This window comes from Salmo salar, chromosome ssa11, assembly GCF_905237065.1.
Source record: "Salmo salar chromosome ssa11, Ssal_v3.1, whole genome shotgun sequence".
Taxonomy (NCBI): domain Eukaryota; kingdom Metazoa; phylum Chordata; class Actinopteri; order Salmoniformes; family Salmonidae; genus Salmo; species Salmo salar.
In genome coordinates this window covers 22,760,942-22,905,120 of record NC_059452.1, presented here as the reverse complement: position 1 = coordinate 22,905,120, position 144,179 = coordinate 22,760,942, and the positions used below count along the sequence as shown (strand labels likewise).

The 144,179-nt window shown below is 43.3% G+C and overlaps 5 protein-coding genes across 7 annotated transcripts; 4 read left to right on the top strand and 1 right to left on the bottom strand.

Moving 5' to 3' along the window:
- The first annotated feature begins 41,479 nt into the window (after nucleotides 1-41,479).
- On the top strand, nucleotides 41,480-87,486 carry LOC106562298 (chromodomain Y-like protein 2). The gene is made up of 7 exons (XM_014127082.2): nucleotides 41,480-41,802; nucleotides 52,629-53,307; nucleotides 70,244-70,461; nucleotides 78,940-79,112; nucleotides 79,578-79,788; nucleotides 79,942-80,085; nucleotides 84,103-87,486. The coding sequence occupies exons 1-7, from the start codon at nucleotides 41,779-41,781 to the stop codon at nucleotides 84,259-84,261; spliced, it is 1,608 nt and encodes a 535-aa protein (XP_013982557.1). The 5' UTR covers nucleotides 41,480-41,778; the 3' UTR covers nucleotides 84,262-87,486.
- Nucleotides 87,487-88,423: 937 nt separating this feature from the next.
- Nucleotides 88,424-94,623, bottom strand: LOC106562297 (COX assembly mitochondrial protein 2 homolog). 3 transcript variants are annotated; one of them, XM_014127081.2, is made up of 4 exons: nucleotides 94,273-94,623; nucleotides 93,469-93,580; nucleotides 88,993-89,064; nucleotides 88,424-88,867 (listed from the first exon to the last, which is right to left on the bottom strand). In XM_014127081.2, the coding sequence occupies exons 2-4, from the start codon at nucleotides 93,547-93,549 to the stop codon at nucleotides 88,784-88,786; spliced, it is 237 nt and encodes a 78-aa protein (XP_013982556.1). In that variant the 5' UTR covers nucleotides 93,550-93,580; nucleotides 94,273-94,623; the 3' UTR covers nucleotides 88,424-88,783. The 3 variants fall into 3 exon arrangements, with proteins under 3 accessions (XP_013982556.1, XP_045545144.1, XP_013982555.1); XM_045689188.1 differs by having other exon boundaries at nucleotides 94,225-94,608; XM_014127080.2 differs by lacking the exon at nucleotides 94,273-94,623 and adding an exon at nucleotides 93,686-93,744 and having other exon boundaries at nucleotides 93,469-93,539.
- Nucleotides 94,624-95,060: 437 nt separating this feature from the next.
- Nucleotides 95,061-98,582, top strand: LOC106562296 (centromere protein N-B). The gene is made up of 10 exons (XM_014127078.2): nucleotides 95,061-95,358; nucleotides 95,549-95,594; nucleotides 95,698-95,757; nucleotides 95,927-96,000; nucleotides 96,140-96,313; nucleotides 96,430-96,531; nucleotides 96,685-96,739; nucleotides 96,879-96,988; nucleotides 97,079-97,202; nucleotides 98,267-98,582. The coding sequence occupies exons 1-10, from the start codon at nucleotides 95,188-95,190 to the stop codon at nucleotides 98,353-98,355; spliced, it is 1,005 nt and encodes a 334-aa protein (XP_013982553.1). The 5' UTR covers nucleotides 95,061-95,187; the 3' UTR covers nucleotides 98,356-98,582.
- A 662-nt stretch (nucleotides 98,583-99,244) lies between these two features.
- LOC106562295 (ATM interactor) lies at nucleotides 99,245-108,243 on the top strand. The gene is made up of 4 exons (XM_014127077.2): nucleotides 99,245-99,569; nucleotides 103,162-103,287; nucleotides 103,659-103,858; nucleotides 105,244-108,243. The coding sequence occupies exons 1-4, from the start codon at nucleotides 99,339-99,341 to the stop codon at nucleotides 107,060-107,062; spliced, it is 2,376 nt and encodes a 791-aa protein (XP_013982552.1). The 5' UTR covers nucleotides 99,245-99,338; the 3' UTR covers nucleotides 107,063-108,243.
- Nucleotides 108,244-116,439: 8,196 nt separating this feature from the next.
- LOC106562302 (protein phosphatase 1 regulatory subunit 3E-like) lies at nucleotides 116,440-117,363 on the top strand. Its single transcript, XM_014127094.1, has one exon. The coding sequence runs from the start codon at nucleotides 116,440-116,442 to the stop codon at nucleotides 117,361-117,363; it is 924 nt and encodes a 307-aa protein (XP_013982569.1).
- The last annotated feature ends 26,816 nt before the right edge of the window (nucleotides 117,364-144,179 follow it).

Here is a 144,179-nt window from a genome sequence, read left to right as displayed (position 1 = left end):
AATTAAAATGTTTCAAGAGTGGAGATAGAGAGAGGAGTTAGGGGCAAGTGTTTGATACCCCTTGTAGTGACAACACAGAGTCTGAAGACTTTTCATCAGCCATGAGTGTGATTTCTAGAAACAAAGCTTTCTCAATGACAAGAATGCACATCAAATTTAATATCGACACTATTAATCTCAAACGCGATGTGCAGTCTTCGCTCTGCAAACATACAATGTTATAGAGAATCATGCAGAAATAAAAGACAAAATGTTTTATGGGTATATTGTTGAATCCTTCCAAAAAAAACGTGCAGCTCCAAAGCTGTCATAGATAAACGTGGGGAATGACTCCTTTATTTCATTTTAGTTTATTCCTTTATTCGTGGTGCGATTGCTGATTTAATGAAAGCGTCTGCTTCTCCTGGCTTCCCTCTCGCTCGCTCTCCCATTCCTCACTCCTCCAGGTCACTCCGATTAAAATGCCTCCGTTAATCAGATTTCTGTTAAAAGCCGTAAATAGAATCAGAGCTCTGTTGCCAAGACACCCTCCTCTCTCTCCCTCTTTTATTCTCTTTCCCTCTCTGCCTCTTTCTCTCTACCTCTCTCACTCCAACGCTCTCTCCGTTCCACTCCCAGAGCCTGTTCCAACTCCAGCACTAGGGCCCAGAGTCGCTTCGAGGCAGGCAGTGGACCAACAAGTGTTCTGCAGCCCTTTCTGGGTGTCTGATTATGGGATAGACCTCTAGCCAAGTGGCCGGGTGGTTAAAACTTATCGACGGCTCCAAAAGGCTCCCATAGTAGAACCTGATAATGCTGGAAGGTCAAAGTTAATGTGAATCTGTACTGTTATAAGCGAGACAACAGGTCAAAAAAGGGTTCTTAGAAGAGTACTTCTTGTTGCACAAAGTGCCCCGTTGAATAGCACTCAATGCTTCTTCAGTGAGGATTTCATAAGTCATAACAGAGTGAAAATCCATTTTTACAACATTCTCCATTTGTTCAGTGTGTCTTCCATATGGAAGTGATCAGCACGTCCAAATCCTCCCACATTCATTTTGGCACAGCTCTGTCTCTGCTCTGTCAGAAGCATAGAAAATATGGCCTGTTTCTAGCCCTGTACAGGACGTGCCGAAGCGTGAAAGACTCGACTTTGCATTTACCACACGTTTGGTTTACGTTGGGCCTATTTAAACTGGAGGCTCTACTGTGGAAGGAAAACACAAACTGAGAAAATAAAAAACAAACTGCCATATTATCCAAGCTAATATCACTGTGGGGTCCTGAGCAGCACTGTTGATTCTTTAAATATTGACCCATGAAAGGGAATCTGAATGAGGATCAGAGTCCTAGGCCCGGGCCAGACAGGGTGGTACGTTACAGTACAGGGTGGGTGTCTCCTGTCCTATGGGTTTCTCTAACTTCTCCTGGCTTCTCCTACCCTGGATGGATGGATGTTTGGAGAGATGTTTATTTTTAACATCACCACACCAAGAGAAATCCTGGCAGAACATGAGACAGTCTGCCTACAACTGTAACTCCTTTTCATTGAGTTGATACCTTGAATGATGATGTTTCACGGCTGCATCACAGCATGGTAAGGAAACTGCTCTGCTTTCGACCGAGAGGCCCTCCAGCGGGTGGTGAAGACGGCCCTGTACATCACTGGAGCCGTGCTCCCACCCATACAGGACATCTACTCCAAGCAAGGGCTGAGGAAGGCTCCCAGCATCATCAAGGATCCCACATACCACCCAGCCACGGACTATTCACTCCATTGTCATCTGGCAGACTGTATCGGAGCGTCAGGTCTCGGACCAACAGGCTCCGAGACAGTTTTTTTCCACAAGCCATCAGACTACTGAACTCTTGAACCGGGACTGACCACCAGTACACAAACAGTCTAATGCACTGACTCTGCACCTCCCCCTGTACTTTACCACACACTCATGGGCTCAAACACACACACTAACACACTCGCACACACCCACACACACTCCGTGACTGCCCAATGGCTATATATTATTACACAATATTTTTTTTAAGGCCTACATACAATACCCCATAACGTCATTTTTACAAATGTATTAAAAATGAAAAACTAAAATGTCTTGAGTAAATAAGTATTCAACCTCTTTGTAAGGGCAAGCCTAAATAAGTTCAGGAGCAAAAATGTGCTTAACAAGTCACATAATAAGTTGCATGGACTCACTCTGTGTGTAATAATAGTGTTTAACATAGATTTTTGAATGACTACTTCATCTCTGTACCCCACAAATACAATTATCTGTAACGTCACTCAGTCGAGCAGTGAATTTCAAACACAGATTCAACCACAAAGACCAGGGAGGTTTTCCAATGCCTCGCAAAGAAGGGCAACTATTGGTAGATGGGTAAAATAAATATCCCTTTGAGTGTGGTGAAGTTATGAATTACACTTTGGATGGTGTATCAATACACCCAGTCACTACCTAGACGCAAGTGTCCTTCCTAACTCAGTTGCCAGAGAGAAAGCAAACCACTTAGGGATTTGACCATGAGGCCAATGGTGTCTTTAAAACAGTTACAGAGTTTAGTAATAGCTGTGATAGAAGAAAACTGAGGATGGATCAACAACATTTTAGTTACTCCACAATACTAACCTAATTGACAGAGTGAAAAGAAGGAAGGAAAAATATTCCAATACATGCATCCTGTTTGCAACAAGGCACTAAAGAAAAGAAAAAAACACTTTTTGTCCTGAATACAATGTGTTAAGTTTGGGGCAAATCCAATACAACACATTACTGAGTACCACTTTCCACATTTTCTTGTAATCATTAAGGACTGCGGAGTTATTCAGGATAAAAGAAGAGCTAAAAACAGGCAAAATCCTAAAGAAAAACCTGGTTCAGTCTGATTTCCACCAGATACCTGGAGATGAATTCACCTTTCAGCAGGACAATAACCTAAAACTGAAGGCCAAATCTACACTGGAGTTGCTTAGAAAGAAGACAGTGAATGCCCCTGAGTAACCTAGTTATAGTTGTGACTTAAATCTACTTGAAAATCTATGGCAAGACCTGAAAATGGTTGTCTAGAAATGATCAACAACGAATTTGACAGAGCTTGAAGAATTTAGAAAATAAGAATGGGCAAATGTTGCACAATCCAGGTGTGGAAAGCCCTAAAGGACTCAGACCATGAGAAACAAGATTCTCTACTCTGATGAAACAAAGATTGAACTCTTTGGCCTAAATGCCAAGTTTTACGTCTGGAGAAAACCTGGCACCATCCCTACGGGGAAGCATGGTGGTGGCAGCATCATGCGGTGGAGATGTTTTTCAGCAGCAGGGACTGAGAGACTAGTAAAGAACAAGGGAAAGATGAACGGAGCCAAGTACAGAGAGATCCTTGATGAAAACCTGCTCCAGAGCGCTCAGGACCTCAGACTGGGGGGTGAAGGTTCACCTTCCAACAGGACAACGACCCAAAGCACACAGCAAAGACAACGCAGGAGTGGCTTTGGGACAAGTCTCTGAATGTCCTTGAGTGTCCCAGCCAGAGCCTGTACTTGAACCCGATCGCACATCTCTGAAGAGACCTGAAAATAGCTGTGCAGCGACGCTCCCCGTCCAACCTGACAGAGCTTGAGAGGATCTGTGGAGAAGAATGGGAGAAACTCCCCAAATACAGGAGTGCCAAGAAAATTTGTGTCATACCCAGAAAGACTCGCAGCTGTAATCACTGCCAAAGGTGCTTCTACAAGGTATTGACTCAGGGGTGTGAATACTTATGTGTAGATGGGTGAGGAAAACAAATATTTAATCTATTTTGAATTCAGGCTGTAACATCAAATGTGGAATAAGTCAGGGGTATGAATACTTTCTGAATGCACTGTATATTATGTGTATATTATGACAAATAAACTGACTTGAAATTCTTTCACTGGCCCGTGAGGACTTCTAGTATACAATAGCACCTTTTCTATGGATTATAATCCTTTATGATGTTTATGTTGATTTTCTGTTTAGGTTTCCAATATTCAGGAAAACACCAGTCCAAAATGCTGCAAGGTCTAATAACCACAATGTTCCTGATGAATAGCAAGCCAAAATGATTATGGACTCGACAAAAACTCTTAATTAGCAAAGCCCCCCCTTTTCAATCAAGTATCTAAATTACATTTATACAGTTCAATGATTACTGACCAAAAGGAGGATTCTTGAGCTGGGAAGAATACGTTCTGCCATTAACGGAGCCATTTAATCGGTGACCACTCGATGAGGGAATCATGTCGTGATAATTAAATTGTATGGCATATCGGGAGTGTTAACTTCACTGGGTGGACATTGGACGACCCTGCATTTTCAATAGGCTTTTAAGGCAATTATGTGATGGGCTTGGACAATCATTCCTCTTTTCCCGGTCATTGATCTTTCTTCTTTTTGGCTCCCTCAGACCCATTTCTCTCTTCGGCTGGAGACTTGTGTTCGATGCTTCCTTCTCGATTACTATAAATCCATATTCAAGCCACAGAGTGGAGGGAGAGGTTTGGAGCTGTCAAAAGAGTTGCACTGATATTTCATCAACAGTGGACAACTTTTACCTCCATCACTTCCCCTTCACTTTCAAAGTCTTAACGTTGTTATTACATTAGTAGGGATTCATTAATGAGTTAAATTGAACCATTTGGGTTATTTAGTGAATAATCTACTACAGTGGCAGCATTAAAATAATAATTTGTTTTAAGATTAGCTTGTTACACTCATGGTCCACTTATTGTTATCGATAATGAGAATGATTATATTCCATATGAGAGGTTATTTGCCATGATCAAGCCATGCCATGTTAAAATCAGAGGCTGTCTAAATGAACTCCCCATGTGTGGTAGGAGGGAGAACACTACCCTCTAGAGCACAAGCTTGGGCAAGTCCTCATCCAGACAAGGTGAGTGGCAATTCAGGGATAAGTACTATTTAACCAGGGCCCGATAAAATCAAAATCAATGGCTGGGTTTCCGGGATAAGTCAAAAATCAATCAATTGAATTTATTTATAAAGCCCTTCTTACATCAGCTGATGTCATAAAGTGCTGTACAGAAACCCAGCCTAAAACCCCGAACAGCAAGCAATGCAGGTGTAGAAAAACTCCCTAGAAAGGCCAGAACCTAGGAAGAAACCTAGAGAGGAACCAGGTTATGAGGGGTGGCCAATCTTCTTCTGGCTGTGCCGGGTGGAGATTATAACAGAACATGGCCAAGATGTTCAAATGTTCATAGATGACCAGCAGGGTCAAATAATAATAATCACAGTGGTTGTCGAGGGTGCAACAGTTCAGCACCTCAGGAGTAAATGTCAGTTGGCTTTTCATAGCCGATCATTCAGAGTATCTCTACCGCTCCTGCTGTCTCTAGAGAGTTGAAAACAGCAGGTCTGGGACAGGTAGCACGTCCGGTGAACAGGTCAGGGTTCCATAGCCACAGGCAGAACAGTTGAAACTGGAGCAGCAGCACGGCCAGGTGGACTGGGGAGAGCAAGGAGTCATCAGGCCCGGTAGTCCTGAGGCATGATCCTAGGGCTCAGGTCCTCCGAGAGAGAGAGAAAGAAAGAAAGAAACAGAGCAAGAAAGAAAGAAAAGAGAGAAAGAGAAAGAATTAGAGAGAGCATACTTAAATTCACACAGGACACAGGATAAGACAGGAGAAATATTCCAGATATAACAGATTGACCCAAGCCCCCGACACAAAAACTACTGCAGCATAAATATTGGAGGCTGAGACAAGAGGGGTCGGGAGACACTGTGGCCCCCGTCCAACGATACCCCCGGACAGGGCCAAACAGGCAGGATATCCCCCCACCCACTTTGCCAAAGCACAGACCCCACACCACTAGAGGGATACCTTCAACAACCAACTTACCATCCTGAGACAAGGCCGAGTATAGCCCACAAAGATCTCCGCCATGGCACAACCCAAGGGGGGGCACCAACCCGGACGGGAAGATCAAAAACTGCCTTTGTTTTAGGCTATGCTGAATAATGAATGTTTTCAATTACATATTCAACTCAACATACAAGACAACAATCATTTATTCACAGATCCCAGGTATTACTGGTTTGGATCAGCAGTGATAGGATAGGGCCTTCAGACTTTTCCCTGTCTATGTTACTTTCCCTGTCATATACTGAGACGTGCTAAAACAATGCAACAAATACAGATCCCGTTTGTTCATTCTAGCAGTAGGGCACTGATCCACATGTATCCAAATTGGTGGCATTCTGTAGTTTTTTGGAGTTGTACAGTATAATTGAACGATGAGGTTGGAATACAGCCACATCAGATATTTTTTGCATGGATGGAGCCACTTTACCCCTTCAAAAGCTCCATGATGTGTTTTCTGTGTTTGTGAAAAAGCTTTAATTTGGGGCTGGTTAGTGTACCAGTAGACATGGCAAGCATGGCATCCATTTTCTCCGTCCCCAGCTATCGCAGGCTTGTGTATTTTGCTTTAGAGTGATGGATTGTAAGTGGCTGTTACCTACCCCACTTTAAAGAGCTTAAATGACTATAATTGCAGGAGAAATATACGAATGTCTGGATTATGCCTCCTTTCCAGAAGCAGGAAGCAGAAACAAGCAGCTGTCATGGGATCTGAAATCTCATTATTTCATTATTTCAAACAGCCCACTCCAGTCCCTATAAAGCTCCTCGCAGTCACCAGAACATTTGTTAAACACACCAATATTGTCGCGAGGGCAAATTAGTCACGTCATATAGGTTTTTTTCTTTGAATGCTTGTTTTTTTTCTCTCTTTGTTTGACTTTAGAGAGCTAACAATTTGCTGTAATCTATTAGCATCCGTCAATTAATCAAATGGTTGCCGTGGCGGCGGCGGCCAAGGGGAGTGTTGTGATTTAAGGGGCATAACAGCGTCCTCTCTCTCCGCTCAAGCACCTGCATTTCATTTGTTTCTGTTTCCCCCAGCCGTAAATCTGGGCGACCTGTCAGCGTGCCATAATATTAAGCCAATAATCAAAGTCAATTATCGTCCTCATTCTCCCACCTCCCCTCCTCTGTCCCTCCCTCCCTTCCTCCACCCCTCAAAACCACTCTCACTGCTATTGAAAACAAAACAGCTATTAAGGACCTCTCTGTCTTTTTTCTTTCTCTTTCTCCCTTTCTCTCTCGGTCACTCTCCCTCTCTCAAGCTCTGCCTTTCTCTCGTTCTCTATCTCTCTGGGTCTCACCAACACCAGCTTTTATCCCAAGCTGGTTCCACCTCCTTTGTCTTCTGCCTTCTTACTGATACAGTATTATTACTCCATAGTCAGAGTACCCCCTCTCTCATCTCATCTCTCTCCGTCTTGTGCACGTCATCAAAAAAGTGCTTCCTGGTGTCAAACGGGCGTATGATAGATGAGCGTTTCTCCAGCACGAGGCCAGGTTGGGTATTGTGCCATGAAGCCGGTTTTATAAGGTCCATGATAGATGTTGTTTAGAGTGATTTAAGCGCCCCTTATGTTGGTGTCAGCATCTGACCCACGGCAGTGATCAAGCTATCAGATATAGAGAACGGAAACAGACGTGAAATATGAAGGGAGGGATCGAAGGAGGGAGGGATAAATTCCTGCAGGTCTGGCACCCTGCCAGGTTTAAGAGGTGGGAAGCCTGTAGCCGTATCTGCCTATTGCCTGAGGGGCTCACTGAGGGTCCCCTGGGTACATGGGCCTCTCTGCCAAGTCATGCATACTGTAGATATGTGGTTGGAATGCAGCGCAGTACATCAGAGCTACTTTACAGATGGATTGGAGTCATACCTAAATGACCCTGTTGATAAACTGATTTTAATCAGTCTCTAATACGAGCGGATGATTCTACTCTATGCTAGTTTGACCCAGACACACACTAGGGCGGTGAATGTTTCAACTTTAAAACGTTTAAAAGAGATTGGGATCCTTAACTTAAAGAAAAATCACTAACCAAAAACACAAAATGAAAATCCTAGTGCAGTTATCAGAAAACATATTATTTTACATTTTTTGGCTTAATTAGATGATAAGCTATACAGGCCTGGGGAAAGCTGTGTAATTGAAATAAAACCAGAGAGGAAGAAGTGAACTTCAGACTACTTTGGTGAATTTGCAAGGCATGCAAGACATTGTGAGATCCAAAACATATGCACATCACGGTTCTTTCTACGTACATCCGCCTCTCGCCTGGGGCATATTCATTATGCCAATTCTGTTGTAAAATGTTTCCAAACCGAAGCAAACGGAACGAAATGGGGAGGGACCTACCTGAATTTGTCCAATAGAAACTTAGTTGAAAACTGTTTGGACTAATGGTTACATCCTTGCTCTTTCTCTTCTCTAATGGAGTCTTCGGTCTGTTGAGTGTAGAATATCCCAGCCCAGGGACGTCACTAGAGATTCATGGATGGGGGGACTAAGCTTCTTTTAGGGGGATCTGGGCATACTCCCCCCAGGATTTGTTCTAAAGCCCCCAAAACGGGTGTAAAATCGATCAAAATAAGGTTATTTTTGGTCAAGGCTAAAAGTATACCTGTCTCATAGTTTGTGTTAGACACTGATCTAATATGACTTACTTAAATCATATCCAAATAAAGAAATTAAAGTCCACTCTGTCTCCATCCAACACCAACAAAAGGCACAAAAATGGCTGTACTGCTAGCCAAAATACTTTTTGATGTTATTTTGAGAGCGAGACAGAAATGTGAAGACATGCAGGTCATATTATACCATTAGAGAAAAAAATCTTTATTTAAGTTTATAACAAAACTCATATGGCAGGCCAAAACCTGAGAAGATTCTATACAGGAAGTGCCCTGTCTGACAATTTGTTCTACTTCTAGGGCATCTCTATCAAAAATACAGCATCTCTGCTGTAACGTGACATTTTCTAAGGCTTTCATTGGCTCTCAGAAGGCGCCAGAAAGTTGAATGACAGCTCTCCAGTCTCTGGGAGAAAAACAGCAGGGGTTTTTGTGATTGGTCCTTCTGGGAACAATGACACTGGTGCGCGCGTGCACGAGATGACTCAATTTTTTTCTTTCAGTGTTTGAACGAATACAACATCGCGCGGTTGGAATATTATCATTATTGTATGAGAAAAATCTCATAAAAATGTATTTTAACCTCTCTAGGGTAGGTGGGACGAAATCGTCCCGCACTATTCAACAGCCATCAGAGCGCCAAATTTAAAACCACAAAATGTCATAATTCAAAGTTCTCAAACATAGGACTATTTTACACCATTTGAAAGATAAGACTCTCGTTAACCTCTTACATCTAGACATTCCGCTAGCGGAACACCTGCTCCAATATCCAATGATAGGCGTGGCGCGAATTACAAATTCCTCAAAAATACAAAAACTTCAATTTTTCAAACATATGACTATTTTACAGCATTTTAAAGACAAGACTCTCATTTATCTAACCACAGTCCGATTTCAAAAAGGCTTTACAGCGAAAGCAAAACATTAGATTATGTCAGTAGCATGTGATGTTCAGAACTAGCAACTAGCATACCCCCCGCAAACTTCCGGTGAATTTACTAAATTACTCACGATAAACGTTCACAAAAAACATAACAATTATTTTATGAATTATAGATACAGAACTCCTCTATGCACTCGCTATGTCCGATTTTAAAAGAGCTTTTCGGTGAAAGCACATTTTGCAATATTCTCAGTAGATAGCCCGGCATCACAGGGCTAGCTATTTAGACACCCACCAAGTTTAGCACTCACCAAAATCAGATTTACTATAAGAAAAATGTTATTACCTTTGCTGTTCTTCGTCAGAATGCACTCCCAGGACTTCTACTTCAATAACAAATGTTGGTTTGGTTAAAAATAATCCATAGTTATGTTCAAATATCCTTTGTTTTGTTCGTGCGTTCAAGACACTATCCGAATGGTAAAGAAGGGTGACGCGCACGACGCATTTCGTGACAAAAAAAATCGAAATATTCCATTACCGTACTTCGAAGCATGTCAACCGCTGTTTAAAATCAATTTTTATGCCATTTTTCTCATAAAAAAGCGATAATATTCCGACCGGGAATCTGTGTTTAGGTTCAAAGACGAAAGAAAATAAAAACATGGGGTCGACTCGTGCACGCGCCTCAGCCCATTGTCCTCTGATAGAGCACTTGCCAAAAGCGCTAATGTTTTTCAGCCAGTGGCTGGAATTACATCATTCAGCTTTTTCCCGCCTTCTGAGAGCCTATGGGAGCCGTAGGAAGTGTCACGTTACAGCAAAGATCCTCAGTCTTCAATAAACAGAGTCAAGAAGCTCAAGGAATGGTCAGAGAGAGGGCACTTCCTGTACAGAATCTTCTAAGGTTTTTGCCTGCCATATGAGTTCTGTTATACTCACAGACACCATTCAAACCGTTTTAGAAACTTTAGGGTGTTTTCTATCCAAAGCCAATAATTATATGCATATTCTAGTTTCTGGGCAGTAGTAATAACCAGATTAAATCGGGTACGTTTTTTATCCGGCCGTGTAAATACTGCCCCCTACCCCCAACAGGTTAAAGAATTATAGATAGACTACCCCTGGATGCAACCGCTGTGTCAGATTTTAAAATAGCTTTACGGAGAAAGTACATTTTTCAATATTCTGAGTACATAGCTCAGCCATCACGGTGAGCTATTCAGACACCCGCCAAGTTCGGGGCAACCTAAACTCAGAATTAGTATTAGAAATATTCTCTTACCTTTGCTGATCTTCGTCAGAATGCACTCCCAGGACTGCTACTTCCACAAGAAATGTTGTTTTTGTTCGAAATAATCCATATTTATGTACGAATACCTCCGTTTTGTTCGTGTGTTCAGATCACTTATCCAAAAGCATAATGCGCGAGCGCAGAACGAGAGACGAAAAGTCAAAATGTTCCATTACCGTACTTAGAAGCATGTCAAACGCTGTTTAAAATCAATCTTTATGGTATTTTCAACATAAAATTGCGATAATATTCCAACCGGACAATAGCATATTCATTCAAGAAGAAAAAGCAGGAACGGCTTGCTCGCGTGAGCGCGCATATCCAATCCCTTTGTTGCCAGGCAGACCACTCAGTAACTGAGCTCCTATTACCTGCCCAGTGACAGGAGAATGCTCAAACCACTTTCTGAAGGCTTTAGACAGCCAATGGAAGCCTTAGGAAGTGCAACGTCACCACACAGACACTGTAGCTTCGATAGAGAATCAAAAGAAGAATTACAATTCTCAGACTTTCCACTTCCTGCTTGGATTTTTCCCAGGTATTTGCCTGCCATATGAGTTCTGTTATACTCACAGACACCATTCAAACAGTTTTAGAAACTTCAGAGTGCTTTCTATCCAAATCTACTAATAATATGCATATTCTAGTTTCTGGGCCAGTAACCTGTTTAAATTGGGTACGTTTTTCATCCGGCCGTGAAAATACTGCCCCCTCGCCCAGACAGGTTAATGGAAAACTGATTCAAATAAATTCTGTCAAAAAAAAATGAAAAATTGTCAATTTTCCACATCCCTAACACATACACACACACACACACACACACACACACACACACACACACACACACACACACACACACACACACACACACACACACACACACACACACACACACACCTGAGCACCGTGGCCCTTGATGTGCTGTCCAAGTGTCCAAAGCTCCAGAGTTCAGCTGTGTAAACAGAGGTCTGACTCCCTCTCCTCTACTCGCCATGCCCTGGGCCTGTACTGAACTATACTGTACCTTTGGGCTACGGCCATGCCAGAAACACAGCCAGCCCTGCCAAAACCTGTCAGTCTGCAGCCCACCCTCTCTTGTACCTCTCACTATACTGGCCAAGTAATCCAGAACACTGGGGATTCGTGTGTGTGTGTGTGTGTGTGTGTGTGTGTGTGTGTGTGTGTGTGTGTGTGTGTGTGTGTGTGTGTGTGTGTGTGTGTGTGTGTGTGTGTGTGTGTGTGTGTGTGTGTGTGTGTGTGTGTGTGTGTGTGTGTGCGCGAATGTTCTCGGGAGGTTTTTGTGGTTCATGCTGTACTTCCTGATGCCCTGGGTACTCTCCCCTGAGACCAATGGTCGTTTCCTGAGGAAGTCCAGCTGACAAACACCTGACCCTAAGCAACAGTCAAACACAGAGGTCCAGGTGGGCTACATCAAAGACTCTGCTGTCTTAAAAACTGTACACTCTACAAGTTCTCTACATGTCCTCTCACCAGAGAGATGCTTTATTGAATGTGAACGTGATGAACACACTTCAGTATGTTTGGATTGTGTATTAATGATATTTGTTTAAATGTTTACTGAAATGTAAACACATTCTCCAAATATTATTACGTAGCCATGCACTATTATGCATTCTGTTTAACAGCTAACAAAGGATGAATGCACTTTTGACCCGCCAAAATAGAGGATTGTACAGTAGTATCAGATGTGAAGGTAAGACCCAGATGCAGACAACATTGAATTAACAATGGTTTAATAATCCAACAGGGACAGGTCAAGGCAGGCAGGGGTCAGTAAACCAGAGCTGGGGCAACGGTACCGGACGGCAGGCAGGCTCAGGGTCAGGGTAGGCAGAGGTCAATAATCCAGAGGTGGGGCAAAGGTACAGGTTGGCAGGCAGGCTCAGGGTCAGGGGCAGGCAGAGTGGTCAGACAGGCAGTCTCAGGGTCAGGGGCAGGCAGAGTGGTCAGACAAGCAGGCTCAGAGTCAGGGGCAGGCAGAGTGGTCAGGCAGGCGGGCTCAGAGTCAGGGGCAGGCAGAGTGGTCAGGCAGGCGGGCTCAGAGTCAGGGCAGGCATGGGTCAAAACCTCGAGGGCGAGAAAAAGAGAGACTGGGGAAAGCAGGAGCTGAGACACAAAGATGCTGGTTGACTTGACAAACAAGACGAACTGGCAACAGACAAACAGAGATCACAGGTATAACTACATAGGGGATAATGGGGAAGATGGGCAACACCTGAAGGAGGGTGGAGACAATCACAAAGATAGGTGAAATAGATCAGGGTGTGACACAGTACCACTTTCACAGCAAAATAGCATACACATTTGAAACAGTTTTTGTAGTAGTTTGTTTTGTTGATTTAATTAACTTATTGGCAATGTTCCCCCACCATGAATTCATTATCAAATAAATCTGAGTTCGTATGTAGTTTTTCAAAGACCTTGTGGTAATAAAATAAAAAGCTCTTGCCAAGCAAATTTGAAAGTCAGCCATTTCATGAGACTGAAACATATATGATTAACTCAAATTTGTTTTAGAAAAACTCAAGTCATATCCAAATAAAAACAGGCACAGTGAAATGATTTTGTTTGTCAAGGGCTTAAAACAAGTTTCTCTACCAAAGCCAACAGTACCGCTCCCTATGATAAAGACTAATATTTGTAAATGTGTTGGGAACATTCTAGAATAACGACATTACTGTATACGTACATATAGAAAGTAATCTGACTTGCAAAAGGTCAAAGCTCTCCCTCCCACTCCTCCCCCTCCCTCCCTCTCCCTCCTCCCTCCCTCTCTCCCTCCCTGCCTCTCTCTGTCCCTGCCTCCCTCCGACAGCTTACAGGTGTTTTAGAAAGCAGTGTATTCACTGTTAGTCATGGCATCTAGGGTGCACTGTAACACTAAGAGGGATCTTCTCTCCATGGGTGTTAAGACAGAAACGGCACCCCGCAGTGAGATAGGGAGATGATATCTTCTTCCTGTCCCTGTCTAAGACAGTCACACAACACATTGCACCAGCAGGTGACAAGCCTCAGGAATCTCACTGTCTCTTTCTGGAACACATTACATTAGATAACATCACACTCTCACCCTATACAGGTAGATAATGTCACAGAATCTGTAACTGTAACCAACCACATCATAGACAGATATTGTCATAATATCATTCTGTGACCAAGTACATTTTGAAGGTAGATAATGAAACGGCCGTACTCCTATAACAAAGCAAATTGAGCAAACTACATTGTACAGGACAATTGTTCTAGTCAAGACTTTGCCTGAGAACTGTGGCACAAAATATTGCACAGCTGGGTAAACACGGACCTGTGTTACAAGCATGCTGTATGCCTATGTTAAAACATCTCAACTCTCGACATGCTCTCGTACAAGCAATTGCAGCAACACGCGGTCTTCACAGGCCCACAGAACAGAAACTCTTATTCAACATCTTCCTCCCCTCATTCATCCATTGAAATGACTGTTACAGCGGCCAATTTCATGGATGTCAAAGTATTCCTGAATCCCTCCACTTCCCTGGAGTGAGGAGAGACTTCCAGGCCTTCATAACTCATATTCTCTAGCCAACAGGCAACATTTCAACACCATCATTCACATTTGCTATTACAGGGATAGCGTGAGCTGTTCTCTATGTCTCCCTGTTGGGTGAAATATGAGCAAATATCTATTCGTCATGCTGGTTATGAATGGGTGTGTGCTCAAATGTACGCTAAGAACCGGTCATTTATAACCACACTGCTACAAACAATCCTACGTATATAAAACACGTATGACTAATGTACAGTGTATGACTTTACTTTCCCTGTTGGGTTATTGACAACAATCTCCTTTTCAAATAAGACCTGTAAGGGGTGTAGCCGACAGAGACAATGATTATTTCACTAATAAATAGTCCTCTTCTTCTCTAGACTCAACCTTTGACCTTGGAACTGGCTCTCTGTTTCTTTGACACATTTCCCAATCTGATGCAGTGATTGTGGCTAAGGGATCTGGGCATGTGTTGATTCTAGAGGAAACTGATTCAGTGTTGCCTTATCAATGACCCTCTCTCTTTCTCTCAGTCCTAACTGGTTGTGATTGAAGGGATCAGAGGTCAGCTGTTAAGCTGCTCATGACACATCCCTTGAGAATTATCCGTGTGTGTGTATGCTCACAGGCATTGGCCAGAGTAGTCTGCAGTCATAAAACTTACTTTCCTTAATAAAATAAACCTTACCTCAAAGAGATATATTGTGGTCGCCTTGGTTATATTAGATACAGTATTATGGAATTGATTCCCATTCATAATCTATTTATTTCTAATAGCTGTTATGACATGTTATGGTAAGCCTGTCAGTGGCAATACTAACATTAAGTGAATGCGGTCAGTAGTTCAACTTAGGTCAAGAAAGGTCAAGAGAATCTTACTCTGTTGTATAGAGTGCAAGGCCTATATTTACTTGTTGAACATCCTGAAAAGGGAAAAACAGCTAGTTCCAGGTTTTTACTGACAATGTGAGTTGACCAGAAATAACTCTGGGCCTTAGTCATATGACCAGGACCAACTCCTGTCCCTATACACAGTACACTAACCCAGGCCTGAGTACCATGGCTGCTGTTAGCCTGCCTGTCTCCGTGTTAGTAATTCTATTTGGGCCACATTAACACTGCATGATGAGGTGTTAATGTTTGCCTGATCTCAGAGGGGGAGATATTAGGGCCTTCAGCTATGGCTGACATCTGGTTTCCATTAACTCTCCAGTCACACAGGCTAGCACCTCTCATCCACTGGATGATCCACTCCTTTACCTACTTGACTTAACCCACCTTGGCTTCTGTATGGAGGACAGGTCACTGACCAATGTTGTCCATCCCACTTGTTTTAGAGTTGTTTCATGTTTCACCAGTGAGGACACTCCTAACGTAACCCTGTTGTACACTTAAGACTGAGAGGGAATGGTCCTGGATAGAGCTACCACAGTCTGCGACTTCTATGAGTAGTTGACAAGAGTGAGGCCAGGAATCTTCAACGATGAAATGACAAATAGCCATGCTCACTTCGCGGACTCAACATGTGACTATAAGCAAGATGATTTGACAGTCATGCCTAAGCATCAAATGATTTCCTGACTTTAACTGACACAACAGTGTTTTTCCACCATGCACATCTGCTTACTGTTAATGCCGACAGTGCCCACATTACGCCCATTGGCTACTCTGTGGCGGTTCCCTTACATAAGCAAGACATGCCGAAGTCATGACGGGACGACCCTGGGCTTTCCCTCTTCTCCCATGTTCATCAGTACGGTCATTGAACCACACAGGATTTCCCACCACTGTCATAGAAATCTGGCGCCTGGTGATTAGGGCTTACGCCTTGTGCAATGTGACTATATAATGCTCTGGATGTATCTCTGACCATTAGGTATTAACACCAGACTGAAATGTTGTCCTCAGCACAGTTTAAAGAAAAGGTGTGGTCCTCAGAGCATCATGCTAACGCACAGATGGGAAAGACAGTAACCTTGTGGTGTTCTGTAAGACCATCCAGATAGACTGCAGGCAGTCCGGCTACAGGTGATGACATCTGATCTCCTGCATGTTCTAATGATGAACATGGAACATGAAACAAACTAACACTGACACTTTCTGAGATGTAGAATGCCAATGCACACACATTAACTATACAACAGTAATGCATTGAACACACACAGACACACACACACAAATAAAAGTCCTACCAGCTCATGGAACATGTAAGAAGAGGGGAGCACATGAGATTTCAGCATTATCACTGTAATGAGGAGTTGTGAACCCAGCAAGAGATTTTCCTAAATCTCCTCAAAACACAGGGCAAACAGCCAGACTGTGTGTGTGTGTGTGTGTGTGTGTGTGTGTGTGTGTGTGTGTGTGTGTGTGTGTGTGTGTGTGTGTGTGTGTGTGTGTGTGTGTGTGTGTGTGTGCGCGTCTGTGGGTGGTGTGTGGTGTGTGTGCGTGCGTGCGTGTCTGTGGGTGGTGTGTGGTGTGTGTGTGTGCGTGCGTGCGTGCGTGCGTGTCTGTGGGTGGTGTGTGTGCGTGCATGTCTGTGGGTGGTGTGTGGTGTGTGTGTGTGCATGTCTGTGGGTGGTGTGTGGTGTGTGTGTGTGCGTATGTGCGTGTGTAGAACTTAATCCAGTGTTCAGGACTATTCAAGCCCAGCATGGTGAGACTTCACACTCTCCACCCCAGAAACTGGTTCTGGTCTTTCTGAGGGGGGCTCTCACTCTCCCCTCACGCTATATACCACATCCTGGCCACTGCCCCTCCCAGTGGGAAGAAGGAGAGAAGGAGAGAGAGAGAGAGACTGCTGATGTTGGAAGCCACCAGCGGAGAAGGCGCCAAGCCAAACTCCAGGAGCTGGGCTGAGGTGCGGGCCCTCCCCCATCCTACCCTTCTCTCTTCTCCTCTCTCATCTTCTCTGTTTTTAAACCACTCTGTTCCTCTTCTCCATTATTCCTGGTCCATTCCACCCCTCTCTCCTCTTCCCCACCCCCTTTTATCTTCTACCCAGCTAACTATCTTCTCTTCACTTATGTAACACTCATATCTTCTACTCTTCCGACTCATATCTGCTCTTTTCTTTCCTCTCATCTGAACATGAACGTACACATCCTTTCTGCACAACGTGTTTGGGGTTGGGTTTTCCTCATGGAGCTTTTTCTGTCTGTTTCAGAAGAACACTTCATTTCTGAGTATCCCTTCTGTTCGGTCCCTTCCTATCCTCTTCTCTGCCCTCTGCTAATGCACGCATGAATGAGCCCCAATGCCCCTCTTCCCCTGTTGTTGCTCCTCTCTGTGTCTCTCAGTGGAAAAGGCATCTGTCCATTTAGAGGAGAGCTGGGTTCTCTAGAACAGCACACATGGCCAAGCCTTTGACTGAAGTTGTTTTCCAAGGGTTACTTTTCTGATTATGAACTCCCAGAAGAGGAGTGAGTGCAAAATATGATGAGTGTGTATTAGGGGTGTAATGGTACAGGTATTCATACTGAACCATTCATACGGAGACCTCAGTTCGGTCCGCACTGTGAACCTGAATGAATACATCAAATAAATATAGAACAACTAAAAACAAGCTGCTTTCTATGCTTTGTATGCCTGTTGAGTAAAACATTTCAGGCATGTCCATTAAAACAACTACAGCACACACACGTTGTAATCAGAGTTCAAATCTTAATTGGCGCATTTCAAAGTGTCCTTTTGTGAGGCGCAGCCAGGAGACTAGTTCTGTGCACAGCGATTGGTGGGGTCAATAAACCAATAGGATTCTCCATCATTGTTTAAATCTCCAGTTTGAGAACATTTTGGCTGCCCAGTAGATTAACGGTGATGGACAGAGAGGGTATATCGCCACTGTTTAACGAGAATAGCCTACGCAGCAGCCAACACCTCAAACATTTTGAAACATTTACGCAGACATCATCCCAGTATTCCTGCCACCGGAACAAGACGGAAACGCAAAAAAACAACAAGACTTCTTCTCCCTTCTGCATTCAAGCAGTCCTTTGCAGCTGATTCTGACTGGACCAAAGAAATTACAAGAGTGATAGGTATATTTTCTGCCGTGGATAGGCACCCATTCTCAGTGGTTGAGAAGAATAGTGGGTGTCAGCACCTCGTGAACGTGCTCGAGCCACGTTACGAACTTCACCCTCGAGTACCCATTCCAGCAAACACGTAGTACTGGCTCTATATAAGCAAGCTAAAGCCGAAGATGTCAATGAATTGGCCAATGCACCGTGAGTTGCGCTTACTGCAGATGGATGGACCAGCAGGGCTACAGAGAGCTACTTAACAGTGACAGTCCATCACATTACCCTGGAGGGGGAAATTAGAAGTACAGTGCTACAGACACGCCCCCTTTATGAGAGTCACACACGTGTGCATATTGTTCTCTTGGTAAGAAAGCATGATAGACTAGGACTATACAGGTCTGAGCCATGTTACATATTGATTGCACATGCATATTGCACTTTATCTTAGTGTTGTTGATGAGTAACTGTGTTTTCATTGAAGAAAATACAGTGTTGTTATTTGTGGTCGGGCTCTCATCAGGGATTATATTACTCATGATCTTATGGAATCAGGAATACCAACACCTTCTATTTTCTTAAATAAACCAAAACTAACTACAGTAAATGTTGGCATTTCATTTTCCCACTGTACTGAAACCGAACCGTGACCCCAAAACCGCAATAAGTACCGAACTGTGGGTTTGGTGAACCGTTACACCTCTAATGATTATGTTTCTCATTAGTTCACATTTAAAATGTGGTAATGCGTTATGTCCACCTCAAACTCTCAACCTTTAAAACTATTTGTCTTGCATTCAATATGAAATAAAGAGCATTATAGCAGGTTACGTGAGCCGGTTATGTTAAGGCCAAACCCTCTTCCATGAAGCCATAATGGACAAGTGGATAATGTTCTTATATAATGTGTCTTTAAAAAGATGTCTCTCCTGTGCCAGGGTCTTGACACTCTTGGATCTCAGGGAGGAAATGGAACTTTACCAAAAAAATACTGAATGGCCGCAGCAGAACAGGTCCAAAGTCAGACTCTCCACAACACAATGAGCTGAAACCCAACCTATCACAGCACAGGATGGAGAGAAGGAGTGATAGAGAGATGGAGGAGATGAAGAGAAGGAGCTATTGAGAGTTCCACTGTATGTAAGGGAAGCATCAGTACATCGTGGTACGTTTTTATTCGGCCTCAACATTTTGTTCTCTACATTATATATTTTTAGGGAGACAACACTAACATGGGAGCTTTATATTCCATCCCATGACACTGAAGATACCCCAGCTGAATTAAAGTTCATGGTGCTGTTGTGAGAAATTGAGACATACGGCTTGTAATCAGTCTACAAAGGCCCTGTCCCCTTCAGAGGTGACCTCTAGTCCCACTCCTCTCCTCCTTAGGCTTCACAACCTCCACCCTTTATCCACCACGTCCTCTCTGTCTCTCACTCACACACACCTGCCATCCCATGTAGTTTTTCACCCCACTGCTCTGATTACTGGTAACACTGTCTAGCCTATTTCCACTTACAGCACCTTGTCTTCTCTCTCTTTATGACATTATTACATCTCTTTATCACCACCATCAATACTCCTCCACCACCCAGTGTGTGTGTGTGTGTGTGTGTGTGTGTGTGTGTGTGTGTGTGTGTGTGTGTGTGTGTGTGTGTGTGTGTGTGTGTGTGTGTGTGTGTGTGTGTGTGTGCGCGTGCGTGCATGCGTGTGTGTTTTATGCCGTATGAGCGTTGGACAAAGCCCTAAAGCGTTATTTAGAATTGTGTAAATACAGCATATGTTACAATCCAGCTTGTAGTTTATGTATTCTCTATCCCACATCGTCACCACTTCAGTTATACAGAGAAGATAATCAGTATTGATCGCTGTGCTTGGATGTAATTTTCTTGCATGTTAATGCAGGTTGGCTGCTCAGTGTTGTCCTCTGCGGAACGCAGGTTCGATAATTTCACTAACCAAGAATGTGGAGGTTTTGTTACAGGCCTGATAAACAAATTAATCAAAAAGAGATTAAATAGACATCATCAAGAAATCCAACTCCATTTCTCCAACTCCAACTGTTAACTTTCACAGACAAGACAGGGACAGGAATAATGACAGGGAATCACAAGAAGAAGAGATGAGAGAAGAAACCACAAAGAAAAAAAATGTGTTCCATAATTTCCAATACCGCTCCTACATTTACATTTAAGTCATTTAGCAGACGCTCTTATCCAGAGCGACTTACAGTAGTGAATGCATCCATTTCATTTCATGCATTTTTTTTTTGTACTGGCCCCCATGGGAATCAAACCCACAACCCTGGCATTGCAAACACCATGCTCTACCAACTGAGCCACAGGGAAGGCCTCCTCTCATATACAGTGAGGGAAAAAAGTATTTGATCCCCTGCTGATTTTGTACGTTTGCCCACTGACAAAGAAATGATCAGTCTATAATTTTAATAGGTTTATTTGAACAGTGAGAGACAGAATAACAACAAAAAAATCCAAAAAACGCATGTCAGAAATGTTATAAATTGATTTGCATTTTAATGAGGGAAATAAGTATTTGACCCCCTCTCAATCAGAAAGATTTCTGGCTCCCAGGTGTCTTTTATACAGGTAACGAGCTGAGATTAGGAGCACACTCTTAAAGGGAGTGCTCCTGTATTGTTACCTGTATAAAAGACACCTGTCCACAGAAGCAATCAATCAATCAATGAGATTCCAAACTCTCCACCATGGCCAAGACCAAAGAGCTCTCCAAGGATGTCAGGGACAAGATTGTAGACCTACACAAGGCTGGAATGGGCTACAAGACCATCACCAAGCAGCTTGGTGAGAAGGTGACAACAGTTGGTGTGATTATTCGCAAATGGAAGAAACACAAAATAACTGTCAATCTCCCTCGGCCTGGGGCTCCATGCAAGATCTCACCTCGTGGAGTTGCAATGATCATGAGAACGGTGAGGAATCAGCCCAGAACTACACGGGAGGATCTTGTCAATGATCTCAAGGCAGCTGGGACCATAGTCAACAAGAAAACAATTGGTAGCACACTACGCCGTGAAGGACTGAAATCCTGCAGCGCCCGCAAGGTCCCCCTGCTCAAGAAAGCACATATACATGTCCGTCTGAAGTTTGCCAATGAACATCTGAATGATTCAGAGGACAACTGGGTGAAAGTGTTGTGGTCAGATGAGACCAAAATGGAGCTCGTTTGGCATCAACTCAACTCGCCGTGTTTGGAGGAGGAGGAATGCTGCCTATGACCCCAAGAATACCATCCCCACCGTCAAACATGGAGGTGGAAACATTATGCTTTTGGGGTGTTTTTCTGCTAAGGGGACAGGACAACTTCACCACATCAAAGGGACAATGGACGGGGCCATGTACCATCAAATCTTGGGTGAGAACCTCCTTCCCTCAGCCAGGGCATTGAAAATGGGTCGTGGATCGGTATTCCAGCATGACAATGACCCAAAACACACGGCCAAGGCAACAAAGGAGTGGCTCAAGAAGAAGCACATTAAGGTCCTGGAGTGGCCTAGCCAGTCTCCAGACCTTAATCCCATAGAAAATCTGTGGAGGGAGCTGAAGGTTCGAGTTGCCAAACGTCAGCCTCAAAACCTTAATGACTTGGAGAAGATCTGCAAAGAGGAGTGGGACAAAATCCCTCCTGAGATGTGTGCAAACCTGGTGGCCAACTACAAGAAACGTCTGACCTCTGTGATTGCCAACAAGGGTTTTGCCACCAAGTACTAAGTCATGTTTTGCAAAGGGGTCAAGTACTTATTTCCCTCATTAAAATGCAAATCAATTTATAAGATTTTTGACATGCGTTTTTTGGATTTTTTTGTTGTTATTCTGTCTCTCACTGTTCAAATAAACCTACCATTAAAATGATAGACTGATTATTTCTTTGTCAGTGGGCAAACGTACAAAATCAGCAGGGGATCAAATACTTTTTTTCCCTCACTGTAGTATGTGTGTAAATCACATGTTTCACACACATGTAAAAGCGAACACTTTATAAGCACACGTCTCTCCTCTAGCCATTTAATAACTTCACCACAAATCCATCTGCCATTTCCTTCCTCTTAGTCCAAGGTTAGTCTTTCCAAGTCCAGCCACAGAGTTTTCAACCAAATACAAAACCCATATTGAATGCAGATCATGTTTTTGGAGTGTGGGACATTTCCAGGTGTCGGCCAAAGGGGAGTGGGCCAATGAGGGATGGAGGAGGGGTACGAGGGGATGAGGGGTGTCCTGAAAAAATTCAAATTAAATCTTAAATAAATCAAACCAGCACACCACCTAGCAAATCACTCAGAGTAACAGAGATGTTCACAGGCAATATTGTATACTGGGTCTCTGTGCTGAGTCTATGAACATCGTTTCAAAATTGTTTACAAAGATGTTCAATATCAATTTATATTGTCAAAGTAAACCTTTTATTATTGATATTTTAATTCTTGTCTATTTCAAGCACTTCTAAAACATGTGACCGAAGTGGGAAAAAAGTGTGGAAATGTTTTCACTATAATGTTGTTGATGGTTATCTGCCAGGAGCATGGAGGCACCAGTATGTTGCCTGCTGAGGCATCAAACCACAGGAGATGAGGCTGTTGTTCATGACAGAGGGACAAAGTACAACAAATGAGCTCCTATTCTGGACTACCTTAACAGACAGAGATCGATTGAGATGAGGAGATAAATAGAGCTGGTTTATAAATACACACAGGCTTACCAAGAAATAGAATAGTCACATGTAAATACGCAGAGGTCATCATACATCATACTGTTGGCTGTGTTGCACACACAGAGGCACATTCAGTGGAAACTCAAACACAACTGTGTAAGTGTAAGTCTAAAGTCTGTGTACAAAAGGCATAATTCAAGTACATAGTTCCATAGTCTTATCAAACCAATGTCTCTCAGTAGCAGACACTACACCCATCCTTATCATTCAGAACATTATGAGGAAAACCACAGAGCAGGCCCAGGCTTCCAGCTCAGTAAATAACAGTTAGGCCAATGGAAGGGAATTATGGACGAAGGGACGACAGAGGCAGGTAAGTAACAGTCACTTAGGCCAATGTAAAGGAATTAAGGGTGAGGAGAAGACACAGGATCACTAATGGGGATGAATGGTAGACATCAGCCAGAGAGAGGGAGAGGGAGTGAGAGAGAGAGAGAGAGAGAAAGGGCTGGATCTGCCAGTAAACTGCAGAAGAAGTGGGTAGGGATGGAACTGCCAGTAAATACCACAGAAGAAATAATGCAGCAGGAAATGCTTCCTTGGATTATTTCCCTGTTAGATAATGTTCCATTTGTTCTATCTTTCATCTAATACTGTAGATCTACTTGTTCTCTCATAAATGCAGTGTGGGCGTGCGTTGTGTGTCTGTCTGTCTCTGTGTGTGTGTGTGTGTGTGTGTGTGTGTGTGTGTGTGTGTGTGTGTGTGTGTGTGTGTGTGTGTGTGTGTGTGTGTGTGTGTGTGTGTGTGTGTGTGTGTGTGTGTGTGTGTGTGTGTGTGTGCGCGTGTGCGTGTGCGTGTGTGTGTGTGCAGATCCCCAAAAGTCCCCACAAGGATAGTAAAACAAAGAAAATTCTCCCTTGTGGGGACATTTTCCACGTCACAAGTTTAGGGGTTAGGAGACAAGGGTTATGATTAGGGGTTAAGGTAAGGGTAAGGGTTAGGCGTGAGGGAAAATAGGATTTTGTATGGAAATCAATTTTAGGTCCCCACGAGGATAGAAAAACAAGTATGTGTGAGCGCTTGCTCATGCATACAAGTTTCTTTGTGTCTGTGTACTCAGTAGCTTGCCTTGATTAAAACCAGGTGAGATTAGCATGTGCGAGGCATAAACACGGTTTCACAATTATGCCGTTTGAATGTCAGAGGAGCAGTGCACTGGTGGCAATTACTATTGACATCTTGCTAATTGTAGCTGAATAATTAATATTTAGTGTTGTGGAGAGGAGGGGCCAGGAAAGGTGAGGTGGCTACAGCAGCCCTGAACCCTGGTGCAACAGCAGTGCCGCCAGTCGCTAATTGGAAATAGAATCATAATATTGTTTTATTGTATTATTTTACTGTTCCCCATTTCAGTTCAGGTCATAGTTCATGGTTAAGGAGGTGAGACATTATCCAAATTTAAATCAGGAGGCTGTTGCTGCTGAATACAGATGACCAACAAATACAGAATGTGTTCAAATTATTAAAATAGTCCCGTGCTCGTAAACAAATTCACCAGTCACGTTGTACTAAATTCCTTAGATGGAAACAGTGTGTGTACAGTACGTTAGCACGGATGTAGGTATAGTGACTAATTTGGCTCCATAAATTCTTTGTGAAGGACTTGTCTGCCCTCTGCAGGGTGAGAAGAGACACAGTCATCTCATTCACCAAACTCCTATGATGATGGGGCCACCAAACACCTCATATTTTACTACGTTATGAAATAGAAAATAATGAGTTATATTCTAATATCTAGATGTCATTGCATTACAAGTTTAGCTACACGTTTAATTACAAACTGAAAAAGGAGTTTCATCTTCATGAAACAGATTAGAGTGGCTTGTGAGAGGAGTTACTGGAAAAACTTACACCACTCTTTAGGTCTAATTTCTCCTATCTACAAGCTAATTCACCCAACTGCAGATAAGATGCAATGTGAGTTACAATTAGGACATGACACTGCCAGTCATTCAATCAGATGTGGAGGAGGGGATGCATCTGTCTCAAATAAAATCTCATTTTATTTGTCAAATGCACCAAATTAAACAGGTTTAGACCTTACCGTGAAATGCTCACTTACAAGCACTTAACCAACAATGCAGTTCAAGAAATAGAGTTAAGAAAATATTTCATAAATTAACTGAAGTGGAAAATATAATAGTCTAAAAGTAACACAAGAAAATGACTAAACAATAACGCGGCTGTAGTACCCAATGTGGTGGTCTGTAGGAGAGGTAGCAGTGTAGCAAAGGTTTTTTCTAGAATACAACAACGCCATCTAGTGAGTGATCAACTGAACAGTCCCGTGATGTCCCGTTTCAGTCAACATGTCCTTAAGTAAACTGATTGTGTAGCGTAGACTACATTAAGACCAGCGACTGGTTACAATTAGCGTTGATACTGTTCTTCACCTTGATGTATTCAGGAGGGTCCTTGATGTCCTCCTCTCATTTACCTCAAGTCTCAAGTCCTGTTGTGGGATGGGTATGTTTGCATAGTGTTAGACTTTACAGCAAAGAGGATGAAAATTCAGCCAAGAACAGTGTTAGAAAAAGTACCCAATTGTCATACTTGAGTTAAAGTAGAGATACACTAAGTGGCCAAAAGTATGTGAACACCTGCTCGTCGAACATCTCATTACAACATCATGGGCATTACTATGGAGTTGGTCCCTCCTTTGATGCTATAACCACCTCCATCAACACTTCTGGGAAGGTTTTCCAGTAGATGTTGGAACATTGCTGCGGGGACTTCCTTCCATTCAGCCACAAGAAAATTTGTGAGCTCGGACACTGATGTTGGGCGGTTAGGCCTGGCTCGCAGTCGGCATTCCAATTCATCCCAAAGGTGTTCAATGGGACTGAGGTCAGGGCTCTGTGCAGGCCGGTCAAGTTCTTCCACACCGATCTCGACAAACCATTTCTGTATGCTTCTCGCTTTGTGCACGGGGGCATTGTCATGCTGAAACAGGAAAGGGACTTCCACAAGGTTGGAAGAACAGAATCACCTAGAATGTCATTGTATGCGTTAAGATTTCCCTTTATTGGAACTAAGGGGCCGCAAATCAACCATTATTCCTCCTCCACCAAACTTTACAGTTGGCACTATGCATTGGTGCAGGTAACGTATCCACCAAACCCAGATTCGGCAGTCAGACTGGCAGATGGTAAACCGTGATTCATCACTCCAGAGAACGCATTTCCACTGCTCCAGTGTACAATAGCGGCAAGCTTTACACCACTTTACACCAGCTTTACACCGCAAGCTTTACACCACTTTACACCAGCTTTACACCGCAAGCTTTACACCAAACACCAAGTGTTTGAGGTGATGTGTTGATGGGGGTTCAATTTCTCAGCCTCAATACTGGAGATGAATAAGATATGGACCTGGCTGGCAGGACCGCGGCACTACAGAATATATGAAAAACATTATTGCCCTTCAGTTAATTACCCTCCCAGCCTCCCAACTTTTACTGACCTGCAGCTTTCGGCAGACGTCCGGTGACATTTACATACAAAATGTATTTTGGCAGAAACGTGCTGCCTGGATCAGCAGGTGATTAAAGTTTGATTGGGAATATACTGTTCGGTTTATACTGTTTGGTTCTGATTGAAATAGATGCTCAATCCATTTGTTGCCTTCTATTATTTGAGTGCTGGCTGATTTAGTACCTGAACAAAAACCCTGCAGGCCTAAGGACACCTCTCGGCCCATCAGATTGCACGACCGGGCTAACCGTTTTATAAGCTTTTTGGGCGAAACCTTTTTATATGAATAGTACAGACCATTTAACAGTGGATTCACTATTAAAATATGCATTATTATCATAATGACACAATTTTAATTAATTCATTGGGTTATGTGCGTCACAGCACCGGGGTCTTGTAAGATCTCTCCTACAATGACAAGCTTGTGAAAAGTTAGGTGAGTACTGGTACAGTGTGGCATATCTGTTTTATTTACTGGTCAATGGAGTCTGTATAGTCCTTTTATTTGAAGTGCTAGATGAGGACTCAGAGTGAATTCATGCATTATGTACTGGCCATTAATTGCATTCGAGATGAACTAGAGATGAAGACAAACAGCCGTAAAAGCCTGAATGTTTCATGACTTCTAAGGTTTCCTCCCCTCCTCTCCTCCTCTTTTGTGTCCTCTCTTCCTCCTTACTTCCTTATCCTCTCTCTCTTCTCTCAAACTATCCTCTTCCTTAGTGTTGTCAGGCTAGTTCCATCTATGCTCTAGGATCCTCTCATCTCGTCTAGGTGTCCTCCCCTCTCCTCTCCATCTGTATGTCCATATCTATCCTCTCATCTCATCTATTGCCACAGGCCCTCTTTAAATACCTCCAATATAAGGAGGTTTTAAAAGCCCCTCCTGAAGAAAACACCCAGTGAAATTTCCCACGGCATAGATGTTGTTAGCTAAAGTGATGTGTGATATTTTGCAGGACATGAACAGCAAAATTAGATTAGGAGTTTAATCAGCCATGCAAATGTTTACACAATTAAATGCAAATCAGGCACACATTTGAGCTGAAGGACATTGTCTGCCTAAAGTCACATCCTATTCAGCAAGTAGTATCCTTGGGGTAAAATGAATGTTCACTATTATCAGTATTGCTTAAATATTTTAGATTGTCTAAAGATAGAACACGGGGGGGGGACTTTGATTGCAGCATGTCTAAAAGTGATATGGCCTGCATTTGACCAAGACTGCAGGACAAGCCCTGTCTTACAATTGCCTCTGCTAACATTAGCCCTAACTATAGGCCTTCTCATGAGTCATTCCACATCCCTTAGCTGAGGTGATTTGGTCAACTGTGAAACGCATATCTAGAAACAATTGTTCTTTGATTGCGATTGGAAACCTTGAACACTCAACTTAATTTGTATCCAAAAATAAATGTACAAATACAAAATACACACTCATTTTTGGCAGTTTTTTACACCGTTTTTTTGGTAACAGCTTTGAGACAAGGTATTTTTTACAATGTAAAACACCTCAGTAGGAATCTGTGTTAAAACAGCGCACAATAAGCGCATCTTTTGTATTTATAAAATTATTTGGGGGTGATATGAAAGTTGAGTTTCTGAGGTTTCCAAAACAATGTTGTATGCAGTGATCAGGGCCAGCTTAGCCTTTGGGGGGCCCTAAGCAACATTTTGTTGGGGGGTCCCCCCCACCTCCCGGGCTAAACGTTTTAGTGGCCCCAAGTTGATGGTGGAGAAGAATTCTTCCTGCAATTCTATATTTTTGGCCATTGGGCGTAGATTTTCTTTTGCAGTTTTAAAGCAAGGTTTCTGCAATTCTACACATTTTGTCATGACTTAAGCCATGTTAATATGATATGAGTGACTAATGAAATCTATGTGGGCCCCCTGGAAGTCAGGACCCCTGGGCAAGTGCTCTGCGTGCCAGGCCGGTAATTCGACCATGATAACTACAAGTTTAGATAGCTGGCTAGACTAACTTACCAATCAGAAAAATATATATAACATGTTTACATGTCATAACAAGAGAAAGAGTTCTGATGCACAACCACATGTTTAAATAGCACCTTGTGTATTTTAGTATTCTAACTCTCAACAGTAAGTTAAGACATACATATTTATTTTTTTAATTGGGGTCGGGGGCCGTTAGCAACCACGGGACCCTAAACAGTCGCTTATGTCGCTTAGTGGCTAGCGGCTAGATAGAGGATTTAAAAGGCTGTTTTATCATGGGCAGTGCCATTTGGGACTTTCACAATTTTGAAGTAGTAAACTAGGTGGGACTTCCTATGGGTTAAGGAAGGCTCAAATAATTAAATCTGGGTCATCAGGAGGGATCAGCCAATGAATTATGCTCGTTAGAAAACATTCAATAACTGCAGGTGGCATTAAATCACCAACCTTGGCTTTATACCTGTTCAGAAACACACTCCTGGTGGCAGTATGCCTCCTTTCAGTTTGTTTACCAATCATAGAAGTAGTAGAAGAAGAACACACATTTTTTTTAGATGGCCTCAATGACGCTGCCTGTGCACTCACAGATGCCATAATGGGACATATACAAAGAAGAGTCCTTTATCATTCACATATAAGAGTCCAATATCCCATATTGACTAGGGACGACGTCACACGATGAAACATCAGTAGCCATTCATTTCAATGGAGGGAAAGCGATGAGACGCTGAGTGGGCAGGGGAGCGTTGGGCGATGGGAGTAAGGTCAAGAGAGCGTGAACAGGGCGGGACTGAAGTTGGGGAAAGCTGAACTTTGTGCAAATGCTCAGCTATATCGTGGCACAATTGACCAATCGAAGCTCACCATAGCTTCCAGACCCTACTGGATTGGCTGTTGATACCTAGCACTACGTACAATGCTGTCGGCTTGCTAGCACCCACATGATGGGCGAAACTAGCATGGCTAGGCAAAGTATTGCTGTGTAGTTAATCACGGCCGTAAGGCCGGGCCTGGCAACGATTATTTACAGTTAGACGGAGGGTCGGGACAGCTGTACACATTGACCCAGCTGTGGTCAGTTGTTCAAATGAGAACATGTGGTTGTATGGCCTTGGGTTCTCCAGAGCAACCTTAACTACAGCAGAGCAACTATACAGATGTCATGAAGCTAGTCTGCTTACAAGTCAAGGTGCAGACACAAGCAATAAAATAAATCAATAGAGATGAATTATTGATTTCATATTTATTCAGTTAAAGGGAGAATATAAGTTATATTTTGTATTCAGCAAACCACTATGTTTGTTCAAGGGCAGACATGTCAAGTCTCTATTTGTGTCTCATTGTGGCCAAACAATTGAACAGCTAGCTGCCGATGACAGTATCTAGGCCAATGTCAGAAAACTCGAAATAAAAAAACAATATTTTCTAAATTTGTACTCTGAGACAGTCATTCAATTGGTTTTGGCGCCAAGCATTTGTTTGTTGCTCCGCTAGGTTAATTTGTCTTATCATGCCTTTTGTTAATTTACATGTAATCACTAACAAGTGCACATGTTTTGAGGTAATGATATCGCGAGAGATCGTGTTTAGAATTTAGGCCTATCTGCATTCTTTCCAGCTGAAGAGGTGACATTTTGGGAATTTATTTCTGTCTTGCTTGCGGGTAAGTGAATCAAACAGAGCTGCATTCAGCATTGTTCCAAAACGCCAATTATCACATGGTTTGGGTGATGCTAGGCCTTGTCTCTAACCCTAGGGGATGGTGTATTGTGTCGCAGGCAGATGCAAAGATAGGACTCTACCTGTGCAGAGCACATGCCCCTTTGCCCTTCGCCCTTCCAGTCTCCAAAGTGTCCTTTTGGGTGGCTTTTGGGTGATGGTATAATTAGTATAATAAAAAAAAGAGCCCTACAGAGCTCGTGTGCGCCCAGTTGCGCCTTTTTTCCCAGTCTGGAAAACATTCGCCTGGTATCCAAACAAACATGGCTTGAGAGATGTGGTTACCGGTCGAGTGTGTGTAGCTAGCTAGCTAACTAGTTTAAATATCAACAATACTGCCACAGCAGCATTACACTTCATTAACACTTTATTACACTTTATTTAGCCTACACCATCATCAATATCTGGTCTGGTTGGCTGATACACAGCAGAGAGAGGCAGAAAGAGATAGAGGCAGGCCTCAAACACAATCAGTAAAATCAATAGAGCTAGCTAACTAGCAGATTTACATCAAATATCCTCATCCATAATCAGCTGATAGTCCTGATGTCTTTAGGTGGCACTCTTACTAGCTTGCATACAATTTGTGATGATGAGTGAGTGTGTTGTTGCAGAAATAAATAGGCCTATGCAACAACAACAAAAATGTATTATGTTATGAATTTTGAGATATGATTTATGAAAGTATTATTTATATTTTGAGCATATGCACCCTGAAAGGTCTACACGGCCCTGTACCCCACTATAGGTCATGCTTTAAGCATGATTTAAACACTTCAGAAAGTATTCAGACCCCTTGACTTTTTCCACATTTTGTTAGGTTACAGCCTTGTTCTAAAATTGATTAAATAGTTTTTTCCCACATCAATTTCCACACAATACCCCCATTCAGAGACTTGTCCCGAAGCCACTCCTGCATTGTCTTGGCTGTGTGCTTAGCGTCGTTGTTCAGTTGGAAGGTGAACCTTCACCACAGTCTGAGGTCCTGAGCGCTCTGGAGCAGGTTTTCATAAAGGATATCTCTGTACTTTGCTCTGTTCATCTTTCCCCCGATTCTGACTAGTCTCTCAGTCCCTGCTGCTGAAAAACATCCCCACATCATGATGCTGCCACCACCATGCTTCACCGTAGGGATGGGGCCAGGTTTCCTCCAGATGTGGCACTTGGCATTCAGGCATTCAATCTTGGTTTCATCAGACCAGAGAATCTTGTTTCTCATGGTCTGAGAGTCTTTATGTGCCTTTTGGCAAACTCCAAGTGGCTGTCAAGGGCCTTTTACTGAGGAGTGGCTTCTGTCTGGCCACTCTACCATAAAGGCCTGATTGGTGGAGTGCTGCAGAGATGGTTGTCCTTCTGGAAGGTTCTCCCATCTCCACAGAGGAACTCTAGAGCTCTGTCAGAGTGACCATCTGGGGGTTTTTCACCTCCCTGACCAAAGACCTTCTCCTTCAACAATTCCTTTGACCTCATGGCTTGGTTTTGCTCTGACATTCACTATCAACGTTGGGATTTGATATAGACAGGTGTGTGCCTTTCCAAATCATATCCAATCAATTGAATTTACCACAGGTGGACTCCAAGTTGTAGAATTATCTCAAGGATGATCAATGGAAACAGGATGCACCTGAGCTCAATTTCGGGTCTCATAGCAAAGGGTCTGAATTCTTATGTAAAAAAAATATATATGTTTTTGCTTTGTCGTTATGGGGTATTGTGTGTAACTTGGTGAGAAAAATAAATAATTTAAACAATTTTAGAATAAGGCTGTAATGTAACAAAATGTTCAAAAAGTCAAGGGGTCTGAATATTTTTCGAATGCACTGTACGTTAGTCTGAGACTGCCGTCATTATAGTCGTTTGTGGTGATGAGGGGAGTTGTATAAAACAAAGTAATCAGTGATTAGATCGTCACTAACCAATCAGCATATCAAAGCCAATGCCGCTTTACCCATGTGTGTTCTGGCTCTGGCCCAACCCACGGATTTCTGGACAAATCAGACCATCCCAAATGTGTTCGCATTCAGTCAGGGTCAGGGAGGTACTCAGATCCAGACTCATTGTGGAGAAGAAAGTAACATCTGTAGGCGTGGCGTAGAGTTTTGTGGGAGAAAGGAGTCTGGGTAGCCAGGCAATATTTTCCTATCCTCACTGTTATAAATGTCCTCATACTGGATAGTGCTGCGTGACCACACCTTTAAAAAAAATCTAGTGGTTTCAACTTAATAAATCAAATCAAATCAAATTTGATTTGTCACACACGCCGAGTAGAACAGGTGTAGACCTTACAGGGAAATGCTTACTTACAAGCCCTTAACCAACAATGCAGTTTTAAGAAAAATACCTACAAAAATAAGAAATAAAAGGAACAAATAATTAAAGAGCAGCAGTAAAATAACAATAGCAAGGCTCTATACAGGGGGTACTGGTACAGAGTCAATGTTCAGGTGCACCGGTTAGTCGACGTAGTTAAGTAACTGGTTCCACAGCCTTTTTTTTCTTTACTCAACTTTACTCTTTAGTCAGTGTCACCTGAACTTGACATTTTTAGTTGGTCCAACATGAGAAAAACTGTAAACTTAAAATGATGTGTTTGCTCAATTTGTCTCATATGTTAATTCAACTAGAAATTATTATTTTTGCATCTTACCTAAAAAGAAATGCTGTGGAACTAGTTACACACACACACAGTGCTTTTAACATACAATGTTTTAAACGTACATATTTGACATACGTACATGATTACATTGTGCATGTTCCATTATACAGTAATTAGTATTCAACATCTCTTCACCTGGGATTTGAATTCACATAGTAAAATTAATATAGTAAAATATGTACATATGTACAGTCCTGTATTATGTCCAGTCCTGTGTTTTCAGGACCTATCCAGTGTACAAGTAGGTACATATTTCCTACCAAACATCTATACAAACTTCAAAAAGACTCTGGAGTTGCTCTGAACTGATATCATTTTTTCCTAATTGTCAATTTTCCTCTGATCCAACTAGATGCTCTTGTGGTCTCTTTCTGTTCCTGCACATTATCCTCCCCTGGCTAAAGATCACAACATCAGCTCCAGTGTGCAGTGCTGTGTGTGTTGTGCTCTGGGCTGTGACAAAGATTGTATTTCTGCACCAAGGGGACCAAAGGGGTTGTATTTCTATGTTGCACAATAGGATCAATACTTTAGCCATCTAACTTTTATAAACTTTGAATAGAGACTCTCCACAAAGGCAGATTTTTTTGGTCCAGGAGTTGGCTTCATCAGGGTCCATGAAACTGGATTTTAATTCCCAGATTAATGTTGAATAAAAGGTTGGATACAAATATTTGAATATGGGACATTTAGAGAATATAGATAATCAGAAATATAAAGTTGTTAAAGCTGGCTAATTCATTGATGCTGCTTTGTGACATAGCACCTATACTGTTCAGAGACTGTGTGTACACAGCACACACTCCTGCACTCATTGAGGAACTTGGCATTTCCTGGTAGTGTTTACATAACTCCAACTAGATGTTGCCCTTAGGATCTGATGTAGGATCTAGGTCAGCTTACACTCTTTGAATCATAACCTTTGAGGAAAGGGGAAAATACAAACACTGGCCTAAGATCAGTGTTAGGGGCTAGTTTATCCAACTGTGTTTACATGGTGCTGTAGGGCTGCTGTCAAACACACAGAGCATATTTGGCGATGCTAACAAAAATGTATGTGAACAATCAGGTTTGAAACTATGTTGTATATTTGCCATATGACTGTGTTAGCATGCTAGCTAAAGTCTGGGCATTTGCTAAAGCAAGTCTGCAGGTCTCAAACAAGGGTGATCATTATGCGAGCTTGGCTCACCCAATCCAGTTTCCTTTTTCTCCTAATGCATTGAAATGGGACAGCTCTATGATTTTATTTTGCCCCCGCCCAATGCATTGCTTTAGAAAGAAAACTAATTCTGCTCTTCTGCAATGAGAACATCCCTACCCCAGACATTGGCAATGATGAATAAAAGTAATTCCTCAGCATAGGCTGCTCCAGAATGAACAGCCACTTGAGGAGCAAAATAAATCAAAGTTCTGGGGAGTCTCACACAAGGCAATAAAGCCTGAAGTTATGTATTACTTTTGTCTGATGCCTCATGACTGTTTTTGACTGAATCCTTACGGGCCACCTAAGAGAAATTAATAAGCTATGAGAGGAGGAATGAATGACTGCTGTGATAGACTGGAATGGTTCCTCTTTCATTGGTTAAGGATTCAAACTGTTACTGTGTAACCACACTGCCTGTTCTGTGGTGCAAAAAGGAATATTCAGCTCTCTAAAAAGCATTTGGTGTGGTGCATGTTCCATTTCTCACACAATTGATGATATCGACTCAGCATCAGGATGTTGTTTAACCCCAATTCTGGAACACTACTCGTGGCAGCCATTTTTCATTTGTCCTTTAATAATTTGTCTCACTCTCACTCTTTCTGTCTTTCTCCATCTATCTCTTGCTATTTCTCCCTAACTATCTGTCATTGTCTCTATTGCTTACTCTCTCTGTCTCTCTTTCTCTTGTCCTCACTATCTCTCTTGTTTCTCTTCCTCACTAACTCACATTCTTCCTCTCTCTCTAGAAGGCTTTATTTATTCATATGCAGTGTTCCCTGCTCCTCTCTCCTGGCTACCTGCCACATGATTATGCTTTAACCCTGTTAGAGCTGAAACACATTACCCCATGTCAGGGCCGTCCCTAGACATTAGCAACCGCTTAGGGCCCCGTGGCCGCTAGGCAAGCGCCCGACCCCAAAAAACACATCCTTTTTTAGGAACTCAGTCTGGGTCTCAACTTACCATTGAGAATTAGAATAGTAGAATACACAAGGTGCCATTTCAAAATGTGGCTGTGCATCAGAAGTGTTTCTCTTGTTATGTCAGTCACTGAAATAACAAGACATAACTTTACCTCCCTTATCTCACCTCATTTGCTCACATTGTATATAGACTTATTTTTCTACTGTATTATTGACTGTATGTTTGTTTTACTCCATGTGTAACTCTGTGTTGTTGTATGTGTCAAACTGCTATGCTTTATCTTGGCCAGGTCGCAATTGTAAATGAGAACTTGTTCTCAACTACCCTACCTGGTTAAATAAAGGTGAAATAAAAAAAATAAAAAAAATAAAAAAATGAGAGTCACTCAATTATCCCTTGTCAGTTATTTATTTTGGTATTGGTAAGTTAGTCTACCCAGCTGTCTAAACTTGTAGTAATCAGGGTCAGGGGCCCTGACCTCCAGGGGGCCCCCATTGATTTTGTTAGTCACTCTCACTCAGATATGGCATAAGTCTTGGAAAGATCTATAGAATTGCAGGAAATTAGCTATAAAACTGGAATATCTTCTCTCCGCCTCATGGAAAAATGTGTAGAATTGCAGCAAACTTGCTTTTAACTTGCTTTTAATGCATAAACATGGTAGCAATTGAAAGGGAACAGTTTGGAGATTATGGGAATATTATTAGACCAGTTGAGGACACAACAGTTCACCTAACACAAGATCGATTCCAAACATTACACTGTTGATTACGCTATGCATTTTACATTTACTGTACACATTTGCCACATTTGTATGATAATGAAATGTGAAAATACTCTGAATACATTCAGTAACATGATAAGAATTTGAAAGATGAAAAATGTGGGGTAGGTGCAACATAAGACAACAAAAGTGATAAGGGTTTGAGTGAGAGGAAACTGGTGTCTCCAAGTAGTCACACACCTCTCCAAAGTCATTTCAATGCACTTTATGACTCAAAGAAGAGTCTGTAACTATAAGGTTCTTTTTTGAGCTCTCCTAGCTGTGCCGTTGAGCAACTAGAGCAAGCACACTTGTAGTTGTTTTGTTTGGAACACAGCCCAGCATCCCCGCCAACACACAATTACTGTTGTTTACGCAAATGGTCCATTATAAATCACAATCTGGGTCAGGTGGGCATCATTTGAAAGCTTCTTCTATTGCCAACATGACTAGCTAAGTTATCAAATACGATCTTGCAATGTTAGGCTTTCACAAGGCAATTTAGAGAAAGATTGTAATGTTGGTGTGTATAGAAAGGAGTTATGGGTGCTTTGTTTGTGTTTTCTTCACAATAGACAAACATAGGCTCATTCTGTTCAGAACAACCCAGGGTATGACGCTACGTCATCTTGTAACTGTACATCAAACATAGTGATTATAAACGTTTGAAATGAGTTTTATGACTGTATATGACATGAGTTTAATGGTGACAAAATGTGGAGTGCACATTTGGCTTGCTTGTATGACATTAAAGTGGAATTTACTTTAATCGTCAACGTCTCATCCTTCAAAATACATTGAGTCCTCTTAATTTACAGAATTTCCCTCACTCAGATAATTACCGGGAGGGATGGGGGCAACTTCTTGTCGCAAACGTGTGCATGTTCAGAACAGCTGTCAGTGGGGGGCCCCAAACTAAACTTTGCTTAGGACCCCCAAAAGGCTAGGGCCAGCCCTGTCCCCTGCTTCAGAACTGAGGTATCAGGGATGAAATGGTGCATACCCCCTGCCTCTCTGCCTTGGTTGAAGAGCCTGGAACTGGGTGTAATAAAAGTAGAGGGGACATTCTCCTAGTTCGTGTGATTGGAGGTCAATGGTGCGATTCTGCCCTATCATCTTCTGGCCTATAGGGTTGATAGGATATCATACGCTGTTCATTGTTGATGCCTTCTCACGCACGCACGCACACACACGCGCACACACACACACACACACACACACACACACACACACACACACACACACACACACACACACACACACACACACACACACACACACACACACACACACACACACTATCCCAATAAGCCCTCCAAACCCTCTCAAGGTTCTATGCGGTGTACCTTTCTCAAACACCTCAGGTACTGTGTCACAGGATAACAGGTGTGCCATTACACAGTTGAGCCTCTGAGTGACTTCAGATTATTCTGAGATATGTACAGTTGAAGTCGGAAGTTTACATACACCTTAGCCAAATACATTTAAACTCAGTTTTTCACAATTCCTGACATTTAATCCTAGTAAAAAATCCCTGTCTTAGGTCAGTTAGGATCATCACTTTATTTTAAGAATGTGAAATGTCAGAATGTTTCACATTTCATCACATTCCCAGTGGGTCAGAAGTTTACATACACTCAGTTAGTATTTGGTAGCATTGCCTTTAAATTGTTTAACTTGGGTCAAACGTTTTGGGTAGCCTTCCACAAGCTTCCCACAATAAGTTGGGTGAATTTTGGCCCATTCCTCCTGACAGAGCTGGTGTAACTGAGTCAGGTTTGTAGGCCTCCTTGCTCGCACATGCTTTTTCAGTTCTGCCCACAAATTTTCTATGGGATTGAGGTCAGTGCTTTGTGATGGCCACTCAAATACCTTGACTTTGATGTCCTTCAGCCATTTTGCCACAACTTTGGAGTATGCTTTTGGTCGTTGTCCATTTGGAAGACCCATTTGCGACCAAGCTTTAACGTCCTGACTGATGTCTTGAGATATTGCTTCAATACATCCACATCATTTTCCTCCTTATGATGCCATCTATTTTGTGAAGTGAACCAGTCCCTCCAGCAGCAAAGCACCCCCACAACATGATGCTGCCACCCCCGTGCCTCACGGTTGGGATGGTGTTTTTCGGCTTGCAAGCCTCCCCTTTTTCCACCAAACATATCGATAGTCATTTTGGCCAAACAATTCTATTTTTGTTTCATCAGACCAGAGGACATTTCTCCAAAAAGTATGATCTTTGTCCCCATGTGCAGTTGCAAACCGTAGTCTGGCTTTTCTATGGTGGTTTTGGAGCAGTGGCTTCTTCCTTGCTGAGCGGCCTTTCAGGTTATGTCGATATAGGACTCGTTTTACTGTGGATATAGATACTTTTGTACCTGTTTCCTCCAGCATCTTCACAAGGTCCTTTGCTGTTGTTCTGGGATTTATTTGCACTTTTCGCACCAAAGTACATTAATCTCTAGGAGACAGAACGCGTCTCCTTCATGAGCGGTATGACGGCTGTGTGGTCCCATGGTGTTTATACTTGCATACTATTGTTTTTACAGATGAACGTGGCACCTTCAGGCATTTGGAAATTGCTCCCAAGGATCAACCAGACTTGTTTCTTTTGATTTTCCCATGATGTCAAGCAAAGAGGCACTGAGTTTGAAGGTAGGCCTTGAAATACATCCACAGGTACATCTCCAATTGACTCAAACGATGTAAATTAGCCTATCAGAAGCTTCTAAAGCCATGACCAAATTTTCTGGAATTTTCCAAGCTGTTTAAAGGCACAGTCAACTTAGTGTATGTAAACTTCTGACCCACTGGAATTGTGATCCACAACAATATATGATAGTTCTGATAAATGTGTTGAGTAGAGGTGACACCATCTTTCTGATGCAATGGAACAACAGTGGACTTCAGAAACTGCCTGACATTGTTGATAAAAGACAGATCAAACAATTACCTGAGTGAAGTCTGTTGTGAGGACAGATAGTTTGAGAAAGACAATCTCTTAAATATCGCCAAATAATGAGTAATCACTCCCAACTGATACGAGGTAAAATATGTCTGTGAGGACTCTGTGGCTCAAACACAAAATACTATTGGTTTATAATGGCTTCAAGGACTGTAAAAGACAGGCTGAACCTTGATGTGTAAACTACAGGGGTATTAATTGAGATAGATAGAGGCTTTTTTAGCAGATGTTTCGATTGTATGAACACCTCAGAGGCAAAAGACATAGTTAAAACCTCGCTCTGTCAAAGAAGCAAGCCACATAAGCACCCTGACTTTAAAGGCTTGATGGCAAAACATACAAGTACAGATTCTCTAGAATAGATTAAGTGTAAATGGGTTTTTAAAATCTAAATAGACTATGGAAAATGACCATTGCTGTGGGATTCACACTGGTTGATTTTTTATTAGACAAACACTTGCATGTATGACATTTAGAAATGATCACAAACCACACACACACCCACTACTTTCCTGCTGGGTTTGTCTGGTAACATATAGGAGGTAGGACACAGAGGCTTACATTCACTGCTGTATATCCAAAGTAGAGTGGAGTCATTTCAGTTCTGTCCCTTCCTCCTTTTTGCTCTCTGTGATAAATGATTTGGGAGTAAGGTATGAGGTGAAAGTGCAAACAGAGAGATGACATCATGTGTTCAAAAGGGCACACCTTCTGTTGTGCCTGATAATTGTGTTGTCATGGTCTGTAAATAGTCATGGCTAAACATGGGCGTTTGCCAAAGCAGCAGTAACATGTTACTTAAGGTCAACAGCTACGATGGGTTATTATGCAGTCATAAGGCATTGTAGCACTCATCAGGAGCACTTATAAGTTATAACCCCACTATATCTTAGTAGTACTGGACATGACAGGCCTACAGCAGTTTTGTAGATGGGAGACGTTTGTGTCCATCATACCAATAATGTATAGTGGTTTCACAACTAGAAATACAGAGAATTCAACTTTTTAAGGGATGTAATTTCTTATTCTTCTCTCTCCCTCTCTTAGTTTTGCCAAATACAATGAAATGCAGAGCCGCTGGAAGTATATGATAGACTTGGTGTTGGTGCACCTCCGGCTAAACAGTCCAAACGGTTTGGTTTTCAGCAAATGGAAAAGGGATCTCATACAGCAAACTGGAATCTACTCAGACTACACCTCCTCCTCTGTCATTTCCTCATTCCCTTACTGCCAGAGATGTCCCTGATTTTAAAGGCAAAACGTGTCTGAGGTCAATGTTTTAACATGCCAGCAACATCCCTACAAATCATTCTCACAAATGTTCAGCACCTGTTTCATACTCCAAGAGAGGGTTTGTTATACTGTTATAAATGGTGTCAACCTCTGACAACATTGAGGAAACTCCAGGGTTTATTTTGCCTGTCATTAAATGGCCAGGGAAAACCCATGATTCAGAATGAGGCTGTATGAACTGCAGTACGAGAGAGAGACGCAGACAGGGGACAGTAAATGGGGTCACAGGAAGTTCCACAAGCCCTAATTTCACATCACCCGTGCTGCTCTGTTGGCTTAGAGGCCGTTGTTGGGGGTGGGGTTGAAGGGTGTGGTTTGTGGTTAGCCACACACACACACACACACACACACACACACACACACACACACACACACACACACACACACACACACACACACACACACACACACAGCCTTACTGGAACACAAATAACCCCTACTGTATGTCTCTGTGGAGAGAAACCAAGTATCTCTAAATATCTGGTGAGTAGGGGGTAAATGTGTGTTGAGCGTTTAATAAGAGTTTAATGTGAAAGCAAACCACAGCCAAGTAAATGGGTATCACAGGACACCAAGTATGTAAGGAGTACCTAAAGGGCTCTCGGATTACAATCAATATAGAGCAATAATATCAAAATGATCTATCTATTTCCCTCATACACTTTCCACTAAACTGTAAACTGTCAATAATTGTCTGATGTGACATACACAACTGTTGAAAGTACCATACTGTTGCTTATCACTGTCTTCAGTCTTCTTTGCACTGCATTGTGGCTATTGCCCATTTATCAAGTCAAGGCTGGGCAACCCTGGATGTGGAATGCAACAGGTTCTGCAGGATAATGTTTAAAAATACATTTAAAAAATGTGAGTCCACACTATGTCAGTATTAAAAAAGCAGTGCTAATCGTATTCTTAATTAAATGAATAACCAGTTGAGTTTAGCCACCAACTAAAACACGAAGGTATTCAGAGGAGCAGGCCTATTTTATTAAGCATTTCATTTAAACACGAAGGTATTCAGAGGAGCAGGCCTATTTTATTCTGCATTTCATTTACACCTAATGAGTAAATGTAACCCATTCATTATTGGAAAAGTAGGCCTATCTCATTTAGGGTAAATAAATGTTAACAACTATGTTATTACATGGAGAACATTCATTACAGTGAGTGTCAGGGTCATCGTGGCATTTTAACATTGAATGTGAAAAATTGCAGTAAAATGGAAGAGGGCAATATGTCTACTATAATGAGCAATGACAGTTCTCTAATCAAATGTACTACATCGCATTACTCACAATAACAAATGTGCTAGGTGAAATAGATTATAAAACCAATTAGTTCTTCAAATGATCGTCTCAATTCAACTGGACAGACAGGAAAGGAAAGCAAATTGGACTCATCATTTGGTGTCCCTCAACGGAAGACGTATATTCATCATCCATTTGGTTCATGGAGATTGGGATACCTCTACAGCGCAGGGGACTGGAGCGCATTTCACACATGATTACGTTCATACGTTGACTAATTTCAGTCATCCACTCCGCACTGAATAAACAGCACCGCCCCAATCTCCCCCTGGTTGTTTGTTTTAAGTGAAGAGCGATCCATCGCAGAGCGCCGGGCTCGATTGACACTGTCTGATGATCTGCTACTGCGGCTGGCTCAGAATAACAAGGCTGTTCGCTAATACCCGTCTATCAGGGCTTTCGTCAAAACACCGAGCGAATAGGATCCAAAAAAGACAACAAGGCAAGCAAGAACGCCGCGCCGCCGAAGTCCGCACCACAGGATGGCTTCGGGAGACCTTTACGAGGTACTGTGAAACCATGTCTAAGCGAAATACTCTGTAATATTGACGAATACTGGAATTAGGAAGTAAGGGGAGGTCCTCGTTAATGGAGAAAAAACGAAGTCCTAAACCATTTGACAGGCGAAACTAACCAACCCTCTCGAGAAGATGAGGCTCGTCTTTTTTCGATGTGCCTCGGCGACTTTTGTATCGGGTGAATTGTATAGAGTTGTGAGTGTTCGAGTTCGCGATAAGATCATAAAATATAAACTCCCTGTCGGTCGCGCTAGTTGAAAGTCATGATAAAGTGACAGGAGCAATAAACGGACACGTTAAATTGCCCCAGACGGGTGATGGTTAGGAAGGTGCGCATGCCAGAGGATAGACTATGTATTATTAGCCGAGCAAACATTTAGTGGAGGTGACAACAATGTAGTGGAGAAGCTTCGATTGAGTTATTGTGGTTTAACTACATGATGCATTTGGCGTGCCAGAATGTGCGCCTAAACAATTCCGGGGCGAAAAGTTTGCCAAATGTTGGGTGATGGATGGATGGATGGATGGATGGATGGAATAGCCTAGAAGGTCTCGATGATTACGCGCACATCCCACTGGGCACACACGTCAGTTCAACGTCTAGTTTTGATTTAGGCCAACATTTGGTTGAGTTTTCAACTAACGTGAATTCAACGGGAAATCAATGACATGGTGCCTTTTTTTGTTGGATTTAGGTTAAAATTTGTGCTAAAAAACGATGCCCTTAAGTTGATGACTTTTTGCAAATCCAATCAATTTTCCACGTTGATTCAACGTCATCACATTGCTTTTTGAGGGTTGAAATGATGTGGAAACAACGTTGATTCAACAAGTTTTGGCCCAATGGGATGGCATGACTTTTATGGTGATGGATTGGATTTATTGCTGCCAAGAACTTGGTCAGTCTTCCATGCTTGTCTTGTGCTTATTGTAGGCCTATTGTTGACAATGTTGCTGACTCCAATTCTTCTTTATTGGAGGAGTGATGCCATGCTACAATGTTTTGGTTTCTTTTCACTGGTGGCCTATACCAGTTGCACTACAAGGTCACAAACTAGTTGGATTGCCTGATCATCACTAGATAGGTAAATAAGTTGCCTTGCACTTGACCTATTGTGTGGCATGTCACCATCAACTGTTGAGCAGGATGACATTAGTGCTTGTTCTCAGCTGTGAGCTATTTCCTGCTGTTTGTTGTCATAACTAAAATGTGTGCTTTCCTCTGATTTATTGGCTAGGAATTCTCTGTTACATTGTTTCACTATTGCTTTGAGAAATGGTTCAGTCAGTTTAAATGGCTTCTGAAATGATCCCTGTCTGACTGTTTTCCTTAGGCTGTAGTGATTGATTTAGAATTCTTATTCATTACATTTACATTTGAGTCATTTAGCAGACGCTCTTATCCAGAGCGACTTACAGGAGTGAGTGCATACATTTTCATACTGGCCCCCCTTGGGAATCGAACCCACAACCCTGGCGTAGCAACCGCCATGCTCTACCAACTGAACCATTAGTATTAACAAGTCATTTTTAGTCATTAGGAATAACATTGTCATAAAGCCTACATTTCCTGTGTTTGCTGACATAGTTGGAAATGTGCCTGTCCACTTTCCACCAAATACACCTCTTCAGGTGTTTGAATCCATATTCAATCATTTTAATCGTTGCACCGTAAAAGGTTGACCTTAAAAAAAAGATTTAGTAATGACAAATGCACTTAAATGATGGGAGGTCTGTTGCTCTATATAACCTAACAAGCCCAGGTCACATTTCATATGGCGTATTAATTGGCTACAACGTAAATGCAATTTCTGATGGTCAAAACGATGACAATCACTTATTGAAATTGCCAGTTAGCACATGTTCTTTCTGGACATGCCTTTTTTTCACATAGATCTGTGTATTCCAGTAAGTGAGGTGGGCTGAACTGGTTCAAGCACATGGTAATACAAGTGCGAGAGGAAGACTTCACTATAAATAGTGTCCTTCTGTATGACTCCTGAAGTGTATTCAGGAAATGTGGGCCTGTAAGTGTGTTACATGTGAAGGTGTGTTTAGGCTACCTAACAAACTGTAGGACTATGATACACTTAGTTTAGAAGAATTAAGAAGCTATGATTTGCAGAGGAGGAATTTGAACTATAGTTTTTACTTTCCAATTAGGAACTGCAACATCTAGGCCTATACACCCAGTTAAATGACATGCAAGTTGAATCAAAATTATCTGTGGAACATTGAAGAGCTCAGAATTATTGATATTTCAAGATCATGTCTCAACTTAACTTTGTGACATTTTCAGAGGGATATCTTTGAAATATGATAGGCCTATGATTGTACAATTATGCTACTTTCTTATGCACCATCACTCAACCATTAATCTCTCTTTGCATCTCTCTTTCCCTGCTTCTCTTTCTGCTTCTCTCTGCCCCCCCACACACACTCTCTTTCTCTCTCACTCACTCACACACACACACTCATTTTATGTTCTCCCTCTCCTTATCTCATATTGATTGAGATGGTCTGGTCTAGTCAAGTGGCCACCTACACTAGATGCCCCAAGCTCCAATGTCTCAGAACACCTGCAGTTCTGATAAACCCTCTGTTGTGTGACTGAGCAGCAGTAATCCTATGGATTAGCAATGGATAGGCTATATTTAGGAGTTTGTGTTATGTTTTCAAGAAATGCATGATATGATGTAGGGAAATATGAATATTCTGTTATAGAAATAAATCACATTTGTACGCCTCCAGAAAATGTCATGAAAGTGGTCATGGAGTGAGCTAAATTAGAACCTTTTGATTAGTCAACAAGTGATTTAAATATTGCTCAAGATCAAATTTTATTGGTCACATACACATGGTTAGCAGATGTTAATGCGAGTGTAGCGAAATGCTTGTGCTTCTAATTCCGACAGTGCAGTAATATCTAAGTATTCTAACAATTCCCTAATACACACACATCTAACAAGTAATCTAACAATTCCCCAACAACTATCTAATGCACACACATCTAAAGGGGTGACTGAGAATATGCACATATAAATATATGAATGAGCGAGGGCCAAGCGGCATAGGCAAGGTGCAGTAGGATACAGTATATACATGTGATATGAGTAATGTAAGATATGTAAGCAATATTAAAGTGGCATTGTTTAAAATGACTGATGATCCATTTATTAATGTGGCCAGTGATTGGGTCTCAATGTAGGCAGCATCCTCTCTGAGTTAGTGATTGCTGTTTAGCAGTCTGATGGCCTTGAGATTGAAAAACAACTTCTATCTCTCGGTCCCAGCTTTGATGCACCTGTACTGACCTTGCCTTCTGGATGATAGCGGGGTGAACAGGCAGTAGCTCGGGTGGTTGTTGTCCTTGATGATCTTTTTGACCTTCCCGTGACATCGGGTGGTGTAGGTGTCATGGAGGGCAGGTAGTTTTCCCCCAGTGACGCGTTGTGCAGACCGCACCACCCTCTGGAGAGCCTTGCGGTCCATGATGAGCTGTCAAGATGCAGCTGAAATAATCATCAGTTCATTATTCTATTCATTCAAAATTCATAAAGTAATCAAGTTGTTAACCATCAACATGCAGCCTTTATCAGCACAATTGAAAGGCCCAACACACGACCACAAGTTCTTGTTCAAAACAAAAGTAGTTGTAACTGGCCATTGGGAGCGGTAGAGAGAGACTGGAGGAAATGGGTTGACCTCGCAGGGGGGGAATCATGTGGGCCATGAGGGCAATAAACTATGCACTGCATGGGAGATACACAGCACTTAATGGGTCGCCAAATACACTGAAGCTGTCTGAGACAGTATACTCACAATGTGTTCTTTGACCATTGCTTGAATTAAGATTTGACTTCTTTCATGAATTCTGTGTTCAATACCAACAAACAGAAATGTCAATTTTAATTTAGAAGGACTAAATGAACCCCTTTGACAGCGTTTAAACTGCAGTACTCAGCCCTGGCAGATCTCCGTGTGTTCCTGCTATACCCAGGCTCTGGGTACTGTGAACTGGATGCTCAGGATAGGCATCTCCACCTCCACTGATTCCCTGCCAGCTCATAGTCATGTATTGTGTGTGTTGTTGAACCCCTCTCCAACCCACTCCCCTTGTCTGTTTTACTAACCTGAGGAAGGAGAGTGTTTTCTCTCTCTGAAGTCGGCTTTGATCTGGTTAGTGTGACAGTGCGCAGGGCGGTAAGCATCATAATCGTCTCTTCATGACACCCCTGCTGCTCGCCCATCTTAGGTTGTTAAGTCATACTAATGTGCACAGCACCTCGGGTGGCAGGAGCATTCCTCATTGCTGGAGCTCAACAGCTCCACATCCACACCTAAAGCCTTTAACATGAAACATTCTCCCGATAGCCTAGTTGGAATGCAAAGGAAATAGAAGTTGTCTGTTTCTTTTTTGTTTCTAGTGTTTATGTCCACTAGTCTGCAAATGTGCACGTAATCAGTGTTTCTTGGCTTGTGACTCCTATTGAATAGTTGGTGAACAGGCATACAGAAATAATCCATTTGGAAGTAAGAACCCAGCAGGGTGACATGTCAGGTCCGGCCACTAACAATGGACCTTATGTCAGAGTGAGAAAGAGGATGTTACGGTCTCATCACACCAGCCCAACTGTGTGTGTGTGTGTGTGTGTGTGTGTGTGTGTGTGTGTGTGTGTGTGTGTGTGTGTGTGTGTGTGTGTGTGTGTGTGTGTGTGTGTGTGTGTGTGTGAGCTACTGAGATTGAACGTCTGCCCCCTGCTGATTGTCCCCCTTGGAGGTGGTCATTGTCAGAAGGAGCAGACTGGCCAGGGCCACCATGGCGCTGTAAGAAGCAGCTGGCTCCAGGGAATGAGGTGAACACTCTCCACAGCACAAGTCTCTTTAATATATCTCCTCTCTCTGGTAATGAGCAAGCTGGACACACACCATTCAGGCTCAGTATGATACAGTGGAAAGTATTCAGAACCCTTGACTTTTTATTATTCTAAAATGGAATAAATATAAAAAAATCCTCATCAATCGATACACAAATTCCCAGAATGACAAAGCGAAAACAGGTTTTTAGACATTTTTGCAAATGTATTAAAAATAAAAACCGCATACCTTATTTACATAAGCATTCAGATCCTTTGCTATAAGACTCGAAATTGAGCTCAGGTGCATCCTGTTTCCATTGATCATCCTTGAGATGTTTCTACAACTTGATTGGAGTCCATCTGTGGTAAATTCAATTGATTGGACATGATTTGGAAAGGCACACACCTGTCTATGTAAAGGTCCCACAGTTGACAGTGCATGTCAGAGCAGAAAAACAAGCCATGAGGTCGAAGGAATTGTCCGTAGATCTCAGAGACAGAATTGTGTCCAGAGCTCCTGGAGATGGGAGAGCCTTCCAGAAGGACAACCATCTGTGCAGCTCTCCACCAATCAGGCCTTTATGGTAGAGTGGCACTCCTCAGTAAAAGGCAAATGACAGTCCGCTTGGAGTTTGCCAAAAGCCACCTAAAGGACTTTATGACCATGAGAAACAAGATTCTCTGGTCTGATGAAACCAAGATTGAACTCTTTGGCCTGAATGCCAAGCGTCACATCTGGAGGAAACCAGGCACCGCTCATCACCTGGCCAATACCATCCCTACGGTGAAGCATGGTGGTGGCAGCATCATGCTGTGGGGATGTTTTTCAGCGGCAGGGACTGGGAGACTAGTCAGGATCGAGGGAAAGATGAACTGCGCAAAGTACAGAGATCCTTGATGAAAACCTGCTCCAGAGCGCTCAGGACCTCAGACTGGGTCGACGGTTCACCTTCCAACAGGACAACAACCAAAAGCACACAGCCAAGACAATGCAGGAGTGGCAAGTCTCTGAATGTCCTTGAGTGACCCAGCCAGAGCCCAGACTTGAACCTGATCGAACATCTCTGGAGAGACCTGAAAATAGTTCTGCAGAGCTTGAGAAGATCTGCATAGAAGAATGGGAGAAACTTCCCAAATACAGGTGTGCCAGGCTTGTAGCATCATACCCAAGAATCGAGGCTGTAATCGCTGCCAAAGGTGCTTCAACAAAGTACTGAGTAAAGGGTCTGAATACTTATGTCAATGTCATATTTCTGTTTTTTATTTTTAATACATTTGCAAACATTTCAAAAAAACGTTTTCTTCGTCATTATGGGGTATTGTGTGTAGATTGAGGGGGAGTGAAATGTTCTAAAATATTTTAGAATAAGGCTGTAATGTAACAAATTGTGGAAAAGTGAAGGGGTCTGAATACTTTCTATACACATATACATATTTTTATACACAGGCCAGCATAGTATCAATGTGGAGCGGCTCTGTATTTATGTCCTTGTTGCTCATCCCATCACTGTCTGGTAATGGGCAGATGGCCATTTGGGCTCAGTGTCCTACTATGTGTTAATGGGCTTGCTGGGAGGCAGACGACCCTTCCGGCTTGCTGTGTGTGTGTGTGTGTGTGTGTGTGTGTGCGTGTGTTACACAGAGGTGTGTGGAGCTCTGCGCTGCTCGTTCTCTCCTGTGTGGGAGCAAATCACTACTTTTTGTTACTCCTTTTTTCTTTTAAAAAGGCATTTCATTAAACTCTCCTCTGTACACACACACACTGCCCCTCCCAGCTTCGATGCGAGGTCTAAGTCAAGCTCCATTGAAGTCATGTGGGTGGGAGGATGTTTTCTAAAGGAAAGGAGAAAAGCATTTGAACTGGAGGCAGGCAGCTACATAGCTAGTGGGGAGGGTAAAGTATAGTAGCCAGACTGATGTCTGCATGCTCCTTAGTGTGGGAGTCTGCTTGTCTTCCCATAGCTTGTCATCCGCAGCATTGTGTATGAGACCACTAAACACCAAGGAAATGCTGGGGCTAAATGTCAGGGCACTTCCATCTGGTACAAGGTTAACTGCTGAACAAAAACAACTCTTGGCAAGATGTGAGGTTGTGTGATGAATGGAGGTCTGGATCAAGAAATGGATTACAGTATAAAACAGACTCTGTTCTCAATAAAACGCCCCGTTTCCAATACTAATTTGGTTTCTATCTTTAATGTTGTACTGTCAGAGAACAACCTAGGTCAACAGTTCACGTTAATAGCTGTATATTCATATTCATTTGCAAACAAAGAGGCCATCACAGATTATTGAAGAGGACACCATAGATAGAGTTATGTCTGTTAACACACTTGAGTTCTACAGTGTGTGGCTTCCTAAATGTGATAATAAAGATTGAATGAGCCTATTATTGCTTTTCTGCAGCATGTAATGATGGTTATTGGAAGAAAGCATGAATGTCTACAGAGAACCTCAGTGAGGTCCCTGAAGCATCAAGGTCTCCTGCTAGTTTCTCCAGTGCCATTGTCAACTGCCTCCATGAGAACAGGAGATCAAGGGGGAAGGTCCCTCCTGAGATGATGTGGTGGAGGGCGTGAGAGAGCTGCTACCAACCAATTAGGCTTGTTTCTGTTTGCTTGGTCTCTGGGGGTGGACATGCAACAGGCAAACAGAAGAACACATGTACCACACGCACATCTACACACACACGCGAACATACTCCGAAAACAGAATGTTATACAGAATAATATAGACCACTGAAAGGGTCACGACCCAGAGAACATAACCTTTATTATGCATCCGGGTGTCTGTGTGTAGAATGGAGAAAGCTCCCCCTTGACTATTTGTATTCTGTGGTCATTCATAATGGCTCTGTCAAATGTCATGCTCAATGTGTGTGTGTGTGTGTGTGTGTGTGTGTGTGTGTGTGTGTGTGTGTGTGTGTGTGTGTGTGTGTGTGTGTGTGTGTGTGTGTGTGTGTGTGTGTGTGTGTGTGCAGCCTACATGTCAGCCTATGGGTTCTTATCTCCTTCCCACAGTGGACTGGGTCCTACTGTATCTCCCACCAGCAAGACGTTACAAATGTACTTTTAATAATCAATTATCCTCGGAAGCCGAGAGACATACACTACATGACCAAAAGTATGTGGACACCTGCTCCTTGGACATCTCATTCCAGAATCATGGGCATTAATATGGAGTTGGTCCCTTCTTTTGCTGCTATAACAGCCTCAACTCTTCTGGGAAGGCTTTCCACTAGATGTTGGAACATTGCTGCGGGGACTTGCTTCCATTCAGCCACGAGCATTAGTGAGGTCGGACACTGATGTTGGGCGATTAGGCCTGACTCGCAGTCAGATTTCAATTCATCCCAAAGGTGTTTGATGGGATTGAGGCCAGTGCTCTGTGCAGGCCAGTCAAGTTCTTCCACACTGATCTCGAGTAATCATTTCTGTATGGACCTCGCTTTGTGCACGTGGGCATTGTCATGCTGAAACAGGAAAAGGCCTTCTCCAAACAAATTGTCTAGAATGTCATTGTATGCTGTAGCGTTAAGATTTCCCTTCACTGGAACTAAGGGGCCTAGCCCAAACCATGAAAAACAGCCCCAGACCATTATTCCTCCTCCACCAAACTTTACAGTTGGCACTATGCATTGGGGCAGGTAGCGTTCTCCTGGCATCAGCAAACCCAGATTCGTCCATCAGGACTGCCAGATGGTGAAGCGTGATTTATCACTCCAGAGAACGCGTTTGCACTGCCCCAGAGTCCAATGGCGGCGAGCTTTACACCACTCCAGCCGACACTTGGCATTGCGGTGGTGATCTTAGGCTTGTGTGGGCTGCTCGGCCATGGAAACCCATTTCATGAAGCTCCCGACGAACAGTTCTTGTGCTGACATTGGTTCCAGAGGCAGTTTGGAACTCGGTAGTGAGTGTTGCAACTGAGGACAGACGATTTTTGCGCGCTGTGCGCTCCAGCACTCGCCAGTCCTATTCTGTGAGCTTGTGTGGCCTACCACTTTACGTCTGAGCCGTTGTTGCTCTTAAACGTTTTCACTTCACAATAACAGCACTTACAGTTGACCGGGGCAGCTCTAGAGGGCAGAAATTTGACGAACTGACTTGTTGGGAAAGGTGGTATCCTATGACGGTGCCACATTGAAAGTCACTGAGCTCTACAGCAAGGCCATTCTTCTGCCAATGTTAGTCTATGGATTGCATGGCTGTGCAATGTTTGTCTATGGAGATTGCATGGCTGTGTGCTAGGTTTTATACACCTGTCAGGAACAGGGGTTGCTGAAATAGCCAAATCCACTAATTTGAAGAGGTGTCCACAACATTTGCACATAATGTCTAAGTTATTCATGAAGTTCGAATATACAGTGTGTCTTTATCTGTGCTAGAATAGTCTGAGATGTTAAGTTTTACTCTATTTTGGAATGGAGATGGGATATGCTGCCCTGACGTTCCCAGCTCTCTGGAGTTGGTACTATTGGCCTGCTTGAGTAGTGTTAATATTGAGTTGAGGAAGAAGTGCTTTGTGGATATCTTTGTAGCTTATACTGTAAGTGTCTATATGGCAAAACCAAATGATTTGGTCAGCTTTGAAACAGATTCTTCCCCTTCAGAGATCCTTCTGTTTAGTCAGGGAAGTGTGTGTGTGTGTGTGTGTGTGTGTGTGTGTGTGTGTGTGTGTGTGTGTGTGTGTGTGTGTGTGTGTGTGTGTGTGTGTGTGTGTGTGTGTGTGTGTGTGTACTATTCCACTGACATCTACTCTTTATCAGTACATTTGCGTTTCTGTGCCAGTCCTTCTGTGTTGGAGCCAGGATGGAATTGCTTCTATTGTTGGTCTTTCAGTTTGTGTGTGTGCTGTTCTTATTGAGTCTGTCTGTGTCAGTCTATACTTTTAAGGTTTGTGATTTGAGTATTCCAGATATAGTCGCTGAACATTGAACGCTTCCTCGTTGGTAATGGACTTGTTCAGTGCTGCCAAACATTGTCTCCATCATTACCACCTCTCCTGAGTCTAATTATTGTGCATTTGAGAATATGTCAAGAACACCCTGTCTGTTACACAATGGACAAACTAGACTCTAGTGTAGGCATTATAATCGGCAATTTCTTGTCATGTTTCTAAAACAATGAAATCTCTCGAGTGAATGAGAAAGTGCCCATTGCTTTCAGAAAGCAGTTTGGAGTCACGCTTCTCACTTGTTTATAGGCACGACATGGCTTTCACCTCTATAAGTGATGATTAAATAGTTTGACAACCCTGTTTGTAAGCTTTCAAATGATATCAAACCCAACTGTTTATCTTTTTTCAGTGATGAAAACATGGATGTCTCATGGTAGGGTGGGTATGCAAAAGGGGTCAACTTTGAGCACCTTTTATCTCCTGAATGTTTTGGCAATTAGGTCAAGCAAGTCACTTTCTGACCACTTGTACCATGGGCAAACATGCATGGAAGGTTTCGTTCAAATCAAAAGGGGGGCAGTCAGAAAGTGATTGAATTCATATAGAACTACTCTTAGGCCAAAATGCTCAGTCTGTCAGCTCCACGTTTAATCTGTAATTGTGTGATCACAGTGCTGCTCCCATTGTTCCTCTCCTACATCTCCTATAACAGCTCTCTCTAACGCATGATGAGAGCTTGCCTATCAGCACAGCAATTCCAGAACAGAATTACTGATAGGCTGGTTATGCTAACATTAAAGAGGAGAGATTCAAAGTAGAGCTTTAACCTAGTCAGACTTTATTTACATCCCTATTACACATGCTTACTAGAGAATGACATGGTGACAGGTGGTACTTTTTCAATCTGATTTGAAATCATTACAAATGGTATCATGTGCACATTTCTGAATGAATCACCAAGGAACTGATATAGGTATTTATTAGGCAAGGATAATGTCATTGAATTGTGATCATGTCATTTGAAATACTGACTCTTTCTTGATTTTCTCCCTCTAGGTGGAGCGGATCATGGACAAGCGGCGCAACAAGAAGGGCAAGTGGGAGTACCTGATCCGGTGGAAGGGTTATGGCAGCAAGGAGGACACCTGGGAGCCCGAGCACCACCTGCTGCACTGTGAGGAGTTCATCGACGGCCTGCATCTGCACACCCAACACAAACAACCCAAACCCCCCAAGCTGCCCCCCGGGACGGCTGGGGGACTAGGGAGGCCAGGAGGGCCACTAGGGGGTGTTGGACCACACCTCCTATCCGCCCTTCCTCCAGCCCCAGACACCCCGAGAGCACGAGCAGAGGCACGTAAGAAGAAAAGGACTAGTGTTAGTCCAGGGGCCGGGGTTAATCCTGGGGCAGGGGTAAGGGAGGGCATGGGTTTGGGGGTTGGTACTGGAGCTTCTCTGAAGCAGAAGAAGGTGAGTGGAGGAGGAGCTGGAGGAGGAGGGGGGGGGAAGCATGTCTCTCCACACAGGATGACCAAAGCTATGCCATACAAGGCTTCTCCGGGGGGACTACAGTTTGTGCCCCCAGTAAGGAGCCCCCATAACGGACTACAGAACGGAGAGATGGACCCTGTCCTGTACAGGGCAACAGCCAGGACACACAGACTGACCCATGACACGGTAGAGAGGGTGATGGGGGGCGTGGAGACCCCCGGGACACCACTGGTCAACGAACTAGGTAAGTGACGTGCTCTGAATGGTATATACACCTTATTATAGATAGTTGGGTCATGAGTTTGTCCTGGCCAAGTGACCTGGCCAGAAAACATTCAGGCCCCTAGCTATTGATTGAATGAACATGTGCAGTGAACTCTAGGATTTGTAGTAGGATTGATAGACAGAGGGATAGACGGAACATTTACATCACAGCTTGAGGTGATGCTGGTTTGTTCAGTCAGCTTGCTATCTTGCCAATATGCCAGCCAGTTAGCTTACATAATAGCCCAGTGGAAATGACATTGTTATATTGTGGTTGTCATTTTCATTTTCACTCAATTCCAATTCAATGTAGTTTTGTTCTCTATTGAATTACAGTGATTCCAGCGGGATGGGAATATTCATTTGAAATGGAAATCCATTGTATTCTGAACAGTTAGCTACATGCCATAGTGGATTTGGTAAACCAGGTTGTATCTCTGCATTGTAGCAGATGTAGATGAGATAGCCAGAGGATGCCTCCGTGACCTATAGTTGAATACATGTTCTGTGAGGTCCTTATGGTTCAGTATTGTACTACTGAGAGCGGTGATAAGGACAGTGAATTTCAGTCCCGGGTCACAGTCCAAGACTAGCCTCATTGAATTAAAGGTTATATTTATAAAGTCCTTTCCACCTCTGCCAGGGTCAAATCACAATGTGTGAGGGCTGTTTGTCATCACATCGATAGTTAGATTCTTCTACATTTGTCTGGATAGACTGGATGTTTGTCAGTGGTAGTATTCTATGATTTTGTTTTAGTCCAATCTCATACCCAAGAAAATCAGTGCCATGTGGCAAATGTAACACATTACAGCATACTGATGATATACTGAAGGCAGTTAATGGCCACATCACCACAGTGTGTTACACTTTACAACACAGTACTATTGTACACCTCATATTTATGTTAGGTGTGAATCATGTTCTGTAAAGCATTTTATTGTTACTGTTAGTTCTCTATTAGCACTCAGGATAAGCTGGAGCCCTAGGCCACGGTAGAGCTGTGAAGATGTTGAACAATGTTTGGTTATCTGACTAGAACAAGACATGGAAAGTCACTGCATTTATTTGCGTCAAACATGCGAAGAAAAGCCAAAAGCAGGCATGCTTGTATTACACTTGAACAGTGATTTTTGCAGGGCACATATTTGTCTGAAACCGTTGTAAAAAGCATAAAGAATCTGTGTGTTTCCACAGAAACACTTTGTGTGTTTCCACAGATGATTATTGTTTTCCAATCCAGAGTCACTTAGACTCCAGCTGAAAGACACAGCAATGGGCTCAAAAATGTGACCTGTTTCAGGAAGCTAGGCTTTTGTCGTACGTCACTACTTCACATGAGAGGCATTTGAATGTAATCGTTTTATTTTTATACAAATGTGTTTTTTGGCAGAAATGCCTTCTGGATTATGTGAACTTTCATGTGTCTTAATAACAAACTTGTGTGCCATGTGTAAATAGAAATACAATAGTTAAATTACGAGCCTTGTTGGTTTAGCCACGGAAAAAGACAGGAACCTTCCCGCTAGCCATGATTGGCTGAGATAATGGCTGGGCTGGACATGCCGAGAGATGAGTTTGGATTGCTCTGCCATGTAGCATGCTTCTGTCTATAACATGAGCTGCTCAGTATGTGAAGATAATCCTTCCTACCACAGATTTTTTGAAAGATTTAACGTTAGCCATGGAGAACTGAAAAAGTGTTGCTACTAGAGGTCAACCTATTCATTAGGGCCGATTTCAAGTTTTCATAACAATCGGTAATCGTCATTTTTGGACGCCGATTATGGCGATTACATTGCAATCCACAAGGAGACTGCGTTGCAGGCTGACCACCGGTTACGTGAGTGCAGCAAGTAGCCAAGGTAAGTTGCTAGCTAGCATTAAACTTATCTTATAAAAAACAATCAATCTTAGCATAATCACTAGTTAACTACACATGGTTGATGATATTACTAGTTTAACTAGCTTGTCTTGCGTTGCATATAATCTATGCGGTGCCTGTTAATTTATCATTGAATCACAGCCTACTTCGCCAAACGGGTGCTTTAACAAGCGCATTCGCGAAAAAAGCATTGTCGTTGCACCAATGTGTACCTAACTGTAACGGTTGTCGTCGGGAATAGAGGACCAAAACGCAGCAGGAATGTGGATGCTCATCTTGATATTTATTTTAAATAAAGAGAACACCAAAACAACAAAACAGTCTTGTCAGGCTCACACAGGCAAAACAGGCAAAACAAGAAACAATCTCCCACAAACACTTAACCAAACACATACCCATATATAGGACTCTCAATCAGAGGCAACCTGCCTCCAATTGAGAGTCCAACCCCAATAAACTAGACATAGAAATACAAAAGACTAGAGACCACCTAGAACATAAACCCGGAAATAATAACTCAAACACCCTACTACATAAAACACCACCCCGAACCACATAAACAAAATACCCTCTGCCACGTCCTGACCAAACTACCATAACAAATAACCCTTATACTGGTCAGGACGTGACACTAACCATAAACATCAATGCCGTTCTTAAAATCAATACACAAGTATATATTTTTAAACCTGCATATTTAGTTAATATTGGCTGCTAACATGAATTTATTTTAACTAGGGAAATTGTGTCACTTCTCTTGCGTTCAGTGTAAGCAGAGTCAGGGTATATGCAGCAGTTTGGGCTGCCTGGCTAGTTGCGAAATGTGTGAAGACCATTTCTTCCTAATAAAGACCGTAATTAATTTGCCAGAATTGTACATAATTATGACATAACATTGAAGGTTGTGCAATGTAACAGCAATATTTAGACTTAGGGATGCCACCCGTTAGATAAAATACAGAATGGTTCCGTATTTCACTGAAAGAATAAACGTTTTGTTTTCGAAATTATAGTTTCCGGATTTGACCATATTAATGACCAAAGGCTCGTATTTCTGTGTGTTATTATATTATAATTAGACTATGATTTGATAGAGCATTCTGACTGAACAGTGGTAGGCAGCAGCAGGCTCATAAGCATTCATTCAAACAGCACTTTCCTGCATTTGCCAGCAGCTCTTCGCTGAGCTTCAAGCATTGTGCTGTTTATGACTTCAAACCTATCAACTCCCGAGATTAGGCTGGCAATACTAAAGTACCTATTAGAACATTCAATAGTCAAAGGTATATGAAATACAAATGGAATAGAGAGAAATAGTCCTATAATAACTACAACCTAAAACTTCTTACCTGGGAATATTGAAGACTCATGTTAAAAGGAACCACCAGCTTTCATATGTTCTCATGTTCTGAGCAAGGAACTTAAACATTAGCTTTTTTACATGGCACATATTGCACTTTTACTTTCTTCTCTAACACTTTGTTTTTGCATTATTTAAACCAAATTGAACGTTTCATTATTTATTTGAGACTAAATAGATTTTATTGATGTATTATATTAAGTTAAAATAAGTGTTCATTCAGTATTGTTGTAATTGTCATTATTACAAATGTGTATGTATATATGTAAATGTGTGTGTGTAAAAATCTGCCGATTAATCGGTAGCAGCTTTTTTGGTCCTCCAATAATCGGTATCGGCGTTGAAAAATCATAATTGGTCGACCTCCAGTTGCTACTGCTCAAAACAACATTTCTGCCCTGAATTTATCGACAAAGATCAGTGGGGAAAAGTTGTGATGGACTACTGTCTGCACACGGTCAGTGTGAACTGGAGTGACTTGACACAACGCGGGCCAAACAAGTTGTACAAACAAAACAGAAACACAGGACGTCTTATTTAGTCAGCTAAAGGGGTTCCAGAATGCTTTGACGCATTCATCCATGTTTACGGGTAAGAGTCTAGCTACATTTTCAGATATTATACGTTTCTAATTTTGTCAAAAAAGTTGTTTTCATTGCAAGTTAAAGTGTACTGTTAGCTAGCGAACGTTAGCTTGCTGGCTCGCAAGCTAATGTTGCGTGTATGATCTGTGTAGTAATATTATTTGTATCTCAGAAAGCCTTTTGCATTGCTAGTTTTGCATTGCTAGTAGCTTAATGTTAGCTAAATAGCTAACAATGAACCTGACGTGAACTCACTTTTGTACATCCCACTGGTCCGTACAATTTACCTTATTTATCCCAAAAAACGTAATACTTCCAGATCAACCGTAATATCAATACCATTGTAAAGCACAACTTCTCCCCTTTCCAACAAAATCAATGACGAGACCTTCATGATGCCCATCTCTGCATGTCACGACTTCCGCCGAAGTCGGCTCCTCTCCTTGTTCGGGTGGCGTTCGGCGATCGAGGTCACCGGCTTTCTAGCCATCGCCACTCCATTTTTGATATATCCATTTGTTTTGTCTTGTTCCATACACACCTGGTTTTCATTCTATAATCAACTGCATGTATTTAGTCCTCTATTTTCCCTCCATGTGTGTAATTGTTTATTGTTATGTGGATATTGTTCAGGCACTATACTTTTATGTTCCGTGTTTTGGGCACGTTTGTTTTTATGTGCTGTCATTTTTTGACCGGAATTAAAGTACGCCTGTTTACTACACTCTGATCTCCTGCACCTGACTTTGCCTCCGTACACACCCCTAACAGAATTACACACCAGAACCATGGAGTCAGCAGGAACAGGTACCCCCGTGAGCGGAGTCGAGGAGCGTGTCCAGGAACATTCTGCTATGTTACATCATCTTGGTGCCATGATGGATCGCATTGTCCAGACAATGGACTGCTGGGAGAGACAGGAAGTCTCCCCAGTGCCTCGACCAGCACAACCGGGGTTACCTCAACCCGTCCCGTCCGGAGGCAGTCCCGATAGGATGCGTCTCTCCCTTCCCAGGGAGTATGATGGGACAGCAGCACAGCGCCAGGGATTCCTGTTACAACTGGACCTCTACCTGGCCACTGTGCATCCAGCTCCCTCGGGAAGGGAGAGAGTGTCTGCCCTCATCTCATGCCTCTCGGGTAGAGCTTTGGAGTGGGCAAACGCCGTGTGGGGAGAAGGAGACGCGGCGTTGGACCACTTCGAGGAGTTCACCCGTCGCTGCCGGGCCGTCTTCGACCATCCGCCTGAAGGTAGAGCGGTGGGGGAACGGCTCTTCCATTTGAGGCAGGGGACGAGGAGCGCCCAGGAATTCGCCCTGGAATTCCGGACCTTGGCCGCCGGAGCAGGCTGGAACGACAGGGCCCTCATCGACCACTATCGGTGCAGCCTGCGCGAGGATGTCCAACGTGATATGTACTGCAGGGATGCCACCATCTCCTTTGACCAACTGGTGGATTTGTCCATCCGGTTGGATAACCTGCTGGTCACCCGCGGACGTCCAGAGTGGGCTCTGTCGGTGCCATCTTCCAGTACCCCCGCTCCGGTGTCCATGGAATTGGGAGGGGCTGCGCGTAGGGAGACTGGAGGAGGAGCCATCATGTGCACTATCTGTGGCCGCAGAGGGCACACTGCCGGTCGGTGCCGTGTCAGTTCCTCTGGGAGTCGAGGCAACAGGCAGGGCACTCTGGCGTCACCCCAGGTGAGTCTGCACCAGACTCATCCAGAGTCCTCTGTTGACCACCTGTTTGTATCGGTTTGTTTCCCTGATTTCTTTCCCCCCGCATTCCCAGCATAAGGCGCTCGTCAATTCAGGCGCAGCTGGGAATTTTATCGACAGAGCGTTAGCCCTTAGTTTAGGGATCCCCATTGTTCCTGTTGTTAGACCTTTCCCGGTTCACACTCTGGATAGTTGACCATTAGGTTCCGGGCTAATCAGGGAAGCCACCATCTCCCTGGCCATGGAGACGCAGGGGGGTCATGAGTTGAAAATCAGTCTCTTCCTCATTGACTGTCCTGCGTTTCCCTTGGTACTAGGCCTTCCCTGGTTAGCTCATCATAACCCCACTATTTCCTGGCAACAGAGGGTTCTCACGGGGTGGCCGCGATAGTGCTCGGGGAGGTGTGTAGGGGTTTCCATTGGTGCTACCACGGTGGAAAGTCCAGACCAGGTCTCCACCGTGCGCATACCCCCAGAATATGCCGATTTGGCTCTCGCCTTCTGTAAAAAGAAGGCGACTCAATTACCACCTCATCGACGGGGGGACTGTGCGATAAATCTCCTGGCAGACGCTGCGCTTCCCAGGAGTCACGTGTATCCCCTGTCGCAAGCGGAGACGTTGGCTATGGAGACATATGTCTCTGAATCTCTGCGTGAGGGGTACATTAGGTCCTCCACTTCACCCGCCTCCTCGAGTTTCTTTTTTGTGAAGAAGAAGGATGGAGGTCTACGCCCGTGCATTGACTATAGAGGTCTCAATCAAATCACGGTGAGGTACACTTACCCGCTACCTCTTATCGCCACGGCGATTGAGTCAATGCATGGAGCGTTCTTCTTCACGAAACTGAATCTCAGGAGTGTGTATAACCTGGTGTGTATCCGGGAGGGAGACGAGTGGAAGACAGCGTTTAGTACCACCTCAGGGCATTATGAGTACTTAGTCATGCCGTACGGGTTGATGAATGCTCCATCAGTTTTCCAATCCTTTGCAGACGAGATTTTCAGGGACCTGCATGGGCAGGGTGTAGTGGTGTATATCGATGACATTCTGATATACTCCGCTACACGCGCCGAGCATGTGTCCTTGGACGACTGTTGGAGCATGACCTGTACGTCAAGGCCGAGAAATGCCTGTTCTTTCAGCAGGTCGTCTCCTTCCTAGGGTATTGCATTTCCACATTAGGGGTGGAGATGGAGAGTGACCGCATTGCAGCCGTGCGTAATTGGCCGACTCCCACTACGGTAAAGGTGGTGCAGTGATTTTTATGGTTTGCCAATTACTACTGGAGATTTATCTGAGGATTTGGCCAGGTGGCTGCTCCCATTACCTCACTGCCGAAGGGGGGTCCTGTACGGTTGCAGTGGTTGGCTGAGGCGGACAGGGCTTTTGGGAAGCTAAGAGCTCTGTTTACTTCGGCTCCCGTGCTGGCCCATCCGGATCCCTCTTTGGCGTTCATAGTGGAGGTGGACACGTCCGAGGCTGGGATAGGAGCCGTGATCTCACAACACTCGGGTACGCCACCAAAACTCCGCCCCTGTGCTTTCTTCTCAAAGAAGCTCAGCCCAGCGGAGCGTAACTATGATGTGGGGGACCGGGAGCTGGAGCTGTTGGCTGTGGTTAAGGCGTTGAAGGCATGGAGACATTGGCTTGAGGGGGCTAAACACCCTTTCCTCATCTGGACTGACCACGGCAACCTGGAGTACATCCGGGCAGCGAGGAGACTGAATCCTCGTCAGGCAAGGTGGGCCATGTTTTTTACCCGTTTTGTGTTTACCCTATCCTACAGACCAGGTTCCCAGAATATGAAGGCAGACGCACTGTCCCGGCTGTATGACACAGAGGAGCGACTCCCATACTCCCAGCCTCTTGCCTGGTAGCGCCGGTCATGTGGGAGCTGGACGCGGACATTGAGCAGGTGTTGCGTACAGAGCCCGCTCCCCGCCAGTGTCCTGTCGGGCATATGTACGTTCCGTCTGCTGTCCGTGACCAGTTGATCTATTGGGCCCACACGTCACCCTCCTCTGGTCATCCAGGTATTGGTCGGACAGTGCGCTGTCTGACTGGGAAGTACTGGTGGCCCACATTGGCAAAGGACGTGGGGGTTTGTTTCCTCCTGCTCGGTGTGTGCCCAGTGTAAGGCTCCAAGACACCTGCCCAGAGGTAAGCTACACCCCTTACCCGTTCCACAAAGACCTTGGTCATGGAACATCTGGGGGTCTCGATCAGCCTTACCTCAGGTTTTCACCCCGAGAGTAACGGGCATGTAGAGAGAGTCAACCAGGATGTGGGCAGGTTTCTGTGGTCCTATTGCCAGGACCGGCCAGGGGAGTGGGCGGCGTTCGTGCCCTGGGCCGAGATGGCACAGAACTCGCTTCACCACTCCTCCACTAACCTCTACCCTTTTCAGTGCGTATTGGTGTACCAGCCGGTTCTGGCGCCGTGGCATCAGGGTCAGACCGAGGCTCCTGCGGTGGACGACTGGTTCAGGCGCGTGGAGGAGACATGGAAGGCCGCCCATGTTCAACTCCAGCGAGCCACGCTTCGCCAAAAGACCAGCGCGAACCGTCACTGCAGTGAGACCCCGGTGTTCGCACCGGGGGACCGGGTCTGGCTCTCGACCCGAAACCTGCCCCCCTGCCTGCCCTGCCGGAAGCTGGGTCCACGGTTTGTGGGGCCATTCAAAGTCCTGAGGAGGGTGAACGAGGTGTGTTACAGATTACAGCTTCCCTCTGATTACCGTATTAACCCCTCGTTCCATGTGTCTCTCCTCAGGCCGGTGGTGGCTGGTCCGCTCCAGGAATCTGAGGTGTGGGAGGTCCCTCCGCCCCCTCTGGACATCGAGAGTGCCCTGGCGTACTCCATCCGTCCGTTCCATCCTGGATTCGAGCCGTCGGGCAGGGGGGAGTGTGGAGTGGTGTGGTCCGGAGGAGAGGTGCTGGGTCCTGGTTGCGGACGTTTTGGACCCCGAACTGCTGCGGGAGTTTCACCGTCGCCGGCCGGATCGCCCTGCGCCTCGCCCTCCGGGTCGTCCCCGAGGCCGTTGTCGGCGTACCGCTGGAGCCGCGCGTCAAGGGGGAGCACTGTCACGACTTCCGCCGAAGTCGGCTCCTCTCCTTGTTTGGGTGGCGATCGACGTCACCGGCTTTCTAGCCATTGCCGCTCCATTTTTGATATATCCATTTGTTTTCTCTTGTTCCATACACACCTGGTTTTCATTCCATAATCAACTGCATGTATTTAGTCCTCTGTTTCCCCTCCATGTCTTTGTGTGTAATTGTTTATTGTTATGTGGATATTGTTCAGGCGCTATACTTTTGTTATGTTCCGTGTTTTGGGCACGTTTATGTTTTGATGTGCTGTCGTTTTTTGACCGGAACTAAAGTACGCCTGTTTACTACACTCTGATCTCCTGCACCTGACTTCGCCTCCGTACACACCCGTAACACTGCATGATTCAAGAAGGCAATGAGCTCCGTCGGGTCTTTTTAAAAATGGCGGGTGGTGAAGCGAAACCTGCTGCGTGATAGTGAGAAGGTGAGATGTCGTGTGGGGAAACAGCTTTTTTCACTTGATCTGTCCAACTTATCACCTTATCACCTCTAAAATGTAAATAAAACACTATGAAGAGTTTATATAATGTGTCATGACATACCTTTTTGAAGGTTTGTGTTGAATTTGAATCGGGTTTTTAGGGCGGTGCTAAAGTGATCTTCAGAGGTAAACAGCGGCTTTTGAGAGTCATGATAGCTTGCAGTGATGACGCAAAAAATGACTAGGTATCCCCCTTACCCTGTCCCTTTCTTGTTTTTAAACGGTGAGGGAAGTGCTACACCTGGTGGATAGAGGGTGTAAGACAGAATTAGTTGCTTTATGTGTGCTGTATGTTATGTCATGACTCATCACAATTTAACGTACAGCGTCGGAGGGGTCCGTTTTTTTCAACTCTCCACTACTATAGATCTATTACCATGTCAATCAACACTTGAATAGAAACATAGTTCACACCCCAGAATTTGATGTCAACACCGTTGCTACAGTCCCATTAGTTTTCATTGCAACCTCGTTTGAATGTCGCGGTTGCGCAAATTTGTACGGAATGAGTTTGGCACCGTTAGTTGGTTAGCTTTAGTTACCTGCAGAAACATACTACAGCATTTCATGTATGGTGGCTAGCTATGACAATCAGTTTGTATTGCTAGTAGTATGGTTGGGATTATGATTAATTGTTTACCTAGCTAGCTACATGTGTAAACAAAAGACTCCACTTCGCCAGATTACATGACCCATCAAGTTAACCAAGTGTGTCTGGGGGTGAATACGGCCATCTATTGTATTTCATAAATGTGTACATGTCTAGACAATAGTGCCGGGTCGCGTCAATTCAAATCTGGCATCAGAACAAAATAGTTAGCACAGAGTAACTTCTGATTCCTTTGTACTTTAATTAATGCAAACACTTGAATGGTAAATATGATGTTCGTATATACGGTCTCACTGTAACACCACGCAGGGCAGACAGAGAAGAGAATGACACATCCTTTGTTCTTCCTTAAATACTCTGACAGAGAGAGTTCCCGCTCACTGCTGGCCTGTCCGAGGGAGGATGAGCATGGTTTAAACTTACTCATCCTATCGTTGGCGTGCAGGCTGGTCCCAGCCTCGTGACGCACTTCCTGTTGCCGGGTGTAGTTATTGTCTTTAGCAGTTGACTTATCTATAGTTTATATACTTAATATTGTAGCATAGCTTCTCTGTTATATTATATAAGTTATGCAAACAAATAGCCAGTTCAATCCTAACAGTAGTGAACCATCCACTTAGCTAGATGTGGCTGTGGGGAGGTTATAGCATTTCTTTCACATGACCCATCAATTTAGACAAGTGTGTCTCGGTAAGCATCATCTAATAATTATAAAATATTTATACAACATTTTTATGAACACTTTCTATTTTGATATTGCTACTATGCAAATATACAAGTAACCATTTCACTGTACCGATTACACCTTTGTGTTTGATATTGTGTGTTTACCAGAGACGGTAATGTGAACAACAACATTACCTGCACCAAAGTCAGATTAGTATATAGGCAAAGGACTAGATAATGTATTGTTACCTGGAGTTTTTCCTTATTGTAGGCTACTACATTCACCACTTTTATTCTTGAAATCTTTGGTTCTTTACTACAATACCTTACTCACTCTGTTTAGCACATGGCCTCGCTTGTGAATCCCTAAAGACATGGGTGGGGCTAAAGGTTAAGAGGGTGTGAACGATGATGAATAGGTGTAGACAAAGAAGAGCTCTGCAGTAAGTGTACCAAAACATTCAAGGGACATTTCCTCAAAAGTGGGGTTACAAGTTTAACATTCAAAGCAGAATTACTTTCCCATTGTTCCTCAACTGCAGTGTTGGATATACCATTTTGTAGCTTTGAATCACTACTTTTGTCCAACGTAAAAAACACAATTTCAAATTTTGAGACCGAATCGAGGTGGTCGGTCACAAATTACCTACAGTCCCTTATGCTTCGCATTATCGTCTCTATCTCTGTCTATCATGAAAGCAGGACAGGGTTGAGGTTTTAATGTCATCAATCTATATACATCCACTATACGGATCCATTAGTGTCACTTTGCCTTCATAGAAACATTTGCCTCAATATGGTCCCATCGCAACAAGTGTAATAGTTTATTGGTTGGGTGATAACATTGTGACCTATGATGTCTAATGTCACAAGATGGCTGAGGAGAAATGTCTGTCACGCTTACAGCAAGCCTTGGATTCTAACATCTGGCTGGGGTCTGGGGACTCTGAAAGGCCTACCTACCCCTGAGGGATCAAACCAAGGTTTGGACACGGTTTGCCAGCATTTACACTCTAGCTCTTTTTCCCATGGTCAAATCAGATCATAGAATACTTGTGCTGAAACATTTGTTGTGATAAAATATATCTGTAGGAATAGAAGAAATGATCATTGTAGTTGGTAATGTCTCAATGGGTCAAGTTATGTTTGCCTTGGTCAGTAACTGAATGTTGGTCCCTGTTTGGTCTTCAGTGCTCAGCAGTGCTCAGTAATTGTTCTCTGTTGACCTGTAAACAAAATGAGTCACATTGTCTCTCTCTGAGGATCATGGTCTTGCATTTGAATGTTGTCACAGCCATAGTTTACCCCAGACTGGGGCCTTGGTGTGAGTCCATCTCTTTGCTCATTTGCAGTCATGCCTCTTTCATTGTCTTAGAGACTAATAGAATCGAGATGGGGTCTGATTCAATAGTTATGATACGTTGACAGGAGAGCAGCATGCAAAATGAGGATGTTTCCTGATGACAAAGAGAATTGATATAGCCTTCTCACTCTTTCAAGGGAGTATTTTAAGAAAGAGTCTGAATAGACATGCAATATAGATGACCAAGTTTTTTTCTTCGATATCAGTAATGCACATCCCAGCTCTACAGAAGTTAAATAACATTTGCATGTCTACTGGGTCACTAGCTGAGCTGGCACTTACAGTACTACTGTGTGCACAAAAGCTGTCTCTGAACAAGTCTTCCAGTGAAGAGGCTCAAGTACACCCCTTGAGATTAGAGGTCGACCGATTAATCGGAATGGCCGATTAATTAGGGCTGATTTCAAGTTTTCATAACAATCGGAAATCGGCATTTTTGGACACCGATCATGGCCGATTACATTGCACTCCACGAGGAGACTGCATCGCATGCTGACTACCTGTTATGCGAGTGCAGAAAGGAGCCAAAGTAAGGTGCTAGCTAGCATTAAACGTATCTTATAAAAAAAACTATCAATCTTAACGTAGTCACTAGTTAACTACACATGGTTGATGATATTACTAGTTTATCTAGCTTGTCCTGCGTTGCATATAATCGATGCGGTGCCTGTTAATTTATCATTGAATCATAGCCTACTTCGCCAAATGGGTGATTTAACCCCTGTGCGGCGGACGGACATCCAGCGAAAAATCATATCGTCATTAGCATAACAAAATGTAATAAAAATTTTAAAAAATTTAAAATTCTAATTATATTGTTTTATAGATACTCCTCTCCTGAATCGAACCACGTTGTCCGATTTCAAAAAGGCTTTACAGCAAAAGCAAAACATTAGATTATGTTAGAGGAGTATATTGTAAAAGTAGCCACATAGCCATTTTCCGACCAACCACATGCATCACAAATAACCAAAAAACAGCTAAATGCAGCACTAACCTTTGACAATCTTCATCAGATGACACACCTAGGACATCATGTTACACAATACATGCATTCTTTTGTTCGATAAAGTTCATATTTATATATAAAAACAGCATTTTACATCGGTGCGTAACGTTGACTAACTATTTTCCCTCAAATGCATCCAGTGAAACAGTGCTACAATTTAGTAAATTACTATTCGAAAACATTTTTAAAATGTAATATTGTCATTCTAAGATTTATAGATGAATATCTCTTGAAAGCACCTGTAATACCAGATTTAAAAATAACTTTACTGGGTAATCACACTTTGCGATAAAAGGGGATGCGATACTCAGAAAATTACCTAGTAAATATAGGTCTGCGCCATCTTGGAACAATCGCATATCACAACTAGTCTTGTATACTATTGTCAATAATCCCTTACCTTTGGTTGTCTTCATCAGAAAGCACTTCCAGGAATCCCAGGTCCACAACAAATGTATTTTCGTTCGAAAAAATTACTCCTTTATGTTCCAAGAGCTTGTTCTTGTTAGCGCATCTGAAGGCTGCTCCAAAACTTCCGTCGGCCACGGGACAGCTATTTCGAGAAAAGGCATTTTTTTTTCATTTAGGTTCGTTCAAACATGTCAAACGTTGTATAACATAAATCTTCAGGGCCTGTTTCAACAAGAGAGCCAATAAGATTCGAGGGGGACGATTGCATTGTGTTTCAAAACGTTTCGAAAGGGGAGGGTAGACAGGGCCGCCGGCGTCATAATGGTGATGGCCCTCCTCATGTGACCAATTTCAACAGCGTCTCATTCAGTTTTAACAGTAGGAGACGCAAACCACTTTGTAAAGACTGGGGACATCTAGTGGAAGCAATAGGAAGTGCTCAATGAACCATAGCTCACGGTGTGATTAATAGGCAAAGATGTGAAGTTGAGTCCACAATTCAGAATTCCACATCCTGTTATGATCGGTCTCGGGGTTTTGACTGCCATATGAGTTCTGTTATACTCACAGACACCATTCAAACAGTTTTAGAAACTTTAGGGTGTTTTCTATCCACAAGTATTAATTATATGCATATCCTAGCTTCTGAGTTTGAGTAGGAGGCCGTTTAAAATGGGCACAATTTTTTTTCAAAAATCGCTTTAGCGCCCCCTATCCTAGGGGAACGCCAAGAGGTTAACAAGCGCATTCGCAAAAAAAGCACTGTCGTTTCACCAATGTGTACCTAACCATAAACATCAACTCCTTTCTTAAAATCAATACACAAGTATATATTTTTAAACCTGCATATTTAGTTAATATTGCCTGCTAACATGAATTTCTTTTAACTAGGGAAATTGTGTCACTTCTCTTGCGTTCTGTGCAACAGAGTCAGGGTATATACAGCAGTTTGGGCCGCCTGGCTCTTTGCGAACTAATTTGCCAGAATTTTACATAATTATGACATAACATTGAAGGTTGTGCAATCTAACAGCAATATTTAGACTTATGGATGCCACCCGTTCGATAAAATACGGAATGGTTCCGTATTTCACTGAAAGAATAAACGTTTTGTTTTCGAAATGATAGTTTCCAGATTTGACCAGATTAATGACCCAAGGCTCGTATTTGTGTGTGTTATTATATTATAATTAGTCTATGATTTGATAGAGCAGTCTGACTGAGCGATGGTAGGCAGCAGCAGGCTCGTAAGCATTCATTCAAACAGCACTTTACTGCGTTTGCCAGCAGCTCTTCGCAATGCTGTTTATGACTTCAAGTCTATCAACTCCCGAGATTAGGCTGGCAATACTAAAGTGCCTATTAGAGCATCCAATAGTCAAAGGTATATGAAATACAAATGGTATAGAGAGAAATAGTCCTATAATAACTACAACCTAAAACTTCTTACCTGGGAATATTGAAGACTCATGTTAAAAGGAACCACCAGCTTTCATATGTTCTCATGTTCTGAGCAAGGAACTTAAACATTAGCTTTTTTACATGGCACATATTGCACTTTTACTTTCTTCTCTAACACTTTGTTTTTGCATTATTTAAACCAAATTGAACGTTTCATTATTTATTTGAGACGAAATCGATTTTATTGATGTCACGCTCTGACCTAGGAGAGCTGTGTTTTCTCTGTTAGGTCAGGGTGTGATAGGTGGGTGGGCATTCTATGTTTTTGTTTTCTATGTTTTGGCCAGGTATGGTTTCCAATCAGAGGCAGCTGTCTATCGTTGTCTCTGATTGGAAGCCATACTTAGGCAGCCTGTTTTTCCTGTGTTGGTGTGGGTAGTTGTTTTTCGTTTTGTTAGTTACCTGACGGAACTGTTGGCTGTTGTTTTTGTTGAAGTGTTTTCATTAAAGTAAAGTATGAGCAGTCTACACACTGCGCCTTGGTCCCCTTTATACGACCCTCGTTACAGAACTACCCACCATGATTGGATCAAGCGGCGTGCCCAGGCAGAAATGGACACCTGGTCACATAAGGAGTGGACGGAAAGGAGAAACTGGACTTGGGGCCAGGTAATAGAGAGATATCGGAGCCTACCGGGGAGGAACGAGAGGCAGCCCCCAAAATATTTTTGGGGGGCACACGGGTAGTTTGGCTGGGCCAGGGGTGAGACCTGAGCCAACTCCCCGTGCTTATTGTGGTGAGCATGTGCCTGCCTCTCACACTCTCTCTCCAGTGCGCCTCCATAGCCCAGTACGTCCTGTGCCTGCTCCTCGCGCTCTCCCTCCAGTGCGCCTCCATAATCCAGTACGTCCTGTGCCTGCTCCTCGTACTCTCCCTCCAGTTCGCCTCCATAGCCCAGTACGGCCGGTGCCTACTTTGAGCACTCGGTCCTCAGTGCGTCTCCCCAGTTCGGTGAGACCTGTTCCAGCTCCACAAATAAAGCCTCCAGTGATAATCGATGGTCCGAAGCCTGTAAAGATGATCCATGGCACGAAGCCTCTAGTGATGATCCATGGCCTGGAGCCTGTAGAGATAATCCTTGGCAAAAAGCCTGTAGGGATTATAAATGGTCCGGAGCCTGTAGGGATAATCCATGGCCCTGCACCTGTAGAGATTATCCATGGTACGAAGCCTCCAGTGATGATCCATGGCGCGGAACCTGTAGAGATGATCCATGGCATGGAGCCAGCAGCAATGGTCAGTAGTCCGGAACCTATAATGACGCTTCCCAGTCCGAAGCCTCCTGCGACGCTCCTCCGTCCGGAGCCTCTGGCGACGCTCCCCAGTCCGGAGCCCCCGGCGACGCTCCCCAGTCCGGAGTCTTCAACGGCGGTCTGCAGCCCGGAGTCTTCAATGGCGGCCTTCAGCTCGGAGTCTTCAGTGGCGGTTGGCGTTTCAGAGCATCTGGCGATGATCCACGGTCTGGTTCCTCCGGACACACAGAAGCAGGGGGATCAGTGGGCAGGGGGGGTTCTACGCCCGGAACCAGAGCCGCCGCAAAATATGGATGCCCACCCGAACCCTCCCCAATAGGTTCAGGTTTGCGGCCGGGTGTCCGCACCTATGGGGGGGGGGCGGAAAGTGCTGTCACGCTCTGACCTAGGAGAGCTGTGTTTTCTCTGTTTAGTTAGGTCAGGGTGTGATAGGTGGGTGGGCATTCTATGTTTTTGTTTTCTATGTTTTGGCCAGGTATGGTTTCCAATCAGAGGCAGCTGTCTATTGTTGTCTCTGATTGGAAGCCATACTTTGGCAGCCTGTTTTTCCTGTGTTGGTGTGGGTAGTTGTTTTTCGTTTTGTTAGTTACCTGACGGAACTGTAGGCTGTCGTTTTGTTGTTTTTGTTGAAGTGTTTTCATTAAAGTTAAGTATGAGCACTCTACACGCTGCGCCTTGGTCCCCTTTATACGACCCTCGTTACAATTGATGTATTATATTAAGTTAAAATAAGTGTTCATTGTTCATTCAGTATTGTTGTAATTGTCATTATTATAAATATATATATATATAATAATTGGCCGATTAATCGGTAGCGGCTTTTTTTGGTCCTCCAATAATCGGTATCGGCGTTGAAAAATCATAGTCCGTCATGTCATTTTCCAGGAAAGTCTCTCTAAATTAGGGTGCACTGCTCTGACTCCTGATGGATCCTCAGCTCATCATGCACTCTGCCCATCACGCACTCTGCCCATCACTCACTCTGCTCCATATGTTCCAACAGGCTCCACACTCTCCAACGGTGAGATGAATCTGCACAGCTCTGTGAAGAGGAAGCTTGGAGAGGACAAAGGCTACGTGTTCGACAAGCGGCTGAGGTACAACGTGCGGCAGAACGAGACCAACTGTCGATTCCGTGACATTGTCGTCAGGAAGGAGGAGGGCTTCACGCATGTGCTGCTCTCCAGCCAGACGTCTGACAACAACGCACTAACACCAGAGGTAGATTCTTTGACACACAGAAATAGGACTCATAAGCTATGCATTGCCTTTTTGAATAATTCAGTACCTAGTGTTTTCTTCCCATGTATGTACTGTTGTGCTGGAGCACTACATAATGTATATGTCACTATGCATTGCCTCACATTGTAAATGAGTAACAATGTGACTCGACTGAATTACGGCCCATCACAGACTATTGTGTTATGTGATTTCTAAGGATATCTCAATAGGAAGATTCTGACAGAGAAATGAATACCTCTCCGATAGTGTTACATGTTGCTGCCAAAAGCCTTTTATTGCCTTGACATAAAACTCAGCATAGAATAGTTTTTTTTCTATTTGTATTACACACTGAGTTTGGGAATGGATTGTGTTTGTGTAAAATATGACTATTGTCAAAGTATGCCTTCACAGTGGTTCTCCGCAGTACTTTCTTCACTTCAAACAACTGTACTGGGTGATTCAAACGCCTATCCATTATGTACCGTTAGCGGCGGTACAAAAATGTTGAGAGTCGATACGGGAGAAAACCCACTGCCTCTTAAATGACACTGGTGCCCAGTTATCAGCGGGTCCTTAACTGATCATTACCACTGCTGAAAAGCTGGTATTAATTGACCAATTAGTTCCTCTACTTCTCTGACTGTCCATGGTATTGGGGGCTTTGTCCTGGCTAACTCACAACATGGCTGCAACAACTAGGGCCAATGTTCGTCAATTTACATTTTCACACCCTCAAAAAAGAGCTTATGTCATTGGCGACTGTTACTGTAGAAAACTGCCACGAGCTACCGGAGAAGCTCTTGTGATATGCAAGATTCCCTTGCACAAAATCCTTCTGCTTAAGTGTGGAATAAGGCTTACTCATCCACTCTCAAGTGCTGTATTTTCATACTGCTCTTCTATGATATAATTCCATAGATTTCCGAGCTGAGTGGTCCTCCTTTAGACATCTCCCAAGAGAAGATTTTCTATCTGTCTTTGTGTGTGTTTGACTGACAGCTGATTGCTTATTTCCCCAGGCATCAAGCTATTAATGGCAAGCAGTTGTATGCTGTCATGTATGAGTCTATGACACGTCCCTGTGCATCCCAGTAGGCCATGACATAATTATATGTTTGTATTGTAAATCAAATCAAATTTTATTGATCACATGCAGATGTTATTGCGAGCAGATGTTACTTAACGACAGCAGTCTCACTCTTACCACCTCTCGTCTTCTCCATGTTAATGTCCTCGCTCCCTCAATCACTCTCTTACCCTCTTCCCGCCTTTTGGACACTTTCTTTCCTTTTACCAAGCCTGTAGATGACCATTACTCTGTATATGGAAATGCATATTTAACTGGCTCTGGAGTGTGCTTAATGTAAGCTTATACAAGGTTATATGCAACCCAGTATTTTTCATTGAACATTTGCCCTCTGCCGTATGTTCCTCCAGTTGTGCCAGATAAATTAGGAATCATTGGGGGTGAAAACCTTCAGTCTGGGGAATCACTCATGCTTTGTCTTTTTTTCTTCTTCATATGTCTATTTCCGATTAGCTACTCAGGAAAGGGCAAAAAATAGCCCATATTAATATATTTAGCCTTAGAAATAAGGTTTATGAAATCAATAACTTGCTAAAGTCAGTTAACATTCATACAGTGCCTTCAGAAAATAATCACACCCTTTGACTTTTTTCACATTTTGTTGTTACAGCCTGAATTTAAAATGGATTATACAGAGATTTTTTTGGTCACTGGCCTACACACAATACCCCATAATGTACATTTTGGAATTATGTTGAATTAGTCTGGCTGTACATCTGATTTGGCAAACTTATGTGACTAAACTGAACAAAAAATAAGAATAAATTGTATTATGAAACCAAGATAAATGACAAAGTATGATGGAAAAAGGTTTTGAATATTTTTAATGAAATTATGGGCAGAAAGACTAATTGAACTCTATCTTTCATTGAATCAGATGCCTCGTTTTTCACAAAACCTTTTGATGTTGCCAATTACTTTAAGGTGGAGTGGCCAGACGGAAGCCTCTCCTCAGTAAAAGGCACTACAGCCTGCTTGGAGTTTAACAAGAGGAACCTAAATGACTCTGACGATGAGAAACAACATTCTCTGGTCTGATGTTAACAAGATTGAACTCTTTGGCCTGAATGCCAAGCATCACGTCTGGAGGAAACCTGGCACCATCCATACGGTGAAGCATGGTGGTGGCGGCATCATGCTGTGGGGATGTTTTTCAGAGGCAGGGACTGGGAGACTAGTCAGGATCGATGGAAAGATGAACAAAGCAAAGTACAGAGAGATCCTTGATGAAAAGCACTCTGGAGCAGGTTAGGACCTCCGACTGGGGTGAAGGTTCACCTTACAACAGGACAACGATCCTGAGTACACAGCCAAGACAACACAGGAGTGGCTTCGGGACAAGTCTCTGAATGTCCTTGAGTGGCCCAGCCAAAGCCCAGACTTGAACCCGATCGAACATCTCTGGAGAGACCTGAAAATAGCTGTGTAGTGACGCTACGCATCCTACCTGACAGAGCTTGAGGAGCTGCAGAGTAGAATGGGAGAATATAGGTGTGCCACGGTTGTAGCGTCATACCCAAGAAGACTCAAGGCTGTAAACGCTGCCAAAGTAACTTCAACAATGTACTGAGTAAAGGGTCTGAATACTTATGTAATGGTTTTATTTAAGTTTATTTGTCATAATTTGTAAAAATGTCTAAACATGTTTTATTTTTTTGTCATTATGGGGTATTCTGTGTGGATTGATGAGGAAAAAAATATTCAGTATTTATGTGGAACCCCCAGTGGGTGAGACCATTATTCCATGAATCCCGAGGTCGTCTGAAGCCTCCATAACCCTGCCATCACCCCACTCACTGACCATAACCCATTTCATCTGATTACTAGGGTAGGGACAATACCAGTATCTCAATATTTTTTTCCCATGGCAAAAATGAAAACACGAGGCAGATCAAAGTCTTTGGTCCTTTAAAAATCTGCTGTATGTAAAATAGTGTGCCATAGTTAGGAAAATAAATACATGTGGCTCTGGATGACAACACAATGTTTGTTTCCAATATTAGGGCTGTTTTCCTAAAGAAGTGAAATCCGCTTCGTGTTTTGTTTCCTTGCCACGACACTAACGAGTATCGCGATACTGGTATAGTCCGGCCCTACTGATTACCCCCTGACCCAAATTAACCAGTCTCCCAGTCATTTCAATTCAACATCTCCTACACACTGCATAATCCCTCCTGAACTTCAGCCGTGTGTGTGTGTGTGTGTGTGTGTGTGTGTGTGTGTGTGTGTGTGTGTGTGTGTGTGTGTGTGTGTGTGTGTGTGTGTGTGTGTGTGTGTGTGTGTGTGTGTGTGTGTGCCAATGTCAGATCCATTTATCCGGCTCAATTAAACCTGGGGACAGACAGACAGGGCAGGAGAGTGATACTGACACAACTGGAAGGGGTGGGGCTGGCATGGTAGGCTGTCTGTAGCGGTGGTGAAGACACTGCAGCCAAACAGTGTCATTCAGAAGCTAGCCCTGTACACAGGCCCTGCCTGGGAGCCATTTCCAGGAAGCAGTGGGGGGCATCTACAACAAATTGGACTAGAACCATGTTACATGTCAGCTCCCTGAGAAGGAAAGCTACACCGCATCAGGGACAGACAGTGTGTGTATAGTGTAGAATGAATAATGTAAAGATGAACCATGCATATATATTGTAAAAGCAAAATGCATGTGTATGCAATACGTGTGTGTTAATTTGTCAGCGTGTGCTTGTGCGTCCTTTGCGGGTGGGTGTGCATATATGCATGTCCCTGTGTGTGCTGTGTGCATGTGTGTTCGCACTGTGCTTGTGTTCATGTGTCAGTGTGTGTGTGTGCACGTCTGTGTGTGCAATTTGTGTTCGCGCCACACGTGCTGTGTGTGTGCGTGCTGCCCTAGGCTTGGCCTCTGGGCCGTGTGTCTTTCCACTCCATGCAGCGTCTGTGTGGATTGAGGTCAGCGGGCTAAGCATCCCTCCACAGAGAGCTACCCACCAGGGGAAACAGTGTTAGCACGCTAAAGGCAGGTAACACCCCTGCTAGTACAACTTAAATCCTATATCCCTCTGAGGGAGTTATGAAAGAAATAATACTAGAAATGGGAACTCACTATAGCTGCTACAAAGGAAACCCCTTTGACATCTAATAAAGCAGTCTTTTTCATGATTTCTGTTTGTGACAACTCCCTTTCAGCCCTTCCTCAACTCCTCATACAAGCTAACTACTTCTTTGGTATTTGAATTGGTATTTTATTAGGATCCCCATTAGCTGTTGCGAAAGCAGCAGCTACTCTTCCTGGGGTCCAAACAAAACATGGCATAATAAAGACATTAATAGACAGAATTACATACATTTAAAACATCACACACAGCCTACATATCAGTACATACACACTAAATATCTAGGTCAAATAGGGGAGAGGCATTGTGCCGTGAAGTGTTGCCTTTTTATACCAGGTTTGCTGTTCACTTGAGCAATCTGAGATGGAAGGGAGTTCCATGCAATCATGGTTCTATATAATACTGTATGTTTTCTTGCATTTGTTCTGGATTTGGGGACTGTGAAAAGACCCCTAGTGGCATGTCTGGTGGGGTAAGTGTGTGTGTCAGAGCAGTGTGTAGGTTGTCCATGCAAACAATTTGGAATTTTTAAACACAGTGTTTCTTATAAAAATAAGTGTTGCAGTCAGTCGCTCCTCTACTTTTAGCCAAGAGAGACTGGCATGCATAGTATTGATATTAGTCCACTGATTACAGTGAAGAACAGGACATGCCGCTCTGTTCTGGGCAGCTGCAGTTTTTCTAGGTCATTCTTTGCAGCACCTGACCATATGGCTGAGCAATAATGAAGATAAGATAAAACTAGAGCCGGCAGGGCTAGCTTTGTGGAGTGGGGTGTCCAAAAAAGCAGAGCATTGCATTATCACTGACAGACCTCTCTGCATCTTTACAACCATTGAACCAAAATGTTTTGACCATGACCGTTTACAATCCAAGGTAAAACCAAGAAATTTAGTCTCGCTCAGCAGCCCCATTATTCTTTGTCAGATTCAGCTGAGGTCTACAACTTAGGGAATGATTTATACCAAATACAATGCTCTTAGTTCTAGATGTTCAGGAATAGTTTATTACTGGCCACCCATTCTAAAGCTGACTGCAAATCTTTATTTATGGTTGCAGTGATTGCGTATAGGGTTGAATCATCAGGATACATACAGTGCATTCAGAAAGTATTCAGACCGCTTGACTTATTCCATATTTAGTTATTTTACAGCCTTATTCTAAAATTGATGAAATTGTTTTGTCCCCCATCAATCTACACACAATACCCCTTAATGACAAAGAAAAAACAGGTTTTTAGACATTTCTGCAAATGTATAAATTTTTGGGGGAAATATCACATTTACATAGGTATTCAGACCCTTGACTCTGTTGAAGCACCTTTGGCAGCGATTACAGCCTTGAGTCTTTTTGGGTATGACGCTACAAGATTGGCACACCTGTATTTGTGGAGTTTCTCCCATTCTTCTCTGCAGATCCTCTCCAGCTCTGTCAGGTTGGATGCGTCGCTGCACAGCTATTTTCAGGTCTCTCCAGAGATGTTCGATCGGGTTTAAGTCCGGGCTCTGGCTAGGCCACGCAAGGACATTCAGAGACTTGTCCCGATGCCACTCATGCGTGGTTTTGGCTGTGTGCTTTGGGTTGTTGTCCTGTTGGAAGGTGACCCTTCGCCCCAGTCTGAGGTTCTGAGCGCTCTGGAGCAGGTTTTCATCAAGGATCTCTCTGTACTCCATTCAGCTTTCCCTCGATCCTGACTAGTCTCCCAGTCCATGCCGCTGAAAAACATCCCCACAGCATGATGCTGCCATCATGCTTCTCCGTAGGGATTGTGCCAGGTTTCCTCCAGATGTGACGCTTGGCATTCAGGCCAAAGAGTTCAATCTTAGTTTCATCGAATCAGAGAATCTTGTTTCTCATGGTCTGAGAGTCCTTTACATGCCTTTTGGCAAACTCCAAGCGGGCTGTCATGTGCCTTTTACTGAGGAATGGCTTTCGTCTGGCCACTCTACCATAAAGGCCTGATTGGTGGAGGGCTGTAGAGATGGTTGTCCTACAGGAAGGTTCTACAGTCAGTGGGCAGCTGGGAAGAGGTGCTCTTATTTTCCATGGACTTTACAGTGTCCCAGAACTTTTTGGAGTTTGTGCTACAGGATGCAAATTTCTGTTTGAAAAAGCTAGCCTTTGCTTTCCTAACTGCCTGTGTATATTGGTTCCTAACTTCCCTGAAAAGTTGCATATCGCGGGGGCTATTCGATGCTAATGCAATATGCCACAGGATGTTTTTGTGCTGGTCAAGGGCAGTCAGGTCTGGAGTGAACCAAGGGCTATATATGTTCCTGGTTCTACATTTTTTGAATGGGTCATGCTTATTTAAGATGGCGAGGAAAGCACTTTTAAAGAATAACCAGGCATCCTCTACTGACGGAATGAGGTCAATATCCTTTCAGGATACCCGGGCCAGGTCGATTAGAAAGGTCTGCTCGCTGAAGTGTTTTGGGGAGCATTTGACAGTGATGTGGGGTGGTCGTTTGACCGCAGACCCATTACGGATGCAGGCAATGAGGCAGTGATTGCTGAGATACTGGTTGAAGACAGCAGAGGTGTATTTAGAGGGCAGGTTGGTCAGGATGAAATCTATGAGAGTGCCCGGGTTTACAGATTTGGGGTTGTACCAGGTAGGTTCATTGATAATTTGTGTGAGATTGAGGGCATCTAGCTTAGATTGTAGGACTGCCGGAGTGTTAAGCATGTCCCAGTTTAGGTCACCTAACAGTGCGAGCTCTGAAGATAGATGGGGGGCAATCAATTCACATATGGTGTCCAGGGCACAGCTGGGGGCTGAAGGTGGTTTATAGCAAGCGGCAACAGTGAGAGACTTGTTTCTGGAAAGGTGGATTTTTAGAAGTAGAAGCTCAAATTGTTTGGGCACAGACCTGGATAGTAAGACAGAACTCTGCAGTAGATTGCAACTCCGCCCCCTTTGGCAGTTCTATCTTGTCGGAAAATGTTATAGTTAGGGATGGAAATGGCAGGATTTTTTGTGGCCTTCCAAAGCCAGGATTCAGACACGGCTAGGACATCCGGTTTGGCAGAGTGTGAATAAAACAAACTTAGGGAGGAGGCTTCTAATGTTAACATGCATGAAACCAATGCACAAAATGCTTATTTCTCTCAAATGTTGTGCACAAATTTGTTTACATTCATTTTAATGAGCATGTCTCCTTTGCCAAGATAATTAATCCACCTGACAGGTGTTGCATATCAAGAAGCTGATTAAACAGCATGATCATTACACAGGTGCACCTTGTGCTGGGGACAATAAAAGGCCACTCTAAAATGTGTCGTTTTGTCACACAACACAATACCACAGATGTCAAGTTTTGAGGGTGTGTGCAATTGGCATGCTGACTGCAGGAATGTCCACCAAAGCTGTTGCCAGAGAATGTAATGTTCATTTATCTACCATAAGCCACCTCCAACGTCATTTTAGAGAAACTGGCCTCAACTGCAGACCACGGCGACTTGTGGGCGAGCAGTTTTCTGATGTGACATTGTGAACAGAGTGTCCCATTGTGGGGGTATGGTATGGGCAGGCATAAGCTACGGACAACAAACACCATTACATTTTATCGATGGCAATTTGAATGCACTGAGTTAACGTGATGAGAACCTGAGACCCATTGTCGTGCCATTCATCCGCCACCATCAGCTCATGTTTCAGCATGATAATTCATGGCCCCATGTCGCAAGGATCTGTACACAATTCCTGGGATGCTCTGGATTGACGTGTACGACAACATGTTTCAGTGCCCGCCAATATCCAGCAACATCACAAAGCAATTCAAGAGGAGTGAGACAACTTTACACAGGCCACAATCAACAGCCTGATCAACTCTGTTACATGATGCAAATGGTGGTCACACCAGATACTGACTGGTTTTCTGATCAACGCCCCTACTTTTATTTTAAGGTGTCTGTGACCCAGTCATGTAACATCCATAGATTAGGGCCTAATGAATTTATTTCAAATGACTGATTTCCTTATATGAACTGTAACTGAGTTACAATCTTTGAAATGATTGCATGTTGCCTTTATATTTTTGTTCATTATATATTGATCTGATTGCTCAGTTAGATATAACCTGTTTTACCTGTCTATAGATAAAGAAGGTATCCTACAGCAATGCTTGCGTGGCTGTTGTGTGTACACACTCTTATCTTGTCTGTAGATCATGGGGGTAATGTACAGCAGGGCTCTGATCTGATAGAAGATTGAATTCTCTCTTCCTCCCCCTCTATCTCTCTCTCTCTCTCTCCCAACCCTAACTCCCTCTCTCACTTTCTCTCCTCCCTCTCTCTGTGTAGATAATGAAGGAGGTGTGTCGGGCTCTGGGGAACGCAGCAGCTGATGACAGTAAGCTGTTGCTGCTCAGTGCTGTGGGGAGTATCTTCTGTAGTGGCCTGGACCCGTCCTACCTGATAGGACGCCTCTCCACAGACCGCAGGAAAGAGAGCAGCCGCATTGCTGACGCTGTACGGTAAGAGAGGAACATAAGCTATAGCCACACACACACACAGAAATAACACACAATTGTCATTATCCACCTAAAGAAGGCTACAGCAGGAACAGAGAACACAGCACACATGCACACACACCTACACACTTACCTAGACATCTCTTACCGTTAGAGTGCATTGACTTGACGTCTTACCAAGGTAAATTATCTTAGCGCACTGGAAGATAATTTAGCTTATTTTAACCTATAAAAAGACTTGATACAAGTGGGGTAAGAAATTATCTTATTTCAAGATATTTGATCTTAATAAGATGTCTTACCAAGACAAATTATCTTAGTGCACTGGCAGATCATTTTTCATACTTTAAACTAAGAAAATCTACTTGCCCTGATTTGCCTAAAGCAGGATAAGCACGAATAAGCACAAAGACACAGTAATATTGTACTGTATAGTTTATACTCACTGTTTTGTGTCTCCTCTCCCAGGGACTTTGTGCTGGCGTTTATCCACTTTAAGAAGCCCATCGTGGTGGCCATCAACGGGCCTGCCCTGGGCCTGGGGGCCGCTATCCTGCCCCTATGTGACGTGGTGTGGGCCAGCGAGCGGGCCTGGTTCCAAACGCCCTGTGCCGCTCTCCGCCTCACCCCCTCCGGCTGCTCCTCCTACACCTTCCCCCAGATCCTGGGAGTGGCTCTGGTGAGTCTGGTTGCCTGGTCCACTGTGCAGGTTTTTGTTCAAGCCCTGCAGTAAAACACGATTCAACTAGTTATTAAATGTTTTACATCTACATTACCTTGTTGTACAATTAAAAATAATATATTTCCCTGTCCCCGCCTCTCACCCTGACAGACCAATGAGATGCTGTTCTGCGGGAGGAAGCTCACGGCACAGGAAGCCTGCAGCCGGGGCCTGGTGTCCCAGGTTTTCTGGCCAACCACGTTCAACCAGGAAGTGATGCTGCGTGTGAAGGAGATGTCCACCTGCAGTGCTATGGTAGGCTTTTCTGACAGAGATAGTCATGTAGAGCTGAAATGCTATATCCCAGGACTTGCGTTAGGAGCCTGCCAGGAGCATTGGTCTGTAATTTGAATAAAACTCTTAGATAATATTATCTAACCACAAACAGAAACCACAAATAAGTGAAAAGTGCAATATACAGTTGAAGTCAGAAGTTTACATACAGTTAGGTTGGAGTCATTAAAACTCGTTTTTCAACCACTCCACAAATTTCTTGTTAACAAACTATAGTTTTGGCATCTACTTTGTGCATGACACAAGGAATTTTTCCAACAATTGTTTACAAACAGATTATTTCACTTATAATTCACTGGATCACAATTCCAGTGGGTCAGAAGTTTACATTTACATTTTAGCAGACGCTCTTATCCAGAGCAACTTACAGTAGTGAATGCATACATTTCATACAATTTCATACATTTCATTAAAAAAAAATTCTGTGCTGGCCTCCCGTGGGAATCGAACCCACAACCCTGGCGTTGCAAACACCATGCTCTACCAACTGAGCTACAGGGAAGGCTGTACACAAAGTTTACATACACTAAGTTGACTGTGCCTTTAACCTCTATGGGCTAGGTGGGACGTCACCGTCCCACTCTATTCAACAGCCAGTGGAACAGCGTGGCGCGAAATACTAAAACCTCAAAAATGCAATAATTTCAATTTTTCAAACATACGACTATTTTACACCATTTTAAAGATAAGACTCTCGTTAATCTAACCACACTGTCCAATTTCAAAAAGGCTTTACAACGAAAGCAAAACATTAGATTATGTCAGCAGAGTACCCAGCCAGAAATAATCAGACACCCATTTTTCAAGCTAGCATATAATGTCACATAAACCCAAACCACAGCTAAATGCAGCACTAACCTTTGATGATCTTCATCAGATGACAACCCTAGGACATTATGTTATACAATACATGCATGTTTTGTTCAATGAAGTTCATATTTATATCAAAAACCAGCTTTTTACATTAGCATGTGACTAGCATGTGACTAGCATTCCCACCGAACACTGCCGGTGAATTTACTAAATTACTCACGAATCAGTTCATAAAACACAGACTTGATTTAGAAATGCATGAAATAGACACTTGAAATATCTCAATAAAATAGAAGCTTTGCTTAAACAAAAAGCATAACAATTATTTTAAGAATTATAGATACAGAACTCCTCTATGCACTCGATATGTCCGGGGGGGCAGTATTGACACGGCCAGATAAAAAACGTACCCGATTTAATCTGGTTACTACTCCTGCCCAGTAACTAGAATATGCATATAATTATTGGCTAAAATAGTCATATTTTTTTTAAATTGAAGTAATAGCATATCTAAGGATTTGAATAACGCGCCACAGGATTCAACTGGCTGTTGAGTAGGTGGGACGCAAGCGTCCCACCTAGCCCATAGAGGTTAAACAGCTTGGGAAATTCCAGAAAATTTGTTCATGGCTTTAGAAGCTTCTGATAGGCTAATTGACATAATTTGAGTCAATTGGAGGTGTACCTGTGGATGTATTTCAAGGCCTACCTTCAAACTCAGTGCCTCTTTGGCTGATTTCCCCATGATGTCAAGCAAATCAGCCAAGGTCTACAAAAGAATTGTAGACCTCCACAAGTCTGGTTCATCCTTGGGTGCAATTTCCAAATGCCTGAAGGTACCACGTTCATCTGTACAAACAATAGTACGCAAGTACACACCATGGGACCACGCAGCCGTCATACCGCTCAGGAAGGAGGCGCGTTCTGTCTCCTACAGATGAACGTACTTTGGTGCAAAAAATGCAAACCATTCCCAGAACAACAGCAAAGGACCTTATGAAGATGCTGGAGGAAACAGGTACAAAGTATCTATATCCACAGTAAAATGAGTCCTATATCGACATAACCTGAAAGGCCGCTCAGCAAGTAAGAAGCCACTGCTCCAAAACCACCATAGAAAAGCCAGACTACGGTTTGCAACTGCACATGGGGACAAAGATCGTACTTTTTGGAGAAATGTCCTCTGTTCTGATGAAACAAAAGTAGAACTGTTTGGCCATAATGATGATAGTTATGTTTGGAGGAACAAGGGGGAGGCTTGCAAGCCGAAGAACACCATCCCAACCGTGAAGCACGGGGGTGGCAGAATCATGTTTTGGGGGTGCTTTGCTGCAGTAGGGACTGGTGCACTTCACAAAATAGATGGCGTCATGAGGAAGGAAAATGATGTGGATGTATTGAAGCAAAACCTCAAGACATCAGTCAGGAAGTTAAAGCTTGGTCGCAAATGGGTCTTCAAAATGGACAATGACCAAGCATACTTCCAAAGTTGTGGCAAAATGGCTTAAGGACAACAAAGTCAAGGTATTGGAGTGGTCATCACAAAGCCTTGACCTCAATCCCACAGAAAATTTGTGGGCAGAACTGAAAAAGTGTGTGCGAGCAAGGAGGCCTACAAACCTGACTCAGTTACACCAGCTCTGTCAGGAGGAATGGGCCAAAATTCGCCCAACTTATTATGGGAAGCTTGTGGAAGGCTACCCGAAACGTTTAACCCAAGTTTAACAATTTAAAGGCAATGCTACCAAATACTAAGTTAGTGTATGTAAACTTCTGACCCACTGGGTATGTGATGAAAGAAATAAAAGCTGAAATAAATAATTCTCTCCACTATTATTCTGACATTCCACATTCTTAAAATAAAGTGGTGATGCTAACTGACCTAAGACAGGGATTAAATGTCAGGAATTGTGAAAAACTGAGTTTAAATGTATTTGGCTATGGTGTATGTAAACTTCCGACTTCAACTGTATATACACCGTTCAAAGGTTTGGGGTCATAACGTCAAATTGATCAGAAATACAGTATAGACATTGTTAATGTTGTAAATTACTATTGTAGCTTCATTAAAGAGGCTAATGTCAAGCAAAAGAGGCAATGAGTTTGAAGGTAGGCCTTGAAATACATCCACAGGTACCCGCAAAACACCAGTCTCAATGTCAACAGTGAAGAGGCGACTCCGGGATGCTGGCCTTCTAGGCAGAGTTCCTCTGTCCAGTGTCTGTGTTATTTTGCCCATCTTAATCTTTTCTTTTTATTGGCCTGTTTTGAGATATGGCTTTTTCTTTGCAACTCTGTCTAGAAGGCCAGCATCCCGGAGTTGCCTCTTCACTGTTGACGTTGAGACTGGTGTTTTGCGAGTACTATTTAATGAAGCTGCCTGTTGAGGACTTGTGAGGCGTCTGTTTCTCAAACGAGACACTCTAATGTACTTGTCCTCTTGCTCAGTTGTGTACCGGGGCCTCCCACCCCTCTTTCTGTTCTGGTTAGAGGCAGGTTTGTGCTGTTCTGTGAAGGGAGTAGTACACAGCGTTCTACGAGATCTTCAGTTTCTTGGCAATTTCTCATATGGAATCGCCTTCATTTCTCAGAACAAGAATAGACTGACGAGTTTCAGAAGAAAGATCTTTGTTTCTAGACATTTTGAGCCTGTAATCGAACCCACAAATGCTGATGCTCCAAATACTCAACTAGTCTAAAGAAGGTCAGTTTTATTTCTTCTTTAATCAGCACAACAGTTTTCAGCTGTACTAACATAATTGCAAAAGGGTTTTCTAATGATCAATTAGCATTTTAAAACGATAAACTTGGATTAGCTAACACAACGTTGCATTGGAACACAAGAGTGATGGTTGCTGATAATGGGCCTCTGTACGCCTATGTAGATATTCCATAAAAAATCAGCTGTTTCCAGCTAAAATCATCATTTACAACATTAACAATGTCTACACTGTATTTCTGATCAATTTTATGTTATTTTAACGGACAAAATTTTTGCTTTCCTTTCAAAAACAAAGACATTTCTAAGTGACCCCAAACTTTTGAACTGGTGTGTGTGTGTGTGTGCGTGTGTGCGTGCGTGCGCGGGTTCTGTAACTAATACAGTACAATGCTGCCAGATCAAGGGTGTGAAAATTACTCTCTGTTTGTCCCTGTGTGTGGAAGGTTCTGGAAGAGTCTAAATGCCTGGTGCGGAGCATCCTGAAGTCGGTCCTGGAGGAGGTGAATGAGAAAGAGTGTCAGATGCTCAAACAGCTGTGGTGCTCCACCAAGGGACTGGAGGCGCTCTTCAGCTACCTGCAGAGCAAGGTGTATGATAACTGACCTCTGACCTTTCACCTCCACACACCTGCAGAACTATCTATGGGCCACGAGATCTGGTCTTCAGTTACCTACTGAGCCACATCCCCAAAGATATAGGGCTTTGATCTTCAATTACCAACAGTCTTCTTTAACAACCAGCAGAGAGCAGTTTGCCAGTCTCCGAGGCCTTATCTCCGCTCGTCAACATCTGGGCCTGCAGAGCACCACCATCAATGGGTTTTTTACTTTGGTCATCCCTCAACTTCCCTGCCTATAAGATGAGCAAAGCATCAACTTCTGGAGAGGATTAATCTGTAGGATTCATTCTGCATTCATAATGGCCTGCTTGGAGTTCAGTTAACCCCTTCCAGAGGAAGCATTGACCTGGAACAGGAAGTCATGACAGTGAACAAGGCTCTTCAGGAAAATGGAGGCACAGCGGCAGAATGTGGTGTGAGTGCATGGAGGCAAAAGAGCTCATCTGATGGCTAATGTCATTGTTCAATTATTTATTTGAAAATGTATTTAGATTTGATCCTAAATACAAAAAAAGCATACCACGTGTATATATTTTCTATTAGTCTGCTGTTTTTTTTTTTTTTTGTATCTTGCTTTAGTCTTTCTGTTTTGAGGTGAGGTGTCATCCTGGGCTCTGAGGTGTAGTGAAAATCAAAGCTATGCTTGAGGTCAGAGTGGAACGTATATATTCTCACCTTACAATGCAGTAACCCTGGCCAAAGAAGTAAATAATAATTTAAGTGAAACCTGTCCATTGAATTCGGTGTGGTGTAATAGGAGGGCCACTGGGGAAGAGTTAGAGGTAGGTAATGCCCAATGATACACACCCATAAGTGGGAAGTCACTGTGAATGGGCAATGTTGACAGTGAACTCTCTGGATTTATATAGGCCGTTTTGCGATGCTCTTTTGAAAGTGTTTATTCAATTGCTTGTATTTGGTTTGTCAGTAAGGGTGTGTTTGACCTCTGAATGTGAATATATAGAAGGGCCCTCTTTGACCACGACCAACACTCCCCTAGAGAACCAGAGCTGTCTGATTGCTTCTTTTCATTAGAATGTGGAGACTGTTGATAGATCAACAGGAGACCTCTCCCTGGGAAAGGGAGGAAAGAGAGAGAAAGAGGGTGAGACATGTGTCATCGTTATTATATCAGCAGCAACATGTGCAGCGTCATCATTATCATCAAGGTACATATATGACATGTATTACAGTGCAAAGGTGTAGCGGGGGTGGTTTGCTTAACTACTCTTCTGTGTTGACTAACCTTGCCTGAGACCTGAAGACTTCTTTTGGCTCCCAGAGCTAATGCCCGGCCTTTAGCTCAGTGGGCTACTGCAGTCTTAAATCGCGAAGACAACCAGGGTTTGATACCCCGTTGATTATAAAGGCATGTATATTACATTGTGAAGAGTGTAGCTATGATATTTGGACAGATAATTATTTTGATATTACCTTGCAATTGGTTATTAGTGAGACATTGTGTATTTTTGTAAAGCACAGAAAGATTATGTTTTGTCCCAAAGTAGTCACTGCACTTTTCATCTGTTGGCTGTCTGTGTTGTGAAGATGCAGTAGTAGTGCAGCTGAAGCAGATAATACCTGCATGTGATGATGGCTTTAGGAAATGGGAAATATATATCTACATATATTGTATGTATGGGTATCTATTTTTGGTTTACTCAATAATGAAATGTAGTTTTGTGGAAATTGTTTTGTATCATTCAGGAAATTGTGGATTTTCGCAGTTGTACACATATATGAACCATGTAGGTGTTATATGGTGTAACTATATGCATGTACAATATTGCAGATACGTGTGTTGCCTGTCAAAATACTTTACATTTCAGGGTATGTTTTGTATTGCCATAGTAAGCAATGTTAGAAATATTGCACAATTATTATTTGTATTTATTTAAAGTTAGTGCTCAAGTTCCCCTTGGGGCTCTAGTGCCATAATGTTTCCCTGTCCCCAGAGGCATCTCTTTCTCTTTTATCTTCTGTTCCAGATATTCTCAGTAAATTGCTTTTTTCCCTAGATCTGCCCTGTGTGATAGTAGACACAACAAACACACAAAAAAATGGTTACATGCAGCATAATTATTTTTAAAGGCTGTTGATAACCACTTTATGCCAAACTTTGAAACATTTAAAGTAACATTACTATTAACAGATCTGACAAATCAAAGCTCTATCAAAGCTCTACCATTCCCAATTATATTTGAATTACAATTTCCCTAATTTATTATTTGCGTGTTGATCAGTGTATTGCTAAAGTATAGTGTAAGATTAAATGTATATTAATATATTCAAGATTTGAGTTTTGCCTGTACCTCTCCCCAACCTGGTCTCAGAGAATTTTGTATTATTCTGTACGTAAATTCGTACACTCCATTTAGTATGATATGTTACTTCCGTATGTTATGTTACTTCCGTATGGTATGTATTCATTTGTGGACGTCCATCAACCGTTTCGTATGATATGTTACGAATTTGCAAAATTTACAATATATTACGATTTGCTAAACGTATGATATTTCAGAATTCTAGCTAGGTGGTTAACATTAGCTGGGGTTAGGGTTAAGGTTAGGGATGGGTTAGCTAACATGCTAAGTTGTTGCAAACTAGCTAAAAAGTAGTAAGTATAGTTACTAATTAGCTAAAATGCTAAACTTGGTCGTGATGAGATTCGAACTCGCAACCTTTAGGTTGCTAGACGTTCACGTTATACACCAACCCATCCACCCCCACCCAACTAATTTTTGCCTTAAGTAACCATCTGTCTTATCTAACCATAAAAAAACGTTAAATATCATACTAATTTGTATCTTGGTTTACATTTACTTTGTTACGTATAGTCTGAGACCAGGCTGCTCTCCCAGGACCCAAATAAAGTAACATTGTGTTTGAATGATGCATTTGAATAATTTGAAGTAAAACATGTATAATTCATTTGTTGAGGACTTACCCTTGAATATTATGACTGGCCCTGTAAGCCATGTGTTTAGGTTTGGTTTGTAAACTCCTATCATCTCCATATGATGTTTCTATGCATCTTCCAAGCATTTACAAACCTATAGCATGTTGAGTTTCTACTCCTTTCTCTAGTCTAAAATCACACCTCGGGGTGCCTTAGAAGTTGTATCGTTTGTCTGTAGGATGCTGTATCCGTACATTGTGAGAGTTTGGGGGTCGAGCTGCTTTGAATAAACTATGACATTAATTTGAACATGGTGTTTTTGTTGTGTGTTTAAAAACTGTTTTGTTCCTACTTAGTCATCACTCCTACAAACTTTATTTTTGTTTGCTGCATTTGTATAGTATCAATGTCCTTGTTTGGATAAAAGCACACATCATTTGGATCAGATAAATATATTGTAGGCCAAACTAAAAGAGCATCCATCTGTCCTTGGGCTCCTCTCTATTGAAACACACCACACCAAATACACATGAATGGGTTGCTCCTCTATGGCACTCTCACTATAACCCTCTTCAGCATTCTTTTCACCGTCACTGCTTTCCAGAAATGACTGGGGGCCTAATGCTAAACCGCTGTGAGTCATCCGGACAGGAAAAGGAGGGGGAAGTTTGCTCTGAATGAAATATTACAATGTTCCACACAATTACCTAGTGGCATTCATTCAGGATTTAGGCAATACCAACCATGGCTGTGTCTCTGCAGCATTTCATTCTGCATAATTAAGATCTAATGATCACTTAACATTTACAAAGTGCATGGTATTCCTAGTGCTAACTGCTGTATAGATGGTCATTGTATATGTTTCTCTGGAAGATCCACTTAGCTTATGAATGTCCAGATGCTTCCCCTCTGTGTTCTGACACACACACTGGGTGGGAGCCAGACTATTCGTTTGACTGAAGTGCCAGACCAATAACAATCAACCACAGCTGAGAATAGCCCTCAGGTGAGTCAAAACGTCCTGCTCTGAAAAGGCCTTATAACAAATGCAGTGGATTGTTCAGGCTGAATGGGAGCTGGATATGAACAGCCCTCTTAAGCATCTGTTGAGGACTTGGGTGAATAAGGCTGTGAGTATGACACTGACACATTTGTAAATGAATGAAATGTCATGTGAGCTTGGAGCTTTCACATATAAGTAAAGTATTGGTTAACTCCCCATATGAAAATAACATCAAGGCAATTCTGTGTTTTGGTAAACTTTATTCAATAGAAATCCAGTGTTCATTCATCATTGTCATTCCCCAGTCAGAAACTCAGACAATTTAAAACAATTATTTTGTTAAGTACTTTACATATTTAATCAACCAAGCTAAACAGAACCCCCCATATGAGCTCTGATCACTGAGTAGCGAAATGATCATCCACTATGACATTCCATCACACCCAACACACATACTGAAACCAACATTATGAGAGACTTCCTGTGGCCAGATGTCCAGGCAGTAAGGTAGGCTTCGCATGGTAGGCCCCAGTAAGTCCCAAGTCCTCCAATACCCAGTTCCTGTGCCCCTTCCTGGAGCATCGGCTCAGCCAGTACTGCCATTCAGAACTCTTCCTTAGGGCCGTCTTTCAGCCTCTGTCTCATCTCTTTAGCATGCAGTTTGCTTTTCTCCCTCTTTGCAATTCGCTGTTGATCAGAAAGAGAAACATTGTTGAAAATACCAAAGTGCTCCCATCAATGAGATATGACAATAGTAGGCATCTGGTGAGGCATCCCTTTAGAATTAAAACCAAATTGCTGGTAGTCCTCACCTCGTTCTTCAAACAAGCCCTCATGGCACGGTCCATATCATTGCAATGGCCAAAGAACTTCTTGACATTGTGCTGAGGATGAGACAATTACATGTTTTTGACAGGTAAGAGTGTAGCTATACTTGACTGCTCCTACACATTAGTTTAGAACAGCTACATTGTAGAGCAATACAGTAGATCTTTCAGGTGAAGGTCTACGTGGGAGATGTTCTTAGATGCTGTTGAGTCGTTCCACCTCAAAAAGCACAAAAAATAGGATTTTGACACCTACCATCTCAGATTGTTCTGAAATCGTTTCTGTAGTTAAACGTATGAGATTAACACTCCTGAAACATTACTTTGTTTAAATATAATTTGATCTCTGAGAAATTAAGATAATTTATTGCACCCTAATTGGCCATTTTAATTTGTAGGATTCATATGATCTTCAATAAATATATACTGAACAAAAATATAAACGCAACGTGTTGGTCCCATGTTTCATGAGGTGAAATAAAAGATCACAGACATTTTCCATACGCACAAAAAGAGTATTTGTTTACATCCCTGTTAGTGAGGATTTCTCTTTAGGCAAGATAATCCATCCACCTGACAGGTGTTGCATATCAAGAAGCTGATTAAATAGAATGATCATTACACAGGTGTACCTTGTGCTGGGGACAATAAAAGGCCACTCTAAAATGTGCAGTTTTGTCACACAACAATGCCAGATGTCAAGTTGAGGGTGTGTGCAATTGGTATGCTAAGTCCAGGAATGTCCATCAAAGCTGTTGCCAGAGAATTCAATTTCATTTCTCTACCATAAGAATTTGGCAGTACGTCCAACCGGCCTCACAACCGCAGAACACGTTTAACCACGCCAGCCCAGGACCTCCACATCCGGCTTCTTCACTTGCGGCATCGTCTGAGACCAGCCACCCGGACAGCTGATGAAACTGAGGAGTATTTCTGTCTGTAATAAAGCCCTTTTGTGGTGAAAAACGAATTCTGATTGGCTGGGCCTGGCTCCCAAGTGGGAGGGCCTATGGCTTGCAATGTTGCGTTTATATATTCTTTCAGTATAGTACCTAACTTCCGATTTGGACCATAATTCTTCCTAGCATGAGAAATCCAATAATACTATCAAAAGCCACCCAGACCTCCACACCAATCCCAACCCAACAACCAGTATACATTATCAGTTCTCTATGTCTGACAAGTAGTATGGAGCTGCTGCTTGGAGTATTGCTTCTTCATCCTTTGTAATGTATTCCCTGTGATGTTATTTTTTTTTTCCCCGTTCAGAGAAATTAGCCATTGAAGTCGCTTGAATTATTTACCATAAATTAATGTGAAAGTACCAGGTTTTGCCTACTAGATGCCGCTGTTCCTGATACTGCCACCACAACCTTTAATCCATGTTGCTGGTCTCTTGTGTTTATTAAATAGATCACAATATTTTCTTTGTAACTTAGGGTAGAAAACCAAAATCTTTTGCTCATGATGAAAATAAACTATATGAACATTTAAAGCCAGTCCTCCATGAAAGCAATTCCGTTTGTCCTTCTCTTAGGCTTAATTTGTGTCCAGGAAACAGCCCCTCTGTGTGTGTGATTTATTCCCTTCAAAAAAGGTCTGGGTTAGTTAGACCATTCCTGGTGTCATGACGTTGGCCTCTTTGGGTACAGGAAGGACAGTTGACCCCCTCCCCTTTGTACCATTCCCCAACCTACCTTCCCCCCAACCCAGGCCCTGTGTGAAAGGGTTGTAAAAACCCTAAGAGGAGAATCTCCTACCACATGTTTCATAGAGAGACAAAGGAAATTCTTCCAACTCATAGAATTGGAGAACCGAGCGACATGTGTGTTCTGGAGAAGGTATGGAAGATTGGTGAAGAATCCAGCTACGAACTGGTCCGCTTGGTACAATTTTGTGATACTCAGAAGAGACAATATAGCCATATTACCATAAAACTGTTTATATAATAGCCTCAGTTTGAGATTTGCATCATAATGGTTGTATAGAATGTATTAATAAGGATAAAGCTTTTGTAATACATTGAGATGCTATGTACTGATGTAATGTGATAGAATTGTATTTCTGTAACCAAGTCTAACTCAGTCATAGGCACGCCCCCAGGGACACATACAGGACCAGGCGTCATTTGACAAGCCTGTTCAAGGGTCACTATAAAACCCACCCTGATTTACATTTCTTTAGACCAGGCCTCCACTCCATGGCCAATAGGTTTTACCATCCAATTCCTCTACTGAAAGTGAACTACACCACGTGGTTAACTTTTAGACTATCGAGACCGACAGAATAAGAACAAGTCTTTGATATTAATTATTAGTCTGCAGCTAAGTAAATTATATCATCGAACGCGAAGACCAACGAAACATCCATTCTATAACGACATTAATGAATGTCGCTCTGAAAGATCCATTCTAACCGAGAGAGAGAGAACGCGGACAAAACTCCCCAACAGAACAGAACTCTCCAACAAGAATCAGAACGACACACTGAGCGTAAATATATATTGATTGCAATTGTTCCCGAATGAGTGAGCCTTCAATTGTCAATTGTTAATATTAATGAACTCTGTAGGTGTGCATCCTCAGCTGACTTTTATGATCCATTGTTCAACAGGCCGACCTGCCTGTTTAGCCCATTAGGGCACATTACGCTACCAATCCTTTGTGACGATAATTACTGTTTGTATGTTTTCTGTTAATTACTTAGTGTAGTAAATAAATGATTTTAAGACAATTGATGTATGGATGATTTTAGTAAAGACTGGGTTCGTGCAGATACAACAATTTACGACGTTTGGAATGAGACTGAACGCGAGGTAAAATACACCATTTAAACCAGAAGATAATCAGCCTATACTATAATAGAATATTATATTATAGTACAGGAAAGTTATATTAGGAAAATTATAGCTTTGTAATCTGAATATTCTCCTTGGTGTCCCGATCTCCTAGTTAATTACAATTAAACGATTAATCAGTTTAATCGCGTGATAATAATTACAGGGAGTTAATTGATAAACATGTCTTCAGTTTAATGGTACCCCAAAGACACGACACTGGCAAACAAGCAAACCATTAGGCTACAGCAGTTCTAATTATTTAAATATTATGGTCTTCAATGGTAAAAGTCCCAAACACACACTGTATTGCGTTTTTGCATTGGTAATAGTTGGGTTTAATGGTAAATTACACTAATCACACTACATTCAGAGATGTATTCTAATAATTGTATTGAAAAACATGACTGCCATGCAAAGGTTTATAATTGTATTATTTTATTAGGGTTGTCAAAACATTTTAGTCAATAACCCATGTTTTGGGCTTGTAGGAAAAGTGTTCATGAGAGAATTGCGACATACGGATAGCCCTCTCAGAAAGCTGCCATTTGTTGGACTATTCATGGAGAGTTGGGTTGAAGTATTAGGTTGTTAAAAGAAGGACAAACTGAATTGCTTTCATGGAGGGCTGGCTTTACCGCAATATTTATTTTCACCATGAGCAAAAGCTATTGGTTTTCAACCCTAAGTTTCAAAGAAAATGTTGTGAACCATTTAAAGGTCCAATGCAGATGTTTTTATATCAATATCAAATCACTTCTGGGTACCAATTAAGCAACTTACTATGGTTGTTTTCCATTAAAATTGTCAAAATAAAACTAAAATAGCTTCTTAGCAAAGAGCAATTTCTCAAGCAAGAATTTAGCTAGGACTGTCTGGAAGTGGTCTAAGTGGGGAGGGAAAAACGTAGACAATTTCACAGTATTATTCCAACCCTTAGTGTGTAAATATATATAAAACACAGGAAAATCACGTATTTGACTGCACTGGGCCTTTGATAAGAACCACAAGAGACCAGCAAAATGGATAAAAGTGTGTGGTAGCAGTAGCAGGAACAGGGGCATCTAGTGTGCAAAACCTCGTACTTTCACACTAATTTATGGTAAATAATGCAAGAGACTTCAATGGATAACTTCTCTAAACGGGGAAAAACCATCACCAGATTCCCAGGGAATACAATACAAAGGGTGAAGAAGCAATACTACAAGCCACAGCTCCATACTTCTTCTGAGACAGAGAAAACTGATACTGTATACTGGTTGTTGGGGTGGGATTGGCCTGGGGTGTGGTGGGTCGGTGGGTGGCTTTGACCATTTTCTTGGATTCCTTATGCCTTTACGCAATGGTAGGAAGAAGTTTGATCCAAATTGGATGTTGGGTACTATATTTGTTGAATATTATGTGAATCCTATCAATTAAAAGGTCCTATTTAGGAGCAATCAATTTGCTTAATTTCTCAGAAATCAAATACATTTCAACAAAATAATATTTCAGGAATGCTAATCTTATCTGGTTCTACTACAGAAACGATTTCAGAACAATCTGAGATGGTGGGTGTAAAGGCTTGCTGAAATGACATGGAATGACCCAGTCTATGGTTCTCAGGTAAGTATACAATATCTTACCTCCGTGTGGCACTGCTTCAGCAGGTTTATCAGTATGTTGCACTCGTCCGTGTGCAGGTGAGGCGACAGATCAGAGTGCATTCTGAGTTAAGGGCTTACCACTCCAACAATACTGGAAAGACAAACAATACCAACCATGTTTGTGACTACAATGTATACTGAAAATTACTATTTAACTATTTGGGTTTGTGTAATGAGTGTCTACTCTAAATTATACTCCATCCACCCAGTCCCTCTCCATCCTGCAAACTCATGGGGATGATCCATTTTCTGTTTACACTTACCTGCAATGAGAGAAAAAAGAGGTGTAAAACACAGGTGGGCAGGTTAAAACTAATACAAGTATAGGTAAAGACATGGATAGTATTGCCTGTATGGGTTAATGAAGGACAGAGTACCAGACACAATGATGAGTGGCTATTGTCATAAGAGCCCATTCTTTCATCCTGATTAATCTCAAAGCTGTGGTTGCCCGAAAAGTGACTTCCGCCTCTACTGTAACAAGTAGGCTAGCAGTGGCAGCGTTGTTATTAAGTCATAAAGTTGTGGTTGTATGGAGATGGACCTTGTTACATATTCAGAGACCAGTTGAAATAGACTCAAATGTGTATGCAGCAAAGGGGCCAAGGAAACAAAAATTGTTAAATTGAATGATACTAGCTATATAGCTAGCTAGTTACAGACTGTTCCAGCTATAGTACTACCCACACTCTGGTAGCTAGTACTGTAACAAAATATACTGGAATGTGGAATTACCTTAAAGCTGTGGATAGAATAAGGTAGCTAACTGAATAAAGTTATTACCAGTTCAGTTGGGATATCATTGAGATATCTATCTTCCGGGAATATAATATATCGTTGACCAAATGTCGCTAGCGCCAGTGGCTAGTATTAGCGAGAAATACCACTAATGGGCAAATGCAACGTTCTTTCAACCCCTTGTTTTAACTCCTATTACTGCCAGGTTACTGTCGATGTATTTACATCTAGCTAGCTACTGTACAAATCTTGAAAAATGTGTTTAACAATTCAGACAGCATTCGATTGTAAACCTAGTTATTTATTTGATAACAGAGGACATGATGGTAGCTATCTACATTTCTCCCACTCTTTCGTAAAGGCAAAGGACTACACTCTGACTGACATTACAGTAGCAAATCAACACCCGCTCCCGTTGGATGGTGGTCCAATCACATTAATTGTCGATCATATGTGGATGGGCATTCCCTCAATTGCACACAACAAATAACTCCAGTCATTGCACGACTGTTACATAAAACACATTATATTACATATTTATGTACGATTGTAGTATGTATGCATTATAGCTATATCATCATATGTAATTCATCCTAAGCACTGTGCATCTATGCCTCTCCAGCAGACGGCGCCATCGCATATTGCAGTGGAAAGACGAATACATTTTTACGAAACAAAATCCCAGATGTCAGTTTTCTATTTATTTGGTTTTTACACGTTTTTGGTTTAATTTAGGACAATCTTAAACCACATTTACTAACATGTAAAGACCTTTAAAGCGTGTGAATATGTGGAAAACGTTATCTGAAGAGGAAATGACGAAACAGGAAGTGTGACCCACCAAATGAATCCGATTGGTTGACCCTCGTTCGGCGGTTTGTTTTGGATTTGCGTGTCTGCTGTTACCTTGCTTTCTAATGCGTTTTAAGAGTTTAATTGGTTAAAACATCGATTTTAAGCATGGATGACTCTACAAAGCGTATATTACAACGTCTGATACGACGAATCCCTTATCAAATGCTCCAGACAATGCTTGGCAAGTGGGCTCATCTATCAAGAGAGGACCTGCATTCGCTTGACCTCACACAACCAAAATGGGTGTTGACGGAACATCTACTGGCTCTCTGTGAGGTAGATGTAGCTGCTTAACTATATAGTTAACGTTACCTATCTAACTAGCTTTCTCGTGATGTTCTCTTTAGCTAAATTGTTAATTTAATCTAGCTCACTTTAACAGTTCATCATAGGCTAAGTGTAATCCAAATTTTTTGTTGTTATACAATCAACCCTTTCTGATATATTCTACTTGTATCTTTCCCAGGAGAATGGCTTGAGAGTGAAACACATCACAGAACTCGAAATGATCTGTAAGTGTTAACTGACCGTGTGAATTAACTAATTTCCCCCTCAGTAGCTAATGGTCAACTTAGTTGTCAGTAATAGATAATACATTTCACCAATGCTTTCCAGATATCATTGAGAATCCGAACCAGGGAATGTGGCATGGCTTCCAGCTCCTTGATGCAGAGGGTAAATGAAAGTCTCTAATACCTTGCTGTACATTTATTATCTAAGTGCTTTCACTGACACTCACACATTTCCCATTTGAAAATGGACCCTAATCAATATTAGAGTTCCAAGGTATTAGAGGTAGCCTAATCAGCATTTTTGTTAATTTCAATTATATTTTTCTTCACAGAGGATGCACCATCTATTGAGCTGACACAGTTCAAGGAACAGTTCAAGGCCAACCTCACAGAGCTCATCAGCCATGTATGTATGACTTCCAGCTTTTATATGCTTGGTAGAAAAGACAGAACTAACATTCATTAAAATGGCTTGTAATGTCCCTCAATTGCTGTGCTTGCATGTGCCATCTCAGTCAATGCCTGTGTTTGTCTTTCCTTCCAAGGTGTCTATTAAAATAAAGAAACACACAGATGAGGCCATATGGATACGTATTGCCTGGGGGGACAACTTCACAAAGCCTAACCACCTTAAACCCACATATGTTGTCCACCATCTTCAGACCCCTTATGTCTTTGTGACCGGCTTGACTTCAAAGCATAAGCCTCTTTTAAACCAGGCAAGGATGCTTTCTAAATTGCCCCTGAGGGGATTCATAACGTCATATTGCAATGCTTTGAATTCTGTTTCTATGGTCTGTATCGCCTGTATAACAGACTGAGTTCTGTCATACAGGCCTTGGTTCTGGCCACAAGATATGGCTCTATGAAGGACGCTCACCTCAGTGGACGGAACCTCACCGCCATCAGAGACCTACTGATGAGGCAGTACCAACAGGTAGGCCTTGGCCCTGTGCCCTGTCCCCAATGACAGGACACGGGCCATATAAAAGCCTTTATCATGACCATCCCACTGCTTACTGCTAACAAAGAAAGCCTATAGAACTAACTATAGAGATTCTGTGTTCTGCACCTTTTCCTTCTTTCATAGGTGTTCCCCAACAAACATCCAAAACCTCTTCAGGAAAAGAATCCTGTCCCTAGAAGTATGTTTTGTTGTCTGCTTATAAAATACAATTGTAATGTATACATGAACAGAATCAGGGTGACAACCACAACAAATTAGATATCAATAGAATATTGACTTAGAATGTCAGTGAAACACAAACTATTTTCTCATTTTAGACCCCAATATAGAGAAAGAACAGGCTGAGAATACAGAGAACCGACTTCAGATGGCCTGTGAGGCCTTCGGTGATGGGACACTACCTCAACTGCAAAAAGCTGTCTACAAGGTGCAAGAAGTTGAACTATGATTGTTTACAAAAAGCTTTCTCATGTGCCTGCTGTGCTGTGTGTGACAATGTATTTTGCTCTCTTCTCAGCTGGAGACCAAGTTCCGGGATGACTCCAACAAGAAGTTGACAGGCAGAGAAGAGCCCTTCAGAGGAGTGGTGGAGTTTGCCAGCACCAACCTCCTAGAGTCACTCAGGCACTGTGTGTCCTCAGGTACACTATCTATATGTCTGGGGCTGGGCTTTGTTTAATATCCCCTTTAATCTCTGTCAATGGGAAGAGCCACATCTTCTAGGTTTTTTTTTTACCTTTATTTAACTAGGCAAGTCAGTTAAGAACAAAGTCTTATTTACAATGACGGCCTACCCCAGCCAAACCCTAACGACGCTGGGCCAATTGTGCGCCTCCCTATGGGACTCCCAATCACAGCCGGTTGTGATACAGCCTGGAATGGAACCAGGGTCTGTAGTGACTCCTCTAGCACTGAGATGCAGTGCCTTAGACCGTTAAGCCACTCGGGAGCCCTGTTAGAGCTGCAGAGACACCAAATTATGAACAATAGCTCTCTCTCGCTGCATTTTGTTCCATACCCTCAGGTTGAGAAGTCAAGTCTTCCAGGTGAATGCTCAGCATTAAAACGTTTTATTTGATGTGGTTTTAGTTATTTAACTGCTCATATATGGCTCCACTTCTTTATTCAATTCTGTCCATGGCCACAAGGGGGCAGAGGAACCATGACAGACTTTCATTGTGTCCATCTCATTCTCCAGACAGATGTGCTGAGTTGTTTGATGCTTTTCAGAGGGTCTGCTATTGAGTGAGTGGATTTGATTAGACTGAACCGGGGTGAACCAGGCTATGGCCAGTCACATGACCGGCTAAAACCGGTGAGGGCAGAGTACCCTGCTCAAATTGAACAGTAATATGCGCAACCTGGTCATATTGTCAACATGGCAGCATGATGGATCATTCAGAAACATACAACATGTCTTTTCCATAAAAGTGTATGTTCAAATTTTCAAACTAGCTTTCTTTGGGATGGTAGATAGTGATTTATCAAGAGCAAACACTTGTGCAGGTGAACATGAAATCCTAACTCATTACTCCATGTGTTATGTCACTTTTGTTTCGTGCAGGGCACCCGGCTCATGCCAGATAAGCGGCCCAGTTCTTTAAAAAAACTAATGCAATCACTTTTAACCCTGTGTAAACTCGGCCTACCCCGTGAACAGGGTGGGCAAAAACGAATCCCCTCAGTAATTGCTTGTGTTTTACAGGTATGTCGTCAACTCCAGTCACCCCTCTTCTCTCATCTATCACACAGAAAGGGAGAAACTATTTTGTTATCACAGACAAAGGAGTTTAAATCAAGTTTAACTATAAGATCTACCAGAACAAGTAGTGTATATTTGTATTGAATGTGTTAAAATTTTATGGGGTTTAACATGTATTTTTTAGAACACATTGTTTACCCATTCACTCTGTTTCAGAATAAATAAATTGACATATATAATCTGTTTTGTTTTATTTCATGTAATTTGTTTCACTTATTTTGTATGAACAAATAAACATTTCTGCAATTATGTTGATGAATTTAGTGCAGTTGTGCATTTTTCAGATGTATGCTGAGTCCTTAACCCAAGTGTTGATAAGAATAATCTTTGTTATTGTTTCTCAATTAATTAATATATCAAATAAAATTTATTTTTATATAGCCCTTCGTACATCAGCTGATATTCTCAAAGTGCTGTACAGAAACCCAGCCTAAAACCCCAAACAGCAAGCAAAGCATGTGAAAGAAGCACGGTGGCTAGGAAAAACTTCCTAGGAAAAACTCCCTAGAAAGGCCAAAAACCTAGGAAGAAACCTAGAGAGGAACCAGGCTATGAGGGGTGGCCAGTCCTCTTCTGGCTGTGCAGGGTGGATATTATAACAGAACATGGTCAAGATGTTAAAATGTTCATAAATGACCAGCATGGTCAAATAATAATAATCATAGTAGTTGTCGAGGGTGCAACAAGCACGTCCGGTGAACAGGTCAGGGTTCCAATATACTACAATCTGTACTCTAATAAATGTTATTGGATGGATATTTTTTTTTTTACTTTGTGTTACTTGAGTAGTGTACAGCAAATATGTAATATATCATAGAAGTAGCTACAATATTGCCACTTGCCATCCCTCTGATGTTGCCAGGACGCTTGTGTGGGAGTGGCTGTCTGTTGCTAAGAAAGGTCTCCCGGAAGTGGACGCGTCCTCGTATTTTCCGGACCATATTTTCCTGGCTTGTTTGCAGCACTGTTTCTGCTGCTTGAGGAGCGGTTGGGTTGGTAACTTGTCAACAGAAACATGGCTGCCTCTGCGTCGGGGAAAGCATATCGAAACGATAACGCTTCTATGGGAAGTCAAAAATGCATCGAAGAGCCCCCCGCACAGACGCGGGAGATTATCAAACCGTCTATCATGGAGCTCACCAAAGAAGTGCGAACCAATATCCTATGTACGGTGGAAGGATGTGGCAAGATTCTACCGAACACGCCAGCCCTGAACATGCATCTCGTGAAGTCCCACAGAGTAAAGGTAGCTAGTTTGTTAGCCTCTGCAAGCTAACCAAAGGGGCTACTGACATATTCCAACACATCTTTCTATTTTTCAATTCATGATGCTAGTCTATCGCTAACTAGTTACGCTAGCTAGTTAGAGGCATGCTTATTGGGAAAACGGCAAGTCATCGTGCACTGTTTGAGGCCAGTTCTTTGAAGTTGGCTAGCTACAACTGTATACTGCCGATAACGTTATTTTGTTACTATTGTGAAACATTGCGTAAAGCATTGTAACTATCATCCTAGGCTAGGGTCATAGCTGTATGAGACTGATTATCCTGGCTAATGTTAAGTTAACTAGCTTTCTTGTACTGCTTTTACATGTCAGCCATACAAATGTATTATCTGTTCAAACCCACACGGTTAGAACCGCACAATAATACGAACATTGTGGATATTCAGATTAATATAATAGTTCGTTTAAAACGTTTACATGCTTTGCAAGAACAACGATTTCAGTAATAATCCTGTTCACATAAACACATCTGAAGTTAGGGTAATGATGGGACTTTAGATAAATGCATAAAATCGCCAATAAAAATAAACGTTCAACCACAGTGACCATGTTATATTTGAGAATACGATTTGATATTGAGTTAGGACATATAATGTTTGTATGTGAAAAGATGCATACTTTCAGTTTTCCCGAACTCTAGCTTGAGGGAGGCTTGCGCACGGATGCTGGCATATGCGCAGATCAAATACACCGCTGGACCGCCGATTAAACTGTTTACGTGCCTTAATTCGAAGGTTGCTCCGAAAACCAGGTATTTTAATCGGTTTACTTCGATTATGACCGTACGCCGATTTAAGATAAGCAGAGTAAGGTGTTTAAATGACTAATGCCATACTCAGTTTAATATCGAATTATTAGTGTGCATGTAAATATACTTGTCTCGATGCCCACATAGCCTAACTTTGTAATATTATTGAGAGTCATTTGGTTTTCTAGAAGTTTATGGAAATTCGAGCAATTATAATAACTCTCAGTGAATGAATGTTTATATGGCTGAAGAAGATGGGCTAAGCCCAAGATGTGCAACCAAATCAGTCTGACTAATGTCACACTGTCTTTAGCCTAAATATCAATACAGGCTACAGTAAAGGTCTTGGAGACAATGGTCCTCCTCTTTAACTGAAATGTATGCAGTGTCCCCGCCTGGTCTTGCTGCCCTGTGGGAGTCTTAGTGATTCCAGTTTCCCCCAAATGAATGCTGTTCTCTGCTGGGATCTAGCTGTCTTTTGTCTTGCTACAGACTGAGCTCTTTGGGGAAAAAAAGAAAAGGTGAATGTTTGAATTTGAATAAGGTCTGAAAAGCACTTCATGCTCCTCAAGTACTAACTGTTCTCAATATTGAACTAATTCAACTGGGCCTAATGCAGGAGAATGAGAGATGGAGGAGAAAATACATTGTGCAGCAATTCATGAAGGAAACATAATGTCAATCTGAACAAAATGGTGTCAAGTGAGCATAGTCTTAGATGTGTATGACTGTGACAGGGCTGACAGTAGAGGCAACTATACCCTTGCTTTCGAGAACCCAAGGCATTCTGCCTTATCACAAAGGTTCCCGCTATAAGCACCGCTTACCGGTGGGACCATGTGACTACAATCCCAACGCTCTGTTTTAATGTTTAGAAACGTCAGTTATCGCTTGCGATACGGTTTTCAAAACATATGGAACTTATCTTTCATTTCAATTAGAAATAAACTTTCAATAAAATGCATTTACTGTAGCAGGTTTTCACAGATCCATACGTCCACAAACTACACTTCCTCCTCAGTTACGCTTACACACAGATGTTTGAGCAGGCTAGATAGCTAGTTAGCACAGGTGGTCGCATCTGTCTTCCGTATTCAAGCGCTGTAACATGGGGCTATGCCCGCGTGGGAACACTAACCAGGTGTGTAGTAATTTAACCTTTTCGTTTTTTTAAATGATCTGATATGAAACTGTTACTTATGTTTCCAAAATCGTATCGCAAGCAATGTGTATTAACATTCAGAATTAGCATCAGAGCTCTTAACAGAACTCCCCCGGCCAGACGATACCTTCATAAATATACACTAAAGGTAGTTATGGGCTCACGCTACCCAACCGGAGTCATCAGGCCAGGAAAGCACAGGCTGCTTACTGTGCCTCCGCTGTTACGCACTGGCCAGGCTTGTTCTGTTTTATTCATTGATGCAGGAAGAGAGATGATTTGGGTTATAACACGGTTGTTGCTGGACACTCACTATGCCTTAGCTCGGCTGAACTGCCATATCACATTTGCTGGCCAACTGCTGGATGTGTGTGTAACACGGCAATCAATTTAATTTCACACACTTCCGAACATCACAAATCGTACTCAAATAATAGCCTACTGTACTAGGCAGGCTGTAGTGTTAGACTAGTGACACTTCCTGTGAAATGGCTGTATGGAAGGTGTCAGTGAGTCACTTAGCAGGTTTAACTCGAATGTTAAACATTTTGATGACCTGACTCCTTGATGTAGCATACTGACATATTTTCAGTTTGCATTTCCTTGCTGCGATGCTGCTCAGCAGACCCTACCCAAGCTGTCTTGTAGCAGACAGAAACAAAACTATCTCTGCCCTGCCTGCCTGTATCACCGTCTGGCAATGCACTGTGCCTGGTCTGTCTGCTGGGAAGGGACATAATAGTGTCATGGAGAGCAGCTCAGGGACTGTGCTCTGGCCTAGAACAGACCGTCTGAATGTTAACCTGCTCATCTGCTGCTGCAAGACACCAGTGAGTCCATCTGCTGCTGCAAGTAGCCTATGCAGAACTGTATGCCTCTGACGTAACCTTTACAATAATATAAGATACACTGTCTGTTTACTGTGAAGACAGATCATTTTAGAACTATGCAGTATGTTATGTATATTAGCCTAACTTATATCAAAAGGTCTATTTTATTAGTACTGTACCAATGACACAGTAGATGTAGCCTGCTAGGTGACCTTGGCCAGTGACCTTTGCCAGTGAAATACTGCAGTGCTAGTAATGATGGTTAGGCTGTACACATGGGTCGATGCTGAGGTCTATCTGTGGCCTGTGAGTCATACCAAGCTCTGTGTCTGCTGTACTCTTACATAAGCATCATGCTGTTGTTCATTGAGTTAATACAATGTGCTGCTGACAGCTGCTTCGGCACGGCTATCTGGAGACTGCCAGGAGTGTGGAGTGACGTAGCACACTGGAAAGCACAAAATCGATGTGCTGTTAAACTAATAACTTTCATCTGAACCTCTTTAAAGTCATAGATGTGAACCCTCCATCTGGACCACCTTTGTCTGTTTATTTGCCATTCGCATGGTTTTCTACAAAGGATAATTGCCGTGTCCATCGGCTGGATGTTTTCGAGAGATAGGATTTTAGTCTCTCTCTAACTAAAGTATAACTAATGCCTAGCCTTTAGCTCAGCGGTCTTAAGAGTTGTGCTGATGGCCTACCTTTCTAAATGTGGTTGGTTAGGCTACATTATTTCACTGCTGATAGATGACACTAAATCTTAAGCCTATAGTATCACAATCTAATCATTCATCCTCTCTCTCTCCATAGGACGGTCTTGTCAACCCCACCATCAGGAAGGACATGAAGGGCTCCCAGAAGGTCTACTGTTGTCCCATAGAGGGCTGTCCACGAGGCCCCAACAGACCCTTCTCCCAGTTTTCCCTGGTTAAACAGGTACCACATCCCTACAGTCAGTCTAAGATCTGTATATTGCCAGAGATAGCCTGGCTGAAACCACCTGAGTCAGACTCATGCGGATTGTCTAATGAATGAAAAGACTGAGACAGACATTTCCTTCTGGGTTTTCCCCTAATCACTTTCCAGTCCTGCTTTGGATCTCCCTTGAGATCCTGATGGTGGATGGGAATTGTAAATGATTGGAAAGTGTGTCTAATAATTGTCTCAATAGAGAGGCTTTTGAAGTATAACTAGGAAATTGGAATTAGTGAATAAGAAGGGAGTAATACATTCCTTTATTGCATTTTCCCAGTTCATGTAACAAGTAACCTCCTCTCATAGCCCTATGTATATTCTGCTCTATCCAGCACTTTATGAAAATGCATGCAGAGAAGAAGCACAAGTGTTCCAAGTGCAACAACGGCTACAGCACAGAGTGGGACCTGAGGCGCCACATAGAGGACTGTGGGAGGACCTACCGCTGCACGTGTGGCTGCCCCTACGCCAGCAGAGCAGCGCTACTGTCACATAGCTACAGGACCGGCCATGAGGTCCCCACAGAACACAGGTAGACACAGAGTGTACAAAACATTAGGAACATGTACTCTTTCCATGACACAGCTTTCACCTGGTCAGTCTATGATCCCTTATTGATGTCACTTTTTAAATCCGCTTCAATCAATGAAGATGAAGGGGGGGAGACAGGTTAAAAAGTATATTTTTAAGCCTTGAGACAATTGAGACATGGACTGTGTATGTGTGCCATTCAGAGGGTGAATGGGCAAGACAAAATACTGACGTGGTTTTGAACAGGGCACCGGTTTGTGCCAAGAACTGCAATGTTGCTGGGTTTTTCACGCTCAACAGTTTCCTGTGTGTATCAAGAATGGTTTACCACCCAAAGGACATTCAGCCAACGTGACACAAATGTGGGTAGCATTGTAGTGAACATGGGCCAACATCCCTGTGGAATGCTTTCGACACCTTGTCCTGCGAAATGATGCTGTTCTGAGGGCAAAGGTGTAAGGTGTTCTTAATGTTTTGTTCACTCAGTGTGTACTGGATATCATACTGGAGGGCAGTGTTTCCATTAACCGGTTGTTGATGGGTTTTGGTCAATTAAAATAAAAAATACACAAAAGCCGACAAATATAAGCATTGCCAAGACATTGTCCAGAAAAATCCTCCATAAATCACATTAGCTACGCATGGAGGTTGGTTCACGTCGTCTTTCAATGATCTCTCTACTTTGCCTGTTTAACTGCCTGCCTGTCTGTTTTGAGCTCATGCTCTCACTAGCAGATTAGCATTGTATAACTGGAACTGGCCCACAAAATGTTCACATGCCAGTCTGACACACACAGCTGCATGCACATGACTCAGGGGAGAATGATGATTTTATGCTAAATGAATCTCCCTAAAATAGAATTTACGGTAATGTCCACCAAGGAGGAATATAAGAGATGAAATAATCGTGCTTCCCTACTCTTCCTCTAATCTACTGCCTGTTTCAGTAGTTGGCTCCAAAATGCTTGACTAACTAGCTACTGTACCAAGGGTGGAGGTACAGACAAGTGGACAAATAAATAGATGCTGAAACAGAGGATTTTGACAAGCCAGATGGACAAATTGAGACATGCATTGTGCAAGGAGCCAATGTCCACTTGGTAGGCATTCCTTCCTCCTTGCATATTGCAGTCACTTCCATGTGGTGCCATTGAATCGGCAGTGGGTGCTCCTAAAGGCATTAGTCTACACATGACATTCATTCATGTTGGGACAAACACCTGCATGCACAATGTGCCTTGAGAACAGACTGAATATGACTGCACAACGACTAAATGAGAATGCCGCCACTGCACCTTGCTTTTATTAGTGTTTGTCAAAGCTTTATAACTACCTACTGCTGTTTTGTCTGCTTGACGTATTTTCTCCTCTGCCCTGTGTTTGCAGGTATCCACCAGTGAAAAAGCGGAAGATGGAGAGACAGATAAGTGGAGAAGGAAAAGTCAAACCCAGTGAATTCATGTGTCAGATCATAAAAACGGACAGAGAACTTTCAGAGGACTCCCTCCCTTCAGACAGGGTCTGCCACAACAACCCCCCTAAACACCTCCAGAAACTCCTCCTACCCAAGCCCAAAGTGGCTCTGGTGAATTTCCCTGTGATGCAGCTGGCCCATCTCCCCGTCCTCCTCCCCTCCACAGAGAGCGGTGTTCTGAGGTCTGTGGTGCTGGCCATGGACAGCCAGGGCTCCTTCAGCACCCTCCACCTCATGCCCCAGTCCATGGGGGCTGTGGTGCCTCACCTGGACCCTAAGACCCTGGGCTTCAGGGGCAGCATGCCTGTCTCCCGCCCCAGTCTGGGGCCTGTCAGCATGGGGGTGCAGGTAAGTCTGGAGTCAGTGGGATCTGGCAATGACTCAGGAGGAACCAGGGGGAGCAATATCTCCACCAACATCCAGACAGACATCTCATACTTGTCCAGGATGCCTATGGGGGTCGGGGTGGGGACTGAGGTGTGCCCCGTTGGTGAGTTGTCGGTCTCATCGTGTTCTCAGACAGATATTAGTGTGAGTGCTCAGGTCCTGCTGCCGGTCAGTGTAGAGACCCAGACGTTCCCCTCTAAGGCCAAAGCCACCACCACCATCGGGGCTCAGACAGACACCCACACCCTCAACCAGCTACCCTACCCCTATTCCTCCCCATCCCAGTCCCCCTACATTACCAAACAGACCCAGACCAGACTCGCCCTGGCTGGGTCAGAAGAGAGGGCTCAGATAGACCAGGCCATCATGTGCTCAGACCTCTTCGACAGTTACTCCCTCAGCGTCTCAACACAGACGGCACTGACAGACGGACACTTCAGAACCCACGGTGTAGACGACCCCCTTTCCAGCGCCGGTAACGGTCTCTATGACGACGACAAGTCAGCAGGAGGCATGTGCTTTGGCGTGCAGACAGACGATCTCCAGTCGGGCAGCGTGGCGGACAACCAAACCCAGACCACCTTGGCTCTGTTCAACGACCTGGAGAACATCTTGTCAGGTCACTCTCTGTCCGGTCCCCAGACGCAGATGGATTCTTCAACAGGCTGTGGGTCAGGTCTGGGCTCTGTTCAGGAACAGCACACGGGCATCGACTTTGACTTTGAGGAATTCCTGAACGCTGCCCACATACAGACCCAGACGGAGGAGAGCGAGCTGAGCGGTCTGGGGGCCGACACACCCCTGGAGGTCCTGGACATCCAAACCCAGACAGACTTCCTCCTCCTGGAGGGCCTGGGAAACAGTGAGGGGCCGGGCCGGAGCCAGGCCAGCGACCTGGAACTGGAGATGTTTGACACCCAGACCCAGACGGACCTCAACTTCCTGCTGAAAGCTGGAGGCCACATGCCACTGGGCCACATGCCCCTCGGCAACATTCTGCGCCAGTCCAGCTTCTCCATGAGCACAGAGTCCTCTGACACTGAGACGCAGACCGACCTCCACCAACCGCTGACACCAACACCAAACTCCAACACCCTTCTCTCCATGTCCCAGGGTGACCAGGCCAGGCTCTTGAGCAGTACGGAGACTCAGACGGTGACCGACGCGTCTTCTGAGGGCCTCGGAAACCTCTTCCTGACCAGCAACGAGACCCAGACAGTCATGGATGACTTCCTGTCAGCTGACATGGCCTGGAACATGGAGTCCCACTTCAGCTCGGTGGAGACGCAGACGTGTGAGGAGCTGTTTGCTCTCTTTCAGCACTCTGAGAAACCCAACAGCTGAATTACCACCCCCACACACCTCCTCAGTCCACGCAATGGGTTTCTGGTTTCTGTCCAGGAGGTCCTGGGTTCCTACTCATCATCCTCTACAGTCTATGTCCCTCTACTAATGGAGGTTTAGGTGTAGAAGTGAGCCTTCTTGAAGTCTTAGGACATTCTACAGGGGGGTAGCATGTCTAGGATAACATGTCCAGACATCTCCCTCATGCTAGCTCAAAAGCACTTTATTATAGTTCATGGATATGATTTCCCATCCTTGTTTACATGTTTATTTGCACGTCTTACTACTTAAATATATATTTTGTCTGAAAAGCCAGTTTTTAGTCCGTTTACAGCGTTTTAAAAGTTTGAGCACTAATGTTTGCTGTAAGAGAGTATGTAATGCCTGTTGAGCCTTTCCTTAATCATACTGCTATTGAATGGCTTCCGGCAGATTTGATGTGGCACAAATATACTAGCGAAACTCTAAAATAGTTGCCGCACTCTCATTGTTGACATGTGATTGTGAAGTGCAGTCTTGTAGAATTGCCCTATTGTTACAGGGCCACCCACCTATAAGTTGGGTCACCGCGTTAGCAGACTAGCCTGTCATGGTCTTTGACTTATTCATTAGCTGGCTGTAAGTGTATAGCAGCACTGTGTGCTGAAGTGATACAACACTGTAGAGAAACACTATGAGGATCTAGCTACTCTCTAGTCACTGTGATTACATTGTGATTGTGTATGTCCACCACCACCATATACAGTGCCTTCAGAAAGTATTCACACCCCTTGACTTTTTGCACATTTTGTTGTTACAGTGGGATTAAGTGGAACAAAAAATGGAACATTTATGGAAAATATAACGAATATATCTTCATTAAATAAGTATTCAACCCCCTGCGTAAATACATGTTAGAATCACCTTTTGATTACAACTGTGAGTCTTTCTGGGTAAGTCGTTAAGAGATTTCCATACCTGGATTGTGCAACATTTGCCCATTTATTATTTTCTGAATTTTTCGAACTCCGTCAAATTAGTTGTTGATCATTACTAGACAACCTTTTTTAGGTCTTGCCATAGCTTTTCAAATAGATTTAAGTCAAAACTGTAACTCGGACATTCGGGAACATTCACTGTCTTCTTGGTAAGCAACTCCAGTGTAGATTTGGCCTCATGTTGTAGGTTCTTGTCCTGCTGAAAGGTGAATTAATCTCCCAGTATCTGGTAGAAAGCAGATTGAACCAGGTTTTCCTCTAGGATTTTGCCTGTGCTTAGCTCCATTACGTTTCTTTTTTATCCTCAAAAACTCCCCAGTCCTTAATGATTACAAGCATACCCATGACTTGATGCAGCCACCACTATGCTTGAAAATATGTAGAGTGGTACCCCAAACATAACACTTTGTATTCAGAATAAAAAGTGAATTGCTTTGCCACATTTTTTGTATTGTGGAGTAACTACAATGTTGTTGAGCCATTCTCTGTTTCTCCTATCACAGCCATTAAACTCTTAACTGTTTTAAAGTCACCATTGGCCTCATGTTGAAGTACCTGTGCGGTTTCCTTCCTCTCCTGCAACTGAGTTAGGAATACACCATCCAAAGTGTAATTAATAACTTCACCATGCACAAAGGGATATTCAATGTCTGATTTCTTTATTTTTACCCGTCTACCAATAGGTGCCCTTCTTTGTGAGGCACTGGAAAACCTCCCTGGTCTTTGTGGTTGAATCTGTGTTTGAAATTCACTGCTTGACTGAGGGACCTTACAGATAATTGTGTGTGGAGGATACAGAGATAAGGTAGTCATTTAAAAAACAAATCATGTTAAACACTTATTGTACACAGTGTGAGTCCATGCAACTTATGTGACTTGTTAAGCACAGTTTTACTCAATTTATTTAGGCTTGCCATAACAAAGGGGTTGAATACTTACTGGCACAAGATATTTCAGCTTTTCATTTCATATATTAATTTGTACAAATTTCCTAAAACATAATTCCACTTTGACATTATAGGGTATTGTGATAAGGCCAGTGACAAAAGTCTCAATTTAATCAAGTTTAAATTCAGGCTGTAACACCATTTTTGGGGGGGGGGGGAAAGGCAATGGGTGTGAATACTTTCTGATTGTACTGTATAACAACCCCACTAAATGTTACTGAACATAAACTGACAATATTACAATTTCTATCAACATTTTCTTGAACTATACTCTAACGCCTACCATATTGGTCAAAGCTAGCTGTTGGTATCATTACAATATTTTACCTCATTTGCACATGCACCCCATTCAAATTTCAAGAAACAGACATTTGTTGAGACATTTTTATTGAATGTGAACTTTACATGAGCTCTCCAAGTTTTGAGTATTTCTCCATGTTGGATATTGTTATGTTGGTGCCTTAAGCCAAGTATTTTTCATGATGTATTTTGTAATGTTTCCATTGGTCAGTGATGCACTAAGCAGCTTTAAGAGGTAGGAAGAAGTTCAGGATCAAAATAACATTTACATTATATTTATTTGTGGAGGGTGTATTGGAAGAATACTTCAAATACTCAAGTATCTTTTAATTTGCATGTTGAGTATGTTTTCTGTACCTCTACTTTAAAAAACATTTTGTTGCAAAATATGTTAGAATGCCTGTTTTGTGTTACACATCTAGGTTCTAAGAATGCAATGCAGTATTTTTTTCCAAGGCAGCATTTGCCCTACTGTGGTACACTATCAATATGTATAGAATTGTACCCAGAAACTGCAGAATGTAGCCTACGTCACACTGCACATACTGCACAACATGGCTTAGTTTTTGCACTGCATCTTAAAGTAATTGAAACAGGACTGTTTCATTCCAGTTTATAACAGACTTTCATACTCAACCATTACATTTCGTAACAATGTTTTGTGCTGTACTGAAAACACTACTTCTATTTTAATTTATCGTTCTTGAACTTTATTATAATAGCGCTGAGGGGAGAAACTGCCTTGCTTAAAAAAACATGTACAGTAGACTACATGGCAGGGTTGAAGTCAATTTCATTTTAATTCCAGGCAATTGAGAAAGTAAAGCCAATTCCACATTTGCCTAATTTTGAAGAAAATTTGAATTTGAAATGGAATTGATCCTAACCATGTTTTTCTCAGTAGGGAGTGCATGCAGTCTTTGGTGCCAATGTAATTTATTTAAGTTGCATTTCTGTTTGCAGCCTTATCTTTTGTATTTCAGTTGCCTGAATGTGTAGAGGGTCGATAAAGGTTGCCTCTCGCTGTTTGTTTTGTTGGTGCTATTCAGCAGACGCTCATAATAAACTCTTCAAAAAGGGTTGATTGTTTGAGTTGATGTAGTAGCTGGTTGTCAAAGGACAGGAATACAGTGCTGTATAAAGCCAAATCAAATACACTGCTCAAAAAAATAAAGGGAACACTTAAACAACACAATGTAACTCCAAGTCAATCACACTTCTGTGAAATCAAACTGTCCACTTAGGAAGCAACACTGATTGACAATACATTTCACATGCTGTTATGCAAATGGAATAGACAACAGGTGGAAATTATAGGCAATTAGCAAGACACCCCCAATAAAGGAGTGGTTCTGCAGGTGGGGACCACAGACAACTTCTCAGTTCCTATGCTTCCTGGCTGATGTTTTGGTCACTTTTGAATGCTGGCGGTGCTTTCACTCTAGTGGTAGCATGAGCCAGAGTCTACAACCCACACAAGTGGCTCAGGTAGTGCAGCTCATCCAGGATGGCACATCCAATGCGAGCTGTTGAAAGAAGGTTTGCTGTGTCTGTGAGCGTAGTGTCCAGAGCATGGAGGCGCTACCAGGAGACAGGCCAGTACATCAGGAGACGTGGAGGAGGCCGTAGGAGGGCAACAACCCAGCAGCAGGACCGCTACCTCCGCCCTTGTGCAAGGAGGAGCAGGAGAAGCACTGCCAGAGCCCTGCAAAATGACCTCCAGCAGGCCACAAATGTGCATGTGTCTCCTCAAACGGTCAGAAACAGACTCCATGAGGGTGGTATGAGGGCCCGACGTCCACAGGTGGGGGTTGTGCTTACAGCCCAACACCGTGCAGGACGTTTGGCATTTGCCAGAGAACACCAAGATTGGCAAATTCGCCACTGGCGCCCTGTGCTCTTCACAGATGAAAGCAGGTTCAACTCTGAGCACGTGGCAGACGTGACAGAGTCTGGAGACGCCGTGGAGAACGTTCTGCTGCCGCAAACATCCTCCAGCATGACCGGTTTGGCGGTGGGTCAGTCATGGTGTGGGGTGGCATTTCTTTGGGGGGCCGCACAGCCCTCCATGTGCTCGCCAGAGGTAGCCTGACTGCCATTAGGTACCGAGATAAGATTCTCAGACCCCTTGTGAGACCATGTGCTGGTGCGGTTGGCCCTGGGTTCCTCCTAATGCAAGACAATGCTAGACCTCATGTGGCTGGAGTGTGTCAGCAGTTCCTGCAAGAGGAAGGCATTGATGCTATGGACTGGCCCGCCCGTTCCCCAGACCTGAATCCAATTGAGCACATCTGGGACATCATGTCTCGCACCATCCACCAACGCCACGTTGCACCACAGACTGTCCAGCAGTTGGCGGATGCTTTAGTCCAGGTCTGGGAGATCCCTCAGGAGACCATCCGCCACCTCATCAGGAGCATGCCCAGGCATTGTAGGGAGGTCATACAGGCACGTGGAGGCCACACACACTACTGAGCCTCATTTTGACTTGTTTTAAGGACATTACATCAAAGTTGGATCAGCCTGTAGTGTAGTTTTCCACTTTAATTTTGAGTGTGACTCCAAATCCAGACCTCCATGGGTTGATAAATTGGATTTCCATTGATTATTTTTGTGTGATTTTGTTGTCAGCACATTCAACTATGTAAAGAAAAAAGTATTTAATAAGATTATTTCTTTCATTCAGATCTAGGATGTGTTGTTTAAGTGTTCCCTTTATTTTTTTGAGCAGTATATTTTATTACTGGTTAAAGCACATACTACTTTTGACTTAACACAATAATCAATATTGTACACACTCAACGTGCTATTTTTCGTTAAATGTCAGTCAGTTTTGACCTGGGTTGTGTGGCAGTACAAGTTAGTTTACTATGTACGTGTATTATGCTCAGTCCGTTTGAATACAGTATTGTAATTGTGTAAGTAATTTGGAATATGATACTAATCCCCCCCGCCCACACACTTATGCTGTCACAGCCCTTCACAATCACAGTGTGGTTCACATCTAGCATGTAATTCAATAGGCTACCACAGACATCTTCACATGGGTTGGAACACTACAATCACTGACTGCTCATTCCATTAGAGTGCAATAGCACTAGCATGCTTAGGCAATGGCTCAGATCATGTTTTACCATACTGAGGAGCACCGGGGGGTTCTGACATAAGAATAATGTCTGCTGTTTAACATTCAGGAATCCAAGAAACTGACCTAGAGCTCAGCATCATAGAGTACCTAGCACAGTTGCTGGGTAAGTGTGAGCACCACAATAAAAGCACATACAAAATCTAGAACCGAAATCACACAAATGAATGTATCACTCCATTTTTAAAATGATTCACTCCATATGTCCAGGTGCGTGGAGGGTTTGTAATTAAGGAAGGCTCATGTAACAGTTAAATGATTTCACTCTGAATAATCAGTGGTAACAAATTACCATAACATGTTTGCACAATGTATTCTAGCAATCTGGACTACTTTGCATTGCTGATGTTAGATTGATGGCATATGTGATGATGGACCAAATGCTACTTTTTGATACGCATGTAACGCATGAATAAACTGGTTATACGATGAGGCTGAGGTGGTATAGCCTATAAATCAAATAGAACTAACAGCAATCTGTAAACTCATGTCAGTTCCATGTAGTTTAAAACGACCAAGTTGAATTCATCATCAGTGTCATTTGAAAGATACGAAGATATTTCACAGAAAGCTTATTTTTAATCACAAACCCACAAAGACTGAGCTTTTGGGTTGGGAGAGAGTATGGAGTGCAAAGTAACAGTCTCTGTTCAGAGTAGTCTCTGTGCAGAGGCTGGGATGGGCACCCTGGTACCAAACAGAATGGGCAGTTGGGGCTCTGCACGCTTCAGGTTATTGGTCTTCAGTCCAAAGTAGAGTCTGTGAGCACTGCTGGTCCGGGGATCCTGTCTGAGGTGTCTGTCCAGAGGGTAGGTGGCGTAGGGTAGAGGATCTGACAGTGTGCTGAGGGGCATGTCACATCTCTTGGGGATGGGGATGCTGAAAGCAGACAACAGGTGGGGGCTCTGCTGGCTCTCCACACCAGCTCCGCTCTCCCAGGCAGGCATCACACCGCATGACCCTGCTGTTGCGGTCTCCCCGTCTGAGGCACCGAGCCCCGGGCCGGCCTCCCTCCGGAGCTGGCTGCTGACCCTAGGGTGTCTGGGCTGGTGGGCCTTCACGGGTGGTAGGACGGCGAAGCTGTTGATGATCAGCGTCATGGGACACTCTGAGGCTGAGTGGTGGTGAGGGGGCAGAGCCCAGCAGTGAGTCACTGATCTCACACACCTCAGCTTTGTCCTCCACCATCTTGTCTCGGAGTGTCAGTTGCTGTGTGGCTTTCTGAAGGTCCCTGAAGGACTCTGGTGGGGACTCCTCTGAAGAGAGGAGTCCCGGGAATCAGGAGTCCAGGGAGGAATCAGGGGAGTGGGTTACGCTGGACTCAGAGTCAAGGGGATCCTAGAACTTCACGAGGTCCACACACAGGTGGCAGTGGTGGTCTGTGTCTCCAGTCTTGACGACTCTCTTTCCTCTCCTCTGGGTCTGAACCAGGCAGCCAAGTGGAGTAGTTCTGTCCCAGCCCCGGATCTGTCTCAACAACAAACACGAGCAACTTAGAGAAAATTTGGTTTTACCTTTTAAGATGATTTCTGAGATTGAATGTAGTTATAAACAGTGAATAAACATACTGACACCGTTTCGCTTTTTCTTAACTCACATGAAATTGAAGTGTGTATCTGGTGCCTACGCAATAACGTGACACTGGCTGAATATCATTCACAATCTAGCCAAAAAATAAAAGGTTAACCACAGGGATTACTTACAGCTTCCTCCCATCCGGAGAGACAGAGAAACTCAAATGGCTCCTGCTCTTTGGATGAGGTATCATCGCTGATATCCAAAAGGGCATCAACATGGCCTCTGTTGGGTAGTTGGCAGCTCTGGTTCCATCCTGTGTACTCAACTGCCACACTTCTGTCTTCAGCCACTTCTACGGGCGCCTGATCCCATTCCTTGAATTTGTCCATTCTAAGATGAGCCTTTCAGGGTGAAATCTGTTGAGAGTGAAAAAACATCTCTAATTAGGCACTCATCTTGTAGGCTCGCTGGTAAGAGTGGAGATAAATGTACACAAACAGCAAGCAACCTATAATTAATTGTAAGCAAAACTATTTGTAAGATATCTGAAGACATGTAGCCTTTAACGTCAACTTTATGACATGTTAACTCAAGTGTTAACAAACGTGTTGACCCTGTTTACAAAACCTGTCCATTAAATGGATTCATAAACATTCTAGCTAGCTAGCAAGAGAACCTCACATTTCTGCGTAGCTACTAACGTTAACGTTAGGTAAACTAACGTTAGCAACTTAAGTAGGAAGCGTGTTCTGTTACCTGAAGCCACAAACAAGACTGTAAAAGAGACAACTTACCATTAAAGGGGGTCGACTTCGACACTATCCTCAGCAATACCATACAAGCATTTGCTCCTTGAGGTTTTTACATTCAACTTAATAGGCAGTAACATAGTCATCAAATATTTATTACAGTTTTGCAGCTATCAGGAGACGACCTCAAACAAAGTCAAAGATGTGCTAGGCCCACGAAGTGTTCGGAGCAGAGATAGAACGCCGTTGCCATGACAACTCCACTACAACAGGGCGCTCAGAAGTGACGTGGTGGAAAAGAAGAGGGGAAATGGGAGGGGGCGTGACAAAAACAAGTTGGAAAAAAACAGTTGACACGTTATTGCTCATTTCCATGTTATCTAAGAAAATGTAACACTTTCTAGACCTGGATTTGCTGCTTGTTACAATTCGTGATTTACAGCATGGTGTCCACTATGTTGCTGACTATTTCATTCAATATCTATAATTAAGACTAACCCTAACATTTCTGTAATCTATAGTAAACTGTCCTATACAATATGATCCAAAATAGCCCATTATAACAGTATTGTAATATACATTGTATAACGTAAGGCTATAAAATAGTGGATATGGGCCTAAGTGAATTTGATTCAGATCAGTGCTTGATTGAAATAGGTTCCGATATTCATTTTAGGTGGCAGTGCTGTTTATATTTAGGTGCAGGAGCTCCACAATACTTTTGAGCTAATATTCTATAAGAGGAACAGGAGCTCAAGCAGTAGAACATTTGAGGTGCTGGTACTGAGCTACGGTGAGCTCCTGCCCAAGTCAAGCACTGATTCAGATTGGCCAATGCTTCATAGTATGGCTACAGTAGCTGTAGCACATGGGGATGTGTGAAACTCCTCAACCTGAACTGTCCCCACTTGCGCCAGCGAATAGTTAGCTTGTCGCGTGGCACCGACTTCTGACGCTTCTTGACGGCCGTGGTACTCGCAAGCAGTGTGACGTCCTTTACATAGGCCTACTCATTTACATGATATAAATTATTTACAGGTATCTAGAATATACTCTCAAAGCTAGAGTCCTTGATTGAAACAATAACAAAGTGGCCACCCACCTCTGTTTCGTTTTTTTTTTTTAACGGAGAAAAAAAAAAGGAGAAAGGAAGTTATGCGTTTTTGACTCATGGCCGAAATGAGATTGCCTCGCTGCCCATCCACATCGCTCCGGCCAAAGCCACGCCCACTAACGTTTCTTCTCCGTGAAGCAATCGACATAGCAGCGGAATTAAATTCAGGATGAGTCGTCAGGCAAGAAATGGGACGTGCTATTCGGAACATCGTGGTCCAGCCAGGCACAAACCTTATGACTGTAATGTCATGTCTCTCACTGGGTCCCCAAGTTTTATGTGCACTGTAAGCTCAGCCACACACACATTGACTGGGGCATGCTGCTGGAAATGTCCACAGTGATACGGGAATCCCATATTTCATATTCTTTCATAATGAACGAATTTGTATGCCTGTGAATGAAATTTAAAGTGACGTTAGGGAGGTATGTCTGGTATTTGTGATGCGTTGTTCTAGCTGCACTTGTAGAAGCTTGGTTTATTCGTTCAGAAATGCGCAGTGTCACAGTCTGACGTGGTACTACGGCGCCTATCCGTGTGTTTATCTCTGACACCTGACGGCGTGTTCCTTTCTCAGTGGCTCTGATCACTACCCCTTCGACTACAGACCAGCGACTCTCCCGCTTTATGGAAACCGAGGCTGTGCGTTCTGTTGTGGTTATGCTGCCTCCCAAGAACTGCCTCCCGAGGAACTACAGCTGCATAGCTGGGTTGTTCGGGAGCTTGGCAGCAGACCCGAGAGTAGAAGACGTGGAGGGGATGGAGCTGAACGGAACAAGCGAGCCCATCGAGATGCACCATGTGGTGGATGAGAGACCTAGAGGCCGGGAATCCTTCCTCAAACCCCCGCAGAGTCCGAACCTGCGCCGGAGGTGCAAGTCTCTGCCGACCCCCATAGAGAGAGCGAAGCTTGAGATCTCCCGCAGCCGGAGTCCCTGCAGCCAGAAAAAGGTCCGTTTCGCCGACTCTCTGGGTCTGGAGCTCACCTCTGTGAAGCACTTCAATGACACAGACATGCCCGATGTGCCGGAGCGCATAATGGCCAGATTCGACAGGGGTGCCCTCCATCTGAACCCCTTTGATAAATTCCCCAGGGCACCGACCACCCAGTCAATTTTTATGGAGCTGCAATTCAAGAACCCCGGCACCCTACCAGGCTTTACTGAGAAAGTGAAAGAAGTGAAAGTGTTGTTGGAGTGTGCTGAAGCCGACGAGTTCAGTCTGTCCGGCGTCGTGCGGGTTTTGAACATGGCTTTCGAGAAAAGTGTCTATTTGAGGTTCTCAATCAACAACTGGATAACCTTCATGGACAGTCTGGCATCATATGTCCCAGAATCAAGCGACGGTGTGACAGACAAATTCTCCTTTAAGATAATCACCCCAACAACGTTTCTGGAGAGTGGAGGCACGTTCCAGTTTGCCATAAAATACTGCGTTGGTGGAGATGAGTATTGGGACAATAATGACGGGGTCAACTACAAAGTGCGACGCCACAGGTTTAAGATTTCCCCACCCCGTGAGTGGGAGGATGGCTGGATTCACTTCATCTAACCTGCATGCGCCCTTGGCGTTCTCACCGGCGCACTGTGTGTGTAAAGCAAGCGATCTCTCCACGGGCACCGCTTTACCGTAATGAAAAATAGGGCTACCATAGGCTATAGCCTCTACACATTGTGTTAATGATCCAACCGCCGTGTCCAGCTGTACACGCAGTCATTTTTTACATTGTTTGGGTTATGTTTTTTTTCTCACCACCGTCACAATGGTTTTGTTTCATGTCATTATGTTTGACAGATTTGACAGGATTGAAAGACAAGCCCTTCATTACGTATCCGGCGCGGGAGGTAAATCTGCTGTATGATAATTAGCCTTGGTGTTGGGAGCTTTGTAGTCCTGTGCCCTTTGGTGTGGCACAACTATACTCTTATGTAATGACACGTGCCGTTGAAAACGTGCCAGGAATATACCCCATTTAAGCATCACTATCCCTCTCTAAAACGCAGCGATGCTCGATTCAATCCCCACCTTTGACTATTTTATTAAACATCTTGTGTGATGTCTTAACTGTCAACGACTGCTTATAAAAAAACGGAGGAAAATGGTTATGAAAAATACTAAGACAGTTTCCAGCACGTCTTCTCTCTGTTTATTTCCGATAGCATGGGACTGTGCTCACGTGCATCCCCCTGTGTACGTGTGCCGGATTTCAATCCGATTCTCTCTCATCTGAAAACTCCAGTGTATGGGGCAGGCCGAGGCCCAGTCACAACAATATTCGCACTGGACCAACAAGGGAAATATCAAATTGTAATTTGTCTTACCAATTCCTCATCTTTTCATCTTCTTGGATATGCCTTATAATACCCCTTAGAACTAACGGGGAACGCTGCTGCGCTTTTATCCTGATCAATATTGGGTGTATTCAGTTTTATAACTATTTGAGCATGAATATTTCAATGTTGGGGAAATGATTAAACCCTCTCTATAGCACTGCTCAACGAGATGATGTTAGAAAAAGGAAATCATCCCACGAGCCTTGTTCGCTGGTTATAAATGCACCAGAAAACGATTTTCCAGAGGATGGTAACCAGTAGCAGGAGAGTAGAGTGTGGGTCAGAGTGGAGCCCTACAGTCTAGCAGTAGGCTAGCCTATTAGGATGCTCTGGTATGACCCCAAACATGTAACATAATAATATGTGGATCTTTACCACTCTCAAATGCCAAATAATGCATATGCTATATGCATTATTTTAAACTAGAGGACATGTATATTTGACTAAAAAACTATTGTACAGAACGTTTTGTTCAGGATCTTATAGTAGATTTTTCTCTGCAGTGCAGTCAGTCTGCATGTGTCTGACAGGTGATATTTTACAACATTCCTGTTGTGACACTTGATCTCAACCAGTCACAATAATTCACCAGGTGTATTGTTGTAAACAGTAGTTGAGGATAGCTCTAACCTTAAGGTCCACTGCAGAATCAGTCACCACTGCCTCACCCATACAGTATCTCTACCTTCTTCAAGGTTGAGCTTTAATGACAAAATCCACATGGATATTACTCCATTTTATAACTGTTATTACACAATGATAACTTACAGAGACAGATACTGTTGGACTTTTGTTTCTGTTCCTTGTTGGACTTGAAATGCAACTGTTGCTGTTGAAAATTATAAATTTACCTCAGATCGTTTCTAGAGTGCGGACCTGACGATCTTCCAAAAAATCCAGGTTTTTCTCCTTTTATTCAGGTTGAACAAAACAAAACATTATTTTTTTATGAAATACAGTAGAACCAAAATAGTCAAAGTCATGCCATTTTTAAAACACACCCAGTCCAGTAAAACAGTAGCATTTCATTGTCAGTATTTTGTAAATAACTTCCACTGTGTAATGTTGTATTTTACAGTACGACTATGGTGATGACAGCATCTGAACTACTTTTACTGATTTCAAAGTTGTAATGTTAGACTTGGCTGATGATATAGAAAAGAGCAGTGTTTGTTTGGTAGGACTACATATTGTACAGTTGATGCTATTGCACTGGTGCTTCAAGCTGAACTCATTTGTTGGCACATTGGCATTACACAATGCATGTGTCAAACTCATTCCACTGAGGGCCGAGTGTCGGCGGGTTTTTGCTCCACCCCTTGTACTTGATTGATGAATTAAGGTCAATAACTAATAAGGAACTCCTCTCACCTGGTTGTCTTTGACACCCCTGACATGAGGTGAGGGACCTCATTATGGATGGATGGCAAACTAACCTTAGGTTATGTAACTCAACAGCCCACATTACACAGACGGTTTGTCTACATGTGTACTGGATGTACACCATGTTTAAATTCGAGTTTGTATTTATTTGGGTTGTTATAATTTATGGGAGTTTTCTATGACATGAATGCTTGGAATAAATCAATATTTAGATTTTATTAGGACGCCTCTGAGAGATCAGCAACTTGGAGATGTATCTGTTTAGAAAATGGAATGCATCTCTGAGACTAACAGATGATATAATATAGTTAGTTACTGTTGTCTGGCTATGGTGGTCAGTAAGAAAAGCCTGTGTTTACATGATCCAGGACTTGGAGGGAGCTTGGCCAGACTATTCAATCCTTGAGATTGAAAATGGAAAATAGACTACTCATGTGACCACTGAGCATGTCCAAATGACTCAAACGATTTAGCAGAGTTGTTTGGCTTATCATATTTGTTTGGTTTCCAAAGTCCATCGGTTGGCTCTTTCTAATATCTCCATGGGAAATCCGTAGAGCCTGGTTGGACCAAAATAACCTCACTCATGGTCTCACGTCCACCATGACATTAATCGACCTCTAGGGCTGCACGATATGGGCAAAAACATCTAACAGCAATTTTTATTTTTAACAAATATGCCTATTGCGATTTGACGTGCGATGGAGATCAAAATATTTGGGTGAACTGTTGGAATTATAGAAATATATTGAATTATATTATGAAGCAAAGTGGAAAGCAGCATCGTTCTTGTTTGGAACAATTTGTTGACTGCATTGACCTGACGGAACAACGTGCACATTTATAGTCAATCATCTAACAGCGAGGGGGAGGAACTGCGCTGCTTGAGTGACAGGGGGCGAGGCTTAATGTGTGTGGGAAGCAGCCGCAAGAGGAGAACAAAACGGAGTTAACTGTAAAACCTAAAGTTACTCAAGGCTGAGATGAGTTTCAAAAATATTGCAAATGACATGGATCTCTTGCGATATTGATATTGCACATGTCAATATGTGATTTTGATGTGAATTAGATTAATTGTGCAGGCCACTCATGAGTTGAGACATGACCATTGGTTGACAGCTGGTTGGCCTCACTCTCTTCAGAGGCATGCTAGTCTGTGCAGTCAGTGAGTTCCACACACGACAGCTGTATCTCCACAAAGACTACTGTGGGTAACAAGATGTCACGCCTTGTCAGAGATTGTTTTATGTTCTTAAGTCTGATGAAATATAATGGTTATTTTTCCTCTTGTAGCTTTTGCTTATGATTTCTGTTGACTGTAAATATTATCTCAATAAGTGTACATGTAGTACAGTATGATTTCACTCATGAATTGTTTCAATCATAACCTTTCACTTTGTGAATATGTCATGGAGGTAAAGATGTTTTATAGGGGAAGGATGAAAGGATTCCAGAAACAGACAGTATAGGGTTTGTCAACACAATGTAACCACATTTTATGATCACTAGCTGATGTTTATCTGTTTTTATGTGTCGCATATTGAATGTCTTTCTGCTACCATATTATGTAGTGTAATAGCATTTCAAAAACAGGATTGCAAGCGGTGGATGCATACCCAACTCAGAACTACAAAGTAACTCCAAATATACATGTACAATAGCAATCAAATCTAAAAACTATCTGAACAAAATAGAATTTCAGGAAATGTCCTTTAAAACTGCGCTACGCCTCTGAACCTTATGCCAAAATGTGGGCGGGGTCCCAGGAAGGGTAGGGTTATTATATAAGGTGTAACTAAAGATGGTTCCATTGCCTTATGTTTAGAGATCATACTGAAATGAACACATAAGAGGTCTAAACTGTGAAGGGCTGTTATGGTAGGTTGATCAACATGTGATAATAGTCTCGAGCAGTCAAATCATACTGGATAGTATGTACTGGGGCTAAGCTGAGGGGGTCTTTAGGCTAAAGAGTTGCATGCATGCCACTAAAGACGACATACACTTTTGTGTATCTGAAACATCTGAAAGGAGAGACTAATGATTGTAATATTGAGCTACTCAAAGTTCATAGCGCACTTTGAGTAGGAAAGTAGAAAAGCTAGGAAAAGAGGCATGGTTTGGTTTGGTATGCCTCTTCCGACTTTACACGTATTCCTGTGAATTGCTACTAACCAAGATGTTCTCCATGTTTCATACACAGCTTTCTCTCTCACTGTGAAATGTTATACATCTGAAATAGTTAAAATCAAGTTCACTTTACTCATATGTGGAGTGGAGGAAGTGAATTTCCCTTGGTTTGACCTGTAAGGTTATCAGTATTCTTCTTTTGAATCTATACAAACCTTACTACTGCAATCCATCATCTGTCTGTGTTGATGTGTCTTGGTGTCTGACGTATTGTTTGGAGCTAATGTTTATCACTGTATTCTGGCTGTTTGCATGCACGGCGGAAGTACCCCTGTTATTTTTATGGTGAGTTTGTAATGTAGCCTATATTTTATTAAAACAACGGCAATAAAGGCCTTTGTGATGGGAAATTAAAACGTGTTGTAGTTTTGTCCATTTCCTTCATCACACTACAGTCAGCAGTATGGTATAATTAAGCAATAAGACACGAGGAGGTGTGGTATATGGCCAATATACCACGGCTAAGGGCTGTTCTTACGCACGACGCATCGTGGAGTGCCTGGACACAGCCCTTAGACATTGTATATTGGCCATATACCACAAACCCCCAAGGTGCCTTATTGCTATTATAAACTAGTTGCCAATGTAATTAGAGCAATACATGTTTTGTCATACCCGTGGTATACGGTCTGATATACCACGGCTGTCAGCCAATCAGCATTCAGTGCTCGAACCACCCAGTTTATAATAACCTTTACCTTAACGTTTCATTACAATAACTTTATTAACTCAACTAGAATCAATGTCACAGTATCCTCTGAGATGACACAGGTTTATTTCAAAGCTCTACAGATGAATTTGCCTGCAGGGTGTGATTTTGATTGTATTATGAGAGATCTCATTTTCTCCTCTGAATGCTCCACTGCTGTCTGTCTGCTCTGAGCTGACTGGCTCATTGATCAGACGACCGTCTAATCCACACAGGGCCCTAGTCCTGTAGGCCATAACATTTCTTGCTGTGCCTCGCCGCAGTCATGACGAGACACATGTCCTTGTGAATTGATCAGCTCTGTTGGCATGCCCCTCAGTGTTCTCGGTGGGAGTGGGGTTGGATGGGTGTTTTTGGGGGGCAGGAGGACAGGCTGAGGGATCTCTTGTGATCAGGAGGGTTGGCTTCAGGCACAATTTTGTCTCTGACATGTAGGCTGTATAACAGAACAGGTAGTCTTGGTGTCCTTGACTTTTTCCATTCTGATGGATGGGCATATTCTTATAATGTCTTCATGGTATAGGGTATCTATTTTACATGCAAGGGCACACAGAGTTCCAGTTACAGCCGTATGATATTACCATGACATTTCATTAGCTAGTCATTGATCTGTTCAATAGATTGCATTTAGCTCTCCATTGACTAGTTTCCTCTCAAAATATTGATTGCTCTGGAGCACAATTCTATAGGACAGAATCTTAATGGTGAAAGACTCTATAAGATGGAATCTTAATAGTGAAAAACTATAAGATGGAATCTTAATAGTGAAAAACTATAGGACGGAATCTTAATAGTGAAAGACTCTATAGGACAGAATCTTAGTGAAAGACTATAGGATGGAATCTTAATAGTGAAAGACTATAGGATGGAATCTTAATAGTGAAAGACTATAGGATGGAATCTTAATAGTGAAAGACTATAGGATGGAATCTTAATAGTGAAAGACTATAGGATGGAATCTTAATAGTGAAAGACTATAGGATGGAATCTTAATAGTGAAAGACTATAGGATGGAATTGTAACGGCCGTTGTTGAAGAGAGAAGGGGACCAAGGCGCAGCGGGTTGCGTGCTCATAATTATATTTATTATAGCGAACACGGAAAAAACAATAAACAAAGAACGACCGCTAACAGATTTGCAGGCTAAACAACAGCAGTGCAAATACAACTACCTACAATCAACCAGGTGAAAACAAGCTCCCTAAATATGACTCTCAATCAGGAACAACGATGTACAGCTGTTCCTGATCGAGAGCCACACAGACCAACAAAGAAATACACAAACTAGAAAAACCTAGAATACCAAAACAAGAACATACACCAAAAACCCCGGAACACATAAATACAACACCCCTCTACATACACATAACCCCCGAACCACATAAAACAAATACCCTCTGCCACGTCCTGACCAAACTACAATAACAAAAAATCCCTATTTGGTCAGGACGTGACAGGAATCTTAATAGTGAAAGACTATAGGACAGAATCTTAATACTGAAAGACTAAGTCCAATCTTTACTGTAGTTAATACAGTAGTAATTATGCCATAAAATAAGGTACCATATCCATCCTTGATTCCCTTGACTCTGACCCAGTTAGATATGAATGAGGACACATTGAACTGAGGCCTCAGCCCCTGTCATTTTTGCTAATCACAAACTAATGATGAGGATAGAGGGAAGACGCGAGAGAAGAGAGGGAGAATGGTGGTAGAAGGGGTATAAACTAAGGAAACAGTCAAGCTGTCTTGCTTGTTGCCAGACAACAACTCTACCTGTGTGTGTGTGTGTGTGCGTGCGTGCGTGCGTGCAGTCTCCTCTCTCCTAAATGTAAAGGGAACGTTAGAAAAGCTCAGCTCTGATTCTAGATGACATCCAAGACTGTGTGGAATGGGTGTAGAGGTCATTTTGGGCACATAGTCCCTTTTTGAAATAGCTTAAAAAACACATTAGTTTAATTTGTCACAGGTAACCTCCAGCTCACCCCTTTGAGTTGATGTGAATAAACTGAGTTTAGACAGTTGTTTTATGGCAATCGTCCACCAAGCCAAATATTAATCACTAGTGAATATGATTGATAATGTTATTATACTCCAACCTAGCCTCAGTGACTCAGTGTGTATCAGTCAGCAGTGTCTGGTGGACCGCATCAGAACACAAGTAGCCAGAACCAGACAAACAGAGCTGCCAAACAACTGGGGCTACATTGACAACCTACATTAAAGCGACAGAGGATGGTAGCAGACTACTGTATATTGCCACTTCTATAATCTAAGTCTGGAGAGTGTTTTTCCACAGGGAAGCAAAAGTCATTCTGCTACCCAAAAATGGTAAAGCTCCCTTTGCTGGTTCTAACAGCCGACCAATCAGCTTGCTGCCAGTTCTTAGCAAACTTATGGATTTTTTTTTTTACCAGATAAATTGTTCAGAGAAATAGCATTATAACTGACTTTATAGGGAAGGACAACATGTTCTGCACTGACACAAATTACTGATGATTGTCTGAAAGAAATTGATAATAACAAGATTGTGGGAGCTGTACTGTTAGATTTCAGTGCAGCCTTTGATATTGACCATCATGTTATTGAAAAAAACATATCTGCCATATCATGGATAGACAGTTCTTTAATGGAAGCTTCTGATGTTAAACATATAGAGGTGTATTCCAGAGGGGAGCTGGCTCTGGGTGGGTGACAGTGACTGCATCAGTGCTGCTCTTTGTAAGAAGTATTGATGTGCTGAAAGTAATGAAATGATCTGCTCAGCCTGTTAACCCAGCTCAAAAACCCATATATACCCACAAGAAAAGCAATCAGGCGTCTCTGCATAGTCCAAGTTCAAAACAGAGGCTGGGAGACAATACTGTATAGAGCAATGACTATATGTTATTCTCTTCTACCTCAGGCAAGAAGTACAATCTATTAAAAAAAATACAATAAAACACCTCAAGGAACAACGAGGACTGAAGAGACAAACACATTCATCTTTAGCTGCTATAGCCTAAAAGTGTCTACATGGCAAAGCAATTGAATGTTTAATATTACTAATGTATTTATCCTTTTTTTAAATGAGTTATGTTCGTTAGTCGTAGTGTTCTTAGTTTAAATGTGTGTTGCTGTTCTTGTCCATTAGTGTTCTGTATTTTGTCATGGCCTGTAATGACGGGGCGGTGAGTCGGAAGCAGGTGAAACGTTTCAATAAAACCAAGAACACGACACTAACATAAGGCAGAACGCTGATACACAAGAACAATACCAACTGGTGAGTGAACATGGGAGAGTGACATATAAAGGGGAGGAGATAAAGGTAATGAGTCCAGGTGTGTATCATAATGATGAACAAGTGCGTGTAATGAGTGCCAGGTGTGCGTAATGATGAATCCCAGGACCGGTGGTTAGTACTCTGGCAACGTCGTACGCTGGAGGGGAGGAACAGACGTGACAGTACCCCCCGACATGCGGCTCCAGCCACAGGATGACGCCGACCAGGGGGACGACCCCGAGGAGCGGGTCTGTGGGCGAAGGTGGAAATCACAGATGTTGGGCTCCAGAATGTTCTCCACTGGAACCCAATACCACTCCTCTGGGCCATACCCCTCCCAGTCCACCAGATACTGGAGCTGACCCCCACGACGTCGGGAGTCCAGTAGGGATCTGACAGCGTACGGCTCGATTTCCAGGGGGGTGGAGGTGTGTCGTGGGGGACAGCATCAGCTAGGGTACCAGGAACCACCGGCCTGAGAAGGGAGACATGAAAATGAGGGTAAGATACGGTAGTGACTGGGTAATTGTATCCTGCATGTCCCCTCATTGACCCCCCCGGAGAACCTTGAACGCCTCACAAACTGGGGGCTCAGTTTCAGGGGGCTCAGACTGGGGGCTCAGACAGGTTGAGTGGGAGGTTCCTGGTAGAGAGCCAGACGCGATCCCCAGGATGGAACGCAGGGGTCTCACTGTGGTGAGGGTCTGCCTGTTCCTTCTGACGATGGACGGCCATCTACCGCAGGAGCCGCTGTCTGGCCTGGGGTCCACGGGGCCAGGGCTGGCTGGCAACCCAAAACACACTGGAAGGGGGGTCAACCCAGTGGAGGAGTGACGTAGAGAGTTCTGAGCGTACTCTGCCCAAGGAAGGAAATGTGCCCACTCAACCTGCTGGTCCTGACAGGGACTCCTCAGGAACCTCCCTAGCTCCTGATTCATCCTCTCCACCTGCCCGTTAGACTGAGGCCGATACCCGGATGAGGCTAATCATGACCCCGAGCTTCTCCAAGAAGGCCTTCCATACTCGGGATGTGAATTGGGGACCACGGCTGAGACGATGTCCCCCGGAAGGCCATAATGCCGGAAGACCTGCTGGAAGAGTGCCTCAGCAATCTGGAGAGCAGTGGGAACACCAGGAAGAGGGATGAATCAACATGACTTGGCACATCTATCCACTACCACCAGAATGGTGGTGAAACCTTCAGAAGGGGGAAGGTAACAAAGTCAATGGATAGATGGCACCAAAGTTGCTGAGGCACAGGAAGCGGCAGGAGCTTCCCTGCTGGAGCATTCCGGGGGGACTTGGTTTGAGAACACACGGAACAAGAGTCGACATACCACGTAACATCCTGCACCAAGGTGGGCCACCAGTATTTCTCAGTGAGGGAATGGATGGTGCGAGAAATACCTGGATGTCCAGCGATGACAGCTCTGTGTGCCCAGGTCAGCAGCCGATCCCTTATCCCTGTGGGGAAATAGATGCGCGCGGGAGGACAATTCCTGGCGAATGTCCACATCTACATCTCAAACCACTGGACCCATGACTCGGGAGCATGGGTGTCCTCTGAACAGAACCCTCTCCCGAATTGTAGATACGGGACAGTGCATCAGCCTTGATGTTCATAAAACCTGGGCAATAGGTCAGCGTGAAGTCGAACCTGGTAAAGAAGAGGGCCCATCTGGCTTTGCGCGGATTCAGTCTCATCGCTGTCCCTATGTAGTCAAGGTTCCGATGGTCGGTGAGGATGATGAATGATTCCTTGGCGCCCTCCAATGCTCTAATGCCAACTTCACCGCCAAGAGCTCCCGATCGCCAATGTCGTAATTCTTCTGCACTGACAGTTTATTGGAGAAGAAAGCACAAGGATACAATTTTAATGGGTCCCCCTGTCTTTGTGACAAAACTGCTCCACACCCACCTCAGATGCCTCTACCTCAACCATAAAAGGTAGCGTGGGATCTGGGTGTTTTAGCAAGGGGGTGGAGGTGAAACACCCCTTGAGGAGACGAAAGGCCTCTTCAGCTGCTGGAGACCAAACCAACCTACAAGGTCCACCCTTGAGGAGGGAGGTGAGAGGGGCGGCGACGGCGCTTAAGTTCCTGATGAAGCGGCGGTAAAAGTTGGAAAACCCTTAAACCGTTAAGCCAAAAGGCATAACCAAGTATTTGTAGTGACCAGACATCATGCTGAATGACGTCTTCCACTCATCCCCTCCTGGATGCGAATGACATTGTAGGCACTCCTTAGGTCCAGTTTGGTGAAGAACTGGGCCCCGCGGAGCTGCTCGATGGCTAACAGCACCAGCGGGAGAGGGTACCAACACTTTGTGGGGATGTCATTGAGTCCACGGTAATCGATACAAGGGCCTAATCCCCCCTCCTTGGCCTCGAAGAAGAAACCAGCCGACACAGGGGACGTGGACCTGCGGATGAAACCCTGTTGGAGGGCCTCTTGAATGTAGTCCTCCATGGCCTGGTTCTCAGCCACTGACAGAGGGTAGATGCGTCTTCGCGGAGGTGTAGCAGTATTTATGCTGCAGTAGTTTATGTGTCGGGGGGCTAGGGTCAGTATTTATGCTGCAGTAGTTTATGTGTCGGGGGGCTAGGGTCAGTCTGTTACATCAGTCTGTTACATCTGGAGTATTTCTCTTGTCTTATCCGGTGTCCTGTGTGAATTTAAATATGCTCTCTCTAATTCTCTCTTTCTCTCTTTCTTTCTTTCTCTCGGAGGACCTGAGCCCTAGGACCATGCCTCAGGACTACCTGGCATGATGACTCCTTGCTGTCCCCAGTCCACCTGGCCGTGCTGCTGCTCCAGTTTCAACTGTTCTGCCTGCGGCTATGGAACCCTGACCTGTTCACCGGACGGTGCTTGTTGCACCCTCGACAACTACTATGATTATTATTATTTGACCATGCTGGTCATTTATGAACATTTTAACATCTTGACCATGTTCTGTTATAATATCCACCCGGCACAGCCAGAAGAGGACTGGCCACCCCTCATAGCCTGGTTCCTCTCTAGGTTTCTTCCTAGGTTTTTGGCCTTTCTAGGGAGTTTTTCCTAGGGAGTTTTTCCATGCCACCGTGCTTCTTTCATATGCATTGCTTGCTGTTTGGGGTTTTAGGCTGGGTTTCTGTACAGCACTTTGAGATATCAGCTGATGTACGAAGGGCTATATAAATAAATTTGATTTGATTTTGATTTAGCACCAGAAAAAGAGGTCAATGGCACAGTCCCAGGGGCGATGAGGAGGGAGACAGGTAGCGCAGGTCTTGGAGAATACCTCCCTTAGATCCTGATATTCCAGTGGGATGTTGGGCAAGAGGGCAACCACAGGACTCTCAACTGACGTGGAACCACAGGGGACAGGGAAGCAGGTCCTCCGGCATTCAGGTGACCTGTTGGTGATTCTCATCCTCGACCATGAGATGGTAGGGTTATGGCGCTGAAGCCAAGGTAGGCCGAGGATGATCTTGGGACCTGGTGATGAAGGGGATGTTTTCCTGGTGAATGGGCTCCAAGGTGAGGGTGATGTGTGTGATGGTTCCGGATCCTAGAGGCCGACAGTCAAGACCTTGAACCGGAAAAGGAGAGAAGAGCAGGTAGGTTGAGCCAGAATCCACTAAAGCTGTAGACACAGGGCATGAGGGCCAGTCAGCCAGAGTGATGGGAACTACAAAGAGTCTAACAGGAAGAGCAGTAGATGGAATACTCACTCCTTGTCCAGGGGATGTAACATCCCGTGACCGTCCCTCTGCTCTAGTGGATCCCAGATTCTGAAGTAACAGACACCGCTGGTGCTTGTGCCCTCCCTGGCCACAGTACAGACAGAGCCCCAGCTGCGGGAAGGCGTGTGACCCCTACCTCCATGGGTTCAGGCTCTGATCCCAAACACTCGCTAAAGGAGGGAGAGAAGCGATGAAGATAATCTCCTCCTGGAGTGTCTATCCAGACAGATGTCCATCGCAATGAGTGCGTCCAGAGTGAGGTTGTCATCTCGAAAGGCCAGTTCTGTCTGGATCTTCTCACGCAGACCTCTTCTAAATAACGTGCTGAGCGCCAGCTCATTACATCCACTGGAAGCTTCTACTATCCGGAAGGTAAGCGCATACTTAGCAGCTGTCTGATTCCCCTGCTGGAGCTGAAGCAGAAGCTCATGATCGAAAATACATTTAAAACAGAGCCATGAACCCCTCATAAGACTCGAGCTCCTCCTCTCAACCCTCCCAGATGGCTGTAGCCCATTCCAATGCCCGCCCAGTCAGCAGAGAAATAACCGTGGCAACCTTAGACCTCTCGGTGGTGGGGACTCCCATCTGATGTACGAAATAGAGGGAGTCACGGCATTTGGATGGTGTTCCGTCATATTTCTCCGGGAGGGATAGACGGGCATCGCTGACCTGAGCGGGTTGCTGGATGGGCTGGTGTGCTGACTCATTGGGTAGACAGGCTCTAGAATATCCTCCGCTGTTGAAACGTTGTAGACTGCGGAGAACATCTTCCATGGCCGTCCCCAGTTGAGCCAGCTGATCATGGTGTTGACAAAGAAGGTAACCTTGTTCATCGATTGTCTGTGAGATGTCCAGTTGTCCTGCTGCTTCCATATATTGAGTTGGTATTCTGTAATGATGGGGCAGTGAGTCGGAAGCAGGTGATTCGTTTTAATAAAACAACAAAACTAAGAACATGACACTAACATAAGGTAGAACGCTGATACACAAGAACATTACCAACTGGTGGGTGAACATGGTAGAGTGACATATAAAGGGGAAGCATGATGAAGATAATGAAGTCCAGGTGTGAATCATAATGATTAACAGGTGCGCGTAATGATGAATCCCAGGACCAGTGGTTAGTACTCTGGTGACGTCGTACGCCGGAGAGGAGGAGCAGGAGCAGATGTGACATGGTCTATGTTTTGTGTGGACCTCAGGAAGAATAGCTGCTGCTTCTTCAACATCTAATGGGAATCCGAATAGAAATCACAAAAAAATCACATTGAGTCAGCAGCAGGGAGTATTTTAACAGAGAGCCTGCTGTCCAAAATCACCCATTCACTTCATGGACACTATGTCATTACAGATTCAAGTTCTTCTTTCGAACATCTTGGCAACAAGCTTTTTAGAGAGCTGATGTAGAACCAGAGCATGAAGTACAGTCAGGTGTCATTCCACTATATGGATATAACAAAATGGGTTGATCCTAACCCTACCTCTAACCCTGCCAGTGCTACTGTCATAGTTTTATGTGGTTAATCACATCAGAAGGAGATGGGATCAATATATATATATTTTTAAATGTAACTAGGCAGGTCAGATAAGAACAAATTCGTATTTACGACGACAGCCTACCCCGGCCAAACCCTAATGACGCTGGGCCAATTGTGGGACTCCCAATCACAGCCAGTTGTGATACAGCCTGGAATCAAACCAGGGTCTGTAGTGACACCTCTAGCACTGACATGCAGTGCCTTAGACCGCTGCACCACTCGGGATCCCAAGGATTTCATTAAAACAATTGAACCACTGATTGACAATATTGGTTCAATCCAATACCTCAATGTCAACATCTATCATTCTTAATTAAACATAACTAATTGAATGTGTGAATGTGCACTATTGGATTGTGTTGGTATATACTGTATAGTGACTGTTTTTATTGAACCTTCAGGGTGTCAGAAGAACAAGATACTCCTGTGTAATCCTACAGTATGATTCATTATCTAGGCCTGGTCTGTAACGTTACTGTATGTTGGTGTATCATGTATGTGTCACGTTCATGTCACGTTACCTTGTGCTTCCCCCCCATGCTTAGTTAGGCTGTGCTTCTCCCCAGAGTGGTGAGTGACCTATGCTGGCTCACAGTTAGATGGGAAGGGGAGTGTGGAGTGGTGCTGAGGCATGGTCATGTTGAGGGGAATCTGATAGTTTATAGTTGCACAACAGGCCCAGCAGGTCACTTTGTGTACCTTATTCCAGGTGTTTCCAATCCTGGTTCTGGTGTGTGACATGAATTTACGTGACATTTATTTGTCATACATTTTAAAAGGGTCTGGAAATGATATAGCTTCATTTATAAAACATTACACATCGCCCTAAACCAGGATAGAACGCTCTGCGTTTTATAATATGAGGAATGCTCAAATGTAGTACTATATCAGTCTGTGTGTGTGTGTGTGTGTGTGTGTGTGTGTGCTTGGGTGTATGGGTGTGTGACACATATGTGTGTGTGTGTGGTTGTGTGACGCATGTGTGTGTGATTTGTGTGTGTGACCGTGTGTGTGCTTGTGTGTGTATGTTCATGCTTGCATGCGTGTACGCTCATTTATCAGTCTCTCATCATGGGGTGGTAATCAGATGTAAAGTAATGTGCTGTGTGACATAACCACTGTGTTGATGTGCCCATCTGGTGATTGTGCCTCCCTGCACTGTGACGTTATCACACTGTCACAGCCTCAGTGCTATATTTAGATGCTAGACAGTTGAATAGACAGATATGTGAAAAGATATGATCGTCAAGCTCATACATTTTCATAAAACTCATAATTAGGAAGGTTTTCTCAGTGTATGTCTTGAAAGATGGTTATGCAAATGTTACTCGCAGGCCTTTACTGCTAAAACATGCAGAACACAAATGCATGTACAGTGGGGTCTGAAATGATTGACACACTTGATAAAAATGAGTAAAAAAACAGTATAAATTATTCAAATATGAGCTAATGTCTATTGTATGCAAAAAAAGGGAAATGATATGAATTTATACTAATACAATTACTAATACAAATGTTTTTCTCAAAAAATGTAGGGGTCAAAATTATTGACACCCCTGTTTTCAATATCTTTCAATACCTCTCCTTGCAACGGCACTGAGCCTTTTTCTAGAATGTTTTATGAGTTGGAGAACACATTCTGAGGGATCTTAGACCATTCCTCCAACAAGAATCCTTCCCGATCCTTGATATCCTTCGTCTGCGCTTATGAACTGCCCTCTTCAATTCAAATCAAAGGTTTTCAATGGATTTCAAGTCTGGAAACTGAGATGGCCATTGCAAAATGTGTATTTTGTAGCCAATTAACCGTTTATTTGTGGATTTTGATGTGTGCTTGGGGGTATTGTCTTGCTGGAAGATCCACTTGCGGCTAAGTTTCAGCCTCCTGGCAGAGGCAACTAGTGTTTTGGCTAAAATGTCCTGGTACTGGGTAAAGTTCCTGATGCCGTTGATCTTAACATGGGCCCCAGCAACAGTGGAACCAAATAGCCCCATAACATCAAAGATCCACCACCATATTTTACAGTAGGTACTGGGTTATTTATTATGTAAATGTAATGTAATGTAATGTAAATGTTATTTTCTACTCATGCATTCTCATTTCGACTCCAAACCCACCACTGGTGTGTGTGGCCACTCAGCTATATTTTCATGTCATCGAACAAATGTAAACGCCTGGAGTTTGCTAAACGGCATTGGCACTTGGATTGGATGAGGTGCTTTGCACGCACACCAGTGCTGGGTTTGGCGTCAATTGATAAAAAAATGTATTTCTCTGAGGAAATGTATTAGTATAAAATAATGTAGTTTTCCCCTTTTTTTATTAGCGTACAATATAGCTTAGTATTTATATGATGTATTTTATACAGTAATTTTTGCTCATCTTTAACCAGGATGTCAATACACTGTGATATGCATAGACCCCACACCCCAGCCACCTGAATAGGAGCGATTACTGCAGGAAGAGGTGTTTTTTCATCCATGTGAATGTTTAATGATCCTGCCAAGCCAGGCCCATGGCAACACATGACTCCTGGTTGAATTATTCATGCTTAGTATATATTGAGATCCCATGCTATTATGGCTGACTCAGCGCTAGCTTCAGTACCTCTGCTGCCTACAGCACACTGGGCCAACCCACTACAGCTAGATCTAGAGTGAACCTCTATCCCTAATGCAGTCCTGGTCCTGGGGACCCAAATTGGTTTCACATTTTAGTTTTTGCCCTAGCTCGACACACCTGATTCAAATAATCAACTGCATCACAAGAGACATTTGCTACCCAGTCAAGATTCACTACCGAGTCAAGATTCCTCCCACACGCCAGAAGTATGTGCATGTTAGGTGGTCATGGTACACACATGACCAAAAGTTGGAGTTGGTCCTCCTTTTGCTGCTATAACAGCCTCCACTCCTCTTGGAAGGGTTTCCACTAGATGTTGGAACTTTGCTGCGGGACTTGCTTCCATTCAGCCACAAGAGCATTAGTGAGGTCGGCCACTGATGTTGGGCGGTTAGGCCTGGCTCACAGTCGGCGTTCCAATTCATCCCAAAGGTGTTAGATGGGGTTGAGGTCAGGGCTCTGTGCAGGCCAATCAAGTTCTTCCACACTGATCTCAACAAACCATTTCTGTATGGACCTCGCTTTGTGCACGGGGGCATTGTCATGCTGAAACAGGAAAGGGCCTTCCCCAAACTGTTGCCACAAAGTTGGAAGGACAGAATTGTCTAGAATGTATAACGAGTGCGCTGAGAGTCGGGAAGCAAGTACAGGGAGTGAGTGTTTTAATAAATAAACAAAACAATAAACACGAAAGACAAACAACGCACCGACAAGAAACAGCGTCAATAACACCTGAGGAAAGAACCAAGGGGAGTGACAGATATAGGGAAGATAATCAAGGAGGTGATGGAGTCCAGGTGAGTGTCATGAGGCGCTGGTGCGCGAGACGATGTGACAGGTGTGTGGGATAATCAGCAGCCTGATGACCTAGAGGCCGGAGAGGGAGTATACGTGACAGAATGTCATTGAATGCTGTAGCATTAAGATTTCCTTTCATTGGAACTATGGGGCCAAGCCCGAACCATGAAAAACAACCCCAGACCATTATTCCTCCTCCACCAAACTTTACAGTTGGCAATATGCATTCTGGCAGGGAGTGTTCTCCTGGCATCTACCAAACCCAGATTCGTCCGTCGGACTGCCAGATGGTGAAGCGTGATTCATCACACCAGAGAACGAGTTTTTACTGCTCCAATGGAGGAGAGCTTTACACCACTCCACCACTTTACACCACTACACCACTCCAAAGGTGATGTTTGGCTTATGTGCGGATGCTCGGCCATGGAAACCCAGTTCATGAAGCTCCCGACGAACAGTTCTTGTGCTGACGTTGTTTCTAGAGGCAGTTTGGAACTCGGTAGTGAGTTGCAACTGAGGACAGACAATTTTTGCGCGGCGCGTTTCAGCACCCGGCAGTCCCGTTCTGTGAGCTTGTGTGGTCTACTACTTGGTGGCTGAGCCTTTGTTGCTTCTAGACATTTCCGCTTCACAATAAAAGCACTTACAGTTAATTGGGGCAGCTCTAGCAGGGCAGAAACGTGTTGGAAAGGTGGCATCCTATGACGGTGCCACGTTGAAAGTCACTGACCACTTCAGTAATGCCGTTCTACTGCCAATGTTTGTCTATGGAGATTGCATGGCTGTGTGCTCGATTTTATACACCTGTCAGCAACGGGTGTGGCTGAAATAGCCGGATCTACTTAACTTTCTGAACATTCGAGATGTGTAGTCCACTTGTGTAGCTAGCAGGACTGACTTTGTGTTAGCTAGCCAACGTTTAATTACTTCTGCGTTATGAACTAGACACGGACACGAATGATCCATTGGTAGCTTGTTGTTACCAAGTATTGGTGCTAACCGTGTGTTATAGGATGCTAGCATGCTAGGTAGCTAGTTAGCTACGGCGTCATAGGACACGGTGCACTAGGTGGGTTTTCACGGAAAAATACTGTACCAAGTTATCCTCTGGACGGGCTCCGTCTGACATCCAGCAAAAAATCCTATCGCCATTAGCATAACAAAATGTAATATTTATTTTTTCTTCAAATATAGGACTATTTTATATCGTTTTATAGATACACCTCTCCTGAATCGAACCACGTCGTCCGATTTCAAAAAGGCTTTACAGCAAAAGCAAAACATTAGATTATGTTAGAGGAGTATATTGTAAAAGTAGCCACATAGCCATTTTCCGACCAACCACATGCATCACAGATAACAAAAAAACTGCTAAATGCAGCACTAACCTTTGACAATCTTCATCAGATGACACTCCTAGGACATCATGGTACACAATACATGCATTCCTTTGTTCGATAAAGTTCATATTTATATATAAAAACAGCATTTTTCATCGGCGCGTGACGTTGACTAACTATTTTCCCTCAAATGCGTCCAGTGAAATAGCGCTACAATTTACTAAATTACTATTCGAAAACATTTTTTAAATGTAATATTGTCATTCTAAGATTTATAGACTAGCATCTCTTGAAAGCACCTGCAATGCCAGATTTAAAAATAACTTTACTGGGTAATCACACTTTGCGATAAAAGGGGATGCGATACTCAGAAAAATAGGCTAGCAATACAGGTCAGCGCCATCTTGGAACAATCGCATATCAAATCTAGTCTTGTATACTATTGTCAATAATCCCTTACCTTTGATTATCTTCATCAGAAGGCCCTTCCAGGAATCCCAGGTCCACAACAAATGTATTTTCGTTCGAAAAAGTTAATCCTTTATGTCCCAATAGCTTGTTCTTGTTAGCGCGTTCTGAAGGCTGCTCCAAAAATACCGTCGGCCGCGGGACTTCTCTCTCAACAAAATGCTTTTTTTAAATTTAGGTTCGTTCAAACATGTCAAACGTTGTATAACATAAATCTTTAGGGCCTTTTTCAACCAGAGCTCCAATAACATTCAAGGGGGACGATTGCATTGTCTTTCAAAACGTTTCAAAAGAGGAGGGTAGCCAGGGGCGCCAGCGTCATAATGGTGATGTGACCACGTTCCACAGACTCTCATTGTGTCAGTTTTCACAGTAGAAGGCTCAAACCACTTTGTAAAGACTGGGGACATCTAGTGGAAGCAATAGGAAGTGCTCAATGAACCATTGCTCACGGTGTGATTTATAGGCAAAGTGATGAAGTTGAGTCCGCAATTCAGAATTCCACTTCATGTTACGATCTGTCTCTGGGTTTTGACTGCCATATGAGTTCTGTTATACTCACAGACACCATTCAAACAGTTTTAGAAACTTTAGGGTGTTTTCTATCCACAAGTATTAATTATATGCATATCCTAGCTTCTGATTTTGAGTAGGAGGCCGTTTAAAATGGGAACAAATCTTTTTCAAAAATTGCTGTAGCGCCCCCTATCCTAGGGTACCGTCAAGAGGTTAACTAGCGGAATAAACTAAGTTTGAGCCTATTCCTGGAAACATTGAACCACTGTAGTTTACATCAATTTTAATTTCTAGTGGTAGCTAGAAAAGTTATATTTTGAATTGTTAGTGAGGGAGGCCCTGCTCTCTCGCTTCCCCAGTTGTTTAGTTAATTTTTCATGCCAATCTCCTTTGCATTAGCGTAGCCTCTCCTGTAGCCTATCACCTATGTGTCGGTCTATCCCTGTTCTCTCCTCTCTGCACAGGCCATACAAACGCTTCACATCGCGTGGCCGCTGCCACTCTATCCTGGTGGTCCCAGCGCGCACGACCCACGTGGAGTTCCAGGTCTCCAGCAGCCTCTGGAACTGCCGGTCTGCGGCCAACAAGGCCATTAAACCCCTACAACTCATCCAGAACGCCGCAGCCCGTCTGGTGTTCAACCTTCCCAAGTTCTCTCACGTCACCCCGCTCCTCCGCACACTCCACTGGCTTCCAGTTGAAGCTCGCATCTGCTACAAGACCATGGTGCTTGCCTACGGAGCTGTGAGGGGAACGGCACCTCCGTACCTTCAGGCTCTGATCAGGCCCTACACCCAAACAAGGGCACTGCGTTCATCCACCTCTGACCTGCTGGCCCCTCTACCTCTGAGGAAGCACAGTTTCCGCTCAGCCCAGTCAAAACTGTTCGCTGCTCTGGCACCCCAATGGTGGAACAAGCTCCCTCATGACGCCAGGACAGCGGAGTCAATCACCACCTTCCGGAGACACCTGAAACCCCACCTCTTTAAGGAATACCTGGGATAGGATATAGTAATCCTTCTAACCACCCCCCCCAAAAAAAAAAGATATAGATGTACTATTGTAAAGTGGTTGTTCCACTGGATATCATAAGGTGAATGCACCAATTTGTAAGTCGCTCTGGATAAGAGTGTCTGCTAAATGACGTAAATGTAAATGTAAATTTGAAGGGGTGTCCACATACTTTTGTTGGCAGTCTGCTGTTCAAGACATGATTTGTCTAGGTAATCTAATTCAGTTCGTATTATTTTGGTTATGTATGTGTCATGCAAGCTTGTCAGGCACAGTAAATGGTGCATATGGTAGCTACTCTAGCAGATGTTCATTCATGTGTTAGTTGGTCTGTAGAGGACCTTGGTAGCACATGTTGGTTTACAGAGTGCTCGTTGAGCTAGCTGACCATCTTTAAATAGACTGCAATGTATGTACTGTATGTCTCATTCAACCTCTTCTTGCTCAGTATCTCTCAGTAGCTTTGCATGTCTGTCTCCTGATTCAGAGGGGTTGTGTTAAATGCAGAAGACATATTTCAGTTGAATGCATTCAGTTGTACAACTGACTAGGTATCCCCCTTTCCTTTTCCTTAACTCTCTCTCTCTCCATCCCTCTCTCTCTCTCTCCATCCCTCTCTGTATCCCTCTCTCCCTCTCTCTCATCCCTCTCTCCCTCTCGTTTTAGACCTCAGCTGTTCTCTAACCATTCCTAATGATGCCCCCTCTCTGTCTCGCCATCTCACCACACACACACACACACACACACACACACACACACACACACACACACACACACACACACACACACACACACACACACACACACACACACACACACACACACACACACACACACACACACACACACACACACAGAGATGGGTATAAGGATTGACGGCAGTCAAACTGAATCATTCTCACACCCCCTTTCCGTCTGGTCTCGTCATCCCTCCTTCTCTGCATCGTTCCCCTCTAGGTTCACAGCTTGGTAATTGTGATCGGTTGTGCTATTGCTCAGCCTCTGACACATCATCTAAGTGTTTTCCTTCATTGGTAAATGTAGTATTTGTTTAAATACCCCAAAGTGTTTACAGTAAACCTCACCAGCTTACCACAGTTAATCAAGGTGCAAGAGGGGACTCACTATCTTTAGTCTCATAGCTGCCGGATGTGAACAAGCACACTCTTTAACGTCAGCTAAGCAATATGTGGAATGGTGCTGAAAGTAATTGTATATTCCCCCCCCCCCCCCACACACACACACACACAGGTAACTCCCTCGGCTGCACCACAGGCTCTGTTACCTATCATGGCACTCAGGCATAATGCTTGCACGCACACACACACGCGCACACACACACACACACACACACACACACACACACACACACACACACACACACACACACACACACACACACACACACACACACACACACACACACACACACACACACACACACACACACACACACACACACTTATTCAGTGAGGAGGGGTGCCTCCTGTTCTCATTGTACTCTAAGCCTTTAGTGATTCCACCCATCCTCCCCTCAACAGGATTCAATTCCAGTACTCTATTTATGGAAAGTTCTGAAGCCAGTGAAAACTCCCCTGTAATGAGAACAACAAGACATGAGGAAGCAGGCTTGACATTGCAATCATCAATGGTTTTTCATCTTGTGGCCATTTAGATGTTTTTAATCTGAAGTAACAGCGGCCCATGTGGAAATCAAACTCACAACTCTGGTGTTGTCAACATCACATTCAGAGGTAAAAATTACAGAATGTCCGTTAGTGTGAAATTCAGGGTCAGTGTTGTGAGATGGAAAGGATATGGTTTCATACCAGAGGAAATGCCTTCGATAACTGTCCTTGTGTGATTTGTGTGTGTCAGTAATACTCTCTCATTCAAGCAATAACAACGAGACGCAATTCTACTACAGTTTTTGACAATCGCTAGGACCCATTTCTTATTTCAAAACCCTTCACACAGTGAGCACAACAGTAGTCTATGTGGGCTAAACTATGGATCATTTTTCATTGCTTTGGCACAAAATGCATTCATGTGGGCTAAACTATGGACCTGGTCAGCGTGCACTAGTGATTGTGCATTCATGTGGGCTAAACTATGGACCTGATCAGCGTGCACTAGTGATTGTGCATTCATGTGGGCTAAACTATGGACCTGGTCAGCGTGCACTAGTGATTGTAAAAAACTGTAATATAATGCAAACACTTGCAAAGTCAGGACACGTAACAGGTCAAATCATTTTAGGTCTGTGGTGTGGCTATGAATCCTCTGTCATCTGCTAATGTCAAAGGTCGCTTGGCACTGTGTGTAGACGGTTAACTATGTAGACTGTTGTTGTGGAGAACTGGATTAGAGCAGTAGACATTGTGGTACCATGACTTTGCCACTACCTGGTATTGCTCCTGTCTCGACCAACATGCACGCATGTATGGACGCACGCACACACACACACACACACACACACACACACACACACACACACACACACACACACACACACACACACACACACACACACACACACACACACACACACACACACACACACACACACACACACACACACACACACACGCACACACACACACACACACACAGAGATGGGTATAAGGATTGACGGCAGTCAAACTGAATCATTCTCACACCCCCTTTCCGTCTGGTCTCGTCATCCCTCCTTCTCTGCATCGTTCCCCTCTAGGTTCACAGCTTGGTAATTGTGATCGGTTGTGCTATTGCTCAGTCTCTGACACATCATCTAAGTGTTTTCCTTCATTGGTAAATGTAGTATTTGTTTAAATACCCCAAAGTGTTTACAGTAAACCTCACCAGCTTACCACAGTTAATCAAGGTGCAAGAGGGGACTCACTATCTTTAGTCTCATAGCTGCCGGATGTGAACAAGCACACTCTTTAACGTCAGCTAAGCAATATGTGGAATGGTGCTGAAAGTAATTGTATATTCCCCCCCCCCACACACACACACACACAGGTAACTCCCTCGGCTGCACCACAGGCTCTGTTACCTATCATGGCACTCAGGCATAATGCTTGCACGCACACACACACGCGCACACACACACACACACACACACACACACACACACACACACACACACACACACACACACACACACACACACACACACACACACACACACACTTATTCAGTGAGGAGGGGTGCCTCCTGTTCTCATTGTACTCTAAGCCTTTAGTGATTCCACCCATCCTCCCCTCAACAGGATTCAATTCCAGTACTCTATTTATGGAAAGTTCTGAAGCCAGTGAAAACTCCCCTGTAATGAGAACAACAAGACATGAGGAAGCAGGCTTGACATTGCAATCATCAATGGTTTTTCATCTTGTGGCCATTTAGATGTTTTTAATCTGAAGTAACAGCGGCCCATGTGGAAATCAAACTCACAACTCTGGTGTTGTCAACATCACATTCAGAGGTAAAAATTACAGAATGTCCGTTAGTGTGAAATTCAGGGTCAGTGTTGTGAGATGGAAAGGATATGGTTTCATACCAGAGGAAATGCCTTCGATAACTGTCCTTGTGTGATTTGTGTGTGTCAGTAATACTCTCTCATTCAAGCAATAACAACGAGACGCAATTCTACTACAGTTTTTGACAATCGCTAGGACCCATTTCTTATTTCAAAACCCTTCACACAGTGAGCACAACAGTAGTCTATGTGGGCTAAACTATGGATCATTTTTCATTGCTTTGGCACAAAATGCATTCATGTGGGCTAAACTATGGACCTGGTCAGCGTGCACTAGTGATTGTGCATTCATGTGGGCTAAACTATGGACCTGATCAGCGTGCACTAGTGATTGTGCATTCATGTGGGCTAAACTATGGACCTGGTCAGCGTGCACTAGTGATTGTAAAAAACTGTAATATAATGCAAACACTTGCAAAGTCAGGACACGTAACAGGTCAAATCATTTTAGGTCTGTGGTGTGGCTATGAATCCTCTGTCATCTGCTAATGTCAAAGGTCGCTTGGCACTGTGTGTAGACGGTTAACTATGTAGACTGTTGTTGTGGAGAACTGGATTAGAGCAATAGACATTGTGGTACCATGACTTTGCCACTACCTGGTATTCCTCCTGTCTCGACCAACATGCACGCATGTATGGACGCACGCACACACACACACACACACACACACACACACACACACACACACACACACACACACACACACACACACACACACACACACACACACACACACACACACACACACACACACACACACAGTTCACTGCGACTGTCTGGGACCTGTTTAGCCTCAAGTAATTATGCTGTCTTCACCTCTGACCCCAGTAGCCTGGCTGTAAACATTGCACCAGGATATATTGCGCTGACTATCTCCCCCTCACTCTCCCTCTCCCTCGTCAGTAAATAATGGCACGAGTCATGACACAGTGTGGAAGGGAGTGGTCAGCAATTTTCATTCTGGACAGTTAGTTCTTCCCCTTGAGCATCTTATAACTTTTATTTGTTTTTCTCTATCCCACTCTCTTTTTCTCTATTCGTGACTCCCAACCTCGCCCCTTCTCTCTCCCTCTCTCTCTCTGTTTACATTGCCAAAGCAAGTGAAATGGATAAACAAAAGTGTAATAAACAATAAAAAGCGAATAGTAAATATTACACTCACACAAGTTCCAAAAGAATAAATACATTTGAAATGTCATATTATGTCTGTCACACCCTGATCTGTTTCACCTGTCTTGTGCTTGTCTCCACCCAGCTCCAGGTGTCACCCTTTTTTTTGTCCTGACCATGCCTGCCGTTCTGTACCTTACTGACTCTGCCCTGGATTACTGACCTCTGCCTTCCCTGAGCCTGCCTGCCGTTCTGTACCTTACTGACTCTGCCCTGGATTACTGACCTCTGCCTGCCCTGAGCCTGCCTGCCGTTCTGTACCTTACTGACTCTGCCCTGGATTACTGACCTCTGCCTTCCCTGAGCCTGCCTGCCGTTCTGTACCTTACTGACTCTGCCCTGGATTACTGACCTCTGCCTTCCCTGAGCCTGCCTGCCGTTCTGTACCTTACTGACTCTGCCCTGGATTACTGACCTCTGCCTGCCCTGAGCCTGCCTGCCGTTCTGTACCTTACTGACTCTGCCCTGGATTACTGACCTCTGCCTGCCCTGAGCCTGCCTGCCGTTCTGTACCTTACTAACTCTGCCCTGGATTACTGACCGCTGCCTGCCCTTGACCTGTTGTTTGCCTGCCCCCTGTTTTGAAAATAAACATCTGTGATTCGAACTGTCTGCAGCTGGGTCTTATACTGAGTTTTGTCTATCTATATACAGTGTTGTAAAGATGTGAAATAGTTAAAGTACTAAAAGGAAAATAAATAGACATCAATATGGGCTGTATTTTTAATGGTGTTTGTTCTTCACTGGTTGCCCTTTTTTTGTGGCAACAGGTCACAAATCTTGCTGCTATGATGGCACACTGGGATTTCACCCAATAAATATGGGAGTTTATCAAAATTGGATTTGTTTTCAAATTCTTTGCTGGTCTGTGTAATCTGAGGGAAATATGTGTCTCTAATATGGTCATACATTTGGCAGGAGGTTAGGAAGTGCAGCTCAGTTTCCACCTCATTTTGTTGGAACTGTGCACATAGTCTGTCTTCTCTTGAGAGCCAGGTCTGCCTACGGCGACCTTTCTCAATAGCAAGGCTATTCTCATTGTACGTAGTCAAAGCTTTCCTTAATTTTGGGTCAGTAACAGTGGTCAGGTATTCTGCCACTGTGTGTTCTCTGTTCCGGGCCAAATAGCATTCTATATTGCTCTGTTTTTTTATTGATTCTTTCCAATGTGTCACGTAATTATATTTTGGTTTTCTCATGATTTGGTTGGGTCTAATTCTGTTGCTGTCCTGGTGCTCTGTGGGGTCTGTTTTTATTTGTGAACAGAGCCCCAGTACCAGCTTACTTAGGGGACTCTTCTCCAGGTTCATCTCTCTGTAGGTGATGGCTTTGTTATGGTAGGTTTGGGAATCAATGCCTGTTAGGTGATTGTAGAATTTAACTTATCTTTTCTGGATTTTCATAATTAGTGGGTATCGGCCTAATTCTGCTCTGCATGCATTATTTGTTGTTTTATGTTGTACCCGGAGGATATCTTTGCAGGATTCTGCATGCAGAGTCTCAATTTGGTGTTTGTCCCATTTTGTGAATTATTGGTTGGTGAGCAGACCCCAGACCTCACAGCCATAAAGGGCAATGGGTAGTATTTTTAGACAGATCCTAATTGATATGTCGAATTTGATGTTCCTTTTGATGGCATAGAAGGCCCTTCTTGCCTTGGCTCTAAGATCGTTCACAGCTTTGTGGAAGTTACCTGTGGCACTGATGTTTACGCCGAGATATGAATAGTTTTTTTTGTGTGGAATTTGTATTTGTGGTCTGGCAACTCGA

Excerpts from the sequence above, each read along its gene's own strand:
- LOC106562298 (XM_014127082.2), top strand. The coding sequence starts at position 41,779 with ATGGCTTCGGGAGACCTTTACGAG. Across the intron at positions 79,789-79,941 it reads AGATCCTGGGAGTGGCTCTG|ACCAATGAGATGCTGTTCTG; the intron begins GTGAGTCTGGTT and ends TCACCCTGACAG. Across the intron at positions 80,086-84,102 it reads TGTCCACCTGCAGTGCTATG|GTTCTGGAAGAGTCTAAATG; the intron begins GTAGGCTTTTCT and ends TGTGTGTGGAAG.
- LOC106562297 (XM_014127080.2), bottom strand. The coding sequence starts at position 93,722 with ATGAGTTTGCAGGATGGAGAGGGACTGGGTGGATGGA. Across the intron at positions 93,540-93,685 it reads AGAGGGACTGGGTGGATGGA|ATCTGTCGCCTCACCTGCAC; the intron begins GTATAATTTAGA and ends GAATGCACTCTG. Across the intron at positions 89,065-93,468 it reads TGAAGCAGTGCCACACGGAG|CACAATGTCAAGAAGTTCTT; the intron begins GTAAGATATTGT and ends TCTCATCCTCAG.
- LOC106562296 (XM_014127078.2), top strand. The coding sequence starts at position 95,188 with ATGGATGACTCTACAAAGCGTATATTACAACGTCTGATACGACGAATC. Across the intron at positions 96,314-96,429 it reads ATAAGCCTCTTTTAAACCAG|GCCTTGGTTCTGGCCACAAG; the intron begins GCAAGGATGCTT and ends TCTGTCATACAG. Across the intron at positions 97,203-98,266 it reads CAGGCACTGTGTGTCCTCAG|GTATGTCGTCAACTCCAGTC; the intron begins GTACACTATCTA and ends TGTGTTTTACAG.
- LOC106562295 (XM_014127077.2), top strand. The coding sequence starts at position 99,339 with ATGGCTGCCTCTGCGTCGGGGAAAGCATATCGAAACGATAACGCTTCT. Across the intron at positions 103,288-103,658 it reads AGTTTTCCCTGGTTAAACAG|CACTTTATGAAAATGCATGC; the intron begins GTACCACATCCC and ends TGCTCTATCCAG. Across the intron at positions 103,859-105,243 it reads GAGGTCCCCACAGAACACAG|GTATCCACCAGTGAAAAAGC; the intron begins GTAGACACAGAG and ends CTGTGTTTGCAG.
- LOC106562302 (XM_014127094.1), top strand. The coding sequence starts at position 116,440 with ATGGAAACCGAGGCTGTGCGTTCTGTTGTGGTTATGCTGCCTCCCAAG.